This window comes from Cyprinus carpio, chromosome B24, assembly GCF_018340385.1.
Source record: "Cyprinus carpio isolate SPL01 chromosome B24, ASM1834038v1, whole genome shotgun sequence".
Taxonomy (NCBI): Eukaryota; Metazoa; Chordata; class Actinopteri; order Cypriniformes; family Cyprinidae; genus Cyprinus; species Cyprinus carpio.
Window position 1 is genome coordinate 17,313,747 of NC_056620.1, and position 130,316 is coordinate 17,444,062.

General features: G+C 36.7%; 6 protein-coding genes and 1 long non-coding RNA gene across 13 annotated transcripts; 2 read left to right on the forward strand and 5 right to left on the reverse strand.

Moving 5' to 3' along the window:
* Positions 1-2,857: 2,857 nt before the first annotated feature.
* On the reverse strand, positions 2,858-5,613 carry LOC109108703 (transforming growth factor beta activator LRRC33-like). Its single transcript, XM_019121807.2, has 2 exons — positions 5,500-5,613; positions 2,858-4,998 (listed from the first exon to the last, which is right to left on the reverse strand). The coding sequence occupies exons 1-2, from the start codon at positions 5,605-5,607 to the stop codon at positions 3,058-3,060; spliced, it is 2,049 nt and encodes a 682-aa protein (XP_018977352.1). The 5' UTR covers positions 5,608-5,613; the 3' UTR covers positions 2,858-3,057.
* A 4,095-nt stretch (positions 5,614-9,708) lies between these two features.
* LOC109108712 (F-box/SPRY domain-containing protein 1-like) lies at positions 9,709-15,280 on the reverse strand. The gene is made up of 3 exons (XM_042752010.1): positions 14,684-15,280; positions 13,341-13,697; positions 9,709-10,592 (listed from the first exon to the last, which is right to left on the reverse strand). The coding sequence occupies exons 1-3, from the start codon at positions 15,014-15,016 to the stop codon at positions 10,407-10,409; spliced, it is 876 nt and encodes a 291-aa protein (XP_042607944.1). The 5' UTR covers positions 15,017-15,280; the 3' UTR covers positions 9,709-10,406.
* A 2,215-nt stretch (positions 15,281-17,495) lies between these two features.
* LOC109050313 (rho GTPase-activating protein 29-like) lies at positions 17,496-56,500 on the forward strand. Of its 3 annotated transcripts, none has more exons than XM_042752248.1 (23): positions 17,496-17,652; positions 19,234-19,606; positions 37,218-37,361; positions 42,375-42,471; positions 43,600-43,672; positions 44,039-44,099; positions 44,735-44,881; positions 45,506-45,570; positions 45,705-45,815; positions 45,925-46,005; positions 46,576-46,746; positions 48,229-48,366; positions 48,684-48,874; positions 49,929-50,101; positions 51,077-51,205; positions 51,693-51,791; positions 51,997-52,160; positions 52,311-52,499; positions 52,600-52,737; positions 53,201-53,433; positions 53,539-53,854; positions 54,267-54,381; positions 54,466-56,500. In XM_042752248.1, exons 2-23 carry the CDS (start codon positions 19,324-19,326, stop codon positions 55,410-55,412), a joined length of 4,065 nt encoding a protein of 1,354 aa, XP_042608182.1. In that variant the 5' UTR covers positions 17,496-17,652; positions 19,234-19,323; the 3' UTR covers positions 55,413-56,500. The 3 variants fall into 3 exon arrangements, with proteins under 3 accessions (XP_042608182.1, XP_042608183.1, XP_042608184.1); XM_042752249.1 differs by having other exon boundaries at positions 54,270-54,381; XM_042752250.1 differs by lacking the exons at positions 17,496-17,652; positions 19,234-19,606; positions 37,218-37,361 and adding an exon at positions 41,254-41,529.
* Positions 56,501-56,627: 127 nt separating this feature from the next.
* On the forward strand, positions 56,628-88,246 carry LOC109050314 (retinal-specific phospholipid-transporting ATPase ABCA4-like). 4 transcript variants are annotated; one of them, XM_042752247.1, is made up of 51 exons: positions 56,628-57,329; positions 57,878-57,990; positions 58,230-58,323; positions 58,889-59,030; positions 59,114-59,253; positions 60,028-60,155; positions 63,254-63,451; positions 65,569-65,658; positions 67,911-68,151; positions 68,244-68,383; positions 69,879-69,995; positions 70,122-70,319; positions 71,157-71,362; positions 71,448-71,624; positions 71,824-72,046; positions 73,159-73,380; positions 73,518-73,722; positions 73,802-73,882; positions 73,954-74,169; positions 75,428-75,605; positions 75,689-75,820; positions 75,925-76,064; positions 76,202-76,339; positions 76,972-77,162; positions 77,236-77,341; positions 77,428-77,633; positions 77,921-77,975; positions 78,098-78,172; positions 78,826-79,001; positions 79,122-79,246; positions 79,331-79,429; positions 79,514-79,703; positions 79,780-79,874; positions 79,963-79,995; positions 80,116-80,221; positions 80,346-80,420; positions 80,513-80,682; positions 80,810-80,987; positions 81,851-81,966; positions 82,512-82,659; positions 82,823-82,946; positions 84,184-84,313; positions 84,395-84,515; positions 84,598-84,660; positions 84,736-84,842; positions 85,265-85,382; positions 85,463-85,621; positions 85,700-85,803; positions 86,791-86,883; positions 87,015-87,264; positions 87,562-88,246. In XM_042752247.1, the coding sequence occupies exons 2-51, from the start codon at positions 57,925-57,927 to the stop codon at positions 87,676-87,678; spliced, it is 7,002 nt and encodes a 2,333-aa protein (XP_042608181.1). In that variant the 5' UTR covers positions 56,628-57,329; positions 57,878-57,924; the 3' UTR covers positions 87,679-88,246. The 4 variants fall into 4 exon arrangements, with proteins under 4 accessions (XP_042608181.1, XP_042608177.1, XP_042608178.1 ...); XM_042752243.1 differs by lacking the exons at positions 85,700-85,803; positions 86,791-86,883; positions 87,015-87,264; positions 87,562-88,246 and having other exon boundaries at positions 73,500-73,722; positions 85,265-85,398; positions 85,487-85,621; XM_042752244.1 differs by lacking the exons at positions 85,700-85,803; positions 86,791-86,883; positions 87,015-87,264; positions 87,562-88,246 and having other exon boundaries at positions 85,265-85,398; positions 85,487-85,621.
* LOC122134347 lies at positions 87,875-89,265 on the reverse strand. The gene is made up of 2 exons (XR_006158491.1): positions 89,193-89,265; positions 87,875-88,866 (listed from the first exon to the last, which is right to left on the reverse strand). It is a non-coding gene; the product is annotated as an uncharacterized LOC122134347 (long non-coding RNA).
* LOC109050315 (very-long-chain enoyl-CoA reductase-like) lies at positions 89,264-94,843 on the reverse strand. 2 transcript variants are annotated; one of them, XM_042752252.1, is made up of 6 exons: positions 94,755-94,843; positions 90,499-91,186; positions 90,320-90,426; positions 89,833-89,905; positions 89,713-89,756; positions 89,264-89,418 (listed from the first exon to the last, which is right to left on the reverse strand). In XM_042752252.1, the coding sequence occupies exons 2-6, from the start codon at positions 90,506-90,508 to the stop codon at positions 89,323-89,325; spliced, it is 330 nt and encodes a 109-aa protein (XP_042608186.1). In that variant the 5' UTR covers positions 90,509-91,186; positions 94,755-94,843; the 3' UTR covers positions 89,264-89,322. The 2 variants fall into 2 exon arrangements, with proteins under 2 accessions (XP_042608186.1, XP_042608185.1); XM_042752251.1 differs by lacking the exon at positions 94,755-94,843 and having other exon boundaries at positions 90,499-91,402.
* Positions 94,844-110,393: 15,550 nt separating this feature from the next.
* LOC109069498 (noelin-3) lies at positions 110,394-123,035 on the reverse strand. Its single transcript, XM_042752163.1, has 6 exons — positions 122,593-123,035; positions 116,314-116,457; positions 113,588-113,743; positions 113,156-113,375; positions 111,820-111,926; positions 110,394-111,645 (listed from the first exon to the last, which is right to left on the reverse strand). The coding sequence occupies exons 1-6, from the start codon at positions 122,659-122,661 to the stop codon at positions 110,968-110,970; spliced, it is 1,374 nt and encodes a 457-aa protein (XP_042608097.1). The 5' UTR covers positions 122,662-123,035; the 3' UTR covers positions 110,394-110,967.
* Between the last annotated feature and the right edge of the window lie 7,281 nt (positions 123,036-130,316).

Below are 130,316 nucleotides of genomic sequence, written 5' to 3' on the forward strand. Positions count from 1 at the left end.
CTGGTTACACTCTGGTTTAACATGCACACATGGCTCTCAGTGTAAACAACTAACTAATACACACCGACACACACTGCCAGGTTCCCATGCTCACTCACTGCCTCACAGACATTCAGCTTTTTCTTTTGTCTTCTTGCCACACACTTTGTGCCACAAACTCATGAGAAATTCCACGTAGGCTGAGGTGCTAGTCAGCGTGGTTTAGGTTTAGTGGTCTAACCCTGATGATCCCTACAGCATGAAGTCTGACAATGAATCCTTGCATTGGTCACTGTGGATGCTCACTGTGCCCACATCATTACCTTTTCTTTGTACTTTAGAATCACAGTTATGCAGGTAACATTGTATATTGTGCATTTGGAAGGATACTATTCATTATTCAATATTAATATTAAATACAATAATAAATTAATAGAGATTTATTATACCACATTTATATATATATATATATATACACACACACATAGATTTAGACTTTCATTGGAATAACCTTATTGCATAAATGACTGAACTCCTCAAGCATATTTCAGATGAAAGATAAAGATGATAGCAATCCTTCACGTCCTGCCGCAACTGCCTCTGAGAACTCGGCATGGAGCAAAACCACACCACCTCCACCCCCCTCTATGATACCGAGAGCTGGGCAGTTGCTACAGGTCTTAGCAAAACAGGAAATTTCATGTTTCCTTTGCTACTTTTAGTGACTGGTTTTAACGCACAACTTCTGTGAACCTACGTACAAGCAATCACGCAAATAAACGACTGACTGGGACTGACATACAATACAATATATGAAGATAATAAAAAACACTTGTAGTACTGTAGTAGTAGGTGACCCCAAATCATATCCAAGTCAATCAATATGACAATGTTAAATTCTTATCAGTAGTTGAGTATGGCCATTTTAGAAGCATTTTTGTGAAAGGTTTATGTATCTTGGATGTAAAAAAAAAAATATTCAGGGTAACCAAATTTAAACGTTTGATGATCTGACAGTGAAAAACCAATGTTGATTAGCCACCAACAATGTCTTTGGTGGTTACAGCTGGTTACTGATTTGAATTTTAACCTCATCTCACACATTAATATTTGAGGGTAGCTTGTTTTATCAATGAAATAATATATATATATTTGATATAAAGAGCTCTGGAACAAGCCATCAAATATTATAAAGAACAAGCTCATGAGTTTGATTGCCAAGTAACACATATATGACCCTGGAGCACAAAACCAGTCATAAGTAGCATGGGTATATTTGTAGCAATAGCCAAAAATACATTGGTATGGGTCAAAATTATAATTTTTTCTTTTATGCCAAAATTCATTAGGATATAAAGATCATGTTCCATGAAGATGTTTTGTAAATTTCCTACCGTAAATATATCTATATACTTAATTTTTGATTAGTAATATGCATTGCTAAGAACTTCATTTGGACAACTTTAAAGGTGATTTTCTCAATATTTAGATTGTTTTGCACCCTCAGATTCGTTATATCTCAGGCCAAATATTGCTCTTAATCATAACAAACCATACATCAATGGAAAGCTTATTTATTCAGCTTTCAGATGATGCATAAATCTCAATTTCAAAAAATTGACCCTTATGACCCAGCTAAAATTGAATATTCTCACAAATTTCATTTTAAAGGGTTAGTTCACCCAAAAATAAAAACTCTGTCATTAATTACTCACCCTCATGTCGTTCCAAACCCATAATTCGGAACACAAATTACGATATTTCTGATAAAATCCAACAGCTCTAAGACCCTACATAGACAGCAAGGGAACTACCCACTCAAGGTCCAGAAACGTAGCAAGTACATCGTTAAAATAGTCCATATAACATCAGTGGTTCAACTGTAATTTTACGAAACTACGATAATACTTTGTGCACGAAGAAAACAAAAATAACAAATTTATTAAACAATTCTTCTCCTCCTCATCCTGCCTGCAGCGGTGCGCCACCATTGTAGATAGAGTATCATGATGCATGCACTCACTTCCGGTTCATGTAAACAATGCATGTAAGCAGCAGCGCCATGTGCATATGTTGTTTACATTAAGCGGAAATAAGTGCATGCATCATGATATTCTCCGCCATGGCGTAAATTTACGGTTGAACCCCTGATGTCACATGGACTATTTTAACAATGTCCTTCCTAATTTTCTGGACCTTAATCGTGATAGTAACCTTGAGGTCTATGGGAGGGCCAGAGAGCACTCGGAGTTTATAAAAAATATCTTAATTTGTGTTTCGAAGATGAACGAAGGTCTTACAGATTTGGAACGACACGAGGGTGAGTAATAAATAACAGAATTTTAATTTTTGGGTGAACTATCCTTTTAATGCAAGGACTAAACGTTCTTATAATAATGTTTATGGAACATTCTGATAACTTTATTAATATTATACATTCTTATAAAGTTGAGAAAACATGCTCAAAATGTTCTTATGATGTTATTTCTACTTGTAAGTTCTAAGAAACATTTTTGTAACCTTTAAATAACATTCTAATCACAAGAAAACTGGACATTTTAACGTCCCAAGAATATTGAAAATAATCATTCAAATAACATTATATTTTGGGTCAAAATAGTAGGATTAAAGTAACCTTTAAATAACGTTATAATCACAACAAGAAAACTGGACATTTCAGCGTTTTAGAAAAAACAATGTTCCCTCAACATTTTTATAACCTTACTTAATTAGGTTAACTTTTAATTACCTATGATATTGAAATTGCTTTTCATCAAGATTTTGCCAAATGAATAAATGCATGACTGAAATTATAATTGCAACTTTTGTTCAAATAGGGAACATATCTTTCACATTTACAAATCATCCAGCAGCCAAACACTTTTCATGCATTTTAATGACGATAAAATGAAATACATTCACATTTACAGACCAATGTGGCCTAAATCTTTCACATTAATATCATATTTCTCTTCCGTTACGTCCAGTTGTCTAAATGTAGCAACCTTTAAGAGCATATATACCATGTTAGCCCCTTATATTACAGAGACATTCATTAGTTTTACAATAGCATGCTTCTCAATAAGGAGCCGGTCTCCAACATCTCTTTTTAATAGCGCGAGGCAACATTCTTGGCTTAAAGGTGAGCATGTAAATGATGGATATACCCATAATGGAAACACTGACTGTTACAAAGAGAAGAATGTACCAAACAACAGACTCCTCATTGCTGGAACCACCACAGTGGATGGCGTCAAAAAGCATGACCTTGTGACGCCTGTGGTTTAAGTCCAAACATGTAATTTCTGAGAGATCTACAATACTGATTCCTTTGGTCTCCATGAAGGTCTTGTACCAGTCTAAATGGCAACAGTTGAAGGCATTTCCATTCATATAAACAGTCTGCAGTCTTTGAGCTAACATGCCAGCATGTTGCGACGGGATGGTTGTCAACATGTTATCCCTCAAGTCCAGCAGCTTTAGGTTTAATGCCATTACAGATTCGGGAAGTTCTGGTAGTGAGTTTCTACAGATGTTTAAAGATGTCAAATGGCTATACGGAGAGAAGTCAAAAGCTTGAAGACCAGTATTACCAAGTCCCAAATACTGCAAAGTGTTTGCGAGACCTTCCAGAGATTCCTGTTTGAGGTTTAGGTCTGGATTGTTTGAAAGTTCGAGATGGGTTAGTGGCGTGCCCTTGAACGCTGAAGACGGGATGTTCTGAATGCTACAGCTGGCAAGATAGAGTTGTTTTAGGGAAACAATGTTGGACCACACAACACATCCTGACGATCTTGGCAAGTAACACACATTCACAGTGTTGTGACTGAGATCTAGTGTGCGAAGTTTCGGTAGACTAGCAAAAATCCTAGCTGGAAGGTTCTGAAGGTCATTTGTACTGAGATTGAGATGCGTGAGATTGTTCAGCTCGCTAATGGAGCGTTGGCTTGCTTTCAGCTCGGTTATCCTGTTTCGACTAACGTCCAGTTCATAAAGGGTGACTGGTAGATCTTCAGGCATCAAACTGAAGGACTGTAAACAGTTACTTCTCAGCCTCAGCCAGTAAAGAGACGGCATCTGTTGAATGAATCCCGGAGGGAAGTAATTCACCTTGTTTTCACTCAGGTCCAGGAGCTCTACTGAGGAAAGATCACCGTGAAGGTTCTCATTCCAGAGTTCTACTGTGATGCTGCTTACATTTTGCCCCAAGTTGTAGTACTCAACATTAGTGGTCCAGTTTGAAGATGTGTAATTTGATAAGTGTTGATAAAAACCGACTCGATTACTGGACAACAGCAAAGTTCGTATTCGGTTATTTGTTGGAAGGAATGGAAAGAAGAGCAAATGGTTGTCAGACAGATCCAGCGTCTCCAGCTGAAAGGTCTCAGTCAAATTTTGATTGGTTATGAACCATTCAATGGAATTGTGGCTGGCGTTTAGGACCAGCAGTTGGGTCATTTCAAAGTTGACCAAACATGGTAAGCAGTTGAAGGCCAGGTTCAACCTCTGGAGTTTTTTCATATGATCAAACGCTCCATCGATCTCAAACAACAAGTTTCTCTCGACATTCAGCTCCCTAAGCTGATGAAGGTTTCTGAATGTTGACTCATCCAGCCTTAGCATGGCATTCTGGGACAAGTATAGAGACTCAAGCGAGGACAGATTCTGTACCAGCAGAGACACCATGTCCTCCGAGAGGCCATTACCTGAAAGATCAAGGGTCTTTAGTTGGGACAGAGAGCTTAAGGACTGGGCCACCTGCTTGTGTCCATAGTAAAGCTCATTGTTGGCTAAATTGAGGTTTTCTAAACGAGGCGATTCAGAGAACACACTCTCTTCCACCATCATTAGCCGATTGTTTGCACAGCTGAACGTCCGTAGAAGAGGATACCTGGAGAGACAACCATCTTGAAGATTTAACAGACGGTTCTTGTCTAAGAAGATCTCCTCAATTTGTTGTGGTAAAAGATCTGGTACGGCAGAGAGCTGACAGCTGTTGCACAGAGCCGTGCTTTGGATCGAGATGTGGAGAGAGACAAAAAAAGAGAAGGAAAGACCGATTTAGATTATTCTTACGCACAATGGAATTTTTTTTTTTTTTTTTTAAATAGTATCATAATGTGATTAATAATTTCCACTAAAGGCCATTTCACTTGCTAAGCCCACGGAGAACAACAAAAATAGACAAACAAGCAAATTTAGCCCATGCGGTTTGCTGATTAAACTTCATTATAGTCTATACTTGGTAAAAATGTTTAGTCAAGTAACTTAAAAATGTCCTTCATGTGGTGACATCTAAATGAAATGGTTTTATTCTATTTAAAATAACTTAATCCATCTGAATACATCAGGTTACAATACAAGTAATAGCTTGTTAAGGTAACAACTGTCACATCATACTTTATGATTAAGTATAATGTAATATGCTTAAGCAATATTCTTATTTCCCTTTCAGAGAATTATCATGCGGATCAGTGTTCATCTAGATGTATTTGTACAGTCTTCCCTTTTCTCACATACCAGCCTGCAGGGGAAGATCTGCGGATGTCCCGAGACTGAAAGCAGGACCACCAGTAGCGGCACCACTGCGTGACAGAGCACGATGGACAGGCGATCGAACACCAGCATCTTAACATGATCACTGTGATGAAGTAATAAAACAATTGTACATTAATATTTAGATGAAAGAAATTACTTTTTTTTTTATTTATGTATACTTTTCTGGTAAATGCACTGTTACAAGAACACTTTACAGTGTCCATGTAAAGGTGTATGCATTTACATAATTATTTTTAAGTTATTAAAACATTATTTTGTGGATTTGCTTGAAATTATACATTGCTTTTGCAGTTTATTTAATTTGTGTAACATGTGAGTACACAGAAACTGTAATATAAAGCTAATCTCAAATCTTTTAGACACTGAAATTGTTCCTTAAGGCACTTCTTTTCTATTTATATTTCATAACAGAAATTACTTTGACACCTAGCGGTCTACATGTGGCAGGGACAGCGGAAATTTGGCTACAGCTAACATGAGCCAACTGTGATACAGGTTATAAATCAGATCGGTTAGGCACACGTCCTGTCACAGTCATTGATCGATATACACTGGCCCTAAAAACATTTGGACACTTACGTCAAACTTAAAAATTTTATTAATTGTCACTGCATTGCCATAATACCAAACCAAATGGCATTTATTAAAAATAAAGATTCCCTTTGAACTTAAATAAAAAAAATTGAACTTTAAATAAAAAAAAAATAATAATAAAATAATAGTAGAAAATACTTTTTTAAATATTTTTTTTCAAAGATAAGTTTTAAATAATATAAAACAGTATATACTGTATATACAGCACAGAACTTAAGTCTAAAAGGTCACAATTTGAGAGATCTTAAAAGATCTTGTAGATGCCAGTTGGTTTGATATTTAATTTTTTTTTTTTTTTTTTTTTTTTTTTTTTTTTTACTTTTAAAGTGTGACCTACACGTCCAAATACTTTTGGGTCCACTGTGTAGTCAAATGCATCAAAATCCTGCAAGAACTTAAAAAATCGATCAGCACAAAAATGGATAATATTGCGCCGTTGAGTACGATAGGACAGGTGACTATCCTTGTTATGAGTGTACTTAAAGTCATATTGAATGGAAGATAAACGACAAAAGGCCAGCTGCTATTAAACATTCACCCTGTCTGTTTAATATTTACACAGAATCTCACGTGGGTATAACGTGTGCACACTTACCCCAGTGACCAGGATCGCGCCCTCCGCTCCTCTGTGTAGTTCACAGAAGACCATTACATCGGTTTGCGGGGAGGTTCTGCTGGCTTGGTCTCTCCGGAGATGCAAAGTGTTTGACATCTGCATCTCTGCAATGTCTTTAGTAATTGCGGAAGCAAGCAAGCAACGGAAACGCAGTCACATGAAGGCAGCCAAGGTCATAAATTTTCACACGCACGCTGCAGGGTCAGAAATATGCACGTTAAATATGTACAAATCGACCACATCCCACAACAGCAAAAGTATTTCGGTTTCAGTACACTAACAGAGCAGGAGAATGCATATAAAGCACATTTAATGGTTCTTACATAAAAAAAAAAAACATGAGGAAAAATAGTGATAACCATCGCGCCTGAGGTGCATGTAAATGTATATGTAGCACAAACATTTGCACCTTATTTCTGTCTTGTTCAGTATACCACAAACCTACCAAGTGAACACACCCAAAGCACCCACTACTGGTTTCACTCATCAGATACTACTCAAGAGGAAACCACCAAGAGCTCACACCCTTCCTGCTAGGAAGATGCAGGCCCATCACTTCTGCTCGTTGAAACTGTTGCATTCTTCTCTGTGAAAACGTGTGAAAATGTTCACGCGTGCCACATTGCTGCATTTACAAGCAGGTCTGCTGATAGTCAACAACATGAAAGTGATCCAGTTTGTGCACGAACACAAATATTTTCATGACAGTAATGTATCTCCGCACAGCTTATTTTAATTCCCCTGAAGTAGCCTACATTGCATTGCAAAAATAAAGACATACAGATTATATGACTGCATATTAAGTGAATAATCAGGCTTCTAAGTGCAGTTATTGAAAAATACTATGTGAAAGTCGGTTAAGCGTGACCTGTTTACAAATGTAAACAAGTGTGGTATAAAGTGCTGCATGCACTAAAACCTTATAGGTTCACATAAAAAAAAGTGCTGAACATTTGTGCTTGCTCGTGCAAAACTCGATGCTAGCGTGCTGTATGTGGTTCCCAGGTGGTTTTTAGTGCGTTTCTATGTGGTTGCTAAGGTGTTGAGCCTTTCTTAGTGCAGTTGTGTTTTTAGTGTGTTGCTAAGGTGATCCTGGTCATTTTTAGTGTGCTTCTAGGGTGACATCTTTTTTGGGTGGTGATTTGTTTTTAGTGCAGTAGTGTTTTTAGTGTGTTACTACGGGGATCCTAGTTTGTAGGGCACTTCTATGTGGTTGTTATGGTGTCAAGTCATTTTTAGTGCAGTAGTGCTGTGTTGCTGTGCCAATTTGTCAAGTCATTTTAGTGTGTTGCTATGCAGTTGCTAAGGTGTTTTAAGTTTCATTATGTGTGTCTTTGCAGTTACTAGGGTGTTTCTAAGTCAGGAGTGTCTAAACTTGGTCATAGAGGGCCAGTGTCCTGCAGAGTTTAGCTCCAGTTGCTTCAACAAACCTTCCTGGAAGTTTCTGTTATTTCTCTTGTAGCCAGACCTTCAGACTGACGGCAGAAGGTTTGGGTGCATTGGTTTTTTTGAATGGCCGGGGATTCTGTTATCAAGAGGCCATATTGGTTGATTTTAATGGTGGGAATCATGTTTCATTTTGTGCCGCTTCATGTTTAGGGGCATGGAAATGTTGCCACGATTAACAGACCGGTGTGTAAAACTCTTGGACATATTTTAAAGAGTCTATGCCGCAAACTTTACATATTTCATATACTTTTGAAAATCCAGCTTTTAGTTGATCCTGATAAGTGCTCATTGTCACAGTTGTAAACACGACGGATTGCTTCTTCCATGAAGGGGTTTGGCGGACGTCAGGCATCTGTTTCCAGCTGGAATGTTAAAGAATGCAACACCCACATCTCCCAGAAATCCTGTATACTTCAAGCAATCCGATGACGACTTTGAATCTCCTGAAGTGTTTCCAGTATTGAGTACTGCCATATGCATCAGATGTTCAGCCAACGGTCAGTGGACGTGATGTCTGAGGCTGAGACTTAGGGTGTATTCACACCTGTCTTGTTTGGTTTCACACCTGCCCAGAAGATCCGCAACAAAGGGGGAAAAAAACTTGACAGGTGTGAAACCAAACAAGACAGGTGTGAATACACCCTAAGTCTCAGCAATCAGCAATGAATACAGCAAACGCACTCTGGTGCGGACCAAACAACCGTAACCAGACCCAGCTGAAGAGGTGGTCTCGGTCTGCTTCCAAATAAACTCTGGTACGGCTGAATGGATGAACCAATGAATGGATGACCTTAAGCACACGTGTGGTTTTGTTTACAGTTTCTGGATCACTTGCAAAAAGGGCAGTGTGAAAGCGAACCGCGCCAAACAAACAAAAAAAAAAATCAACATAGTATTAGGTCCAGACCAAAGCAAGCGATCTAGCAGACTTTGTTGGTGTGAATACACCCTAAGTAAAACCTTGACTAGCTGGTACAGGTGTGTTTAATAGGGGTTGGAGCAAAACTCTGCAGGACAGTGGCCCTCCAGGAGCAGGATTGGACACCATGGATTTGGATTTGACTCCATGGCCACCGCATTGTCCACAATAATATTCAAAGGCCCAATGATGTGTCCAGTTGTTCATGATTTACTGGAGAAGGATTAAGGATAAGAATTTTTACAAATATTTTTAACCCACAATTTCCACCTGATGAAATGTTTTCCAACTTAACATGAAAAATTGTATTCATAAAATGCGTAAAAAAATCGGAATTTTTAATTGTTTTTGCTTATTTTAAATTAATTTAAGTCATCTAAATAAAGGATTTGCAGTGCACAGAATGAACAGGCGTGACGTCAACCATTGTTTTGCCTTGTGGAGGAACTTATGATGATGGATGCCACCTTGTGGTGAAATAAGAACAACTATGGGCTTTTCATGAATTGCTAGATACCAATATGATAGATTATTAAACCACCAGATTAAATTAATCCACATTAAATTCAACAACAGAACAGGCTGAGATACGTTCACAGTCTGGCACAATTTAGAGTTTATTTGGAGTCTCCATATCCTCAGGTATAGCAAAGATAGACCTCAATAAATAAATACTATACACTTCTACATCACAGTTAAGATGTACAGTAACAAACGGAATAACGACATACTACCTTTGCCTGTCCTGAAAAATAATAATAAAAACAGAGGAAGAGACTGGTATACTGCATGCAGATAACTGCTCTGGAAAAAACAACGGTAAGATATCAGTACATCATTTTGGCATGTTTACTTCATGTCATTTACCTACACGTACATTTGTTTGTGTGTGTGAGAGCTTGAGCCGTCCTCGTACTCATACATTAGCTTCTCATTCCATGCATTGTGTTATAAAATGTTGGTAATGAATTAGAAAACTTTGCCACTCGTCTCTTCTAGTTTGGCTTCATGTTTTAGCATTTCATAAAATAGAACAGCTGCTCCCTGTGTGATTTCATAAATTAGATTAAAACCAGATTAAAAAAATGTCCCAGGTCTTCAAAAAGGATTAAAAGCAAACAGATGTTCAACTGAAATCCGCAGATGTGTGTTGGACATCCATCATAAAGCCCGCCACCAACCACCAATTTCCCCATATTTTAGTCCAGATGTGAAAAGCCAAGTCTTATCTATGTCAAGCAGCAGGTACCATGATGCTCTCTGGTTCTAATAGTGGCACCGAGATCCTACTTATCCATCCAGGGGTCTTCCCAGATACACCATAGTCACTTCAGTGTTCCCATAGACGGCTGACACAGCTGGAAACAGGCATGCTTTGGGCAGCCCTCGGAACGCCACTCCAAGGAACTCAAAACCTCGCTCAAAGGCTAGTGTCTTATCATCCATGTCCAGGATTACACGTATTCTCTCCCCGATCTGGAAAACAAATACAAGCATATTACAGCTACATCTTTTTTTAAGGAAAACGTCATCATTTACTCTTCCTCCTGTTGTTCCAAACTTACATGCTAGTATTTTTCCATCAGAAGGAAGGAGAAAAGCAGACACAAAAGGAATTATTTTGAAGACCCTTCACACTGTTTTTCCCCAAACACGATTTTAAACCACACACACACACAAATGGAATTTCAAACATGATTAATTATTTTATAAAGTCATTAAAAAAAATTGTGTGAGATTTAGAAAAGGAAAACTTGAACCATATACATATATATATAACCATATATAGAGTTGGGAAGTGATGCCTAGTGTCTTCTGCAGCAATACAATACCTTTGTACAAAGAACAATTTGACATTTTAGATTAGAGCCTTGGTAGAGATTCTCAGCAAATAATGAATATTTCGGCCAGTTCCTGAAATAAAGTTAAAGAACATAATTGAAAGACTTGGAATATAGTGCATTAGTCATATTACAACTGCTTTTATGGTGGGGTTTTTTTTTTCCCATTTTTGGAGCTTGAAAACTGTGGTCACTATAAATATTGTTGTATGGAATGCACATGGAGCTGCCCCAAAATTTCTCCTTTAAAGGGGTCATATGATGCGATTTCAAGTTTTCCTTTCTCTTTGGAGTGTTACAAACTGATTCTGCATAGATAAGATCCCTGAAGTTGCAAAGACTAAAGTTTCAGTACCAAACAGATGTAGCCAACAAGGAAGTGACTAAAACTGCAATTCATCGACTGGCCGCTAGAGGCTGGCTCCAAAAGGGAGTCAATCCCATAGACTCCCCATGTTAAAATGCCCAATTTCACAGCAGAAAAAAACATGCTTACAGCCTGGTACAAAAAATTATTTTGGTCTGTATAGCTAATTATGCTCTTCTTGACAACTGTGAGGGGGGTGATTTTTTTTTATAACTCATCCGTTTAAATTATATTAAGCCTTAAAGTTCTGCATAATCAAGGGTATGGACACTTGAGTGACAGGTGGATTGCTGCTGACACTGCTTTCAAGCAAGGTGGGCATGGCTTCAGCAACCAACTCCCGCCATTTTTTCCCATTTTCGTTGATCCGGGAGTGATGTGCTGCCAAGATGGGTATGGCCTGCTCCGTCCACTTTAAGCTTCAAAACCGCTCTTCAGAAAACTAAGGATGACGTCACGGACACTACGTCCATGTTTTTACACAGTCTATGGTCACATCACAGAGTCAGCTGTCTTAACCGTCCGTGGCTTGTGTACCGCAAACACATAAGAGCTTCATCACTGTGTCTGTCCCGCAACTCTGTTCCCTTTTTGGGCTTGAACTGATGGTAAAACTAAGGACATTATTAACTGTCTTTACATTTATTTTGAAAGATGAAGCTCGCGATTATGGAAACTGCTTGCAGTGTTCGGCCAATCACAATGCACTGGGTCAGTTGGCCAATCAGAGCAGACTGCGATTGTCGGAAGGAGGGTCTTTGTCGAAAACTACGCGTTTGAGAGAGGCGGTGCATAGAGGACCAACAAAAATGTACAGTATTTGAAAAATAATGTATTTTTTGAACATTAAAGAATGTCAGTCTGACATCAAGTTACTTAGCTTCATGTCATTGCACTTTCTTCTTTGAAACGCAAGAATGTTTGAATGTTTCAGCTGTTTTCGATCTACTTGGGACAAAAATAATCCAAAATGAATATAAAGGTAGCGTGAAACTAATTCATAAGACTTGGCTGGTATATTTTAAGTTACTTTGTATGATAAACAGAATTGTAAGCCATTTCTCTATTTCAAGTAAAATCGAAACATTGATCAATGCACACACACAGAAGCTGTGACACTATAGACAATGTGTTTTCTACTATAGTATATGGATTTTGAAAGAACATTTTGTTTAATCGAGCATCAGAGTCTGATATTATAAGGTTTGAAACTTTGACAGGTGACTGTCCAACATTTCACACTTAGGCCCCGTTTACACTAGTGCGTTTTCGTTTTAAAACACTTAACTTTTGCTTTTGCTTATCGTTTACACTACTGCAGCGTTTTCGACCCTCAAAAACAGAGACTTTTGAAAACGCTGCAGACCCCGTTTTAGTTTGAAAACTCTGGGGTTGCGTTTCAGTGTAAACAGACCAAAATGAAGACTTTTGACTTTTTATCCTTGACGACCGTGTAAACAATAACATCATGCGCATTGTTGTACTCATAGATGTATACGTAGATTCCCCATTCGATCACTCCAAGCATGTAGATGCATCCGCGATCTAAATAATAGGGCATCCACCTATTCATATCTATGGCTGTACCTGCATGAATGGTCACATGACATGCGTTTTAGGTTGTGTAGTGTAAACGGAGATCGTTTCTGAAACGCAGAGGAAACGCCAGTGTAAACGAGGATCGTTTTCATTCTAAAACACCATTTTAAAACAAAAACGCTCTAGTGTAAACGGGGCCTTTCAGTTATTTAAATGCGTGTTTTCTTTTTAGAATTTTCAATAAGAACAATTACACCATTAGAATAGTGCATAAATATGCAAATTGGGATGCACCTAAAGGCTATATGAAAAAGGTAATAAGCCTAAAACATTTTCTTTTGTGTCTTACAGAAGGAAGTCAGTCATACAGGTTAGGAATGGCATGAAGGTGAGTAAATGATGACATATCATGTATCCCTCTTAGTAAGTTTGGAATGGCAGGATTTTTACATATAGTACAATCTCAAGCTCCACTACCTGGTATTTTGGAGCGTTGTTGCACTGGGGGAAGTTGCCATTGACCTCTCCGTTGTGAAGCAGGTTATTGTCTACTAGATTCCATCCCCAGCTCTGGTCATCGCTGCCTAGAAGCCCCACATACCCCTGGCACTGCATGGGAGCCCTCTTGGTCGCGATGCCGATCACCGCCACCGTGCCGAGAGGACCTTCCCACCAGATCTCCCAGGAATGCCGGCCCTCAGAGAAGCCGATTTTCCCACGGGCACCATCAGTGCTTTGGGCGATGGGGTTGCGGTGCAGAGTGAACCCGTTTTTCTTGATATATACATTCCTGGAGCAGTCATGGGAGCTCAGAGCATGCTGGAAAGACTTCAGCTGAGGACAGAAGAAAATGAAAGTTACCCCAAACTTACGTCTAATAACATTTTATCTAGAATGAGATGATAATATTATGATTTCACACTCTTTCAATATACATATATATTGGGGTTCAACAATACACTCATGGTTGAATATGACACACAATAATGGGTTTAAGATGATAGTATCACAATGTTTTAATGAACATTCAAAATGTAAACTTAAATTCAAATAACAGATTTTTTTCCAATACGTTAACAATTTTCGATAACTTTCTTTGATGTACATACAAAACACACATATATGTGACCCTGGATTAGTAATATGCATTGCTAAGGATTCATTTGGACAACTTTAAAGCCAAATTTCTCAGTATTTTGATTTTTTTGCACAACAACAAAAGCATAATGACATATTTATTTGGTTGTTTTATATTGGTATCTATTCTGGTGTCACAAACAGGGTAAAACAACTTAAACATAGGTAAATTAATATTAAACATATTTAGCCGTACCATGATGCATGTTCAAAACACCATGGTGATGCCATGGTAAATGTCCAAGAAAACACTGTAGTACCATGATACTTTTTGTAAGTGTGATGATAAATCTTTAATTTTGATACGACCAGTCAATACAGGACTTTAATAATCCAGTCATTTGTATGGAAATGACCAATTTTCTGTAGCTTTGTGTCCAGAAATCTAAGTCAAGCAGTATTTGGATCCAATATTTACAAATGACGTCATAGATTGGAGCCCATTAGCACTGTTCTGACGGTCACCTACAAAAATAACTGTATTCAAAAATACAATTAAAAAAATTAAATGTGTTGTTTATTACTCGAAACATAAAAGCAAATAATAGTTCAAAATCTAATCTATTTAATTAAAAAAATATCATTTTAAAATTACACGATACATGATTGTAAGTACTGCTTTGTCGATTATATTAGTTAAATGAATAACATATTAACATTAACTATTTTTTTAATAATCTTACTTTTCCTTTATATGAAGACAGGTTGCAGAGGATATCAGAGCGCAGCGTTTCTTCACTGAGCAGGCGGGCGCACAGACTCCGCCACACCTCGCTGTTTTCATCCGCCAGACAGTTGTACCAGTGCCAGCAAACGTGCGAGCAGTTCATGAGATCCGCCAGCTCCAGATAAGAGAATATATGCTCGAGAACTCGGCTGGGTAACCGGCCCGCGATGCCCGACCCCCCGCCTAATAATGCGGCAGAAGCGGCGCCCGACGAGGAGGAGCAGCAGCCCGCGGCGGCAGCGCCCAGCCCCGCAGACTGCGCCCCTCCACCGGCCCCTGCGCCAGACATGTCAAACTCCTCCGCTGAACGCAACCGTTTTTACCACCGCACAGCCGGATCGCACAGCGGGTCAGAACCCCACCGCGGCCCCGTGAAGCGCGTTCGTCTGACACATCTTCCCGGTGTTATTGCCGTTGCGGCCAAATGGATCAAAATCTAAGCTCTGTGACTATTGTAAAGGTCCTGGACGGCGTGTGGCTGACAAATCCGAGCTCAGTAATCACAGAATGGATTGTATGAAAGTATATAATTCAATTAAGTCGCTTTATAAATTAATTATAATTATCCACATATCATATATAACACGTTGTAAAGCAGCAAACGGGCTATTCTTTCTGTTTCTGTTTCACATTAATGATGGTTCGTGAATGAATCGTTCTTGTGAGTCGGATTGAGCTGGTCCACAAAACCGGTTCATTGGTGCTAGCGCTTCTCGCGTCTCAACTGACTCGTTTAATTGACTCTTTTGAACATGTTCGACTCGTAGCGTTCCAGGTTAACGTGGAGTGAACCATGTGGAGTGAACCGAGGATTTGACCAATGGATCAAAGGGTAAGTTAGCTAAAAAAAAAAAAAAAAAAAAAGGTTAGCAGAAATGTTTCATATGAAATGTTATGTAAAAAAATGTTGTATGACTATAACGTTATGTTTAAATTATACTTAAGTTTTAAATTATTTGTACTAACAGTTGCATTTTTAAATGTTCGTTGAAACGAGTTGTTTAAAAAAAAAAAATCGTGGAAATTAATCTACCATTACTATTTTGTATTCTACACTTCTTTAAGGACCTCGCAGTTACGCATGCAAGGGAGGGGGAATACGACGTTACAGGAAAGACCACTAGAGTGCGCCGTTTAATCTATAATAGCCTAATAGCCTAAGTATATAAAATAAACAATTATACAATTTTAAAAATAATTATAATGTAAATTAAATTTTTTGACACGTAATATACATCAAAATCATTATTAAATAGCCTATTAAAATGTGCATTATTTTTTATACTAAAGAATAGCTTTTGCTGAACATTTGATATTTAAAATGAATAAAAGAGAGTTTAACTCACATAAACATAATAAGGCTTAGTTTATTATAAAAAAGAAAATAAAAAAATCACACTCATGGTTTATGTAATACATGCCTTCAGTCTGTTTCTCAGAAAAACAGCAGCTGGAATTTGTAATTATTTTACTTCCCAAATACCCCATTATTAATTATTAACTATTATTAAACCATCAGGGTTATTTAGTGGATGAAATGGCGAGGTCTAATGATGTAATTTATTCTTAACACTTAAAAAAAAAAAGATAAGATTTCCTGAAATTCTCTGATGTTGTATAAAATATGTGTTTATATATATATATATATATCTTGGTTATGCATCTGTCAGTCTGTTTTCTGCATGATTCACTGCTGCTGCTTGAATGCTGTCAGGCCTGATGGATCATTAGCTCTAACAGGGGAAGGTAGTGAATGCATATATTTTCCCAGAGGAAGAAGATTATATCAGGCAGTATGGCTCAGTATTGCTGTGCCACATCCTCTGAATTAGCCAACATCTAGTACAATGGGTTTATTTATGCATAAAAGTTTATATACTGTGAACTTGTAAATTCCATGTTTTCATGTTCTGTGAAACTGGCTGTCGGGCCGGATTGACAGGTTGACTGGATATGATGTATGCTGCTTTATGTAAACCACCACCACTAATGCTTGGGGGAATGACAGCATTAGTGTATCTGTATTGACTATAAATAAGGGAGTAAATATGATTATACTTCTGAGTTGTGTGCAGGAAAAACCATTTAAACTTTTCTGTCTCCTGCATTGCTTCAGTTTTTCTTTCTTTCTTTTTTTTCTGGTATTTTGGTGTGGTTAATTATGCAAAATGAACCAATACTTATAATTTATTTGCTACTGTTAACTAAAACTAAAACCATAAAAAAAAATCTTCATTACTTGATATAATATAAGCATTAACTGAAATAAAATAAAATATAAAAATTAAAACTTTAGTTTGTTTACTAAAATAACTAAAAATAAAGAAACTAAAACTGAATAGACATTAAAAATAATAAATATGACAAAAACACAAAAAATATTAAAACTTAAACTATTATATATATATATGTATATATATATATATATATATATATATATATATATATATATATATATATATATATATATATATATATATAATAAATATGACAAAAACACAAAAAATATTAAAACTTAAACTACTTTCCAAATCAGATTTTAAGTTCCCTAGTGAATCGTGATGGCATGAAATGACCTGAATATGACCAGCAAATTCAGGAAAATTCATCTTAGGGCATTTTTTAATATATTCTAAAAGAACAGAAGCCGTGTATATCCATATATCGCCCATAGTGCATGTACACCTGTGGTTAGTGGGTGGAAACGGAGGCCCCGCCTCTCTTCCCACCGGGGCCAATCGGAAGTTAGATAGCCGCTAGAGGGCGGGGCGAAGCCAAGCGGAACGTGAAGCTCACATAGACGGCATTATCTCGGTTTACGGGACAGAAATGGTAGAACGGACCCGGGATTTAACGGTATTTCGGATATATTGTGGTTTCCAGTGTACATGCATCTCTGTGCATTGAGCGAGATATGCTCCTCAAGTGAGTATGCATGTTTTAATTTCATATTTGATGTATGACTGAATTGCTTAACTGGTGAGTAAATCTACGTTTGTTTGAAGTTCAAGCCTAACGTTACTTCTGGAGGTGAACTGCTTCACGGCGTATTTTAAACAGAAAATGAGGTGCACAATGTCGCATTAAAGCAACACTGAAAAAGTTCCACAAACGTACAAATTTTGAGTTAGTTTGTGGTTAGTTTTATAAATGTTTCCACCCAACATTTATTACAGATCTATTTAAGAAATGTTGTGTTGTTTGGGAATTAGCTTAACATGATCCATTCGACACTGGGTTCAGTCTGTGTTAGAATTAACACTCGTTTTTACGCTTTCATCATTATTTCACTTAGTAAATTTTTTTTTTTGTTTGGTGTTAATTGTGGGTTTGTTTGGTAATTGTTGTGGTGATGTGGATTTGTCATTCTGTGTGTTTGATCTTTTGGAAAAGTTTCTTCGGACTTGTTAAAAGCAAGTTATCTACCAGCCAATTCCTGTTTCTCTAAATTTATTGTTTCTAAATTCAAATTCTCAAATTGCATTTTTTGGCAGTGACATGAATCAGCTTAATATTAATTATTTTCTGATCTTTAAACTGTCATTCTGCTCCTCTTTTACTTCTCATTTCCGTCACGAACAAACAGAAAACTTTTTTTAGGAGAAATTCAGTTGTTCTCTAAAACAACTCGTGTGAGGTAATGACAGCAGGATTAAACTGTTCAACACCAGTTATGCAAAATTGCAAGGCAGAATTTCCATGTTTTTAAATAATTTTTCATTGGTCTGGCTAAATGCCACAGTTACTATGTTTCTGTGAAGTTCTAACTTTTTTTTTTATATATGTAATGTTATTGATATTGGACTTTCTTAATGTAGAATGACTTGTTATTGCTCGGCTGATCTTGTGGTTTGCTGGAAAAATAGATGTTTGGAATTCTAACTTGTTCTACAAACCTCGTTTTATCTCTCTTTTCTTATGAATAACAACAAGCCACAGCTTTATTTTCAATCCACAGTGTGAGTTCTTTCAAAAATGACAGAAATCCTAAATACAGTTAAGACTGGCTTTCCTAAAAAAACAAAAACAAAAAAAAAACATTTTATCTTGAGCAAAGTTAAGACACTGGGATTGTGTTTACCTGCATTTTTAAGTTATAAAATGAGCACTTGATATGAAGAACACAAATCTTACATGTGAAATAATACAGTCTGAGGAAGACATGATAGAGGTTTAAAGTGAAATGAAGACTTTTCCCAAGCTTTTTCTAAGCCTCAGGTCACAGTCAAATTATGGCTTTGAATTCCTGGTTTGCTTGTAACTAATATCCCCATCTCAAAGTATATCCATATCCCTTTAAGTCTGTTTCAAGGTTTCTTTATTTGAGATGCAAATCACTGTTGAGGCTCAGTGAAGGCTAAAGCAATTTGGCGTGTAAGACATCCCTATTAGAGTATAGCTCATATTCCCCCCTGTGTGCAGGTGCGATAAAGTCCAACAAATAGAAGTGTTCTTGTCTTTAAACATTAGAGGTTTAACCATACGTTGATTGCATTGTGAACACAGGGCCAACTGTCAGTGGTGAGGAAACTCTTGGAATCTGAGAGTGTCCAGGGAACGTTGCGCTGGGATCCATTCAAACTGGCTGCAGCTGGGATGTTTGCTGCTGGGATGCTGCAGCAGAGCAGCGGAGGACTGAACAAGCGATCGCTGGGAATGGCACGGCTTCCCAACTCCCACTTTTTCCCCCTCTCTTCGGGCTCAGGGCCGTGGGGTTTGGGCCGATCGGCGAAGAGCGGCTCTCTGAGCTCCGTCAGCTCGGGGTCGGACAGCATGGACATGGCAGGCGCCGATCCCGACTACATCATGCAGCTGGTCAACGATGTGCGGAGGTTTGCGGACGTGCTGCTCCACCTCAAGGAAGCTTTTAACGCCAAAGGTAAGAGTGAGACCGCACAGGATTGGTGAAAAGAGCTTGTTGTTGCTGTCAGGAGTTTCAGCCTGTTGTGGGTCAACGTTAGCCTTGGTCTCACGGTCACTAACCTCTTGTTATCTTTTTTGGATAATGGCAAGGGAAAGCTTATTTGCCATCGACACTGTGAATTCATTCAACAATGCCAGCAAGCTTAAACAAAGATAAAGCCACAGTCGGAAATGACTTTCTCTTTATTTAGAAAGGTTAATCATTTATGATTTGCAGTTTTTTTGGAACAAAGGATTCATTTTTAATTAAGTTGTGTTATAAAATTCGAATATATATATATATATATATAAATAGGCTTATTTTATATATTTATATATGTGTGTGTGTGTGTGTGTGTGTATGTATATGTATACATGTATATATATTAAGTATGTTTATGTATATGTACATTTAAAATATGTTTATATAACTTTGTTTAACTTTTGTGTACTTATATCATATATATATATATATATAAATAAATATATAAATAAACACAAGGTAATAAATTAAAAATGACTAGCTTCTTTTCGAAATAAAATAAAGACTTCTGTTTAAGATATATAGTGTATACAGACAAACAGAAAAATATATATTTTATTTCCATTTCCAATATAGATATATATATTCCATGGTCTGTCTGAATACTGGATTCTGATTGGCTGGCAGGTATGCAGTAAAACCGTTTAATGCACAGGTAGTTTAATCACCGTTCTGTATTAATGCGCTGCTCTAATTGATGCACACAAACCAACACACATCACTCACACATACATACGGAAAGAGACACACACACTCTCTCTTGATCGATAATTAATTGAAATACATGCTATAATTCATTCAAATAAATGTGATCTTACAAACTATTTCATCTCTGTGTATGATTTGAAGCGCGCAGAATGCTAGAGCTAACATACTGTAACTGATGAAAATAACTGGGTCATTTTTACCCATTCGGTCAGATATTGCACTGTAAAGAGCAATATTAGTATTAACTTGTCTATAATTTGGCAAATGACCATGGAATAAGTGGGATAATTAACGGCTAGCTGTGCATTAAAGGATTTTAAATGCACTTCGTGGAGGCACTTCTTTAAATTCCTTATATATATATATATATTTTTTTTTTTTTTTTTTTTTTTTTTTTTTTTTTTTTTTGTGTGTGTCTGTATTTAATGGTGTCCCCAAATGGAATTATTAAAAAATGAGTGCCTGTAGACAAACAGATAAGCCCCACCCCCAAACTCATGCCATTAGTTCAGCCAGTGTGTTATGACCACAAAAATAAAATTTCATTTAAAAATATTTATAATATATACTGTAAACGTTGTGGGGGAACCTATAATGGCTTATTAAAGTATTAAAATGGCTACTTGCCAGTTCAATAAATTTGAAAATCATAACATCCTTGATTGTGGGAGTATTTGATCAAATAATACTCTAGTTCATTATTAATTGGCTTTTCCTATGTACTCTGTAATCTTAAGTGAAGTGTTTTAAAACAGCAAGAAATGTTTTTATAATAGAGGAATGAATGAAGATTAACGGGATGATTGCTCTTGCATGTGTGCTTACTGCATTCCCAAGGCAGTGCCGTTCGGTTCCGTTTGGATCGGATCCAGTGCGCTAATCCTTGCCTTTGCTTGAGAGTTCCTTAATAAGGAGGGGATGGAGGGGTGGCTTGTGTGTATGTGGTGGGGGGTGTTTCCAGCCTCCCATTGTGTCTGTGCCATGTTGTCCAGGGTCTGTAGGAATCTCTGCTTTTGTTCGGCGGGGTGATGGAGGGTCCTTGACCCCAGCTGGGTAGGAGAGTTACTCTGAGAGCTGCCAGTGTGTGACCGGTGCTTTTGGCCTCCAGGTCTCTCCTTCCCGCAGCTTTGGACCTTGAACAGTAGGAACATCAGATCTGAGCGGGGGTGTTACTCTCCCAGTCACTGAAGACTTACAAACTATGTGTCAGTCTTACATTGTTGTCATAGCTCTGAAAGTGTGGCGCTTTGCAAATCCGTCTCGGGCGTGGAATCTTTCCGTAGAGTGACCTTATTAAAGATCAGAAAAAGACTACTGCCAAAACAGTTGCACTTTTAGAGAGGAAAGGTTAACGGTTAAACATGTGTGTAACATTTCTGAAAAGATCCCTTTGTGTGTCCACCTTGGTGGTACATATCGGTAGGAATTATGCAAATAAGCTTAGAAACACACTAACATATGAGTCATGGCGCAGCGCTTTTGCAGTAATCGGCTGACATTCAGCTAAATGCAGGAAAGGAGACTAATTGGACAGGAAGCTGAATTTGAGAAAGTGCTGAGAACTCAAGAGCCTCCTTTTTTCTCCTTTATTCCTATAATATAATATAATATAATATAATATAATATAATATAATATAATATAATATAATATAAGTTTTCAGCCTTTTGATAAATAAATGATATATATATATATATATATATATATATATATATATATATATATATATATATATATATATATATATATATATACTGTATATATTTCTTAGTTTATTTATTAATGATATTAATATTCAAATGTGCATATTTATTGAATATATATATAATTATGAATACTATATATCATATTTATATCATATTTAAAGCAATAATAAATATAAATATAATATGACGCTAAAAAGCCTTTAAATCATTATTTTGAAAATAATAATTGAATCAAATTGTTCAATAAGAAGTGATCGGACGTCAAAAAAGTTGGCCAAATTATTAAAATGATTAATTATTAAATTATTAATGCATTAAAATCACTGAGAAATGCACACTGCTGGTTCATTTTATGTCACCAACAAAATAATTTTGAATATAATGTAAATAATCTACTTTACATCACCCAGCTTTACTTTAATGTATAAAAGCAGCACATGTCTTCACAATTCAGCATATTTCTTCCATAGCCACTGATTTATCCCAAATCGCACTTCATATGTCCATTTAAATGAAGAAAAACCCCAAGTTTCCATTCACAAGTGGCTCTGGAGCCTTGTTTACACTGGTGTGTGTAGGAAATGAATATTATGTGGCTGGTATCTGGGTGATTAGTATTTTGCATCAGCGCACATCTTCAAAGTGGTAATTGTTGCTAGTGAACTGGGTGGGGCTGACGCAGAGCATAAAAGAGCTTGTCGGGAATCAGTTGCTGTGGTGTGATTGAAAGTGATTTAGATCCTTTCAGTTTATGGCTGTATTGTCTCTGCAGTGCGTGGCTGCAGAAAGACACCCCTCGTTTCTCAAAGCCTTCAGGAAGAGAAACCATGGAGCCAATATTTCGGCCCATTACAAAACATCTGCTTTATTCACATGCGCTGATGTGAGGGCAAATTCCTTTGTCTCTCGTCCTTAGATGTGTTCTTCGAGCAAACTGGCAGCTTCTGGCAATGAGTCGACTTTCCCATGCAAGAATAGCAAGAACCTTGAGATCCCTCCTTAGGGAGTAGTGGTCTGCTATAGAATTCATTTTTTTTTTTCTATCTGAAATCAAGCATGTCACCTTAAATGGCAATTATTGAGCAGCAGCTCTCATAGACAGCGCAGTTACTCAACTGAGGCTTGCCACTATATTTTATGATCAGCTTTTAATCAAGGAAAAACATCTTGATGGCTTGTTTTCACAGCGTTCCGAGTTATGAGGTCTAGACAGCTTCCGTAAAAATGTCTTTACAATGAGAAGGATTTTTGAATATCTTGAAAAGGTCGTGACCTTGCCCGGGAGCCACACATGATGGACATGTTGGTAATTGGATTGGATTATTTTGGGGTCTGCGCTGGCCTGGGACATAACTGGCAGTTTGGGCTCTGATCTCAGAGGTCAGTATTGAAGTATGTAGTTTAATGTGGGGGATGGAGAGTTTTTTTTCTTTTCTTTTTTTTTTTTTTTTTTTTACACCTATTTTAATGATAAAGAAACTAGATGACTTGATGTGTTGATATATGTGGTGTGTTTTTTTTTGTAACAGTAATCAAGGATGCACATGCTTGCTGTCAAGTAATGCTCTCTTAAAGTTAATCATTAAAAACATTAATACTTTAATAACACTGTTAAATGTGGTAAATATCAAGATAAATATACATTTTTCATATTTTACATTATTATAATGCCTGTAATGCTTTGTTGTCAGTATGGGTTTCTTAAGTTTTTGACAAATAAATATATATATATAAATATATATATATATATTTGTTGTGTTTTTGGGTTATAAATATATATATATAATATATATATATATAATAATAGAATATACATTATAATATTTTATTGCATATTTCAGCATTTAGATTTTTTTATGAATTAATATTATTATTTATTAATTATTATTATTAAGTTATTACACAAATTCTATACGTACAATATTTAAATGTAAATTTAAAAATATAGAAAATATTAAAACATTTGATGTATTTTTAAAAATTCTTATTTATTTAAAACAAAATATTTTATTTATCCATTTATCAGCCATAAAAATAAAATAATTAGTGGTTTATCGTTATTGGACAGATTGTTTATTTTACATGATTTGTGAAATAAACCATACATAACTCTTTAAATATGACATACTTCTCTGTTCGACTACCATCAAAAAACTGTCAAACATCATATACTATAACTATAAAAGCATGGCAGGTGGCATTTACAGAGCATTCATTGTTGCATTGACCTCTTGTCTTACATTTTGAGACCGGTGTCTTTGATTTGCTGAGCTGATCAGGTGTTGCGTTTGTCCCACGGGCGACTCATTCAAGCAGCAGGATGGTTGGCATGTGTCAGCTATTTGGGAGATGAAAAACAAGATGGCCTGTAATGAATACTGGCCCTATTCACTGAGGGAAATAAAGTGTGTAAGGTTCACTGCTCTCTTTATGATGTTTTAGAGACCCTCCATTCACACTTGCTCATTTCTGACGGGAACCACAGCGAGCTTTTTACCTTTTGGATAATCACTTGGAAAGCGCTGAGTGAATACACAATTTCAAGTTTCATTTCTCTGAGACACTTGTTTAGAAGGCGTCGCTTATATTGCAATTATACACAACTGTCTGGTGTGCTGGGAAATTGCCACAACCACCCTCACACATACCAGAATCCGCTGCTATTGGCCGACGGGTGAAACCGGTTATTCCGAAGCGCAAAATAGAGTATATGTTTATCAATCCACAAACTGCTTTAGTTGCCCTAAAGTCTATGTGAACTCAAGGCTCCTCAGAGCGGAGATTTGTTTATTAGCAGCTCCCAAAGGACAGTAAATTGTTTCTGTTGTCTCCAAGTGCAGGATGGGTAAACAATCAAATGGTCATTTATATAATTTCCCTCATATTTCAAATGCTTTGGGTTGCTTTATAGCTCACAGATGTTTCTTAGTCTTAAAACTGTTCCGGTTTTCCCCAAACATAAACAGTTATCTCAACTTTAGGACAGTGTTGTGTGGTTCCTGTTTGACTGTGCCGGTGTAACCTTGAGAGGACCAGCCTGGTGTATTTTTAACTGTTAAATCAATATTGACCCTCTCCAGCTCGGCCATTACCGCAGTCTGGGCTCATCATTTTGATAGGGGTGGGAAACGCAGTCCTCTCCTCTCCCATCCCCCCCACATACTCTGCATTCCTCCAGAACAAACGCTCACTTGTTGCTTTAGTGCCTTAGATCAACAGTTGCTGAAGTCGGACACTTTGGACAAAAAGAACCGGCATGAAACATTGACAGTGCTACTGTCCTGTCCTATACAGTGACTTTACAGTCCATTATAATGATTAGAAATGTTTGAAGTCAAAGGAAAAAAATCTATCTGTCTATCTGTCTGTCTGTATAATAAGGTCAGTAGAATTTTTATCACACCATTGATGTAAGATCAAAGTCCCCTAATTTTTTATTGTAATGGACAAAGGGAAGCCACTTAATTTCCAGTACTTGGCAAATTTGTTAAAAATGGCTTGGAAAGCTCTCAAATTGTGGCTGTGGAGTTTGTGGAGGGTCCAAGCTGCCCTCGCAGTGGGGTGCGGGCCGAGTCTATGAGTGGGATTAGACCCCTCTTCATCCCCAGTGGCACCACATTGTGCTCCATCCTGCTGTGCATGGGGGGCTTCCTCTGTTCAGCTAAAACTGATTTTCTGGCCCCCGTTGTGAGGTGATTTGTGGGCTGGTGACCCACACCGTTTGCCCTGTGAACGTCGACCTTCAAGCACATGTGTATGGTCCACATGCACCATACACATCTGCTGCTTTGATCCAGTAGAAATTTCAGATTTTTATAGATATTTAGAGTAGTTCTAGGAAACATAGCTCAACCCTTCATTCATTCAGAGTAAATGATGATTATTTGCAGCACAGCTGTTTTTATGTCGTGAGTCATGAGAGTGAGTGCTTTACATTTAAAGTGAGTCATATCTGCATTTTAAGTGTTTGGCTGCATAAATCTTTCAGTATTCTCAATGTGTCATTGGTATCGGATGACTTTATAGCTTGACTGAACGGTGAAAGGTGAGCAAAATGGTAATTTTCACAGTATTCCTGTGCTGTGTTTGGTAATGTGTAACTTGTTGGGTGCTGAGAGCTTCTCACCAGGTGTTTCACAGCACCATCATTTGTCAGACGTCACTGTGAGTAATTCCTGGTATCGAGCCATGGATGTTTTTAGGATTACGGTTTCTTTCTTTCCCATGTGATACTCTCTAACTTTCACACTTATGTTGCATCCATTTTATCCATGTTATATAAAACAATAAGAAATACAACTTCTCTTTGTCCCGCTGTGAAGTTTTATGGGAAAATGGCCATGCAACAGGGCCTCTGAGAAAACCAATATGCTGTTTCAGAGATCATCCTTTGTGAAATTCCAGCCTAAATTTAGCCGCCCAGTCTCATTTCAGTGGCTTGTTCTGGCATTTTAATACAGCTGTGATCCAGCTGTACTCTTGGTAAATGGCCGATCTCCTCTAATATGGTGTAGCCACCAGTCAGTTCTCTAATAAAGAGTTCGCTTTGAAGATATTCTTGTTCAAAGGCACTCGTAAATTAGTCCAGATCATCTTTGAAGATCACATTACACTTTCTTGTTTCATTAAAAGTAGAGTTAGGGCTAAGAATCTTGTTTAGAAGATGTTCCATTCTGTATACATACACATACAACAGTTTAAAACATTAATCCAACTCTTTTGTTCAATTTCAAGACTTCAGTGCTTATCTATAGTGGAGCTCGTTCAGAATGTGGGCATGGAGTAGAGATTACAGCCTGTGAGGAGAGTTGAATGTAGGGCAAGGTGACATATTCATTCCTACCCTGAGCAAAACACAGAGAATAATAGATAAGACACAAGTGTGCGTTTTCAGGGCTGGCTGTACCAGTGTACATGTGTGGGCTGCGGATAGCTGTTTATTGCCTATTCTGTGCTGATTTGTGGAGTTTTAACAGTTAGCCACCCTGAAACCAGATTTGTAGGCTGATTTATTTTTTATTTTTTTTCTTTCTTTCATGTTCTGGTCCTGAATTGAGTTTTGTTGCCCACTCGTTACGCTCTTTATTTTTCAAGTTTCAGATTTACAGTGAATTATTTTTTTCTTATTGTGGATAGGACAGGATTCCTGATGAAATTGTTAAACTAATTGGCCCTTATGATATAACAGGCATTAATTTATACCATCTTAGTAGAATTATTTTATTTTATAACTTTTATTTTATTTAGATCACAGCAAAGATTTTGCTATTTAAGAGCATAATTTTTGACCCATTTTTTCCGTATCTCATTCCACCTAAATTTAATACTTGATGGCCCTCATGATGTATCAGGCATTCATTTGTATCATCTTCATAACTGTATCTGTAAAATTATGGAATGATATCTGCTCCTGCCTGAGCTTGTTTATTTTATTTTATTTTAGGCATTGCATTCAAATACAGCAATTATTTAGCCATTTTAAGAGCACGATTTTTGACCCATTTTTCCGCCTCCATTGACTTCCTCATCTTAACTATGTAAATTTCTCTTCAACTATTCATCTCAAAATTAATAATTCCTTATTCAAAAAGTCTACACAATTTAAGGAATGAAAAACACACTGAAAACTAAAACCAGTAGTCTCCAGGCTAAATGCATTTTTGTAGTTTATGGGTTTATGCATTTGTATTTCTTAAAACAGAAGCTCCAGAGAGAAGTAACCGCTGATCCTGTGAGGTGTTCAAATTAATCCTTAAACATAAGGAGCTCTGGAATGAGGAAAGTTTACAACAGGAAGTCAAGTTTGGCGAGAACTGTAACCTAGTCAAACATAGGGCACAAAAGAATGTTAAACAATTGTTGAGAATCTGAAATGATAATGTTGGTCAGTGGTAACAAGACACCACACCTGAGGGTCCCAGTAGCTTTGTCTTTTATCTCCAAACCAACCTAGCAAATATGGTCTACAGATTAACTTTAATACTATGCAACCCCCAATCAAGCCCTCCGCTCTGGATTAGCAGCTTCAATCCAAGATGGCAAATTTATCCTGTAGATTAGATTAAAGTGGCCCTGGATTAAAATAGTCTGGAAAGCGGTAGATTTAATGTGCCCCTCAACTCCTTACCCTCAATAACGTCAGGATTGGATTATTCTCCTCCGCTCTCCTAAACAAGCGCACACACATAGTGAGGGGTTCTAGCGTAGCTTTGCAAGACCATATAGGCCAGTCCACTTGATCTGACTCAAATCCTGTTTTCGAGCAATGGGTTCCTGGTACAAGATGAGTGGCTGAAGATAAATTGGCCCCTCTTTTGCATCTGAGGCCTGAGCCCTGGAAAGCCCATCAAAGAGACACAGCTTCATGTTGAGAGGGGAAACCCTGTCCAAGGCTTATCCTTGGCCGAGCAATGGTTGTCTGGTTTTTCTCACAAACTTTATGGCTAATTGCACCATTGGTGTTGAGACAGAATGAAATATGTGTTTCTCAGAAGAAGAAAATGCATACAAGTTTGGAACGTCATAAGGGGAGTAAATGATGTCAGAAATTTCATTTTTGGGTGAACTATCACTTTAAATGCATTGATGTTCGCACACAAATATAGTGCACATTTAGGTAATAGACACATAACAGAAATGACATTTAATATCCTTGTCCAGCTTTCTAGCCAAATCTGGTACAGTGCATAAAAAAGCTGGATGAATACAGCAAGATGCAAATAAAATTTCAAAAATGTGCATATGGAACATGTTAAAAACACATTTACTCAGTTAAATTAAGAAATATGAATTCGAATTTGTAAGATGATCTATTATTATGACCTTCCAGAACTGTCGTTCCAGATATAAATCGCCAATTGATAGCAAACACAAGGTTCATATACACTGTAAACATTTTTTCTGTACAGTCTAAACCTCAAGCAATTTTACTTAAAATAATTCTTGCATTTTAAAATCATTAAATTTAAAAATGACAAAAATAAGAAAAAATCCACAGTGGTTACCTTAATTCTAAAATTAAATCACTTTCATTTCTATTTGGTGTACATTTCTCAGATTTTTGAATTGCGTTTTGCATAATTCAGCATATATCTGCAATTTAACTCAATACATAGTTATTGACATTAAGCTTGACTTTTTAACAGTATGTTATAATATATAATGTACATTATGTGCCATTTTTAGAGGATGAAACAAGTAATTTGTTTGGTATCTTATTTGGAATATGATTTTCTGCAGATTACGAAAATTAGGACCTCTGTGAAGCTTTTTTTTGTATTTTAGTTATTGACTTCAAACTTGACTTTACAACCATATATACATTATGCCATTTTTCAAGGATGAAGCATGCAAACTGTTTAGTATCTTGTTGAATAGGATTTTTTTTTTTTTTGGCAGATTTCTATAGATTATGGTAATTAGGACTTCTGTGATACTTTTTTTTACTCTGCTTGACTTTTGATAAACCCCAGCCTCCTTCCTTTTTTCTGTTCTCTACCTTCGGGATGTCAGGTTTGGCCGGCCTGAGATGAGCTGGTCGTGGGAATCCACGTGGAGAGCTCTGGACTCTCTGTGTTCTGGTCATCGTTGCTCTGTGGGAGATTTGCAGTCATGTTGAATGCAGCATAGCTGGAATGCTGGGGTTCAGTTCTCCTCATAAACGTGGGGAACAGGAGGGAGTGGTGGCTGTCTTTTTTTCCCGCTCTCTGAGTGATCGACAGCTGTGTGGACGAATGAAAGAAACAAGCACATTCCTGTCTCCACCGAAGCTCCTGATTTATATGCAGCAGGAATCTTTGGAGGATAAATACTTGGAATATTTAATAGGAGTGAAGAAATTATGGTTTGCCAAAATGAATGGATTTAGCAAATAACGTTTTCCTGTTTCACAATCGGCTATCCTTCAGTCCCTCGATAAGTGATTCAAAATCTCAAAGTGGAGTTTGTAAGGCTCCTCAGCAATCAAGACATATCTGTGCCCTGATTACTAATGACCCTTGATGAATAATGTGACCGTACCATGACATTGATGCAAGACAATGTTAATTTTCACACAGCTTTTTGTTTTAGGCATAGTTTTTGGGTTTTGACAAAAACATCCTTTAAATTTAGTACATATGATAATCATGTCTTATGCATTTATTTTAGTCAGTTTTATTGTACTTTTAGTCAATAAAAATAACTTTTTAACATGTAAGAGTGCAAAATTAGAACAAATATTTAAACATTTATGTGTGTGTATATATTTTTTTTATATATTATTATGTATTTTATAAATAACCTGACTAGCATGTTCAAGTGCTGGTGTATTTGCATAATTTTGTGATGATGTACTAGCATGTACGTTTTGTAAGTACATTTATGTTTGTGTATATATCTGATTAATCTCTTATATGATCAATTTGGGTTAATTAACCTGCTAGTAAAGCACTTCAGTTTACCGGTTATTATTGACTGTTTATCTTTAGCTCATGCAGCTCAAGTAGGTCAGTTCTTGACATTATTTTTTCTTTATATTTTTGTCAAAAGAATCATATATATTTGATCATGATGCACATTTTTCGACTTGTCTTCATTATCCTTAACAGAATCATCAGTAATTTTCTTGACGAGATTAAGGGTGATTTATTTGCCAATTAATTTCCGAGATATTTCATTTACAATGGCGAATGGTCTACCTGCAGAGCATTCTTAAAGTCCTGTTTGACCTCCGAGGCATGTCTATGCGAGTATGTGTGTGTGCATACAAGGGGCTCCTTTAAACGTTGGCCCTTTGTGTGCAGTCATGGGAAAGAGTGGATGAAAGGTGGATCAGCAGGGTACTTTGAGGCAGGGGGAGATGCTAAATGCAAAAGGCCCCTTTACCGTGGAGCATGTAATATCCTGATCCCCGGAGCTTCGCTGTCACAGGGGAGGACCTGGCCCACCTACTTCAACAGAAAGTGCCCCGGGGTGGGCCATAAGCGCTGAGGAACGCATTCGACCATCCACCCTGGCAGCTCTGGTCAAAAGGGCATGTTAAAGGCTAAGAAGTCAGATTTTTACCAAGTCTTTTGGCTTTAAGACATAAAGGAGGCACGCAACCAAAGATGTTGATCACAAATTACTGACTCCTACACTCTGGTTTAAATGCTGTTGACCCCTGATCAGATGATGCAGGCTATTACCATAATGAGTCTTCTTGCTAGTCTTTTCTCAATGCTATAATAGCGTATCTTAAAATCTTTTGTGAAGTGGGTTTCACTTTAAAGACTATAAGCTCTTTATCATTTGATTGGGCCTCAGCAGGCTCACTTGTGACAGTTTAAGTGATTTTACACTGGACCTGGACTAGAAAGCCCTGCCAGCCATCTCTCATATTCTGAAACTTTATTATTACATTGTTCTCACAATGATTGAGCAGGGTTATGGTCACAAGAATGTTTCAAATTCATATTCTCTTTGTCTATTTTTTTTTAGTTCATTTCAGCAGAAACCACTCATTCTTGAGAAGTTGATTAAAATTGCAATGCACATTTTTTACAATTATTGTTATTATCATTAGATTATCAGTATTGGTTAATACATTATTATTATTTTTAATATGGATTTTTAACATTTTAAAATTTGCATGCACATTTAGATTATTGATTATTGTTTGATTATTTTCAAATTATATTATATTAATTATATTATATTATATTATATTATATTATATTATATTATATTATATTATATTATATTATATTATATTACATTATATTATATTATATTATATTATTATACTTTAATTGTAAAAATAATTGTTAAAAATGCATTTAAACATTTGGATTTCATTTGACGTAATTTAATAATCAGTTTTTATTACAAAAGAAAAAAGAAAAAGTGTTACATTTAATTTTTAGCAAACCTCAAAATAATAGTATTTGCTTCTTTATACTGTATATTATAATGTTGTAATGTCTAAATGCAATTGTAGATTTTTAAAACAATCAATTTCAGTTTTTAATGATTTTTTTTTCATTTAGGCAATTTTTGTAAAAAAAAAACAACAACAATTTTAACAGTAAAAGAAGGTAAAAATGCTACAGTAAAAACCTGTTAACTGGATAACAGTATGCAAAATATAACTTATTGCATTTACAGTAAAATACTGTTAAAATTTTGAAGGTTTTATGGAAGTGCAAAAGGAAAAGTTGTTGTTTGGTTTACAGTGTGTAAATATAAGGTGAAATTAACAGTGTTAAATTGATTTTTTTTAAAGTTTACATTTGATGTTTATTCATTGACATAACTATGTATAGCTAAAGTTCTGGCAACCACAGCTGCCAATAAATGTCAGATTTTTTATTTATTTTTATTTTTAATTTTAATATCAACCATTCATCGGTTATTGGCCATAAAATTAAAATAATTATCAGTAACAGCCAGAATTTTTATTTTTAATTTTCAGCACATGCCTAATTATAAAATGTCCATGCTATTCATTATTTACTTCTTATTAGGCTTCCTAGTAGGTTTTAAAGAACATCGTCTTCTCAGGAAGTATTCTTGGCTGCTGTACTTATTTGGTAGTTGTTATGTGTGTTCATTTGTTTACATGTGTGGCCCCTCTTTTCCCACTCCTACACTTGACTAGGCCTCGCCATCCTGGAATGCTGGGTTTCCATGACGCAAACCAATGTGTCCAGCGTGGGTTTGCAGGGCAGTTTTATTCTGGGAAACAAACGTTGCACAGGTCTTAACCAAGGTGTTTAGATCCAGAAAAACATTCCTAACTTCCCCCTTCCTTCGCTCGTCTGTGCCCTGTAGGGTCCACAATCCCATCTTTCGCTTCTGAAAGCCTTCCAGATTTATTGTTCCATAAATGCCTCATGCCACAGGCCCCAAAGAAGACAGCCCTACTGTTTGCAAATGGCCTCCGGAGACAAAAGAAAGGTTCCCCTAATCAGAAGGGCTTTTCTTGTCCCGCTGAAAGCTCGCTCTTGGTTAAACAAGATTTCTCGTCATCATCGGTGAGGGGTCTTTTCCCTGCAATATCATTCTGTTGGTGAGTGATCGTGTTTGGCCCCGGTGAGAACAAACTCAGTGCTATTGTAACCATCCCCAAACAGGGAGGCACAGGGTTAAAATCATCAACTTCCCATCCTTCCCACTGTTCCAGCGCTCAGTTGTGCTAATTGGTTGTTTTTTAGGACCGGCCCAAACGAGCAGGGAGCCATTTAAAGTGTTTGATGGCCCTGGTTCTTGATGGCCTCTATTCTCTCTGTTCAGCCACACCGAGCAGAACTGAACCCCCCGTCCTTTCGGGATGCGTGACCGTGTGTGCATGTGAATGGGAGCGCTGTGTGGGGATGGGGCCGTGCTTTGTGTTTGTGTTATTGTCATTCAAAATGAAATGTCTTTAAAAGAGGGTTTTTAATTTGACCCCCACCAATTAAGAGATTTAGGCTTGGGCTGGCTGGCGGTCACCTTTGACCCACCTGCATATTATACTCTGCGTCTTCACATCATGGTGTGAAATCCTCTTGTGCTCCTTCTGTTTCTCCGTATATATCTCCCTGTCCGCTCTCATTCTCTCTTCACAAGATTGTTTCTCTTGATAGTTCAATAAAAAAGCTCGTTGACAAACCGATGGTGGATTTCTTTTGGTAAATGTCCTTAGTCTGACACACAAGCCTAACATAGCAAGGAACCTTCTGGGTCACACATTTTGCAGACTAGTAGAGCTGTTACAGCATTGTGGTGATTATGATTAAGATTATACTTAGTATACTTATGTGCACCAGGGTGGAAGCACACTTCATTTTCCAGAATTCAATGCTTGTGTTAAATTTCTCTGAATCTCTGACTTGAAATGAGGTAAATTCAGCTTTCTGTCATTTTAATTCAATTTCCTGAGGTCAAAATAATCGAAACTTATTAAATTCCAAAAATGTCTTCAGACATTTTCAGTATAAATATTATTGTTCCTCAGATACACACATAAAACAGTCTCTATAGAGACCTCATTGACTCATTGAACTGTAGATGATTTAACTAGGAAAGCATGGTGACTTCAGCATCACCAGAATAACCGCTCTCCTACAGCTCGGAGTAAGACATATAGCAGAACACATCATGCACACCCCCACATGCAATAACCTCATCAGATGTGTAATAGCACTCACGGCGAGGGGTCTTTGGGTCAGAAGCGCAGTGTTGGCCTCTCTCAAACAGGAGGGGAGCCAGTGAAGATTGGCTGCAGAAGATTGAAACAAAAGCTTAGTTCAGTTCTCATAAGAGAGCACCAGGTTATCTCATCAGGAAGTGGTTATGCATGACACATGATGAAGATGAATGAGTGGTAAAGCTACAGGACAGTGGCAGACCTGCTGTTCATGCTGGTAAGAGCAGCAGGGGTGAATGTCAGTGCTATGTAGATATGTCACTTTATGAGCTTGGCATATTGACTCATGCAGTGGGTAGTTATTTAGCATAGTGGTTTTCAAACGCTTTGATGCCAAAGACAGCCCAAAATTAAATATATTGATAGCTAAACTTTATTTAATTTAATTTATTTATTTATTTATTTATTTAATTTTGTTTTTTTTTTTTTTTTTTTTTTTTTTTTTTTTTTTTTTTTTTTTTTTTTAGATTTTGAGCAGTTTATAAAACCCCGGATTCAGCTTTTTTTTTTAACACTTCTTAGTGTGTCACTTTCATGGTTCACATTTACAGTATGAGGATTGAGGAAGAAAAAAAATTATAACTATCCTAATAACTAATGTTAGGAAATTAACTATTTCAGGTTTTTTTTTTGTATTCTCTTTTCTGTAGCAGATTTAGATTTTTTACGTTTATTCTTCAGTCTTTCACAATGTATATTATCATGTTGTGATGCCTAACCTGACTTTTTTTAGTTTATTTATTTTAGTTGTTTTTTTTTATGATGTTGTAGAAATAGCAGATATTACTGACCATGTAATGGTTATTGGCTGTAACAGGAAAATTATCATCCCTTATTTAAATAGCAGTGCATCACTAATGTATGATGATAAAATTGTTTTCCTGTGACTCCCCTTGCATAACTATAATGTGGTCAGACAGTGTTGGCCCTCTGAGGCCAGAAAGCAGCTGTCATTTCCATGGTAGTCACCATCCACAGCAGCATTAGTTCCACCACGGGCTCTTTTTGTTGCTTTACGGAAAAGAGATGGAGCGAAAAAAGAGGGTAGAGGGGGTAAAGTCTCCCTGATCCCCTTTTCCATGTGCCGGGTAATCCAGAGGCCACCGTCAGCACAAATGTGGCTTTGATAGCCGGGAGAGGGTGCGACTGAACACGGTGCCCCTGAATGTGTTTATGGGTAAGCGAGTGTGTGGGTTTGTGTTTGTGTGTTGTTGCAAATCTAGGGGGAAACGGGTCAAAAGAAGCTGTATGGAAAGAAGGCCCCATGTGGGAAGTTCAGTTTGAATGTGTCTGGAAAGTAGACAGTTTGGTTGTCCTGTGAGTGCTTGGTCTGACCAGACAGCAGGCCAAAATTACATAATAAAAGCAGATGAATCAGAAATGGTTATATTTCAAGCCCTGACTCAGTCTGAGGAAATTAAATTTGGTGACACTGATGTAGTGATCAGACAGGTTCATGCTATTGTGTTGATGCAGACCGCAGGTTCCTAATCTAAACAAAAGATTCATTCAGAATGAGTTTAAGCTCTTCCTCCGTCAGGTCATGTTAAGTGTTTGATGACGTGTTTTTTGGCATCAGGTGTGAAAATGGCACATGATAATGATTCTTATGTTACTTAAGCTGAACTTAGATGTCTGGTATTTGCACTTGTATTTGTTTGTCTAGTGTGTCCTTTCAGAACATTTCATTTGCTAAAAATTATTATCGCTCATATTTAAAAGTTATGAATTTGAACAAATAGTAACACTTTAGGAAACACATTCACTATTAACTAAGAGTTTCCCTCAATTTAGCTAAAATATTGTTCGTAAGTAGGGGGTTAAAGAGATAGCTCACCAAAAAAATAAATTTCTGTCATCATTTACTCTCATGTCATGCCAAACCTGTATGAATTTCTTTCTTCTGTTGAGCACAAAAGAATATATTTTGAAGAATGTTGGCAATCAAACAGTTGCTGATAGCCATTGACTTACATAATATTTGTTTTTCACTACTATGTAAGTCAGTAGCTACTAGCAACTGTTTAGTTGCCAACATTTTTCAAAATATCTTCTTTTGTGTTCAACAGAAGAAAGAAACTCATACAGGTTTGGCATGACATGAGAGTAAATGATGACAGAAATTTTATTTTTTGGTGAGCTATCCCTTTGATGACAGAAATCACATTTGATGGATTTAAAATATGGTCCCTTTGATGGATTTAAAATATGGTCATGAAGAATAAGGCATTAATATGTGTTTTTATAAGTACTGATAAACAGCCAATATGCTTGTAATATGCATGCTTATAAACAACTAGTTGATAGTGAATAGTGTTCCCTAATCTAAAGTAGCACCGAGCAAACTTTAAAGGTGTAGTTCACCCAAAAATGAAAATCCTGTCGTTAATTACTCACCCTTGTTTCGTTCCAAACCCGTAAGACCTTCTTTCATCTTCGGAACACAAATTAAGATATTTTTGATGAATTCCGAGAGCTCTCTGACCCTGCTATAGACAGCAAGGATACTACAATAGTCAAGGTCCAGAAACCTAGCAAGGACATCATTAAAATAATCCATGAGACAACCGTATTTTTACAAAGATACTTTTTGTGTGCAAAGAAAATAAAAATAACGACTTTATTCAGCAATTCGTCTCCTCCGCGTCACCCTGGCGGATTTTGGAGAGCATCCACTGAACCTAAACAACGTATGCTGTTGTGTGTCAGCTGCGCCACGCAGATACATTGTTTTCATTCAGATCAAAACGTAAACCACGTATCCATGTGATGCTGCTGACACAAAACAGCATACGTTGTTTACATTCAGTGGATACTCTCCAAAATTCCTCTCCAATATTAAACTATAGTTTGTAATTGTTCTACACCATTTATGCTTGCAGACATGACCAATGCCACAAATTGTGTGAATAAAAAAAAGTAAAAGTTTAATGTGATTTTTGTTTTGTTTTTCCTGACTCTAGCGCTTCCCTCTGTGTGTTTCAGATCACCAGGACTGTCTGCACAAAGTGGTTCATGAGCGTCTAGGAGAGCTGTTGCGTGTATTAAAAGCTGTGATTTCCAAACATCACTCCCTGAATTCAGTGGAGATCCTCAGTGCGGCCGGGACCCTCATCGCAAAGGTCAAAGGTAAAGCATTGTCTCACTCTCTGGCTTTGACTTTAATATGACACAGTTTAGAAGAATGAGGGAAAGACACTTATTTACTTGAAATCTTGTTCCTCAAACTCCCTCTCACAAGCCTCCCACCCTCGATTTGCATTCCAGATTAAATCAAAATTGTTATTCGTAATGATAAACCCAAAATTATAAGCGATAATTTTCAAGCAATGTGCACAAAGCTCTCTGAGATGCATGCAAAAATCAGATCTTTCAAAAAAGAGACATTGTTTCTCAAGCTTCCCACAGGGCTGACATTGGAAATGCAGAACAATGCATGTCTGCAAGTGTGTTTGTGTGTGTGTGTGTGTGTGGGGGGGGCAAACACTTGCATGGAGTACAATGTCTTTGTCAGAGTAGAGGAATCCCATTTCACTTGGTTTGACGGTGAGAGATTAGCATCTCCATGCATGGCGATGCTTCACTTGGCTTGTGGACAAGAATCTCAGAAGTATCTGCATAGCATCTAAGTCTTAGAAGCTACTTAGTTGGATATTTTATTATCTAAATCAAAGACACTTTAAGTGTTGCTAAAGTGTGCAAGTACTTTTTGGGCGTATGCATATGTGTCAGTTTTAATTTCATAGACAAATATTCATTTAACCACATTTTGTGGTATGTGTAGCGTCAGAGATGTCAATATTTTCAGTGTTGAATTGGCTGCAGGTTCTCACTTGTTAACACAAACAGAAGCAGGACTTGGTAAATGACGGGTCTGGGTTTATTATGTGGTCACTTTACTTGCGCTCTGCAATGTTATTGGGAACTGAAGCTAAATGCCTAGCTTTGTTTTGACAGTTGGGCTCATAGCGGGTCATGTGATGTTTCTGTATAAACATCTCCAAACCTTTTGGTTTCCTCTTTCTAAATAGTTATGTTGCTAAGCGTACCTTTTGGTTTCCTCTTTCTGTGCAGCTAGAGAGTTTTCTCTGTGTAATTGAATTCATTTCACTTACATTTTGTTGGTTCTAGCATAAGCAAATTTTTGTATGTGTGTCATAGTGTGTAAAATTTGCAATATCATTATATTGGCAGCATCTTAAACTTTAGATATTTATGAATGTATAGGAATAAAATATCATTATCAGAATATTAAATTAATAGACTTACATAGATTTTACTGATGAAATTTCAGTTTATTGTAAGTATAATAAATTATAAGAATTAAAACATGTATTATATTATATTGTATTATATTATATTATATTATATTATATTATATTATATTATATTATATTATATTATATTTATATTTATTTTTTTTTTATTTATATATATTTTGTGTTTTTTAAGTGCCATTTTGTGTCTGTGTTTTTCTGTTATAGGTTTTCTAAAATTTTTTGTGAAATGAAAATGTTGTGGAAGTTTGTTTTTGAAAATCCTGTCAATTATGTTATGTTATATGTTATATGTTATATGTTATGTTATGTTATGTTATGTTATGTTATGTTATGTTATGTTATGTTATGTTATGTTATGTTATGTTATGTTATGTTATGTTATGTTATGTTATGTTATGTTATGTTATGTTAATGTTATTTTTTATGTTATTTTTTTTTTTTTTTTTTTTATTTTTTTTTTTGTTGTATTGTACCGATCGTTCGGCCAGAGATCGGAATCGGACGATTTTCCTCATGATTGGCACGGATCAGTGACCAGCCGATCACTCTCACTTCTTTCCGATTTCGAGCCGATCCGTTTTGTATACTGTATGTTACCAGTGGCACAGGCAATAACATCACATACTCTCAACAACTCTCACACACACATCTCATTCGCTCCGGTTAAATGGTGCTTGTATTGCGCATTATATTAGTCATTCCCGCTCGCTCACCACCACTGATCTATATTAGTGGAGCGCACAAGTCTCAAACAGCTTGTGAGCCAGCCCACAAATACCAAAATGAGTGGCTAACTGCGTTAAAACGTTCAAATACATACAAAATTGTGTCAAAATGCCCGTCTTGGCAAGTATGCAGTTAAACACAGTCAGTTTTGGAACGTTAAATAGTTGAGAAAGAGAATGCATGTTGTGTAACAGTATATTGGGTGCGTGGATAGACTCTTAAAGGGACCGCAGTCCAATATTCCTGCTGCTGTCTGTCATGCTAATCAAAGAACAAAAGACAAAGAAAATCACTTTCTGCTCTTGAATACATTTTATAACTTTAATGGTAAGCATTAATTTGTATTTAATTTTTACAATGAAGACTACAGAAGTTGCCTTTGATAAAAATTTACATTTGATCACTTTAATTTCTGTATTATTTCTTACCTGAATAAAAACTTACTTAACCTGAAAAACTTTGTTTCATAGCTCTCTTTATTCTATTGCATTTATTTGTGCTTTTGTTTGCATTTTTTTTTATTTGTTATTATTTTATTACTTCCTTTTTACTTGTGTTTTTTTATGAAACTTTGCGTTGAAGAAAAGTAGATTTTTGTTTGTATATGCTGTCAATTATATCTCTTAGGAAGAAAAATCGGTATCGGCAGATCACACTAACAAAAAATCGGAAATCGGAATTGGCCAAGAAAATTGCAATCGGTGCATCTCTAATTAAATTGTACTTTTGTACACATTGACATTGTATGTTTCTGTTTATTCATATGTACAAAAAAAAAAAAATTCTAAATCAGTGCACAAATCCAGCTTCTACCACTAGAGGGGCAAAATGCTTATAATATTGCCTTCTCTTTCCAATCTCTCTCACTCAGACACACACACACTGAAACCTTTGTAATGTGATGCTTGAATAATCAGTGTTCTAGCTCTGTGGCTCGGAGATCAGAATAATAAAAAGTTGAATATCCGGATCGGGGAGCTCCAAGCATGATAAGAACTTCACTGTGGAGTTTGTACAGGCCTGAGTCTCTCATGTTCAGCACAGCACATGCGTCCGCTGCAGAAATGTGACACTGACCCTCCTGGCTGGGCCTCGGGATGAGATAGAGACCAGCAGGAGTTTAGGCAAACCTTCACCGAGACTCTAGGGAGGACTGCGGTCCAGAATGTTATGTGAACATCGCAATACAAACTCCCCAAAAGCCAAATATCCTGATGCGAAGATATGTGCTGATGTTGACAAACCTTGTGCGTCGTGTCCTTGATGATTTTAGCGCTCAGCGTACCGTACTGTTCTGAGGAAATAAAAATAAAGCTTGTTTTCTTGAACAACAGCCACGGGGAGGTTTTTCACCTTCCTCTTTTCGTCCCGCATCGCTGTTAACTTTCAGGCTTTTTCATGCATGTATTGGATTTCAAAAGTAATTGAAGTTTCTCTGTGGTACGGCGTCTCTCATGGGCTGCCAACAGAAAGGGGGTGTGTTTCTTCCCATCAGCCCTGTGCTTCTTTACCTTTCATCACCTACATCCCTCAGGGAAGCTTTAAACCCCTTTCATTGGAACCTTTTGACTAAGTGCTGCTCTCCTACTTCCCGGAGCCTACAGAGACGAATCCATCGAATTCTTCTTCACACCCAGTTAGATGTATTTTAACCACCTCTAATGTGAGGACGTGTCAGTGTCATCCTTATCTGAACAGATAGGTCTGGTATCTTCTGTGGGAAACATCCAAACTGGGTCTCCAGGGGCTCAATGTTTGCTCTCATCCATGTTTTATCAGTTCCTCCCTCTAGATTTAGAGGCAAAATTGATTAGCAAGCCTCACTGGTGCCTGATTTCCCAGAGAGAAGGGGGAAAAACGCAAAAAAAACAATGCCATTTTTGCTTGATGATGTAACTTCCACGTTTGGATTGTGTGTGGACGGTGAGGGCTGCCATTGTGTTCTTGCGAGCTTCAGGATGTCCTGTTGGGGAGGGGTATGTGGAGGGACAAGGGGATGTGAGGACCAGACAGAACTTCGTTAACGGTGCTAGAAGGAGCTTCTGATTCGCATCACGACACATACGCTTGGGAAACTAACAACGTTTTTGAAAGATCTCAGACAGTCAAGAAGGTCAACCTGACTACCTCGGTTTTTCCATTTAATCCAGGATTGTCTTCAAGCAAAGTTTGTTGGGGAATTTTGAGGAAAGACCCTAAAAAGTTTCCTGGAAACTATTAGATCTTGACTTTTCATTGGTCTTTTCCTGGCTGTTTGGTGTGTGCTAACTGGATGGGAAGTGTGGTGGTCGGTAAGTGTTCACTTCAAGTAGCTGTGTCGTAGCTGTGTCTTTAAAGGGAAGTTATTCATTTGCTTTTTAGCCACGCTATGATTTTATTAAGGGTTTTCGAAAGTTCCTGAAGCTTTTCAGTTGAATGGGATCAGAACGCCAAACTGAGACTGTAATGATGCAGTGGTTAGTTAGTGGAGTTTAAACCAGTGGTGACCAGATAGAAAGGAAAACTAGGTAAATAACCGGTTGAAATCTGCTGGAATAAGGTACCTGGATATCTACTGGCCTTCTTTCTCTTCATAAATCTTTGTTCTCCTACTTTTGGAGGGTGTGTTGGGGTGGATTTGGAGTCGAGGGGGCAGGGTGTTGAAATAGGAATGGCGTCAGTGGTTTTGGTGAGGTCTTCTACTTGTTTATTTTCACAATGTTTATTATTGGAGCTGATTATAGCTTATTTACACTGCTGTTTAGTTCCTCCCCATCTTTACCAGTCCAGTGTTTAGACTCAGGAAGCCAAGTTTTCTTTAGATTGCAGACTGAGCTGTACTCTTACTACCAGTCTTTGAGTAGAATTTGATTGATATATTTTTATGTAGAAAGTGTCTGGAAAAGTTGATGGAAACTGAGTATAATTTAGCTAGTAATTTTTTAATGTTTAAGGGTTTATTAATGAATATGATTAATTTTGTTTATATTATTATAATTACAGCATCTGTAATAAATAGTAACTACATGCATAGAGAGATTTTACATGATACAATCAATACGTTATATAATCAATGTGTATGTATTTGTTGTAGTAATCATGTATTTTAATATTTTCATATCAAACATTTTTTCCTTATCTTGTCTCATCTTTACAGGTGTGAACTTCAAGGAAGTGAATGAAGACAATAAGCAGACACTATTCTCCGAGATCTACACTTCCATAGATACATTGGCCTTCACATTTGGCAATGTGTAAGTGTGGCACGGTTGTTTCATTATGTTACTGTAAATTAATTGCTTTGTCATGAAACATAATTGGATTAGTCATTAAAAAAAAAATAATAATCTGAAACATCTGCACACAGGATGGTGACCTCCCTGAGTCAGCAAGCTGAATGTGTGTTCAGCTCATGTCTGTTTTATAAGATAACACAGACTCAATGCGGTTTAGGTGTTGCTTGTTGTTTTTAACGTCAGGAGTGTGCATGATGGTGTGTGTGAGTCATTAGCTTTGTTCCAAATCCTGGTGAACTTCAGCATTTTATGCATCATAGACAAAAGCTGTTTCAAATGGAAACTTAATGACACTACCTCCAAGATAACTTGTTTTTAAAAAAAAATCCAAGAGAGCATTGCATTGTTTGCAAACTGATTATTAATGCTACTTATTATTTCATTCAGCACTGAAAAGATTCCTACAAATAATTCAGGGTCAAATGAAATGGATTATTGTGCAGAATATTTGTGTTTACTATGTATTTTTATGCTAATAGAAGCACTGCACTGTTAGCTTAGCAACATGCTAACAGCAAACCGCGTTAGAATTAAGTTCTGTGCTAATTGTATCGCTATTTCTTTGAGTCGCTGTGTATGTAAAGTTTTCCAAAACATTTGTGAGGTTTAATGATGGTTAGTTCTGTTCACAGTACGTTTTTGCATTTCACTGCACTGTTTTCCATTGTTTTTCTGCACTGGACAGGTAGGTTTAACTGTTGTGCTTGTGCATAACAAAGAATTCTAAAACACGGCACTCAAGTTAAAAGTATTTTGACTATTATAAAATGCATCTCTGCTGTTTTTTTTTTTTGTTTTTTTTTAGATTATTTTTAGTAGGTCTGTATTGAAGAGTAAGAATATTGCAGTGTTAGCTTAGCTACATGTTAATGTCAAAACTAATGCTAATTGTATTAAGCTGCTGCTTATGAAGAATGTTACAAATCACTCACTTACAAGGTTCCATGACTGTTAGGATGCTTCATTAGAAGGCAGCTACCTATGTGAGCCGAAGCTAGCAGAGTATCGCAGTAGATTTTGGATCAGAGCTGTTTTGCTGTGTGTGTTGTTTTAATGCTGAGTAAGTTTTTGTCTTGTCTTCCTCAGAGTGTCTGACTTCCTTATGGGAGATGTAGAGAACGGCTCAGCCTCGGGGCTTCCTCAGGCCTGCAGGAGCAGGGTGAGATTTCCCGCTATTTCCTCCTAATCATACACTTTAAAGCAGTTCGATAAAAAGGTGGTTGAAATCTACGTCAGAATCTGAAAGCTGTGGCCTCTTTCTGCACTGTAGAAATGGGGGTCAAAGAGAGCAAAGCTCAGTAAAGAAAAATAGAAACAAGGTCTGTTTTGGAGAAGAGCGCTCTTCCTGTTTGGACCACCCCTGTGATCTATCTCATGGAAAAAGCCCGTGACATTTTGGCATTGTGATTTGACTGAGTGCTCTCAGATAAAGCAGATATGGAAGATAAAACGTGTTTCCTTTTCTGTCTTGGACTGTTTGTTCGTTCGGCAGTCTTTTTATTGTCTCCTGTGTCTTTTATTTTAGTCTTTTGAAAATCTTACAGTGGAGTCCAGCGGATGTGGACCGGAAAAAGATGACCCTCCAGGTGAGAGTCAATCTGTTTTACTTTATTAAGTATTTATACACAAGTTTCTGTCTGTCTGTCTGCCTTCGAAAATATTTAATTTAATTTAATTAAAATAAAATAAATCAAAGTTCTTATTAATCTGACGTTACCAAGCTTTCTTGAACTCCTCCTGTCCAGCCTACTTTTCATGATCCAATTGATTTCTGATGCAAAAAATTACGTACGTAAAACCCTCGTTCAATATCCTGTTTCAGTTGGGAAAATGTCACATTACGGGAAAAAAAAACAATGGCAAAGGTTAGAATTTAGCAGCAATTTTTATACAGATCACACCCACGTAGATACACATATCAAATAGCTGTTCTCGGATTTCATTGATCGTTCTCAGCATGTGTGAATAAGCTCTCGGCTCACACATTCACTGTCACTTTAAAATCCTGGCAGGGCTGCTTAATGCCAATCCACTCTAATACAGCCCCAAGGTCAGTAAACACTTTCCTTCTGTCACTCATACACACACTCACACATACGCAAGCACCCTGCCCTTGGTGTGAAAACACTCATGTCTGGGGCGGGCTTGTTGGGATCCATTCACCAGCCCCTTCCGCTCACCCTTACTGATGTGTTTGGCTGTGTGTCTGTCATCTTTGCAGGTCCCTCTCCGCCCGCCCGGGTGGAGGAGATGGACGGAGCTTTGCTCCGCAGTGATAGCGGGGTGGAGTCGGCACTGCTCTATGCCAAAGCCTGGTCAAAATACACCAAGGAACTCCTGGCTTGGGTGGACAAACGACTTAATATGGGTGAGTAGAGCTTGTTTGAGGGAGTTGCATTTAGTTGTCCTTCAAATTACAGTCATGTTTTTTTTTTTTTTTTTTTTTTTTTTTCGTTTTAGTGGTCAAGTTGTGTGGTATAAAAATGTATAATTGAATATTTAAGTTGGGTATAAGCACTGGAGTCAGGCTAATCAGCAAGCAATGTGCCTTAGTTAATATTGTGGATAAAACCTAATATAATTCAAACAAACGTGTACAAGAAATTCTCAGTTTCACAATCTGTAGGTTTGATTATATATTATTATATGTAACATATGCATTGGTTATGATAATATAATTCAGATGAAATATACTACATTTAAAGTTCTTTCAGCCAATGAAAAGTAACCACTGTATAAGTAACACAATAAATGCTTAAGATTAGAATCAAAACATGGAATAGTGGTCGTACCTGCATGAATTTGTTGGCCTGTAGAGCAGCTGTGGTTTGCATACATTTTGTATACATTTCTGAGATTTATTTTACATAAAAAGTTATATTCAACTTGTAAAAACTTAAAATATGAAATACTTTTGTCGGTTGGATGATTGTATAATTGCCCTGACAATCCACAACTCCATCTTAATGGTATCCTTCGCTTTTATTCCAAGACATTGAGTGTGCAAAGAGCTACGCCAAGATGGCTGAATCTGCAAAGGTGCTGGCGTCTCAACAGGTCGATATTTCTGCTATGACATGCACTTCATAAAAGTACAATGCAACCTACACATTTCCATTCTCAGGCTATAAAATTTGTTGTGCTATCAAAGCTTTTTATCTGTTTATTCAATGCCATGTGGTTTATTTCAGGAGCACATGCCATTCCGGGATATTTACATTTCTGCCTTCAAGAACGATATCGAATACAGCCAGTTGATCATGCAAACCACAGCTGCTCTACAGGCCAACAAATTCATGCAGGTACGACCACTATTCCATGTTTTGATTCTAATCTTAAGCATTTATTGTGTTACTGATTAATAGGAAATGTAGTACTTCTGTGTATCTGCTTTCCGTGTTTGCTTTCTAGCCTCTGCAAGCTCGGAAGAATGAGCTGGATAAGTTGAGGAAGGAGGTGAAGGAACAATGGCAGAGAGAGCAGAAGAAAATGGTGGGTAGTTCTGAATGCAGACTGTCAAAAGCAGTATTTGCAAAATATGTCATTCAGCAAAAGGTCTCTTCTGAAAACCGAGCTGGCTGAGCTGTCCGGCTGTTTGTTGTTCACATTCCCCTGCTGATCTAATAGGGACTCATTCTGTTGGTTTACAGACGTGTCTTTGTGTGAGGTATTTATAAGCAGCTGTTTAGCACCAAAGCATGACTTATTATTGCTGAGAAGAGAACAAACAAAGTTTAAGGTTGTGTGATTGTTTGTGTTCTAGTGCCTCTGAATGGGCATTGAGTATGTACTTTCTCTGGTGTGTATTTGTATGATTTGATGATATAAATGTGTTGTGTTATGGATTTGCAGATTTTTATGTGTGACGCGAACTATCTGGAATAAAATAAGTTACATTTTTTTCATATTTTGTTATAATTCAGGTAACAAATATTTCATTTTATGGTTTTAGCTTAAGGTTTTTCTTACATTAAACAGAATGTTTTTGTTATTGTTTCTTTTAAGATTTCCCTGTTAATGATTGGCTAATAATGTGGATGTATTTATTTTGGGCATTTCCAGCATGAAGCAGACAGTGCGCTGAAGAAGGCCCGGCTTCTGCAGGCACAGAGACAGGAAGAGTACGAGAAAGCCCGCTGCTCCACCAGTCGAGTGGAGGAGGAACAGATCGGAACGGCGGGAGGAAAACTGCTGGAGAAGAGACGCAAACTGGAGGAGGAGGCTCTGCAGAAGGTCAGACACAGATGCAACACACACCACATTCCTTAACACAACCGTTGCTTTATTCAAGACTTGATGATTGCAAAATGGATGGATACTGTATTGCACACTTTACTGTCATGCATATCTAAATCTGTTTTAGGGAGTAACTTGATAAAAGTATGATGCAAGTGTAAAAGTGTCTTGGCTTTTCTGAAAATAGCTTAACTCTTCCACTTACAAGCCATTTTTTCATCAAATAGTGGTGTAGTGTGCCACGTTGTATCATTGGGATGTCCAGTTTATTTTAGTGCGTGAATCATTTAACTGAAATAAACCATTTTTAGAGTTGTTTCCAAATTATTTACTGATTGCTTTAAAGGGATACTCCACCCCAAAATGAAAATTTTGTCATTAATCACTTACCCCCATGTCGTTCCAAACCTGTAAAAGCTTCGTTCGTCTTCGGAACACAATTTAAGATATTTTGGATGAAAACCGGTGGGCCTGTGACTGTCTCATAGACTGCAAAGTAAATAACAGTGTCAAGGTCCATAAAAGGTATGAAAGTCGTCATCAGAATACTCCATCTGCCATTAGACGTGCAATCTGTGTTATATGAAGCAACGGGAACACTTTTTGTAAAAAAAAGAAAACAAATATAACTACTTTTTTTTCTTCGCTTACAAAAAGTGTTCCCGCCTCCCGGTTTTTGTCCAAAATATCTTAAATTGTGTTCCGAAGATGAACGGCGCTTTTACGGGTTTGGAACGACATGGGGGTAAGTGATTAATGACAAATTTTTCAATTTGGGGTGAAGTATCCCTTTAAATTTGAACGTCTTTTTTTGTAGCTCTGCTTTACATATAAGTTTGTTTCATTTATGTGAATTAGGGTGTTTTTTATAAGTTGTACATTTAATGTATTTTAATTATAGTAATTTTGTTATGCTTTTTTCATTTTTATTAGTTTATTTCTATGTAACTTTAGTGTTTATTTCAGTTTTAGTAATTTAGTACTGGAATTTAAATGTTTTAATTAAATGAAATAAACTGCAAATATAAATATATTTTATTATTATTTTTTATTTTTTTTCAGCTTTTTAATTTAACAGTTTACAAATGTTTTAGTTAATAATAACAGTGCTGAATCTCATTTATTTTTTCACCTTATGTTAACATTAAGATCCGTTTTCTTGTTAACGTATTCTAAAAAATTTTGGTCATATAATTTACATATAATATTAAGTACTGCCATTTTTTTTTTTTTTTTTTTTTTTAATTTGTATTTAGTATAGCTGATACTTTTCCTAAACTATGCTATTTTAGTCACAACTATAATTTAACCAAAAATTAAATTATATTTGGCTAAACAAACTAGTTTCAAATACACTTTCCCCAAATCTGCTGTAATTATTATGTTGTTTTATGACGAAAAAAGAAAAGATCCAGAAATGAGAGGAACTGGAAGTATCCTGGTCTAAATATAAATGTGTTTGTATTCGTCTGTTTCTAGGCAGAGGAAGCCCAAGAACATTATAAGCACTGCATCACAGATGTCGGGGTCAAGAGAGTGGACTTGGCCAACACCAAGAGTGAGATTCTTACTCAGATACGAGAGCTTGTGTTTCAGTGCGACCTGACCCTGAAAGCAGTGAGTAATAATGTACACTCACACACAGTTAGATAAAATCTAACTTATTACTGGTCATTCAGAGAAAACAGGCACACCTGAACTCCTTAGGGTGGAGTGTAATTGGTTGACCTCACTTTAACAAAGTGACCTCAGGCTACAGATTATATTTCACAATGTATGAACCCGGAATGACACAATGGTCAAGCAATAAATCAAATATCTTTTAAACTGGTCATTTGAAAACAGAATTCTGTAAAACAGCTAATATTTTGTGCAGTTAGGATGAAGTGTCAGAGGTCTGATTTGATAAGGATAGTTTATTTTCTTGTTCGCAGGTGACAGTGAACTGGTTTCAGATGCAGCAGGCGCAGGTGGTTTCCCTGCCTGTGAATTTCCAGTCGCTATGCGAGAATGCTAAACTGTACGAACCAGGTCTCTGTTACACTGAATTTGTGAAGAGTCTTCCCTCTGACAGTACCAGGGTGGAATCGTTCTCCTTTGACATCTCTGGGACACAGAACACTGGGTAGGTTTATATCCCTATCTGTAACTTTTTCCTAGCTCGGGACATTCCCACCAAGATGAGTATCCAGGAAAATCTATGTTTTGGAATCACTACGCCAAGTTCTACTTCTCAAAACTGGCAACAGCCTGCATGTTTTTTTTTTCTTTTAAGTCACTGAATGATGGAGAAAGAGAGAGAGAAAATTAATTGTGTTGGTGAGAATGTCACACAATTGTATGGTCGCCCTCAGGTCTTCCTGAGGAAATGGCTGTGGTCAGGGCAGAGAGGGATACAGGGAATGGGACAGGAGTGAAGGGAGGAATGTTTCTAGTTGTTTCTATTCATCAGATCTCATGTCCACACACACTCATTCTGGCACACGAATACGAGTTGTAGATATCCTGTGTTGTGTTGGGGGCCATATTTCAGAACAACCTCTTTAAAAACACACCTCTTACTCCAGAAACGAAACTCAAAAGCAGTCCAGTCGAAATACCCACAAGGTTCTTTTTTTAATTTGTGGTTTGGTGAGTGTATTAGTTGATGGCCTTTTGTTTCAAACTGTTAAGACGTTTTGCTGAAAATGCCTGGAAGGTGGTGAAAACTGAATTTCATCAGTCATACTTCAAAAGAAAATGTATATCTTATATATACATATATATAACATATATACATTATGATAAGTGATATCATTTTATCAAGTAGTATAAAGTATTTAACATATTAATATTAATATTGTCGAGAATTTTTATTTCAAATAAAGCTGAAATTAAATAATAATATAAATATTAGATGAAAATGCTGAACCTAAAGAATAATAAAAGAAATATAAAAATTTGTAGTTAAATAAAAAAAAAAAAGAATGTTAAAAAATGACTAAAACCTAGACTAAAATTAAAATGAAAACTGAAAAATATTTTTTATATTTTTTAAGCATTCCATCATTGATGAAGCATTTTAAAGGCCACAGTCAATATAGCGATGTTCTTTCTCATATCAGGTTTGGGGTAAATAAGATGTCAAAATTAGTCGTAACTGGTTCTAACTGGTTTTCTGAAATACTTTGTTCATGCAGGTTGCCGCTCTCAAAGCGAGTGATGAATAGCGGTCACTCAACCCAAGTTCACTTGTCCCAGGTGTCCCTCACACCTGGAGACTTCCTGAGCGCTGACGAGGTGGAGAGTCACGTCCAAGCACGCACCGGAAAGATGACAGACGGACGCTCGAACAGCAGTACAGATATTCAAGGTAGCACATCAAACAAGCTCTTTACTAGTGAACAAATGTTCCTTAAAAGTGCAGTGAGATCCAGTGAGGCTGCATCACTGCGGGGTTTGGCTGACTTCCCCGGAATGCTAAAAGTGAATCGGTCTCTCAGGATGCGCCCTCGTTTATCTCTTTCTTGAAAAAGTTAGTTCTTTTCACTGATGACTGATCAAACCTCCGCTCTGGGACACGCCTGTCAGACCTGCTTTTAGCAAAGATCAATTGGACACATTAGTGTTTTAAGACTTCTCATTAAGGTTTACGAGAATGTGGAAGAAGAAAGGGCAGAGGAAGTGGGCGGCATATACACATGCAGCACTCAACTGATCATCTGTGAAGATGTTCTTGACTCATTTCCTATATCCTGAATCAGCTTATAATCCTATTTATTGTTAGGGCTGGTTATCAATACTGATTCAATAATGATCCAATTTAAATTTGATTTTATTCAATTCTTTTGGGTTTATTTCAGTTATAATGTCCATTTTGCATATAGTAAACATGAAGGAAATTCTAAAACATCTGCTAATACTGTAACTTTTACAGTGCACTCTTTCATTCTAAATCAAACATAGTAACTGTAACTAATCTTTTTAATTAAAAGATCCAGTTCCTAAGAGTCATTTGTTTCAGAAATTGGGCTAAACTGGTACATTATATGGTTATTATTTACTAAAAGGAACTGGTTCAGAAGAGTATTTTGTTTTGGGTATCTACCTATTACTGTAAAGCTGCTTTAAGGTCTTCTGTAAAAAGAACTTGTTCATAAGAGTCATTTGTTTCAGGCATCACTGTAAACTGGTACACTATATGGTTATGATTCACTAGAAATTGACTGCGTCATTAGAGTCATTTGTTCATGAATCAGTCATGACACAATGATGGATAAACATACAGTATATATTCAAGCAGAACTTTTGTATTCAGATAAAAGTTTCTGAATGTTGTGTTCAATAGCTCTGAGGATCCATGGTCCATTCCGGGTCTGGAGGTCCAGCAGTCAGGGTGGAGGCATGTGCAGTGACTCTGAGAGCGCTGGAGGAAGCAGTGAATCTCGCTCTATGGACTCCCCTACAGCAAGCCCAGGTACAGCAACACTCACTCTTACTCTTATCAATCTCTTTTTGCTTGAGGCAGAAAACACACATGATCGACAGTTCTTGTGTCATAAGTGTGCGTAACATAGTTATGGTAAACCAACCAGTCACGCTTTCTGCTGCATAATTACCCAGAAAGTCATCGAGTGCATACAGTAACATTCTATTCATGTTTACTCTCAAATGCATTACCAAGTCAATAAGACTTTTTCAAAGAAATTAATACATTTATACAGCAATGAAGCATTAAATTGTTTACAAGTGACAGTAAAGACATTTATAATGTTATTTCTTTGTTATGAACAATTTTGAGCTTTTTATTAAACAAGAATCCTGCATCATGGGTTCCACAAATATATATATTGTAATAATATTTTTGTAATAATACAGTTTTGTAAAAGAATGCTTTTTACAATAATCCATTTGTAATAATTGTAAAAATAAAGTATTGAAACAAAAAATCTGCCATTTTCCAGGTGATTTTAAGAGAAGGCTTCCCAGAACCCCATCCACAGGCACCATGTCTTCAGCAGATGATCTGGATGAGAGAGAACCACCATCTCCTTCAGATAATGGTGAAGTTTTGTACATTGAATAACACTTCCAAACATGCTCTCTTGCTGTTTGACATTGCATACATATTGTACAGAATGCACAGAATGTTGTCCAAGCATGCTGACAGTCCGCTAGAAAAGTTGCTGGAAGGAAAGATTTTTCAAAGTCCTTTTGAAATATCCTAATGAACAGAGCAAAAATAAAACTCTAAACTCTGTTTTTCAGGTCTAAGTGAAATGATAACTGAGGCAGCCAGCTCTCCTGGACCCTTCCGCAACACGCAGATGTCTAAAGCGGCACAGACACACAAGCTGAGGAAGCTCCGTGCTCCATCGAAGTGCAGGGAGTGTGAAAGTCTTGTGGTATTTCACGGTGCTGAATGCGAGGAAGTGAGTCCTTACACACAATTACATTATTATTTGTAAGATAATGCTTTTTCATGTTTTTGCTGCAAATGCCTTTTCATGCGTTAAAGGTGAAATATCATTCACAGGGATTTACTTATGTAATCTAATCTTCATCGATCATGTTGTTTTCAGTGTTCTCTTGCCTGTCATAAGAAGTGTTTGGAGACTCTTGCCATCCAGTGTGGGCATAAAAAGCTACAGGGAAAACTGCACCTATTTGCTATCGACTTTGCTCAGGCAGCCAAGAACAGCCCTGATGGAATCCCCTTCATCATCAAAAAATGCACCTCGGAGATCGAAAACAGGGCGCTGAACATCAAGGTGTGTACTTCCTCTTTATGTCTTATGTGTTTCCTGGAGGATATGAATTGTAAATGTTGAGCAAGACTGAAAGGAGATGTTTTGTTGTTTTTTTAAAAAGGGAATTTACCGTGTTAACGGTGCCAAATCACGGGTGGAGAAGCTTTGTCAAGCCTTTGAGAACGGCAAAGACCTGGTTGAGCTTTCGGATCTCTACCCTCACGATATCAGCAACGTCCTCAAACTCTACCTACGACAGGTGTCTGTCAAACTTATCTTTACAAATATTTTTTTAATGCTTATAATTATTGCAATTTAATTATTTAAGAAACTTGATTATTAGCCCTTTTATTTGATTTATTTATTGATTTTAGGGCTGTCAAACCGATTAATCATGATTAATCGCGATTAATCGCATCCAACATAAAAGTTTGTGTTTACATTATATATATATGTGTGTACTGTATATATTTATATGTATATATAAATACACACACATACAGGTTATATTTCTTAAATTTAATATGTACTTATACACAAATATTAAACTCAATCTTTTATTTACTTTTATCTTAGATTAATTGCGATTAATTGATTTTACAGCCCTAATTTATTTTTGATTAGTAGCTCTGCTATTTTAATAAAAAATATTTATTTATAAAATAAAGTAAAAATGATTGCATGTTTTTTAATAATAAAAAGGATAATTTTATACCCCTCAGCTCCCAGAGCCCCTGATTCTTTTCCGATACTATAATGACTTCATCGGATTGGCTAAAGAGAGTCAGAGTATCATTGTTGATGAGGTAGAGGCATCAAGAGGAAGACCCACCGCCGACAGCCCGCAGATCAGCGTAGAGCTCAACCGGGTCCTCTTCAAGATTAAAGATCTGCTGCGTCAGCTTCCTTCAGCCCACTACAAAACCCTGCAGTTCCTTATTCAGCACTTGCACAGGTGTTTGACTCCCACACAGACACAAACAAACACAAATATGGAAATCTGTCATGTTATTTGTGCATTTATTCTAACCAAACACTGTTAACTGTTGTTTATTTATAGGGTAACAGAAAGGGCAGATGAGAACAAGATGACTGCCAGTAATCTAGGCATCATCTTTGGTCCCACACTGATCAAGCCCCGACAGGCAGATGCAGAGGTCTCCCTGTCCTCTCTGGTGGACTACCCCTACCAGGCCCTGATCGTGGAGCTTTTGATCCGCCATTATGAGATGATCTTCGACACTCCTCTGAGTCCTCTTCCACCTTCCTCACCTGTAGCAGAGAGCTCTCCACTCCCCATCAAATCACGCTTCACCCCAGAGGAGAAGGAACAGCAGCTCAGCCGACATTCAAAGTCCCTGGTGGACATTAAAGAGGTGAGACTGTTTGTTGATGTTAATGTTGATAATAGGTGAAAATATTGTTTTTGGAATATAAATAATTAATAAATATACTTTATAACTTGCTCTCCTACTGGAAAGTCCTTAAAACCAGCTTTGATAGGTTTCAAACTGGTCCACAACCTTGTTATTACCTGGTCAAGATGTTGGTTTGTTTCCTGGTTGGACCATCTTGATCAAGCTAGTTAGGACTGGTTAGGACCTCCTTTGACCAGTAACAGTTGGGTTCTTTGTGGTCCAGTCTTATCCACCATGCTTAATGAAAACTAAGTCCACCAACTGTTTTTTCCAGCAGAAAAAATCTAATGAAATCTTGGAAGTCTACCAAATGAAAACTCCTTGAATCAAATAAAAACTTAATTTTTGCCTTTGTTTCATTGTCTCAAAGCAGCAACAGCCAAAAGCTAAGATGTATAAAAGACACTCCTCCGTAATACCTTCTACACACCTGATGGATGAGGTGAAAGATGGGAAGATAAATACTGACAAAGACTTCGCTGCAGGTCAGAGTTGTTTTTCTTGGCTAAAAAACCCATACAGTGATTATCAAACAACCAAACTTCAACTTTTCTCTTCTTTACATGCAGTTAGTGATAGAGTGGACATCAACAAGCTCCTATCGTCAAGCGTTCCTGAAATGCGAAACTCGCCCGGTCTCAGCCGGCGTAACCACGTCACCAGAGTTCAACTACGGCCTCCGAGACCCAAGCTGACCTCTCGACCAATCAGCATGCCAGCCGAGCGGCTCCTCAACCTCACCAAGGTGGACGAATGTAACGTGAAGAACGCCGTAGAGCAGGATGACAACCACAGTCGAGATCCCATCATCGAGGAGGTGTCCGAAGAGGAGAAGCCCAAGTCCAGAGCGGGAAACCATTACAGGAAATCATACATCGATACGCAGATGCTACGGCGGACATGGGACAAGCAATATAAGCATCATGACATCAATCCGAAGACGGTTGTGACCGTTGCTGATTCCGGGACCAACGACGCCAGCATTCATACTACACCTCTCACATCTTCGTCTTTCTCAGTACACACCAAAACCCCCAACACTGTTCTTTCTAACAGACCTTACACCATTGCTGTGAGGCCTGGGCGGACTTTGCGTAGGGAAGGAAACGTTAGCGAATACTGCCCTGTTCCCACAGTCTTCAGGCCTCCCAGAACTCTGCAGCCTCCTCCTGGAACATTCTACAAACCTCCAGGTAGCCGATCCAAATCTTTAACAGAGGTTGAGTTTAAGACTATTAGAGCAACCGCAAACAGCACTGAGGAAGAAGAGGAGGAGGAGGACGACGATGAGGAGGAAGGGTTTGGGGTGGAAGTCTCGGTTGATGAGCCTGAGCCAGATTTGGATCCAGAACCATCGCCGGAGCCAGATGCCCACAATACAGACCCGCATCCGCTCCCCCAGTCTCCCAGCTCCAGTCCAGAGGAGCTCGGACAAAACGAGACCAAACCTGTATACCAGAGACTCAGATCGCGCCGTATGCAGGATCTCGAACACAGGGAGGCTCATTTTGTTTGAGTACGATTCGGTGAATGGGGAACAACTGCGAACTTCATCCCAGGACGAGGGGATGTGTATTGGGTCCAGGGAGCTTGTGTCTCTGATCCATGAATTTTAGAGACGACCCTGTTTTGTGTATGTGGACATATGTTTCCATAACTGTGAAGAGATCCAAGGACGTGGTATATATATCTATATGTATCTATATATTAATATATTCCGCATCTGCTGTTTGTAATAATCAAACAAACCACTTGGACAAGAATTTACATAGTATGCACTTAATGTTTTTTACTTTATCACATTACTTGTGCACCAATGCAAGGTCAAAACAACCCGTTTTTGCATTATAACTCCAGAACGTCACTGTCACTGTGCAATTTCATTTACACTGTATATGGATTATTTTTTGTTTAAAAAAAAATATATAAATATATATTCTGTGTATTTTTGTATTTTTATGTTTTACTCCAAAACCAAATTGACCAAGCTGTTACAGTTGAGTTTCGTCACTTTATAATAATCATAAAATGCACTTAATAGCCTTTGGAACAACATTTTTTTTTTTTTTTCTCGCTACTCAATGGTTGAACTACATGCAGTGTTAATTTTGTTATTCAAGAACAACAAACAGGTATTTTTTTATTTTTGTTTTGTTTCTTTCTTTTTTTATACAGAAATGTTTATATTATTGCTTTTAGTCTGTTAATAGAGAGAAATGCATTTTGGCCCACATAGCCTACTGCATTTAGTGTTCATATAATATTGTAACAGTTTGCCCAAAGTTTTTTTTTTTTTTTTAATTCATATTTTTAATGGTTCATATCAACAACAACTGAAATGTCAATATGATTAAAACAAGCAAGTCAAGCCAAAGCAAGTGCCTTCATTTATGAGAGTCCACTAACTGGTTGTACAACACAAATTAGCTGGTCTAAACCACATTTTAGTCCGGTTTAAGACTCAATCTGTGTCTTTTGTAAATGGCACCCATGTATCTGATGTGATGATAAAACATGATAATGTGTCTTACCTTCCTTCAAGTGTAAAAACAGGTACATGTGAGAATACACACTTGTAACTTATTAAAACCACAGCTGATGTCATATTTGATTTCACGTTTTTACTTGAAACTGTCCTGATCTGCTTCTCTGATTGTGCTACTCTCATTATGTGCAAAAAAAGGCATTTTTGAAGCCCTATTCCAAAATTCGAGCTATATTCCTTACTACATCTCACATTAAAAAATTTGTGAATGCACATAAAGAATTGTTTAAATATGATTAGCATCACTTATTATTGGTTGTTTATGCCTCATTTATTATCCTAGTGCATCCTGATATAACGCATCTTGAGATAAATACCATTTTATACATTATTTATAGTTGTATATAAAATTTTATGCAAATGTGTTTTAATATTAAAGGTACCTAATTCTGAGAAAATATATGTAAATTTAAAAAAAAATGCTAGTACTAAACTATGACCAGATATGCATTTTAATGTTTTGAGAGTTTTTGCATAAATGAATCCTAATATTGTTATGTGTGGCGGCCATTGGGGCATGTTGTCATAAAAGAAAATGTATTTTCTGTAAAAATAGCTCTTTCTTTTTCTTTCTTTCTTTCTGGTAGCCTTTCATACTTCAACTTAACTTGTGACAACTTGCCCCGGTCTATATATAGTATATTCACCACTAATAAATGAGTTTGAATTTATAAGACTTCATATTCGCCTCCAATTGGCTGTTAGTTATGTCACAGGTCCGATGAAGCATAGACTGGGTTCAGAGCACTGGCTCTTTCACTGGTGAAAGGAGCTTAAATCAATCAGATTAGAAACCTGCTTTGTGTCTGTAACACATCTACAGTCGGTTGAGTAAGACGGCCATGAGCTTCAGTAGATGTAAGCGTAAAAGACCGTTCTTCTCCTGAGGTGAGTTCTTCCTGTTTAATTATGTTTAACATTTGTCTTTTAGCCCTTTCCGAATGAATGGTGATTGGGTGTTACATAAAGGAGCATTCAGGCCTGTTACGTAAGAGAACTGTGTTTGTCTCTGATACGGTGAACCGTATTGACAGCCCACACAATTCATTACTCGTCTCATTATGTCTCATGATTGGTCTTACTGTATGATCTGTCCAGATACACTTTTAACTATTTCTTAGTCTGTGTGTTTATTTTGCACCTTTCTGAGGGATAGAAATAAGAAACTGATTTGGTTGCTACCTCATCCTACAGTACATGGCTATAGGTTTTGCTCTATTGCCGTTGGGTTGCTCACTGGGGTTTGTGAGACACTATTTCTGTAAAACTGATTTGGGACAGTATGTATGAGGTCTTCTGTGTATTATTCATATGTTGGGATTAGACCACTGGTGCATTTTACTCAAACATATCTTAAAACGATCAGATATACAACCGTGCTGGAATGTTTGAGATGAACTGTGCGTGAGGGTTTGGTCTGTGGTTGTTTTGTCCAGGTAGGGCACCTGTATGTGACCCCCTGTGGGGGTAAAGAGCAGCGGTCATGGGAACCAACAGCCAGGTGCGGCTGCTCCTCTGGAAAAACTGGACTGTCCGCAAGAGGCAGAAGGTGAAATGTTCAGCTTATTTCCTCATGATATGCATAGGAAATCTAGAAAATTACATTGAGTAAAAGTCAATTCTCGTCATGCAATGAATATAGGATTAAGATTTTGTTCTAGGACTCAAACAGCCTCATGTGAGTAGCTGGGTACAAATCAAGGGGTTTACAGTATAACTATTAACAAACAGGATCCGTTTACTGCAATCTTGAGCATTTCTAATATATTTCCTGCATTTTCACCCCAGACACGGCTCTTTATGGAGATTATGTGGCCTGTGGTGCTATTTATTGGACTGGTTTGGCTGAGAAGAGCGAACCCACTTTACCGCCAACATGAATGTATGGATGCTTGAAAATTATTTTAATAGTTATAATTAAATACATTTTTAATAATTTTATTTTCTTAAAAAAAGAAACAAAGATATATTACAAGACAGATGTTAGTATAATTAGTTTATATTTTTGTGATTTTTTATTAAGAAAAAGGTGTATAAATATATGAATAAATTTTATTTTATATTATTATTACTATTATTACTTTATATTTATTTATTTATTATTTATAATATTATTACTATGAATAATATATATATATATATATATATATATATATATATATATACATATATATATATATATATATATATATATATATATATATATATAATTTAATATTGTTATAATATATTTGTAATAATTGTATTTTTTAAATTAGTATATATATGCTAAAAATAATATATTTATATAGTTTTTATTTTTATATATAATATCTTTAAAGTCATTACTTATACACAACATTTCTAGTGTCATATTCAAAGAGCAGCAAGTTCCCACTGAAGTTGGCTGATGTTTGTGATGCATATGCTCCTTTGTTGGCAATAATAACCAGTTTTCTCCACCTCAGGTCACTTCCCAAACAAAGCCATGCCCTCCACTGGCATCCTTCCATGGATCCAAGGCATCTTCTGCAATGCCAACAATCCCTGTTTCCAGCACCCAACCCGTGGAGAGTCTCCAGGCCTGGTGTCCAACTACAACAACTCAATGTGAGTTGATTTGCATGTACAAACAGTGAATATGAACTAGTCCTCCATCGCTCTGATACATGCACTCACCCCTCTCTGTTCAGACTGGCTCGGTTTTGGGTGGACGCACAGGAGCTCCTGTTCGAAGATACAGAGTTTCTGCAGTTGGGACGATTATGGCGGGAACTCGTGACCATGAGCAACTTCATGGACACCCTACGGACCAATCCCGATCTGATCGCGGGTCAGCAAACCTCAGTTTCCCAGCCGTTCCTTCACTGTTTACACCACGCTCTCAGATTACATCACATGTTCAATCTGCCTTGAAGAGGTCCTTTCATGGGAAATGCTAAGAAGCTTATGTTCCTTCCATGCTATTATTTTTAGAGAAAGCACTTCCATTTGTTTACCTCTTGATAGGACACACAAATAGACGTTATCTGGGTTTGAATCAGACATTCCTATGCAGACAGCCCTAATGGGCCTGTTCTTGCTAAAAAACAAACAAACGCGTGTGGCCATCAGCAGAATGTGATTGATTGTCCTCTGGTGATTGACTGCATTGTAGGATTGTCCAGAGCATTATGGTGAAAACCTTTGGTTCCTGGCAGAAGAAACTGTCTTAAACTCAGTCCTACGTGCAGCAGATTGCGTTCAAAGTGCTAATAGCTCCATGACCCTTGAGAAAAAATACCCATGACTTTGTTTTTGTGTCGTGTGAAAGAGTCTCTGGCTCCTCTAGGTTCCTGGCACTGATTCACACCAGAATCTCTCTCCTCTTTCACCCCCTCTTCTCAGTTTCTTTTAAAAATAAGCACAGAAAGAGGGATATTTTGGCCAAATTTCAGCAGGCCGTGGATGCCTGGAATACCAGAGCTGTTGTCTATCTGTTCGTCTCATCTGAATGATTGTCATGCTGCTGAAATCCTTCCAGCTGAGCATCTCTTAAGTGTTGAAGTGTAGCATTCTTTCATCTTATTGAAATCCTGTTCACACATTTTGTTCATTTCATCTGCAGGTCGAGGTGTGAAAGTGGAGGATATTTTGAAGGACGATGAAACTCTCACTTCATACCTGCTCAGAGATGTTCCTCTCTCAGACTCTGTGGTAGATCAGCTGGTCCGTTCACAGATCCGCCCTGAACAGGTGACCTTGTTTATAATTATTGGAACCAAAAAATTGACATTAATAATATATTAAATAATTTATTTTGTGGTTAAATATTCTAATTCTGTATGTTTTCCAATAAAAATAACAGTTTTTGAGGGGGAAAAAAAAGAAATTTGATTCAAATTCATTTTATTTAATTTTTTCTTATTTTTTCTTTTTTGTGTGATTGGTTTAAATTAAATATAAAATAATTTTAAAACTAATAATTTATTAACACTGTTAAATGATCTTTAGCAAAACAAATATTTATTGATTTTAGTTTTTAGTGTATTTTCTTTCATTTTTTTCATGTTTTAATATAATTCAATAAGATTAATTTTTAATTAAATTTAATTTGAATTTATTTATACAAAATAGTAGTCATTTATTAAGACAAAAACAAATACAATTTTATTATATATTTTATGAAAATAATAATCGTCTCTTATTATCTGTATTTCCCCAAATTTTTATATCGCTGCATCTTTAATTAGCACTATTTACAGTAAGCCTCTGAGATCTCAGAGAGGTCGCTGACCTGAAGCAGCCTTTTTTGTGATTGTCTAATTAAGTCGTGAATGATAAGCAGATTGACTTGGTCGCCGAGACAAAAAAAATCATCTGCTTTCTATGCATGTAAATAGACTTTGTTGGTGGACTTGAATGTCTCTGTTTGAGACTGCGAGAGAATCTTGGCTGGTTCTCAAGTGCCCGTTTGTTCAGCATCAGACTGCATGTTTGGCTTTCTCAGCTCTTTGTGATGTATATATTTGTCATCCCAGGCCACTGCGACTAATCAGACCCCCAGCGACTCTGGTCAAACCTGGTCCCCATGTTACCCAGCCCGAGATTCTTGGTGGCTTTATTTTTCAGTGTGAACAATGCATGGATGGTGGTTTGCACAAGACTACATCTCCTTTGATCTCCAGGGCAGCGTTGAGGAGGTGGTCCAGAGGAAGTGATAGTATGAACACAAGAACATCAGAGTCCGAGTCACTTTCATATGGAAATGTAACGGAGAGGAATGCAAGGCATTTTGAAGGCTTTCTCAGAGGTGCTGCCAGTCAGCCAGCAGGGGCGTACAGAGCAAGATGGAATGTTCTGGTTGGATAAGTCCTTAGCTACTAATGAAAGCAAGCAAGAGCGAGGAACACAGGGAGAAAGAAAGCTGGATGCATGAAGCTGGAGGTTTTCCAGTTGGGTTTTTGCACACTGATTTAGATCCATGTTTCATCCAAGTGCACATCTCATTGCTGAGGCAAAGAGACACTTTGAGCTTTGAAACATCATTTCTCAGTAAGGGAAACAAGTGTGAAGGAGAAATATATAAATATGAAATATAAACTGCATATGCACTACCATTCAGTGTTTGGAATCTAAAGGCTTTATGTTTGGAAAGAGGGCTTACCAAGGCTGCATTCATTTAATCAAAAATACAGTAAAAAGAGTCATATTGTGAAATATCATTACAATTTAAAACAGCTGTTTACTATTTTAATACATTTATAAATGTAATTTATTCCTGTGATATAAAGCTTTCAGCATCATTACTCCAGCCTTCATGTCACATGAGCTTTAAGAAATCATTCAAATATGATTTAGCGCTCAATGAACATTTCTTCTTATTTTCAACGTTGAAACAGTTGTTATGCTTAATTTTTTAATGGAACCCATGATATTTTCAGGATTCTTTGATAAATAGAAAGTGAATAGAAGATATTTATTTGAAATAGAAATATTTTGTAATATTAGAATCATTACTGATATTAGAGATATTATTGTCACTTTTGATCAATTCAATGTATCCTTGCTGAATAAAATGATGCCACATTTTTGAACATTATAATTTTGCTCTAATTCAAATTATGCATTACATACATATATTTAATATTATATGTGATCTCTCCTGTATACTGTATATTACACACACACACAGATGGCGGATAATTTAAAAGCATATGGATTATGTAAATATGTATATCATACTGTATATGTAGCAGATATTATATTGTCTTATGGTAGCAGGCAGGAACACCTCAGAAGTGTTTTTTTGTTTTTGTTTTTTTTGTGATTTACACCGATGGCTAAAAGTGCTTCAGGATGTCTTGGGATGTTAATAATTTCCTCCGATTTTGTTGCCGTCCTCTTAAATTCTGCCCCTTCCTTGAGTTGAAATGCTATTCTACAGGGAACTTGATGGTATTCTTTTAAAGATGTTTGATTGAAGATTGAGCACAGGTTTGCTAATTGCTAATGCTAATATTTCTTTCTATGGCCACCATAAAATTAGCCTTGATGCTAATCGCATTGGTGTCTCTTTTTCAGCATTTTGGGTGCTAGTATCTTCAGTCTTATGATTAAAGGGATACTCCACCCCAAAATTAAAATTTTGTCATTAATCACTTACCCCCATGTCGTTCCAAACCCGTAAAAGCTCTGTTCGTCTTCGGAACACAATTTAAGATATTTTGGATGAAAACCGGGAGGCCTGTGACTGTCCCATAGACTGCCAAGTAAATAACAGTGTCAAGGTCCATGAAAGGTATGGAAGTCGTCATCAGAATACTCCATCTGCCATCAGATGTGCAATCTGGGTTATATGAAGCGACAGGAACACTTTTTGTAAGCAAAGAAAACAAAAATAACGACTTTATTCAACAATTCCTTTGTCACAGTCTCCTCTGTGTCTCTCCATATTACCGTATGCTGCGTATGCTCTTCTGTATCATCCGTGCCACAAGGGATACGTTGTTTTCTTTCAAATCAAAGCTAAATACACGTAGAAGCAGCGCATCCTTGTGGCACAAAAAATATATAACAACATGGGGGAAAGTGATTAATGATAAGAAAGTGTTGGTGTTGATTGATTAATGACTAATTTAGTATGATACCAACTTATTTATTTTATATTAATTCTAGACTGATGTTCATGTTTTACAAATCACTCTTTACTGTGTATTATTTGTATTCCAGAAACATTTTACTACTGCTGAGTGTTTAAGTCCGGCTCAGACTAGCACAGCAGCATTAACTCCCCTCACCTCTTAATCTGTTCATTCTGTTTTTCACTGTCTGTCACTCTCTTTCTCTCTCAGTTTGCATATGGAGTTCCTGATCTCCATCTGAAGGACATCGCCTGCAGTCGGACTCTTCTTGAGCGTTTCCTTATTTTCCCGAGCCGTTGGGGCCTGTATGCCGTGCGCAATGCCATGTGTGTTCTCACCCCGCAGCGTCTTCAGATCATTGAGGACAAATTCTACGCCAGTCTTGACTTCTTCAAACTTTTCCGCTTGGTTAGTCCACACTCAATAAAACCACTAACAATATCTGTAAATGCTGGAAATGGGTTTGGGTGTAGAGGAAGTGCTGACACAGATAGCTATGTCAACTATGAGGGAAGTCAGAAGAGCTGTTGTTTTGGGTGGAGGCAACAAAGAATTATGGGTCAGAATTTAGTACACACTTAAAAGACCAGTTTAAAATGACTATTGACTGACTCATGTCGTTTTAAACCTGTATGGCTTTCTTTCTTCTGTGGAACATACAGTATTTTGAAGAATATTATGGAAATTTGGGTTCCCTTTGACTTCTATTGAATGGACAAAAAATACAATGTGAGCCAGAGCTGTTTGGTAATCAACATTCTTTAAAATGTCTTATTGTGTGTTCAACAGAAGAAAGAAAGTCATACAGGTTTGGAGCTATGGCAGAATTAAAATTTTTTGGCCAGCCGGGCTGCAGACAGAATGCGTTTTTTGCATAAAAAAAAAAAAAAAACATGCTAAGTATGTCAGCTGACTTTGCAAAACGCAAGGTCTAGAGACGCATTTTTTAAAGATGAACTTTAATTCATCAGTAGCATGATTTAAGAACAGGTTTTTTGCAACATGTGCAAGATTTTGCAAAAGACACGAGATGCAAATATGTTCGTCTAGTGCATGTTTACAAAGAAAGACTGTGGAAAAGCAGTACAGTGCAATGCAAAAACAGGTTCCCTAAGCCTGCATTAATTTCCATGCAGGTCTTGTCTGGTTTATGATGGTCTAGCATGTTGATCACCAGCAAAACAATGCTGGTCAAGCTTGTACTTTATAATAAAAATAATGTTTTACTTAAGAAATCTTATATGTGGGCTTATAAATGTTATAGAAAAGGATCCCATATTCAAAAACATTAAAAAACATCAAAAATTTACATTTGATTTTAAAAATTCTTTCCACTCTTTTTTTTCATTTTATTATCATTGAAACTGAAAAAAAAAAAAATTAAAAAATAATTGATTATGGCATTTTGTTAACATTTTATTATTCAAAATTCTGTATTTGTAAGTGAAACTGAAAACAGGAAGACTGACGATTAATTAGAGCATTTTATTATCATTTTATTATTCTAAATTAAGTAATTTGTAAATGAAACTGCAAACAGGAAGACTGATGATAGCAAAAGTAAGTGCTCATTTTTGTGCTTCCTGTTTGATGAAAGCTCCTGAATTTTTGTAGAGTTAGTAACAAAATCCCACACACCCTTCCTGGTTGTTCTTGGTAGTTAATGGTCTCAGGATGAGTGCGGGGAGAGGACAGAGGGGCGTTAGCATGAGTCACCCGATCAGTGTTAGTGGAGCGAACTGACATGGCCTATTTCAGTAATGAGATTACAATCAACACACTTCTGCTGGACTAAAGCCTGTGAGAGCTTGAAAGAATAATACAGAGTCTGTACCCTTGGTCACCATGTTTTTGCCAAATAAGACATGTTCCTGGATCAACCCTTCCTCTTCAGAGCAGATATTTACATGAACACATTAATGTGAATTCATTTGGTTTACTCTTTTATCCAAAGCCACTGTGTTGCTATCAGCACAATGACTCTGTTTTTTGTTGAAATGCTAGTCATATGCAAACACTGGTGGCTGGAACAATATAAAACATGTTAGAGGTCACTCCTTTAGTATTATAGAAAAAAAAAGTCTGATAGGAAGGATGTCTCATATTTGGGTTGCTTCTGTGACACCCACACACCATTTCCTGAACCTGGTCCATCCTGATCCATTGTAAAGTAGCTGGGCAGCCCCTGGAAGAAATATTATTTCTGGAAATGTTACATCTCAGAAGACAGGGTGTGAGCAACATGCTAGGGCTGTCGCGGTGAAGGAATTTCCCTTGCTGTAATTTTGAGTGGCCCAAAAAAAAGATACTAAAAGGCCTTTAATTTGCTAAATAAAATGAACTTGTCATTGACTGACAAAACATTGGAAACAATGATAATTTGTCTTTCCAAAAAAATCCTAAACACTTGCTGGCAATGTCATTAGGACAGTTAATGTGTTGAATGTACTGTACGTCTATCTGTCTAAGCCATCGACCTTGTCTAATATAGATGGTTGCATTTCCATCTCTCCTCTCATTCCCAGCTTCCTCTGGTTCTTGATAACTACTCCAATGGACTCGACCTGCACTTCTGGGCCCGACTTCTGCCTGACGTGTCTGAAAAGCTGAAAGCGGTACGTATGAGGCCCTCTAAAAATGTAGCTGTATTTTTAGCGATCAGGAAATCACGGTTTCCTCCGCCTGGCTTTTTACGCAAACATACGGATATGGAGATATCATTCCTGTGTCTGCGGAAACCTAATTCCGGCTGTTTCTCAGTCAGATTGTCACTGTAAATAAACCTGAGGTTCATATGTGGTTAGTTCACTGGTGAGGGCATTTTGGACCCTGCTGAAACATGAGGATATGCCTCACAGACAGTACGGTAGACGTCGATGTGTGATGGTTAAATGGTGTCAGTGTGCTTGCAGCTCTACAGTGAGGGACTTCCTGTCGGTGTGGCTGGTCTTTTGTCTGTCGCCAGGTTGAGAGGGACCTCGACGCCAGTTACTCATTTTCCGAATTCCTTTTCAGTCAAGTTCTCCGTGCCATGGGCCAGACGTGTTGAGACCAACGTGATGAATAAACTTAAGGAACTTACAGTCTCCTGTTGCCGAAATTATTCCTTGTGTGGAAACAAATATGCATTCTGCAGAACTTGCTGGCTTTTGTTTGAAGGAGTTTGTATGAATCAATTGATCTGACGATCTCTAGACACTGTTTTCTCTCTCTCTAAACCTGCTGTTGTATCATAGATCCCAGAGGCTCAGATTATCTGTCCTGTATCTGTAGGCTTTGATGTGTTTTAGTTATAAAATAATGGACTTTCCCACCCAGAGGGATTTTAGGTTGATGCCAAAAGGTTTGGTTTGCTTTTTGACTCCATGACAGATTTGAAATTCATATTTCTTACCAGGGGCATTTCTAGCCTTTCATCAGTATTGGAGCAATAAAGCGTGCCCAAATTTTGATACTCTTTTTTTAAAAAATATTGTTTTGGATATAAATGGATATAAATCATCTTTACCTGCAATGCAGAGACATTCACATGCTGACTGTGCAAAAAAAGAGCTGTTTTGTCACTGACAAATAACAGAAGATATTTGTAAGTTTTGTTTTCTGGATTGTATATCTAAATATCCACCTCACCCTGCGCTCTTTTTGTTTTGTGCCTTATCGATTATAAAATATCCTGTTATCATTTCAGTGAGCTGTTGCAAATGATTCATTGCGTTAGTGAACTGTCCTAATGAATCAAACGGAATTTCCTGTTTATCCAATTAGATCAAAAGAGTGAGTCATTCGTGAATCTGGACGAAACAACTAAACAGCTGATAGAAATGATTTGATTGCTGGAATATGAGCAGAAATGTTGTCAGAAGAAAAAAAAAGATTATCTGTTTATTATACAAGAATTTTCTTGATGGCTTTGTTGTAAACTGTACAGATTGCTGCAATTTTGGTAACAACTGCTTTATAAATGTTTTAGCACAACAGCTACAGAGTTATTTGTTATTGTTCTATAAGTTGGAAGTAATTGTATCTACAGGGGCCTTGAAATGTTTTTAAGTTAAACATAAAGAATATTCATGTCATTGTATTGGATATAATATATCCAAATCAGTGTCTGCAACTTTATATATCAGAACAGGTTTTTTTTTTTTTTTTTTTTTTTAATGACTTGTAACTGGTCCTGTATGGACCATCAAGTGCAACCTCGCTCATTTTGTGGACTGAAGGAATTAACAAAGTACAAAATGCAGAATTTCATGAAAAAAATGCAGTTATTTTTTCTTTATTTCATACAGAAAGACAGTGACATTTGCGTTTCAATTTTTGCACAAAATTCTGAATCAAAAATGATTTTGTGCACAAAATCCTTTTGCGTACACAAAGGTGATTGTACATTCAATTTCATGAATGAAAAGTATCCATTTAAAAAATAGGAACCCTTTTGAAGATGTGCACTATGTACAATATGCATGTCACATTATGTAGAAGACATGCATATTTAATTGTCAGAATGTTCATTTTAACATTTTAAGGACAAAATTGCAATTTGGGGGCCACAAAATGCCTTTCAAAAATGAATTTTTAGTGAATGTGTTAACTATGGACATGTTCTCCATGTTTCAAGTTTGACAACCATTAAATTATCATAATTTTAAATAATTTTGTGCCAAGCATTTTTGTGAAATTCGACCTTGTGCTTCAAAACAGAAATAAAACATTGTTAAGTAGTGCAATGACTTCCATGCATTAAATGTGCCTAAAACATCTGAATAATTTTTGGTGCCACAATATTCTAAAAAATTAATGTTGAAATCATGTTTTTAGAAAATTAAAGACATTTATTCAATTAAAAACTTTTTTTTTTTCTTAACAGCTGTTTGAAAGACCTAGCTCTCAAGACCTGTTGGAAGTGGTTTCTCCACTGCTTCAGTCCCATGATTCCCCATCTTTCAGCCAACTCATGGCCGCCACCTCCAGTTTATTTTGTGGCTACACAGAAGGGGCCTTTTCCAGGGTCACCTCCTTCAACTGGTACGAGGATAACAACTACAAAGCCTTTTTGGGCATCAACAGCACACGGGGAGAGGGGAAGTACAACTATGACCACACGGCCAGTGAGTACCGTACTGTACACTTCAGACTGATGAAGAGGAAAAGCGGAGAAGAGAATGTTCTCGTGTTTCTCATAACTCCGTATCTCTTTCAGCTCCATTCTGTAATGACCTCATGAAGGATTTGGAGTCCAATCCAGTCACAAGGATTGTGTGGAGTTCAGTCAAGCCTTTCTTGATGGGCAAAATCCTGTACGCTCCCGATTCCCCTGCTGTCAGACAGCTCATTAAAAACGTAAGAGAAAAAGCTCTTCTTTGACTACACGCACTACTGAAACAACAGCAGATGAGTGCATTAATACAACGGCTAATCTCGCTCCGGGCCTGTCAGATAAATCAGCACATTGCTGCAGACATGTCAGCGGGTTAGCCAGAGGAGAAATGACGCAGGTCTAACGGGTTCCCATAGAGGCTACGTGTGTTTTAGGAACGCTTCAGAACATACGACCCAGCTGACTGGCTTTTGCTCCCTTAAATTCTTATGTAAGCAGGACTGCAGTTTTTTCGGCTGGGTGCTCTGTAAATAAGTTTCATCTCTTAACACTAATAGTGAACCCTTAGCATTTCTGTGGCTCAAAAATTAGAGGATAGTTTTAGCAACACCAAGGTGCTAGCAACTATACCTTTAATGTCATGTAAATCGCTTTGGATAATATTCGCTTTTATGTATTTGGCATCTGAAAGTCTAATGGGCATACATTAACGGCCCGTTTTTTTCTGATTTTGAAATTTTCATATGCTCATCGAGGCTGCATTTATTTGATCAAAAATACAGAAAATATTGTTATTTTGAGAGATCTTGTTACAATTTAAAAGAGCTGTTTTCTTATTCCTGAACTTATTCCTGTGATGTCGAAGATGAATTTTCAGTCTTCAATGTCACATGATCTTCCAGAAATCATTATATTATTGTGATTTGGCACTCAGTTATCATCAATAATTACCAGTGTTCAATTATAATAATGCATTTTATTATTATGTTGTTGTAAATGGTTTTTGCTGCTTAATATTTTTTATATATAATTTATATATATATATATATATATATATATATATATTTTTTTTTTTTTTTCTTTTTCCAGATACTTTTTTTAATGTTCTTATCCATGGCAACTTACAGTGCTGTAATTTTACTTACAGGGTTAGTCAGACTTGAGCAATTCTAGAAGCATTTTGATCACGGCCACAATGGTGTTATGAATCAAATGTAAATGGGTTTGAACTCAGATATTTTAACCACTAAGCCATGCTGTTGTCTCTCGCATGTGATCTGCAGCTCTGTGTGAATCTTTCCCTTGTGCATCATACAGTTAGAAAAGTGGAAGCAAAAAAAAATAATAAAAAAAAAACAGAGAATGAAAGAGCGATGGAGAATGAAATGGAGAGTAAGGAGGGAGGTAAGGCCTTTGCCCCTGGGAGGGAGCTCCGGTGTGGACATGCTTGCCCTGGGCAATGGGCCATGGCTGTGGTCCCATCAGATCAGCTTTAGAAGGCTTCAGTTTCTCTGTTTATGCAGAAGGGCTTTCAGTGGGACTGTGTAAACTGCTCCTGGTGGGAATTCAGTCATTCTGTGGTCAAACTCAGAGCAGTTGCCACCTGAGTATTGTTCTGTCTTTATTGTTACTGTGCCATTGAATGCTTAACAAACAGATTATTTCATTTGTTCTTGCCTACTTTTTTTGAATGCATCTGAACTTTGTAAGTTTGTGTGTTTGTGTGTGTTTATCCAGGCAAACGCCACCTTTGAAGAGTTAGAAAGACTTAGGAACATGGGTCGGGCCTGGGAGGAGGTGGGCCCACAGGTGTGGAGCTTCTTTCAGGATGGTGTACAGATGAACATGCTTCGGGTAAAAACACTGTCTCTTAAATTTTCTTTGAAAAGACGGCACCAATACATGAGATTTTTTCATTTTTAGCGCAATATTCCATGCAAAGTTTCATTCAGTTCCATAATATTGTGCTTTATATTTCAGGACTCCATCAGAAATCCCACAGTGATGGATTACATCAACAAAGGCCTCAAAGACACTCCATTCACTGGCCAACACATCCTCAACTTCCTGTACAATGGCCCTGAGGAGGGTCGAGACCAGAACATGCCTAACTTTGACTGGCGGAACATCTTTAACCTGACTGACCAAGTTATTCGCCTTATAAACCGATATGGAGAGGTATCACTCATGCATAAAAAAAGCATACATCTGCTATATACAGTACATATCTGCAGTCAGCAGTATGCTTGCATTTTTTAGAACAATCATCAAGTCAGACTTTCCAACTTGTCATTTAGTCCTTCAAAAGAGACGGATCTGCTCAGAAGCTGTAGGTTGAAAAGCAAGCGGGCACTCTCAGCCAGCTATGCCTCTCTGATGTCAAGTAGAACAAAGAAAAGCGTTTGATTTATCACTGAGAGTTTGCCAGTGTGGGAGAGCTCTTTAATGGTAGAGTTCAATGCTGAATGCCTTCAATACAAATCAGGGTGAGCTTAAGGCAGCCTGTGCCAGCGAGAGCAGGACCTCTGCTATCTAAACTGTGTGTCTTTAGTCTTTGTCTCTGTCTCAGCTAGCAGCTCTTGAGGAGTGACAGACAAACCCAACGAATGAGTCCAATTCGATACAGCTGTCAGTCTACTCGGCCTACACAAAGAAAAAGCACAGGCTGGTTTATGGCAGTGCATACTAGCCACATGGAGAACAATGTCTCCAAGATCTCAAATAGACTCCTACCATCTTATGCCAAGCTCAAAACAAATTAACACCAAACAATTCAATTAAGTCTTTTTGGATAGTGTTATTGTGCTGAATTCTGATGCAGATCTAAAACAGTGGAACGGCTTGATCTGATTCAGTTTGACGGTCCAGCACTGAACTCTCAAGTAAACGTGATCTTATGAGTAATTTTCCATTAGGTCATCCAGGAATATTGAATTCATGGAGTTAATAGGTTGATTTTGTTTGTAATCAGTTACGGTTACAATACAATCACTTATATGTCCCCTGTATTTACAGTGTCTTGTCCTGGACAAGTTCTCCGCAATTTCTGATGAGGACCAGTTGACCCATCGAGCGCAGGACCTTCTTGGAGAGAGCAAGTTTTGGGCAGGGCTGGTATTTGTTGACATGTACTCCTGGACCACCAAGGTGCCCCCTCATGTTAAATTCAAGATCCGCATGGACATTGATGTCGTGGAGCGAACTAACAAGATCAAAGACAGGTCTGTCTGTAACCAGTGCTGAGCCATTCCTCAGATTTTGAATGTCCTTGCATTTATTTCACTGCATGTCCTCTCCTATGATCAGATACTGGGATCCAGGGCCTAGGGCTGATCCCATGGATGATCTGCGGTATATATGGGGAGGATTTGCCTACCTGCAGGACATGATAGAACATGGGATTATAAAGACCCATACAGGGAAGGAATGGCCTTTAGGAGTCTACCTACAGCAGATGCCCTATCCCTGCTATGTGGATGATCTGTGAGTACCACACTGAGTATTTTTAACATTTATAGATACAGATGCATAATATACCTGGACCATATTGGTATCTGACAGAATTTGAATACTGTTGCATCCATGTTTTATGCACATAAATTAGTTTTTTTTAATGTTCAATCATCAATCTTCTTTAATCAATGATCTGTCTTCTTCTCCTTGTTGACGACCCATGCTATAGCTTCATGCTCACTCTGAACCGCTGCTTTCCGATCTTCATGGTGTTGGCCTGGGTCTATTCTGTCTCTATGACGGTGAAGAGCATTGTGCTGGAGAAGGAGATGAGGTTGAAAGAGACTCTGAAGGCCATGGGTGTCACTAACCGTGTGCTCTGGTGCACATGGTTCATCGACACCTTCTTCATGATGGCCTCCAGCACAGCCCTGCTTACTCTTATTATCATGGTAAGAGATGGTGTCCAAAACCCCCTAAGACCACCTAAGACCAGTAAAACAGTGTTTTTGTTTTTTCATTTTTTCATTAGAATAGTGGTTAAATAACAAAAGGTTGTTGGTTCCAGTTATGAAAGGTGATCCATGAACTTTCAACGCTATGTCTTTTAGGAAAATCCCTGTAAAATGCTATTTTAAGTTGCTTTCAACTACAGTGTGAGCTAAACTGACAAGTTACAAGATTTTCGGATTACTATACTGACCTCTTGTGGGACAATCATAAATGATATGTGCAATGTACTAGAAGACATTTCTATTTCAAGTCAATTCTGTTCAACCCAGCTGTTTTCAACATTGATAATAACAAGAAATGTGTCTTGAGCAACAAATCAGCATATTAAAATGACATATGAAGGCTGACACTTAAGACTGATTTGCCATGCAAGAAAAAACTAGAGAATTTCATCTGGACAACCTCTGAAGTTGGCTTGACAAAGCTATGAAAATTAACCATGGTTTTATAGTAGTAAAAGTGTAGTAACCATGTTTTTTGGGGGTTTTGGCTACCATTTGTATAACCACAATTTTACTACTACCATGGTTAAACTATGGTTAGTGTCACAAAACCATGGTTGTGGTTACCATGGTTTTACTATAGTAACCATTTTTTTAATTTTATTTTTGTGGTAAAAGCACGTTAAAGTTTAATGAAAGTTTGATAGCTGGAGTAAGAAAAAACAGCCAGCGATATGTTTCTAGTATTGTTTTTATATGTGGCTAACATGCTTTAGCATGTTGCTAACATGTTTTAAACATGTCTTGAAATAATGTTAGCATACTTTCGCATGTTTCAGCTCATTGATAACTTTTAGCACATTGCTAACTTGTTTTAACACAATGCTACATGTTTTTATTACAATGCTAGTATGTTTTTAGCATGTTTTATTATGTTTCTTGAAAGCTTAAGCTTAACAGGACAAGTTAATGTTTGAAATGTGGTTTTAAAACCAGTATAAGAGTAATCTCAAACAGTAGATCGCTATGCGGCTTTGTCAATAAGCCAACATAGTTAGATTTTAAAATACTTGTAAAGAATATAAAAGAACATCTTTGTTTTCTCACAGGGAGGAAAAGTGCTGAACTACAGCAATCCCATCATCCTCTTCCTATTCCTGCTCACTTTCACCACAGCCACCATCATGCAGTGCTTCCTCATGAGTGTGTTTTTCAACAAGGCTAACCTGGCAGCAGCCTGTAGTGGAATCATTTACTTTACCCTGTACCTGCCGCACATTGTCTGCTTTGCCTGGCAAGACCGCATCACCAAGGATATGAAAATCATGGCGGTAGGTCACGTGATAACACAAATGCTATACAAAACTTCTTATAAATGTTATAAATTTGATAATGCAATACACTTTCATTAAGAAAACTCCAACTTATATGTGATTTTCTGCACCTAAAGTTGTTTATTGTGCATCAGAGTTTGATGTCCCAGGTGGCTTTCGGCTTTGGGACGGAGTACCTGTCCCGTTACGAGGAGCAAGGTCTCGGTCTGCAGTGGGATAACATCCAAACCAGCCTTTTGGAGGGCGATGAGTTTTCCTTTCTTATCTCAATAATTATGATGGTATTGGATACGGTTCTTTATGGCATTCTCGCATGGTACCTCGATAATGTTTTCCCAGGTAAACTCCTGTATATTCAAGTTTATTTGATAATAAAAATACAGCGGATCGTAATGACATAACTTGTGTTTATGAACAGGCCAGTATGGTATTGGTCGGCCTTTTTACTTTCCAATCCAGCCTTCTTATTGGTTAAACCGACCTGAGCCTCTAAAACAAGGTGAGTGACTTTTTGGCTTATTATAAGTGATGGCATCAACTTTTTTTATTGGCTAATCTTTCTTTACACAGTTCCTGGAAAGCCAGCAGTGGAGAAACCTGCTTTTGATAATCTGGTGAACCACACAGATGAGAAGGCCAAGAACCACACAGCACCCGAAAAACCTCCGGAGCCGCCAGGGTCCTGCAAACATAAAGACATACGGGAGAAACTAGAGAAAGAGAAAGAACTAAAGAGGGTTGATGAAGAGGAGACAACAAACAAGAGCATGAGCACAGACTCATCAGGTGTGTTGTAAATTCTACTGAGAAAACCAGCCTAAGGTGGTTTGCTGGTCTTATCTTGTTCCTCAGGCATTGTCTGCCTGGTTTGGTGAAGTCAAGGTCAGCTATTCCATAAAAACTGACCAGCTGAACACCAGCTGGTTCTGCTGGTTATTGCTGTTTTTGTTGATTATTGCTGCTGTTGCAAAGCAAGTTCAGGAACTGGCTACTGCCAAAACATATGATGATACGGTGTTGTGAATATTTGAGACATACTGCTGCTGCACAAATAGCACATATATACCCGTAGCAGATCTATACAGGTGGAGCTGGGGAAGGTGGGGGCTTTCAGAGGAACTCTGAAAGTGTGCTGCGAACTGCTCTAGTGAATGCTAACCAGCCATTTAAATGTAAAGCAGTGAGTTCATTGGCTGCGTATGCAACTTGAACCAATCAGCTTGTTGGGTTGTGGGTGAAGTAGGTGAATATTTATTTTAAAATGGCAGTGATCCACTGGGTTTTATTATCTATCAGGGGAAACCTTTCATTCTACAGCATTTTGTAAAGTAACCTATTACAACAAACATGAAGGTGATGCTTCTCTTCTTACTCTTGGAAAAGATCCCATCAGATGTATTCAAAGAGCTAACCAGGCTTATCTGCTTGACTAGAGCGCAGGCATCCAGCAGGTTTCTTGGCTTTGAACTGATGGAGCCCCATGGGAGTAATTACTGCAGTCTTAGTTTCGCTGGTGTTTTCCATCAGCACTTGCCAGCGCTCTGTTTTAAGTTCAAGCGCACTGTATAAGGTGGTGCCAGGCATGTGTGCTCAAGCACACATCTACACTAGTATAATCACACATGATGCAAAAACACAACTCTGTCTATGCACTTTGTGGGAAGCTGGTGGCCTTGTGTCTGTTTGCATGGCTGGCAGGTTGGAATGCTGGTTTCTGTTTGTCTTATTGCAGGTTAATAGATATCAAAGATGTTAGAGATGTTTATTCCATCACTGTGACAATGACATTCCTTTCAATTTACCATGGTAGCCATGGTTTTAAACCAAATAATCATTACTTCATGTTTTTTTTATAGTATATTTGATATATTTAATATATGTTTATTTATTTATTTTTTATTTTTTTAAGGAATATTTGTAATATCTACACAGTTACTGTTTACTGTATCAGTAAACCACCTGACATTGTTTGATTTCATAGGGATGTCAGATATTTCTCAACATTTTGTATCATAACTTTCCTATTTCTGTTTCTTGCCTCCAGGGAGCCTCTTTTTCGAGCCTGAACCATCAGGTTTGGTGGCTGGAGTTTGTGTGGAGAACCTGTATAAGATGTTCAGCGGCAGCTCTAGACCTGCTGTGGATGGTCTGAGTATCACCTTCTACGAGGGTCAGATCACTGCTTTCCTTGGTCACAACGGTGCAGGAAAAACCACTACCATGTATGTATCCAAAACCCAGTGAAATGAATCTTTGTTTGTCTATGGGAATGTTATACATAGAAGTTTTCTCCTCTTTCCCACAGGTCTATTCTCACTGGCATGTTCCCTCCCTCCTCTGGCACAGCGTATATTTATGGGAAAGACATCCGAACTGATATGGATGCCATTCGTAAATCTCTGGGAATGTGCCCCCAACATAACATCATCTTTCATCAGTTCGTAAACCCCTCATGTTTTTCACTTTGAAGGATGTTGATTCACCTGCTAAAATAATATCTGTCAAAATGCTGATTTGTTTTGATCTCCCTTTCTTCTGCAGTATGACGGTAGCAGAGCACATCTTGTTTTACTCTCTGCTGAAGGGTCGGCCATTACCTGAGGCCCAGCTAGAGGTGGAAAATATGCTGGAAGATCTTGGTCTCCCTCACAAGAGGAACGAGGAGGCACAAAACCTGTCAGGTTAGATCATCAATACCTATTTAACAATCCTTGCAGGCCGAACTCAAATCTGTTTATTCTGCCAAACTTTTCAGTAAAAAGACTTAATTGACAGAGATTTGAGAGAAATGACCAGTGGATATTGTCTTCCTGTGTAGGTGGTATGCAGAGGAAGCTTTCCGTTGCCATGGCTTTTGTTGGTGGTGCTAAAGTGGTGTTTCTGGATGAACCCACATCAGGAGTGGATCCGTATTCCAGACGCTCCATCTGGGACCTTCTGCTGAAATACCGTGCTGGTACACACATCACAAAAAATGTCTATCAAAGAGGATAATTAATATTCCTACACTACTTGTTTTTTATTTTTAGTACTTTTCATATATCTAATTTGTGTATGTTAATATACATCCATATATCTGTCTAAAAAGTTTCATTTTATTATTTTATGTAATATTTTATTTCTTTTTAAATATATATTTTATACAATAAATTGTATTTATTATATATATTTAGATATTTGTTTATTTTATAGATTTTATATACATCCATATATCTGTCTAATACACTTATTTTATTTATTTATTTCATAATTTTGTTTTTAGATATTTTATATCTGGCTATCCATCCATATGCAATATCTGTTTATTAAACTGACTTTTTTTTTACATTTTATATATTTAATCAATTTTATTTATTTTTAAATATATTTTATATAAATATATTAGACATTAGTTATTAAAAAATATATATTTTCGATAATCCATTTATATAATAAATGTTATTTTATTATTTTTTATTTAGTATTTTCTGGTGATTTTTTTATTTTTATTTTTATACATTTAATTATTTTAGTTTTTTTTTCATTCATTCATCCACTTCTACTCTAAGTAGAGTTGTAAAAGTGTGTATTTCTGTGTGTGTTATTCAGGTCGTACTGTAATCTTGTCCACACATCACATGGATGAAGCTGACCTGCTGAGTGACCGTGTGGCCATCATCTCTCAAGGTCGTCTGTACTGCTGCGGCTCTCCTCTCTTCCTGAAAAACTGCCTGGGCGCTGGTTTCTACCTCACTCTGGTGCAGCGCATTAAAGAACAGCCGTCCCATGTCAGAAAGGAGGTGAGACTTTTACCATCTCTTACAAAGAGTATATAAAGTAGCTAGACTCACAAGGTTGTTCTGCTTCTTACAGGGTCAGTGTGACTGTACTGAAGACTGCTCTTGTAAATGCTCACTCTGTACCAAATTTAAAGAGAGTTCCGTAGAGCAGCCCAGAATTACAGAAAGACAGATGGAAGGTAAATAGTTAATATAGTATAGTTATATTAGATCAGTGTAACCAAACTGCAAACATCATAATTTAGGTTCTTTCCCACTCTTTTAGGGGACATTGAGAGAATCACGGCCCTTGTTCACCATCATGTCCCGGAGGCCAGGCTTATAGAGGTCATAGGGCAGGAGCTGACCTTTCTACTGCCCAGCCGGGGCTTTAAGCATCGTTCTTACGCCAGCCTGTTCAGAGAGCTGGAAGAGACGCTGGCAGACATGGGGCTGAGCAGTTTTGGAGTGTCAGACACTTCACTGGAGGAGGTCACTATTTTATTTTATTTTATTTTTTTTTATTTTATTTTATTATTTTATTTTATTTTATTTTATTTTATTTTATTTTATTTTATTTTTTATTTTTATTTTTTATTTTATTTTATTTTATTTTATTTTTTGTTTATTTTTTTTATTTTATTTTTTATTTTTTATTTATTTTTTATTTATTTTTTATTTTTTTATTTTATTTTATTTTATTTTATTTTATTTTAGCACCATCATCTTACATTGTACAACTTGTAAAAATTAAGTTTTATCTCTTTTGTGTCCTGTAGATATTTCTGAAAGTCACAGCTGATGGAGAGGCTGCTCACATCAACCCTACGTCTGGTAAGATTTTCAGTCTACTATTTGTCATTCCATCCCATATTGTGTATATGTGTCAGTTTATGGTGCTTGTGAGTGTTTTATGTTGTGATTGTGATGTCTGTTTTTGTGGTTGAACCCCTTAGACATCAGAGTTCTGCAACAGAAATCTCTTGCAAGTCTCTATAGAGAGAACACAGTCAAAGTGAATATAGAAGAAGGTGATGACCAACTTAGTCTGTCAGGCTTATAATGCTTCATCCCAGCTAAAGCTGCCTGCTAAAACACAACACACAGAGTTAAAGGACACAACAAAGAGATATTGTCGAAACATACCACTAGATAATAAATAGTGTGAAATGCTAAATGGTGCCGGTTAACCCTTTGATGCATAAAGTAATATATAAGTTGGACAGATGTGTAACTCCAGTGACATCGTTTAAGAATAAATGACTGGGAAATATTATAGTTATTTAAAAATCATTTGTGATTATGAGAATTAATGCATCAGAAGGTTAAGCTTGCTTTTTTATAGCTATAGCTTTAGTTATTTTTTCCACAGATAAAAATAGTACCTGAAAAAAATGAGGGCTATTATGGTAAATGTTCAAACAATTCTTGGACTTTTTGAGATTCTGTATAAGCCAATAACAGTGACTGCTTGCCTGAATAATTGTAGTAAGCACCCCTGGTTTTTTTTTTTTTTTTTCAATTATTTATTGTCTATATGCTACCATTAATTTTTACAAGCATTATACTGTAAAAGCCTTACTGTTCACATTGGAAAACCCATATTAGTTGACTAGGCCATTCTAAAAATAATAATGAAAATGACTGGGTTCTACATTTTGACTGCTTTTGATCTTTTGTTTAGATACAGACAGGTTGGTGTATGCTAACGGCCAAACAAACTCTGCAAGTTCAACCAGCAAAGATGGCAGAGGATCTCATCAGGTGAAGGGAATCTTTCTGGTCTTGAAACAGTTTTTTGCTCTTGTCATAAAGAGGTTTCATCACACCACACGTTCCGGCAAAGACTTCCTCGCCCAGGTCAGAAAACCAACATTGCTTTGGAAACTCGACGCTTTGTAATGTCAGTAATGAAGTGCATAGCATTCGGTTAGAAAATTACAGTTTTTATGATGCCCACTGGCATCTTCTCTTCCTCAGATTGTGTTGCCTGCTAGTTTTGTCCTTGTTTCTCTGATGTTCACGCTGATTGTTCCTCCATTCGGCGAATACCCCAGTCTTACTCTAAGCCCATGGATATACGGCCGACAGTTCACCTTCTTCAGGTACAGTACATTTACGCTGGAACATTATTGGTTTATTTATTCACTGTATAGTTCACTAAGCAAACTTTTAAATGTCCTTTTCAGTAATGAACAGATGCAAAGCTCAGATATGAGGTATTTTGGTGAGGTTCTCCTAAACAGACCTGGATTTGGGACTCGCTGTATGGTGGATGAACCTCTAGAGTATGTGTACATGCATTCTAATGATATTAAAGAATATCTAAAGATGTTTGTCCTGCTTACCATGTCCGTTTTTGTTTCCCACAGAGACTATCCATGTAATAACATAACCACAGAGTGGGAGATGCCCCTGGTGAATCCAGCACTCATTGAGATGCTGGGTAACCCAGAATGGACAGACATCAGTCCGTCTCCCAGCTGCCAGTGCAGCACACCCAACAAACTCACCATGTTACCTGTGTGTCCAGAAGGTGCTGGAGGTCTTCCTCCACCCCAGGTTTGTCTCGCAGCTATAGATACGACACGATAAAGTCTTTAAAATTATGTATAGTGATGTGTTTCCTGCGTTTCAGAGGATTCAGTCTACTGGTGATGTGTTGATGGATTTAACCGGCAGGAACATCTCTGATTATTTGGTGAAGACCTACCCAAACTTAATACGGACAAGGTATTATGGCCCATTTGTGAGTAAAATCATTCATTAACTCGCTCTTATGCTTCCAGGAACTCATCTTATTTGTGTTTTTGTTGTACAGCTTGAAGAGCAAGTACTGGGTGAATGAACAGAGGTACGGGTCTCTTAAACAGAAGTAGAAAACACAACGACTCCATCTTGTGGTCACTTAGAGAACACATACATGCATTCTGTGATCTAAATATGTGGAAGAATGACGGTCTCTTTTCTTCAGGTATGGTGGCATTTCTGTCGGAGGACTACTTCCTGTTCTTGATGTGGATCCTAAAGCCATCCAGAATGCAGCTGCTCAGTTAGGACATCTGCTTAACGTCACAGGGGTAACTGTTCTGGTTGTTTTCACTGGGAATTGATGCAATCAAAGCGAAGTAATTAATAAAAATTACTTTTAGTTGTTCTAATATAATTGAAAAAAAAAAAAAACACTGTTGTGATCATTTGCAGGGCAGATACTCAAAGGTTACTCTGCAGGAGTTTGGGACTTTCTTGAGATATATGGAAACTGAAAACAATGTCAAGGTGAGATTTCTTTCAGCTTCACTTCCTGTCACAGTTTGCTGAGCTTGGCTCATCCCATTCAAGATAAATAACCCATTTGTTATCTCCTCTAGGTGTGGTTCAATAACAAAGGCTGGCATGCTATGGTGGCCTTCATGAATGTGGCGAATAACGCCATCCTTCGAGCAAACCTGCCTCCTGGAGCCGATTTAAATGAGTATGGCATCACAGCCATCAATCATCCACTAAACCTGACTAAGGAACAGCTGTCGGAGGTCACAGTGTGAGTGTAATGCTGACAGTACTTCACGCAGTTGTTTTACTTGTAAATCTCAGTAGAGCAAGTAAAAAGTTTTTATGTAAGTGTTCTTTTCTTTGTGTAAGTGTTGTTTACTTGTACATTCTTTCAGACTGACCACCTCAGTGGATGCAGTGGTCGCTATCTGTGTGATTTTCGCCATGTCCTTCGTACCGGCCAGTTTTGTGCTTTATCTGATCCAGGAGAGAGTGACGCAGGCCAAACACCTGCAGTTTGTGAGTGGGGTCAGTCCTCTGGTGTACTGGATTGCTAACTTCTTCTGGGACATGGTTAGTATAAACACTCTACAACCAGCCATAACATTGTCACTGGTTTTACAAAAAAAAAAAAAAAATGGATTATTAATAATTAATTTAAATTTATATGAGATTTATTTTTGGTTTTTTTTTTGTAAATTTGCTAGAAATAATTAATTTTTTTCTTAAATGTTATGTTCTGTACCATTTCATTTGTTAATTGAATTACGTTATTAATGTAAATATATATATATATATATATATATATATATATATATATATATATAAATAAATAATTACTGGGCCCCTTTGCCATGTTTGCCAATATATATATATATATATATATATATATATATATATATATATATACATTCCTGATTACACATTATATTCTTTACCATTTTACCATTTAAAACTTTTGTTCATTAAATTAAATTATTTCATTATTTTTTTCTTAGCAAAAATAAAACATGCAACTAGCTGAAAATTATATCACTATAACACACTTTACCACTAAAATACTATGCAAAACTTTATTGATTGGTTTATAGTTTTCTTGCTTATGCTTTCAGACTATCACAAATTATTTTAGCAATTAAAAAAAAAAAAAACCTCTAGAAAACATTTTATTGGTGATAAATCGGGACAATTTGCAACTACATCCTTATTGTTGAGCCCTGCTCTGGATAAATATTATTAATCATAAATTAAATAACGTATTTTTATAAATAACATAATTACTAATAAAGCAGAAGCATGTTGTTTTGACCAGTAAGTGCATTTATAGTGCCTAATAAATATAGAATAAATGTATAAGTGTATTTATTCCAAAGCATTGTCTTATGTTCCTTGAAATGGTCTTATAATTCAGTTTTGCTGTTGTCCTGTCTTTTCAGATAAACTACGCTGTCAGCGCAGCAATGGTTGTTGGGATTTTTATTGCATTTGACAAAAAATGCTACACTTCGCCTGGCAACTTGCAAGCCCTGATAGCTCTGCTGATGCTTTATGGGTAATGGAAAAATATATGTCGTCTTTCATTGATCCTTTTACATTTCTTTTAGCAGAACAGCACTTCTAGTTCTGTCTTATTAGATATGTGGGTCACGATCCAAAAGTACTCTATGTGAAAAGGTCACCCTCAGTAGCTTTAACAGTACATACTGTCCTGAGAGATGAAGGGTCGTAAGTAGACCCCACTGAATGGTTTGAAGGGGATTTGTCAGTGTCTTATTCACACTGTCATTTGTCAGAGTAGATACTTGGCCCTTGATCACATCTGCAGTGCAATCGAGATCCAAATGTCTCTCAGACTCTCCTCAGCTCAGTGAGTCTTCAAGTGTGAATCCAAACCAGACACTCCAGCACAAACCCCTTATTCTGAAGATAAAAGTCTTTTTTTTCTGATAAGAAAGCATATCTTGACAGAATCAGAATTATTCATGCATTCATAGAACGAAGTGGGAAATGTATCTGAAGATAAAAATGTAGTCTCTATAAATCTGACCTGTATGAATATTTTAAAATATCCTAATCTGCCTTTTTCCTATGTAATAGTTGGTCGGTGACTCCCATGATGTATCCGATGTCTTATGTATTTAACGTGCCCAGCACAGCATACGTCTCTCTGTCCTGCATCAACCTCTTCATTGGCATCAACAGCAGTGCCATCACATTTATATTAGACCTGTTTGACAGTACAGAGGTAAAGCATCCCAGCCTTGACTTTATTGTAGTGTAAATTTTCCCCAGTTTCCACTAAAATCATCATTAGAATTTCAATCATGTTCTAAATGCATTAGTCTTTCATGCCAAAAGTTAAAGTGTAAAGCTGACATTTCATCCTCCATCTGTCTCTACTTTTGCAGGCTCTGTATAAGTGTAACCAGGTGCTGAAGAAAGCTCTCCTTGTCTTTCCTCACTTCTGTTTGGGCCGCGGGCTCATTGACATGGCGATGAACCGGGCAGTGATGGACGTGTATGCACGCTTTGGTAAAGCCTGCTCCTGTCCCCACCTCACATTTCAATTGGTCGTATTGAGGCTGCCACAAGCAACCCTAGCCTGGCCCCTGGCAAGGTCTGGACCCAGTGATCTGACCTCCATAAAAGTCACTGAGCTTTAATCTTTATGTCAACATGATGGAAATATAACACCTTAGATTTATCAACCATGTCTTCATAGGAGATACACATTGCATCTGGTGGTAATTTAAAGCAGCAATTTGATAACCAAATGGATCAGACTCAGGCTCAAACTGATCTTCAAAACTGCTTGATGTCTACTTGTATGTTTGGCAGCATACAAGCAACCACCCAGAATATCAACGAAACTTCCATTAGACATTTGTGCACATGCACACTCTTCAAACACGGTGCTTATTGAGGATGCACTAAAATGCAATGATTAAAATGCATTTATATTTAGATACAATGGAATATATAGATTGTACTGCATGTTAGCTTGCTTATTGTGAGCATAATTTATTTAAGCCCATATGTCTTACTAAGAAGAAACTATGCTCTAACCACAGGTTGAGAGCTGTAGTTCCAACCACGTAAATTTGCGACGCTGTTTGCGAATGTTTGTTTGAACTGTGGTTTCGGGAAAATCTGAATCGTTGAACTAGGTAAAGACGGAACTTGCGACCATAGTTGGGAAATGCACCCCAGAAAAGCAACTGCATAGCGATGCCCTAGCAACCACTCAAAGTACAATAGAAACTGCTTGGCAACACCCTAATAACCACCCAGAATACCCTAGCAACACCCTGGCAACCACTCAGAATAATCTAGCTTTGAAAAGCAACACAATAGTAACTATCCAGAACAGCAGCTGCATAGCAGTGCCACTTGATGCACAACAGAAACTGCTTTGCAACACACTAAAAACTACCCAGAATACCCTAGCAACAACCTGGCAACCACCTAGAACACTAGCTTTGAAAAGCAACATACTAGCGACTATCCAGAACAGAAACTGCATAGCAACGCCCTAGCAACCACTCGAAGCACAATAGAAACTGCTTGGCAACACACTAACAACCACCCAAAATACCTTAGCAACACCCTAGCAACCACCCAGAACACCCTAATAACCGCATAAGAACACAACTGCACATAACTGAAAAGCCACATAATGAAATAATTTACATAATTTATAGCTGATTCTAAAGATGTAAATGTTGGTGAACGTTTTGCGAGTTTCATGCACATCTAATGTGTGTCTCAGGTGAGGACTTCAGTTTGGATCCCTTCAGCTGGGACTTTGTGGGAAAGAATGTGATGTTCATGGTGATAGAGGGGTTTGTCTATTTCATCCTGAACGTTCTGATACAGTACCGATTCTTCCTGGATCACTGGTGAGAAGAAATACATTCAAACGAGTTACTCCAGTAGTAATATTGCATCTCCATACACACATATGCTGACTCTTTCTACAGGATGTCAGATTTTAAGAAGCCGCCAATAACTGATGAAGATGTGGATGTGGCCAAAGAGAGAGAGAAGGTTTACAAAGGAGGAAGCTCTAGTGACATCCTCCAGATAAAAGACCTATCAAAGGCAAGTCTGTCCACTTTATAATGGTGCATGATGGGTAATGTTTCACACAATAGAGATCATGAATGTGTTTTTATGTCTATAGACGTATACTGGAACGATTAGGCCAGCGGTGGACAGGATATGTGTTGGAGTGTCACCAGGAGAGGTAATCAATAGAGACGTTTGGTTGTGTTATAAGATCACCATGAGTTTTGCATAAACTTCAGTTTTTCCCCCACAGTGCTTTGGACTTCTGGGTGTGAATGGTGCTGGGAAAACTACCACATTCAAAATGCTGACAGGAGACATAGATGTCACTTCAGGAGAAGCGGTTGTGACTGGTTACAGGTTTGTAACACAACACTGTTATGGTTATGATAGATCTTTAATGAAGATTCTCTTCTCAACGGGTGTTTGCTATCTTGGTAGTTTGCACAGAATGGAAATGATTAAAAGTGGATGGGGTTTAAGGGGCAGTAAAACTGTTTAGCAAACTGTTTGAAATAATTGTAATTTTTACCCAGGCAGCCACCTAGAAGACCCTAGCAACTGCATAGCAATACCCTAACAACCCATACCTCCCTGGTAACTACATAGTAACACCCGAGCAACACCAATTTTTATGAAAACTGTTAGGAAACCATTGTTATTTTTACTCTTTTGTTTGGTGCCTCTAGTGATGTGGCAAATTACACACTTTACACACTAATTTTAACTTCAACTCATTTTGATTTTGTCATTAACTTGGTTGATTTCTTGTGATGCTCCAGCATTCTTACCAACATTCTGGATGTGCACCAGAACATGGGCTACTGCCCTCAGTTTGATGCCATAGATGATCTTCTAACAGGAAGAGAACATCTGCACTTATACGCTCGGCTCAGAGGAGTCTGAGATCAGCAGAGTGAGACCATATTCCACTTTCTTATCTCTTCTTATTTCTTTCTCTCTGAGGATTTCTGACAGAGACCTCTTATCTCTCGTTGATGCAGGTGGCTGAATGGGGAATTCAGAAACTGGGTTTATTTGAGTATGCAGGCTGCACTGCTGGCACATACAGTGGTGGAAACAAGCGTAAACTATCAACAGCTATTGCAATGATTGGCTGTCCAGCACTTCTGCTCCTGGTGAGAGCTTTTCTGTGTGATTTATTTCAGAATAAGATAAGGATTGTTACAAGTATGTTTTTTTTTGTCCTGTGCCAGGATGAGCCAACCACAGGAATGGATCCTCACTCTCGGAGGTTCCTGTGGAACTCCATCATGAGTGTGATTCAGGGTGGCAGGGCAGTGGTCCTTACATCACACAGGCAAGAACTTGTCAACACACATGCATTTATATATACTGCTTAATTATAAATACTACATAATAACCTATTAAAGCCATGGAATAAACACTTCTGTGAGATATAAAGGTGTAAACTCAGAATTATAGATTTCTTGCAGTTCCTAGTATACATCGTGCAGTTGTGGTGGCTCTATTTCCACCACAAAATAAAAAGGTAATCATAATTCTGACTTTGTTCTTGCATTTGCAGTAAAAAGGCAGAATTATTTACATTTACATTTAGTCATTTAGCAGACACTTTTATCTAAAGTGACTTGCAAATAAGGACAATAGAAGCAATCAAAACCAACAAAAGAGCAATAAAATGCAAGTGCTATGTCTCAGTTTGCCCAACGCAGCACACGTGGCAAGGCTATTTTTTTTATATACAAAATATATGTGTGTGATGCAAAAGCCGTTTTAAATTTTCTTCTAAAATGAGCATTTTCATCAGGCTCCTATGTGTAGGTTCATTAATTTCACTTTAATGATGATTAGGTTCTTTTCATTACCATTAAAGTGAAATAACTTAATATAAACATAGGAGCCTGATAAAAATGCTAATTTTAGAAGAAAATTTCAAACGGCACTTAGGCACTTTTGCATTTGAACTATTAATAAATAGTGTTTATTCTTTATAACAGTTTTCTGTGGGGAGAAAGAGGGTTCACTTATTAACCTACAATTTAAACTTAGGTGATTTTTGGCTATGGGAAAATATGAGCCAATGATATCATAACCTAACATAATTTCAAGTTCAGTATTATGTATATTTGAAAATATATCACAAAACTTAATTTATTATTTGTGAGAATTGCTATTTCATGCTGTCTTATGTATTAATATATATATTAATATATATATATATATATATATATATATATATAGATATATATATATAGATAGATAGATAGATAGATAGATAGATATTTAAGAGAGTATAATAAATAGTCTTGTTTTAAATCCATAGCATGGAGGAATGTGAAGCTCTCTGCACACGACTGGCCATCATGGTGAACGGAACATTTAAGTGTCTTGGCACAATCCAGCACCTCAAATACAAGTAAAATCACAAATTTTCACTTACAGTATGTTCACATAAAATTTTGGAGTGGCATATATTTTCCACAGTCCAAAATCTTTTGTATTTGCATATCTATTCTCTGAACATCACTTATAATGTTTTCCCTGCAGATTTGGTGATGGATATGTTGTCACCATGAAAATCAGAGCAGCCAAAGAGGGCACAGTACCAGATCTGAACCCGGCCGAAGCATTTATGGAGAGCACATTTCCAGGCTGCATTCAGAGAGAGAAACACTATAATACTCTACAGTATGAGATCGCTTCTTCCTCCCTGGCCAAAATCTTCCAGCTAGTCTTGGCCAACAAGGAAATGCTGAATATCGAAGATTACTCGGTGTCCCAGACAACTCTGGACCAGGTATTTCATGTGACCCTTTTGGCCTAGATAAACCTGTACCACTATCTCCTTATGCGTTTAAAATGTATGACTCCCTTTATGTAGTCCAAAACAGCGCTCTCCTCTTTCTGAGACAGGATATCCCAAGCTAGAGAAGCACAGAATAGAGAAGTCCAGTTCAGGATCAGAATGCCACAAGCATCCATCTGTCTTGTGACCACTACCATTTGTTTACAAGCCTGCATGTGACAAATGCACTGGAACGAGGGCATTTTGGCTCTTTATGTAGTCCTGCTCTCTTTGTTTCACTCCCTGTAGGTGTTTGTGAATTTCGCAAAACAGCAATCCGGAGAAGATGATGCCATTGTGCTGCACCCGAGGGCAGCCGGTGCCCGGCGGGACATGAGAGTCTTTCCTGTGAAAACGAAAGCTTGAAATCTTTACTGAAGAGGGTCATTTGAGCAGGTCAATTGGAGTCATCTGGCAGGGTGCTCAAAAGAGTCATAAAAGAAAAGGAGATGATTTTTTTTCTCCTTTACAAAGCAGTCAGTTTGAGACTTCTGAGCATTCACGCAGTAATGGCTTTGCACACCTCCCTTGCTTGGCCTTTTTTTATGCAACCAGTGCAACCAGAAATGCAACCAAACCACAACAAAATACAGACAGAACTGGACTAAGTTAGTCTTATGAATACTGTAGCACTTTATTATGTCAATGTCACTTTTCATTTTTTTTTTTTTTTTACAAATAATTTTTTTAAAAAACAAATCAGATGATGCAATAGATTTTATTGCAAAGGCTATTCCTATTGAAATGCATATTGCATTGTGATGCATTGCAAGTCACAGCTTTAATAATTCTTGCCAAGTTAGAAAAGTGTAGCAAACAAATGTTGTAATTAAACAAATGTTAATTGTTAATGGCTTGTAGAAAGGAATTGTACAAAGCTGATTTTTTCTTTCTTGTAATAATAATACTATTAAAAATGTTATTGCTCACTGTCCACCTTGTCAAGAATGAATACTACAGTATTACCATCATCAATACAGTCTAAAAAATATAAATGGTATCACTCAAGATTATTTTATAACCATTTGTACCAGTTATTTAGATTTCAAGTAAAACAAATTATTTTTATTTGACCCTAAAAGTTCAATGTAACCCAGTGTCTTCCTCTGTTTAAGAAAAATTATTTTCTTTCATGCTGAAGTAGTTGTATTACAGAGGTAGAGTAGTGTATTTTGCACATGGATAGTTGTGGAAATGATTTAACCAACAGAAATATGTTGTGTCAACACAAATTCCTACAAATCTGCTTATTTAAATTCCCAAGTGGCATACCATTGTAAATACAACAATGTTAGACATCATCTTGCATGATAACCGTCAGATATTGTTGAAAAGCGGATTTAACTTCATAATCCTTCCCAGAGGGTGTCATAAATCAGCCTCATTTACATGCAGCTGTTCAGATGTGTCCTAGTTCTCTCAGCTGAAATCATAATATCTCTAGAGTTTGACCTGAAATTAGTTTATATGAATGTCGGAGGATGCCGAGGTTTGGGTAGTCCTTAAACCAAGTTTTGTGTTTTCCTTTGGCCCAGATGGTCATTTGAACGAACCCTACAAATGTGAAAAATAAAAAATAAAAAAATAAATAAATACAAATAAGATCAAATATTGTACATTTTCATTTTTCTATATTAATAAATTATTTATTTATTAATATTTTTATTTTTAACAAAATACCAATAGCAAAAAAGTCAGTAAAAATGTAAATGAACAACTTAATATATATAAATAAAATATATATATATATAAATAAAATGTATATATATTTATACTATTTAATATTTAACATACTAATATATTTTAAATAATATATACTTTTTGTAGCTCAGTATATATATCCAATATCAAAATCACAAAGTTTGATGGCAGTTGTTCACCTGGCACACACTGGGTCATGATAGACAGTCCCACCCAAGCACCCACCTGATGAAAATTTTAAGCAAAGAGCAGATGAATCAGTCAGAGGTAGTAGAAAGTGTTATATATTTGATGATGACAATGGTGCTGTTACCTCATATGTGTAGTTGGGACATGATACAAAGTAAAAGAGCCACGTAAAAGGGTTTTTAGGGTTTGGATGTGGGAATCTCCGACATTTTGCACCTTTAAACAACAACAAGAAATTGGGTCATACACAAATATCTTGATCTGTTATGCCATAGAAATTTGACATAATACATCCACCTTCACATTTTAAACTGTTCAGTGACCAGTGTATGGAAAAATTTCCTCCCTCACATAACTGGAATACAAACAATATACATCATGTTTCTTAATTTATCTTTAATACAGAATGTAGTCCATTCATAATAGGCTATATTAGATTTTTATAGTGGTACCAGAGGTTTGGACACCTACTGTATGTGGTATGTTTATTAAACCAGAAACATTACATACCACAAAGATAATTAGTGCATAGCTGACCTGTGTCTCTCCATATGCTGTAAAACATAAAAACAAGTTTAATGTATTAAATCATCATGATTATTAAATAGGTTTGTCTCTGCTAGTACTCACATGGTGGTGTGTAGAGAGGATGATTAATGTAGTATGCTAGCCAAGCTTCAAAACCCCAGTAATAAGCACAATTCTGTGAATTCAGAGAATTAGCTTCAGCTTTGAGGATACACTTGTAGTTTTCCTAATCATAATAGTATTGTTAAGTTTGTTAGATTGCTCAGAAAATAACTGAACTGTATTAAATAACTGTTTTAATATCTTTCTGAAGTAGACAAATTACTTCTCAGACTAATTTTCATTTGACACGGCAGCAAACCAGACCAATGTGTCCAAACACTCACACTTATAATGGCTCTGAGAGGCATGGTGCTATTAGAAAATCGATGCACAAAGATTGTTTTAAATAGTCTCTTGATATAGTGGAAAGAGTGACAACACAAGCCAAACTGAAGAGAAAATAAAAACGTAATAAAAATTCGAAATCCATATGACTTTATTTCTTCCGTGGAGCACAAAAGGTTTTTTTTAAAAGAAGGTACTTGACCACATGATGAGAGCTGGAGATGAAGGTGTATTTGTGGTTATAGCTGTACGGGACCCCAACAAGAGGAGACATATCAGAAGGGGACCCATGTACTCCGTCAGAAAAACCTGCAGAGTAGTGATGTTTTAAAGATTGTGTGTTTGATACTCTCAGAGTGACATTTTGCAAATAACTCTTACCATCGTCCATCCCAGTTGTGGGCCAAGGTCTCTGAAATACAAGGTCGCTGAGGTCCCGACAGCCAGATTCTGTAGCACGTCATCATCTCTCAGTGCTTTTCCTTCTAAAAACCGAAAACTCAAAACTAGATTTGTTACAGCTAATGTTAAAGTTTTTGGTAAGTGTAGGTTTTGGTCCTGCTGCATCAAAGCAGCTTTTGGCAGATAGCACTTATCTTGCTTTCTGAAACCTGAAAAATGCTGCCTTCAAAAGCACTAGAGGTGGCAAGACATCAAGGAGGCACATCTGAGAACATCCACGATGTTTGTGTAACATCCTGTCTACCAAGTCTTCATCTGGTTAGTTTTTAAAAGCAGCAGAGATGAATAATATCCCTCAATTCAGTGTGTGGGTTTAGCAATTGGTGGAAATGGAGCAGATTAAAGTTTTTTTTATGATTCCATTTCTACCCAAGGAATAAACAAGTCCTTAAATATTTTCTTGGTTATCTCTAAAGCAACAGACCTGAGAAAAGCAACAGGACTGATATTTTAGCTGTAACACTGAAACTGTCATGATGCAATGGAAGTAATGACACCTTTTTTCTACATCCGAGTGTAACGAGTTACAAAAAAGAAAAAAAGTTGTGTTCCTCATACTCACTGGGGTCCAGACTCATGGCTTGTCTAGCTGGATACCATTTGGGATCTTACAGTGAGAAAGGAAAAACATACAAATATTATGCAAATTATGTATCCCATACCAAGTTCTACCACCCACTGTCATAAAAACAGGATAAATTAAACACTTAATTCAATAATAATATAGACACAAACAAAATGCTAAAAAGTAATATTCATATATGTAACCCTGGACCACAAAACCAGTCAAAAGTAGCACAGGTATATTTGTAGCAATAGCCAAAAATACATTTTATGTGTCAAAATTATCGTTTTTTCCTTTATGCAAAAAAAAAAAAAAAAAAAAACAATCATTAGGATATTAAGTAAAGATCATGTTCCATGAAGATATTTTGTAAATTTCTTACCTTAAATATATCAACACTTATTTTTGGGTTAGTAATATGCATTGCTAAGAACTTTATTTGGACAACTTTAAAGGTGATTTTCTCAATATTTTATGCACCCTTAAATTCCAGATTTTCAAATAATTGTATCTCGCCAAATATTGTCCTATCCTAACAAACCATACATCAATTGAAAGCTTATTTATTCAGCTTTCAGATGATGTATAAATCTTAATTTCACAAAATTGATCACTATGACTGGTTTTGTGGTCCAGGGTCACATATGTTAAACATTAGCCTACATTTATAAATACCTGTTCTACGATATTATTTAAAACCAAATACATATGGTTAATTATTGCACACGCTCTATAATACTTGATTGTGATTGGTCAGTCGTGGGATTTAGTAGTCAGTCACCACATAGCAACGCAGTTTATTAGTCAGCTCGTCCAGGTAAAAGCAACCAATCAGGTACCCGTTAACAGTCCTTTCAGCCAATAGATATGCTAAGGCCGATTCAGGTTTCTCGTCTCACACCACGAAAAGGCAACTGGCGCCATCATGTCTCAGGTATCGATTTTACTGAAAATAACATAAGCATTTTATTACTATTGTATTGTTACAGTGTTCATATTGATGCTAGGCCGATTGTTTTGTACATTTTAAATGGACTATTTTAGTGAAAGTAGGCTTACTTAATGTCCACGCAGTACTCCAAAAATAAATCCTTATAAATGCATACATACATACATACATAAAAACTGGACAGGCTGACCAGGACCCTTACGCACAGCTGAGGAAATTTTTTTATCAAGATTTCATATTTGACTAGGTTAAATTACAATATCACAAAACCACTGTGGGGTAAAACTACATGACTTATGAAACAAACGGTTAATGTCACCGACGCTTGAATGGGGTTCAACCTGCATTAAAAACAAAATAAAACAATATACCATTAAGTTTTGGCTGAGTGCAGCAGACACTGTCATTGATTGTTAAGAGGCAAAATCTGCTTGCCTTGTCAAGAAAACAGAGTTGTTCTTTGGTTTTTGAGTCCAGAATTTCGACCTGGAAGATTAGAGACATAAATTCAGCTGGTTCAATAGCTGCACAGACACTACGAAGTCAACATAAATCAAGTTAATTTAGTGAAGGCCTGGCCTCAGGATGAAGCTGCCCATCACGTCTCCCAGAATTTTCTGCTTCAGAGATGCATCACAAAACTGACAACTGAGGAATAAAATCTTTAGCAGTTACATAGTTTCATATTAATAGGAAATAAGGAGAGTTTAGGAATAATTTGCAACATGTTTCCCCTCGAGTGATCATAAAAAAATGTGCTGTGAAGTGAAAATCCAAAAACCTCATTCTGACAGTTTTCCAAGTGTATCCGAGAAGCCCATGAGCACCCAATGAGGGCGGTTATATCGATCATAGCTTCTGTTTTGACAGCTCTGTCCCTGTTTAGCTCATTGTAGTCACTTCATCAATCATCCCCCAAGCAACCACAGAATCTCTGCTATTGTCTGTTTCTGACCAGTCTGAGCTCTGAATTACAAGGATACATCTGTCTGCAGTACAGGGATATTTTTAATCTTAATTAAAAGGCATCAGCGTTGATCTACAGAGTACGCACTGAGTTGACTCTGCTGCAATTTGCCTTGAAAGCACTACATACTGTAGAGCTCAGCAGAGCTGTCAACCTGAAACTGCTCTTATACTGGCTAGTGTAATGATCGTCTAATGGACATGCAGGATTAGCCTAATGCTTAATTTAAAGAAAGAATCCCAGTGGTTTGGTGGTTGAGGTTATTCTGCAGATGGAGATCATTACTTGCGCATGTTGCACCTTAATGCTGATCCACTTGTCTAAATTCAACAGGGCGTTTTCTAAACTCTCACACTTTTATGTTAGATGTTTGTTGAAAAGGTATCTATGTACTGCATAAATTATATAAATAATTTCGTTTTTTTATTTTTGTGTGTGTATGTAATAAGCAATAATATTCTCTATAATATTAATAATAAAAATATAATCTATAAATAATATACAGATATAAATGCACAAAAATGACCCAAAAACACATTTTTGGTTTGCTTTTCTTGTAAAATGATACATGTGACTCATTCATTGTCATACTTATAGATAAAGAAAGCCATGCAGTAAACTTATCCTGTTTTCAATCAGGCAGAGTAATCAATAAAAGCACTCTCTGAATTTCTGATTGCTGATGACAGGACGTCCTGCCTCTGTTATACCCATCCCCCAGTATTGTAAATGCAGCAGTAATGATGAGGACTGTATCAGGCTCAAAACATAACATATTTCTGTATCTGCACTGAATGATTGGTTTTGTTCGAGGCTTTTAAGTTCTTGCTTTCTTTGTTTACTTCTTGATAAAAGAAAACAGTTTGGGACATTAGATTTATATGTTTGATTTCTATAAATTTAATTTTGAAGTTGTTTAATGTGTGTTAATCAATAGCACAGTCTCTGGTGCTGTTACAGTAGGCAGTGGAAATACCTGAGAGAGTTCATTAATCCTCCACAGATGACAGGCCTGTCAGTTATGGGCTGAATTATATTTACTTGTTTATGTTCAGCAAGCGTAAAATTAAAACAAACCGGCGTACGCCAAATTTGCTCTTACGGTATGACACCCAACTGGAGGAATTTTAATTACACTAACATATAGTAACATCGTTAATTACTTTTTCTGTAACTTATCTTTATGATTAGACCATGGATATGTGGAAATTCAAATCTGGAATACACAAATATATATGTAGACACAACTTTGTGGTTTAACATTGACATTTTTAAAAATGATACTGTACATGTGTGTATAAATAAATAAAATTACACACACACACACACACACACACACACACACACACACACACACACACACACACACACACACACACACACACACACACACACACACACACACACACATATTTTACAATGTGTATGTATATATATTATTTCTAGCACTTAATAAAAGAAAATTGACAGATTAAAGCACAAGGTTTTTTTCAAATTTAGCTATGTTCTTGTCTCTAAAGTATAGCTCAGTAAACCCACACACAATGAAGGATCTCCTCTTCTTTGCCTTTTCGCTGTGAGAATGTTGCTTTTTAGTCTTTTGAAACAAAATTCATTGCCCTCGACACCCACTGTTCAAAATTGTGCAAAAGCATTTAATCTTGTAAAGATTAACTTGTAACTTGATGCCTTACCTCAAAAAATATTGTTCTGCTCATTCCGGGGCTCTCGTCTGACGTAATGTAAGGTCCCCCAGAGTTGGACAGGCTGCTCCGTCCTTTCCTGTGGTAATGCCAGTGTTAATACTCCATTCTAACCCTCCTCCGTCACTCTCCATCTCCCCTCCCTCACTCACCCCCTCCTACTGCCTCTATTCTTCCCCTCTTTAATCTCTTGTCCTTTCTATCTGAAAAGTTCACGTACGTTCCACAAACCTGTCTTAGTTTACTTAGTCTACAATCTTGTCCTGTATGTGTCTAAAGGCCCTCAAATTGTGAATGAACTGTGTTTTAGATAAACACTTAAATAAAAATGAAAGGAGATTTGAAAGGAGATCAATGCTTTTATACCTAAGAAAGCCCTCCACTGTGCAAAATATAGAAAACACCCTCAGGAATGTGTTGTGATGTACTGTCATCTTGAAAAAATTAAGAATGAAATGTAAAGGAGGGCAGTGTTTTGATCCCCTGTGTCATCTAAAGGGCTGTTCCAGTGAATGATTCCTTTCCTTAACTTAAGTCTAGTCTGAGATTAAGGAGCCATACTGGCAAGATGGTTTACACTAAATGCTGCAGCATTTTGTGTCAGACATAGCAAGAAATATGACTTTATGATGAATTTATTTGTGTGAAAATGCATGCTTTTTTTTTTATAATAAAGGACCTCAAGGCATTAATATGATGGAGATGTACATAATCATTACAAGGCTTAAACAATAAATAGAACAACAACAACAAAACATGATTTTTGTTTAACCTTAAAAGTGCATATAAGCAGCCAAAAAAAAAGAAAAAAAAAAGAAAGAAAGAGATGACAGAAACTTTGCTGCATTTATTCCCAATTATTTCCACTTTCATCATGTGATACATTCCAGGTTTTACCAGTGTTTCACAGTTACAGCCTTTTCAGTCTTCGTTGTCAAGTGAGTCTAGTCATGTCAAGTGGCTTAGACATGGCGACTGAAGCTTGACTCTTTCTTGAATTGTAGTGCAGAGGCAGAGGGCCCTTGGTCTCTGCCCAGCAAACTCTTGAGTGCAAAGCATGTATTCAGAAAGCTTCCGGCACTTCAGAGAGCTCACATATCTGCTGTGCTGGCCACGTTCAGTGTCCATGACAGCATCTGCTGCCATTCTGAAGAAACCCCAACCTCTGCTGGTGAGAATAACCACAGACAGCCAGAAAGACAGATCATTTTTATTCTTCAGGAGTCATGGTGACGCCTCTAAGATTGTCCTCAAGGTCAGATTAGCTCTCCTATCATGATTAGGATTGTCATCTACGTCTGATTAGTTTTATTGTTATGATGGGGATCTTTTTTTTGATGTATGTGGTTGTTAAGCTTCAGGGAAGTCGTCTTCCTCTTCAGCGTTCAAGGGCAAAATGAGCAAACAAGTACAGCCCAGAGAGTGTTTATTTGATAAAGGGCTGTGGAACAACTGTATGAGTGTCTCACTGACAAATTGTGTGAAATATGAAGGTATTAGTGGATATACTAGAAACAAGGGAGATGAGCAAGGAAATATCTTTTATCACACACTCTGTTTGAGATGAATAAGTGTGTATTAATTTTGCCACTAGAGGGTACTGTAATCTTAGCATCAGTGATTGTTGACACCCTTCACCCATGGAGGAACTTAGAAAGTGGCCTTCTGAAGATATGCTGACCTAAGACATCTCTGTATTACGCACAGATATCATTTAAAATTTCTGTTGATTTCAGTGTCAGGTTTATGCCGATGCATGACTAGTTTGTTTAATTTTGAATGTGCACTAGATGCTCTAATTATCTACCAAACATCGAACCCTTGGGTCCTTGACCTGTGGAGGAAGTCTTCTTGATGTTATGCAACTTAAAATGAACATTTAGGGCTTTAGTTGAAGGTTTAATTAATTGATTTTAGAGCTAATTGTTTTTATTATTATTTCAGTCAACGAATTTGGCCTTGAACCTGCAAGCCTACTTGGTTTGCATCTTAAATTGTTTTTTAATTCATTTTTGCTGCTTGTTATCTGCTTAGCATCTCAAAAAAGCATCTCAAGGCATTGCCCAGGTATCAATTTTGATTTTAAATCTGTCCTGATTATCTTAAATAATAGAAAACTCAATACTGCAAAGCCTGTAATAATGGCACTTTTATGAAGCTGACATTTTAATTTGAGCATTTTCAATAATTAATTTTGTCTTTTTGAATAATGGCTATATTTGACATATGGAAAGACCATTTTCTCTGAGAGTTCAAGAAAAAAATTCAAATGTGCCATCTGTTACATACTTTTTCAGCACTTGCTATCTGTTTTGAGCATGTATTATGCTGGTGTTGCCTTGAGGTAATTTATGATATTTATGATGTATGATGGTGTTTGTTGTACCCCATGGCTTTGTTGCATATCCATAAGCCTTCATGTTCTTTGTTATTCCCTTTGATTATGGTGAGATGTCTGCCATCTCTTGCTCTGTTTTGATATCTGATAGGATTTCAATCTCGAGGCTTGTGAAGTGTCAGAGTTTTGTTTCACATCTCTCTAGTTATTTTGCCTGAACTCATACAGGCTTCATCCGAACTCACCAACACCTGTTCATTTGCTTCCCTCACCATCTGTCTGCTTTCCATTGTGCCGTTTAAGATGGCTCGTTAGAGAAAATCCATATAGATCTGAGGTGCTGAGTGTTTCCTGGTAGGTGCGTTTTGGCTGCAGTGGATGGAGCGCTAAATTAAATTTTCATGGAGAGCCTCAGGAAGGCTAAATGCCGCCTCATCTTAATGTCACCGAGACCGACGTGAAGAAAAAGAGCTGATTTGGCATTAAAAGCAACCATTGTGCTTTACGCCAGCTTCCCTTTGTCAGTACAAGGGACTTAACTTAATTTGTAAATTAATGTTATTGAACTGGCACAGCAGGGAAATCCCTCTAGTGTGCTCATTTTAGGGCGCTTTTTATTGGACTCATTTTATGTTTTCAATTTTTAAAATTTTTTTTTGGGGTGTCCAAATTATTTGTTTTCTTCTTCTGTGCCTATGTTTGGCTGAAAAAGACTACTGTTGTTAAAGGATTGAATTAATTTTTTTTTAGAGAGGAAGTATACTTATTCAATATCCTCTCATTCCACAAAGTCATGTTAACGTTTCCATCTGTGAGAGGCTGCAGGCTCTAAACCATCTAACAATGTCACATCTGTGTTTTCTAATACATAAGGACATGCCTCATAGACCGACCTCCTTTCTTTTATTTGGTTTTGTCTGACAGAACCCCCAAATTCTGGGGTCTTTGTTTTTTGATAGATAAGGACATGCCTCATAGACCGACCTCCTTTCTAATTTTTCCTCCTTTCTTTTATTTGGTTTTGTCTGACAGAACCCCCAAATTCTGGCAAGTTAAAAAGCAGCCAGACTTCTGGTGATTTATTACCCAATTACTCGGCCTACACACCTTGTGTTTAAACTCCTGAAACTTTACCAATCATTTTTGCGACTTTTTTTTAGACTTCTGGTGATTTATTACCCAATTACTCGGCCTACACACCTTGTGTTTAAATTCACATATGAGTGCTCACAGACATTTCTGTTTACCCACTACGAAACATTTGGTCCTTTTGTGAGCATGCTGAGCAATGAAGAAACCTGTGGTCTTCTGCTGATGCCCCACCTTCTTCTGTGCACCTGCATTTGCATGCAAAGCGAGCAGTCGTGTGCTGCACTGAGGCATCCAGCTCTGTGAAATGTGTAGAGCGCTGTTGGTGTTTTGGTGGTGATCAGATTTATTGCCAGAGGTGCCTGAGTCGATAAAACAGGGGTGGGTGACAGGTCATTAGCGTTTACGTGCAGGCATAGACCCCACACGATGAAGATGAAAAAATGGTGAGTCTAGTCAGCTGTACTTCTGTGTTGTAGCAAAAGCAAAGCCAGAAGGGCTCTATAAGAGCAAGAGCTGCTGTTATGTGCCTCTGCAGTTAAGAGAGCCATCATATCTCTTTGGGTCCGATTATCAAACTACGCTCTTTTAGTGAGCCCTCAAGCAATTTAGAATTAAAAGCAAAACATTTAGAGTTAAAAGCAAACTTTAGATTCCATACCATCAGAAATGATCCAGACAGAGAACATGTTCAGTTGAATACTATATAAAATGCATGCAAAAAAGTTTTTTTTTTTTTTTTTTTTTTTTTTTGGATAATGGGCAGTTATGTCCGATGAAGACATCACTAACTATACTCATTCTATTTAAGTATGCAGTGTATTTTTAAATACACAAATATCACATGATGTAATTTCTTAATACAATGAGCGCAGTATTCACTGGGCATATTTTATAAAATGTTTTTCACTAAATTCAACAAATAAAGCTGCAAAAGATACTAGAGTATATTCAAAACAGTGATTTAAAAGCAGTTTAATTGCTTTTAATATTTCACTACAAAATAATATAGACCAAAATTCTGCTGGATCCGTTCATTTTTATATTTGTGACTTTAAACTTTTAAAGGAATAGTTCACTCAAAAATAAAAATGTGATGGAAATGTACTCACCCTCAGGCAACCCATATGTAGATGAGTTTGTTTCTCAATTAGAACAAATTCGGTGAAATTATGCTATCTGCTATTTTGGTCAGAAGTGACGGTTTAACGTTAAAACACCTTAATATGTTTCTTACAAACTTGCAGCTTTTAATTGAGATTAATTGATGAAATGGAGTCATGTGGATTATTGTCATGTTTTTATCAGCTCTTTAGACTCTCATTCTGACGGCACCCATTCACTGCAGGGGATCCACTGGTGAGCAAGATGTAATGCTACATTTCTCTAAATCTTTTCAAGTGAAGAGTCAAACTCATCTACATCTTGGATGACCTGAGGGTGAGTAAATTTTCAGGAAATTTTTTAATTTTGGCTGAACTAATCCTTAAGCAAATAAAATCTAAAAATATGCTACTATTTAATCATCTTTTTTTTTTTTGATTTAAATATTTTGCTACAAAATAAAAGGCCTAAATGCAGACTCAAATAAATCGCTAATGAGATTTTATATATATTAATTACACTCAATAATGTGCAAAACCAAGTTATGCTACTCAAAGCTAGAGAAGCCAGTGATCTGAGCACTCAAATGTGTGCATGCTTGATATTCTGTCTGATGTTTACAAGCCTAGTTTCATTCATTCAAATTTTTGAATAGCGAAGGCTAAATGCATCATGTTCTATTTCTCTCCGTGGCCCATTTTCTGAGGCTCGGTCGGTCCCCACTCACTGTTTTATGATGAAGTCATTGCTTGTTCCAGCCTGGTCAACCATGACAGTCGAGCTCTTATTAGCAGCATGGCAGGATCCCTCAGTCAAAGCAAGAGAGACCTAGAGCTCTTCCACACCTGCTATGTCGGAGTACATCATTGCTCCTGGCATATTGAATGTGTGGATGGGCTCCAGACTCTCTCAGCTCAGTGGAGGTGGGAAACAGCCAGAGCTGTGTGCTGAATGAGAGAGATATAAGCAAATAACCTCAGATGAACTTAGCTTTGCTAATCGTTGGCAAAAGTATCGCCAAGGCTGGAAAAACAATAGAATACCAGTCTGCTTACTGGGTGATTGTTTAGTCGCCCAAGTCACAGATAAAACACCCTTTAGATACCTCTGTGTTCATGGCCAGGTGTGCAGGAGTCATTCAGTGAAGTGAAGAAAAAAATATAAACCACTGCATGGTCAAAGCTTGCAGTCTTTATTAAATAACACAATATATCAGTCAAAAACGTCTCAGATTAAGCAGCATATTTAAACTATAAACTAACCAAGCAAATTTTGTTTAAGATGTATTATCCAGACAGTTATGTAGGTGACCAACAGGTAGCCTTACAATGAGATCTTAATGTCACAATGTAAGTAAATACTGAGAGATATTTTCTTCCACATTGTGAAGTATATCTGGGTGAAACGGATTATAAAAAAAAAAAAAAGAGAAAAAAAAAACATGCATAGATGAATCAATTTACAACATAAGATTAATTTTCATTTCATGCTGAAAGTGTACCTTGTGAACTACAAAAAAAAAAAATAATAATAATAATAAAATAAATAAATAAACAAAAAATGTAATAAAATATAAATAAGAAGAAACCAGAGGTGACAACAGGAGGAGAATAAATTGCAAATTTTAATTTTTTTGTTAAATTCGATTGATTTTTAATTAAAATTAGTGTAATTTCCTTTTTATCCAAATTTGTCCAAAGTTATTTATTTATTTATTTAATATTTATAATTTTTTAAACTTTGTTCAAAAAGTATAGGTGATAATAATAGCAAGGACCACAAATAAAGTCAAATTAAACAAAAAGAAACAAGCATGAATGAATCAGTCACAATAAGATCAATAAGATGGATTTAGAACATATGAATTTCCATTTCATGACTAAAGTGTGCCTTGTGAACTTCAAAAATCTAATAAATAAATAAAAAAAAATAAAAAAATAAGAAGAAGAAGTCAGAGGCGAAGACAGGGAGAGAATAAAGTGCATTTTAAATAATCATTTAATCATTTGTTTTATTTGGTCCAAATATGTTACATTTTTTTGTTTGTTAAATTCTATTGATTTATACTTCAAATGTGTGTATTTTACTTTTTATCCAAATTAGTTTTAAACTGTATTTTTCATTTATTCATTTAATATTTATTCTATTTGAAATTTTGTTCAAAAGGTATAGGCAATATTAATAGCAAGCATCACAAATAAAGTCAAATGCAGAAAAAAAGTGATATTCCAAAACATAGTATGGCCTTAATCCACTCACAGACACTTTGAGGCAAACATGGACAAAGCAGTGCGCTACATGAGAGTGATGGAGGAGAGCCTGACAGCCTGAGTTGTACTGGCGTGTTTTTATGTTTGTGTTTCAAGAAAGACTTGCCTGTAGCTTTCGGTAAGCCTTCATCACCCTCTCGCTGGCGGTTACCATGGCACTCGAGCGTTAGGTCAGGCTGGACCCACAGACCTTTCCTCTGAACACAGCAATCCCAGAGGACCGTCTGATGAGAACTAAAATGACGAAAACAATGCAGATGAACAGCTGGCAGCTACCACTGCATTCCTTTTCATTTACTGCTTCTGTTTTACTTCAGAAAAATAGACTTCAGATTAGGTTTATGTATCATAGCAGAGAATGAACATCTAGTCCTTGAAATGCACCAGACTTTAAAAACATCTTACGTGATTAAGCATCTTTCATCTCTGCGGGCCATCTATCATGTCACAGGCTGTTTCTCTCAGTCGAGAAGCAAGATTACATGATGTTATTTACAAAGAAAGGCGTGCGCTGAACCATGCGCTCGGTGACACATTCGCATGTTCTTTTTCATTGTGGAACATAAAGTTAATTCGTTTAAAGTCTGTGCATAGAGGGGAAAGTAATTACAGAGCCGAGGAACATTTTCCATGCCATACAGAGTGTTCACTAATGAAAAAACAGGTGAGTGACTCCGGTAATTAATTTCCAAGGAGACTGAATCAACATGTTGAAATTATTGATGTTTATTTGAAATCCTCTCTTCTGCAGCTCACTTATGATGATGCTTTTTGGAGTTGGATGGGCTTTTTTATTTAACTTTTAAAATTTGCGTTTGTGTAATCCAATTAATCAGATTCCAAAAATTATGTACTTGTAATTAGATTATATTACATTTCAAAATGCTTATAATCAGATTACAGTTACTTTTTTATAGATTTCATACATATTATTCACACAATGGCAGTGTAATTCACCCTAATTCTCCTTTTTTTTTCTATATTAAATCTTCCTTTCTAAAATTCCAACACTTCTGTACTTTTGGAAAGTCTACCAGCTGTTCGTCAACTCCCTGTAGTTTACTCATGATTTCATGATGTTGATATATATATATATATATATATGAATGTAATTACAAAAACATTTAACATATTTGAATTAAATAAAATCCTATAACAAAAATCTAATTTAAATTATATACAGTGGCTGTAAGCTCCATGAATAAATACAGAGACTATGATCAGGCATGATACAGGACAAACTTGCATTAGCACTGATGTGTCTAGAGCATGTGCAAGTGACATGATCTTTTTCAAAAGTTGCCAACCCATGCACTAGACCATGACGTCTGACTGTTTGGCTCTTTTTGAGATGGGAACTGACCAACATTTTGCATGCAAACGTGACCTTGGACACCACATATACGTTAACACAATGCAATGCAAACATAGTCAATCAACAAATAACACAGTCCTTGCACAAACATGCATGTTCATCCCCATCTGTTGGAACAAGATAAGAGGTCAGGGCAAACAGCGATGGTCTTTTTGGAGCAGAGATTTTTTGGTTCGTTTGACCGCAGATACCAAGCAAATAATCCCTTCAATTTTCTTTTGGCTTTGGTCTTGCCTGCATCTATTTGGAATCAACCAGTTCCAATGTGGTGACACATTTGCTCGCTACTGAGAGTAATTATAGAGGCAGAAGAACCACTGTATTGCAGATAAACCATGTGTGATAATAAATATCTTCAAGGAAAATGCATCTTTAGATTTAGTGGCTTTATTGCAGCTGCAACAATTATTCCCTGTTACTTGCAAAATTTCCTTTGGCTTCTCTTAGCAATCTACTTTTTCGCCCCCTCCCTTGGGACCTTGTTGTGGTCTCAGCTTCAAGCTGAGTGAACCTCTTATTTGACTCATCCAGGAGAGTGATCAACAGGGGAGTGATGGGTTTGGAGTGAGACAGTTGCTGGCAGTACACCTGGATGGAAGAGACGGTTGCTGGACTCATTATTCTCAATGACATTTTAAGCATCCCTTTATACCAAACTGCCATTGTAAGTCAATGCCAAAGAGATGATATGGGAATTGTGTGCAGTACAACTGCGTTTTTTTTTTTTTGGTAGTCCCAGTACTGCAAGCTGCACTATCCAGCATGAGTCTGTGGGCCAGATTTACCAACAACTTGTGCCAGTGCAAACCCTCTTTTGGCGTAAAAAAACCTACTGGCAGTATTTACTAAAGGCACAAAGTGAAAAATTAGCTCTGAAAAGGTGTGGACGGGCCTTATTGCATATGCATTTAGGAGTTTCTATGGTGGCCCAGTAGTGTGCAACACAACGAAATCACAACACAACGAAAGTAGCACAAGACAACGGAAACAATCCGCAACATAACAAAATTAGCACAACACAATGGAATCAAGCCACAACACAACAAAATTAGTCCTATGTGTTGTGTTGTGGAAATTTCATTGTGCTGTGCAGTACTGGGTCACTGTAAGTTTCCCTTTCAGATGCAAAATTTATTGAAAGGAGAGTATTTAAAAGAATCTCGCAACATAATTTACGAAGGTTTGCGTTAGTAAATTTACTGGTATTTGTGCCATAATTTAATGCCCTCCTGAAAACATGTCATAAACCAGACTCTAATTTGCACTGTTCTTGGTAGATTTTGTTGGTAATGATCTGGCTGCGTCCGTGTTCTTTAATGTGCACATTGTTTGCACATTTAATCCCGTAACTTCCATTGGCTCTTTCCTTGGATTGTGCTCTGATGCTAATTTAACCAGTTTAGTAAACATCAGACCAACATCTCCATTCACCTGTTAGATTAAGCAATATAGTGATCAGACATGCAATTGCACAATAGTAACCACCTAATAACAAACTAAATAAATACTGGACATACATAAAACATTCAGAACATTTTTTAAAAAATTGTTTATATTTTCTTCAACTCATTTTCTGTATAAAAATACAACACTTGATCAAACGGTGTCTCTTTGATTGGAACTGATCATGTGGAATCTATTAATTTTCCAATTAAGTGCCACGCTCAGTCTGCCTTTTGATGCAAATGTGATGGTATTTACATGGTTCCCTCAATTTGCATTTATAGTGCTTCTCAGCCTGGATATACAAACATGTTTAGCACTTAGTTTTACTATTAGTTGACCAGCCATTCAAGCATGTATATATATATATATATTCAGAAACACTTACCAACAGCCCTCAGAAGAGAAATCCATACAAACAAAGCCTAACAACTTTTTGAATCTTCAAAAGGGAAGGACACATTCACTCGAAAAAGAAGGAAATAAAGTGGTGGAACTGAGATTTATGAGCACAATTTAATTTAAACTAGAATGTAAATAACAAACAGAATGATTCATTCTTTCTGAAAAGTGACAAATCAAGTTTGTGTTGCTTTCATTAGGAAGGCTGGGAATAAAATGTAATCAGTTTTCACTAAAACTGACACAACTTTCCTCCTTTATCCTGGAGGAGTCCAACAATGCCAAACCATGTCATGTCATGTCATTCATGTCACTATGGGATTTTAATAGGACCTACATATGAAACTGTTAAATTGAACTAAATGAAATACAGTTTAAATGTATAAAATTAAGTTAAAAGACATGAATTAAAATTTGGAGGCATAATATAACTAAATATACTGTAATATGACATTAAGAACCCATTGCCTGATTCTTCAATGACTGAGCATAGAGATGCCAGATTATGCACCCTGTGATTCAATATAGATTTTTAACTCTCTCAAATATGATTTTCTCACTTCCAAAGTCTACACCCCAAATAATGGAGCTACTTAAACATAGCCATCATTTCCTAGGACTACTGTATATGAATCAAAAATAACCAAGAATAACATTTTGAACAATTCAGAATAGTAAAAAAGACCCTTTCAATTTAACTTTTCAAACATAATATACCAGAGAAATGCTAAACAATGAAGGCCAACCTTTTGATTTCCATATTTTGCCACCCTCAGAAACAGGTTCATTGAGTTTGAATAACTTTCAGTCGAGAGATTGATTTGCCCATGCCTTTGTATCATTTCAGTTATGAAACGACCTTTGTATGTGCACAGCACACTTAAGGTGGGCACATTGATTTCAATATGCTCACATTTTCACCAACAGATGACCACAAATTATCTGAGTGTCACCAGCCAACTTGATTTATGTCCATCTTGTGGCTCTTCATGATGTTTCACCTGTGAGTCTGTGTGGGATTTTCACGACAGTAATCTCACATTCTAATCAGTGGCGGAAACCTCAAAGGTGAGGAATGTGGCCTGTTGGCACGTAAAGACAGATAAGAAACCACAATGATAAGGATAATAATTGGATTTTTTTATGGAATATATAGTAATTGGACATTGAGGGAGAGAATATTAATCTGACACTGTTATTTTCAATGTGACCTGATTAGGCAGAAATGGACTGTGGAGTAGTGCTGATTCTACCGTGTCTTTCCCTTGCGTCTTTATTGAAATTCATGGCAGTGGAAAACCTTTCCCTCAGGCGCTTACCTCTCTCCATTTCAAAGATCCTTCACAAAGATTTGATGTGTCTTTGTTGGGGGTGGGGGAGGTTGGGTGTGGGGAGGTGAAACCATAATACTTTAAAGTTCCTAACATAACACTGGGTGACACCAGGAATCATAAAGAGTACCAATAATACAACGCTGGGGAGCTGTGCGAAACGAATCACACGTACACGCACACACAAGTACATAGAGAAATAACAGGTTACCGTGATTGATATGGAAATCAGTGGTGTGTTTTTTTTTAAACTCTTTTCAATGTAAAATGAAATGCAGGCCGCTGTTGATCTGCTGGTGAATTACTCTCAGCTTTAGTTTGAGCCAGTGACAGGATGGCAAAAGGCAATGTTGGAATGCTAGGCTTGTGTGGGGAAATAATCAAAGGTTGTTCAGTAAATACCACTCTACATTCATAATGTAGTGAGATATTGAGTTTGAACGTATAACAAAGCTTGGCTTTCATTTTTTTTTTTTTTTTTTGAATTCTCTCTAGAGCTGTTGGGATTTTGGGATAAAAGCAAATTATCAGTGTCATGAATATACATTCTAGGGCTGTGAATTTAACATGTTAATTTAGTGCAGTTGATTATACAAACAATGAAGAAAGAAAATAAAGGAACCTATACAAAACTCATCTTACAGAAACAAACTGAAAATATTGTGAGTTTATGTTCAGTCATAATAATGTGATGTTTTTTTTCTTAATATGAGTGGTTTCTTTTTTCAACCCAATATTGCAAAAAAAAAAGATAATACAGTAAATAGATAAATAAATAAATGTTTGAAATGTTTCAACAGATTTTTCATAACATGTAAAAATGATTTTTTTTTTTTTGCAGTTGTAAATAAAAGATTATTGGAGTACTGTATGTTTTACAAGAAAATACTATTTCAGTCTTTCATAGATTTCACGTCTAATTCAGAGATGAAAAGACTTTAAATTTATTTGTAATTAATTGTGAAATTTGTTTCTACAGCAATTTCTTTTTCGTATTTTTAATTTTTTTAGTTCAGGCTACAAATTTGTTTTAGTATTCATGTTTAGCATTCATTGTTAGTGAATGAGACCCACTGATTTGTGTTGTTGTTTTAAGTATTCAGTCTATCTGCATATAATTTAACTAAAATAGATTGTAATTAATTGACAGCCTTAAAGGGGTCAAGTGATGTTGCTAAAAAGAACGTTATTTTGTGTATTTGGTGTAATGAAATGTGTTTATGCAGTTAAAGTTTCAAAAAACACATTATTTTCTACATACTGTACATTATTGTTTCTCCTCTATGCCCCTCCTTTCTGAAATGAGTGATTTTTACAAAGCTCATCGTTCTGAAAAGCGAGGTGTGCTCTGATTGGCCAGCTATCCAGTGCTTTGTGATTGGATGAATGCCTCAAGTGTGTGATGGAAATGTAACACCCCTTGCCATATTGTGGTGCGTGGCCCGGTCAGAACACCGGTGCAACAAGACAAAAACAATAAAACCCATTACAAATGAGCCATTTGTTGCATCCAGTGGGGACATAATTACGGATTATAATTACTTATACTGTCTTTTTACACATTGCGTTGCATCAAGCCGTGTAATCATGAAACCATGTCTGTATTTGTGATTGGAGAAACGACAAACAACAAGCGCTACTGTACACTGCTCAAAACTCATGTTTGAATCATCAGTGGCAAATCCTTTACATACGTAAACTTACTTACAGACTGTGAGTCAGAACAGCCGGCACTGTAGTCTTCTCTCCCAGGATCAGGAAACAGTCCTCCATTAAATGCGCTGCACACATCTGAATATTTGGGTTGAATTGTTCTGGAACAGTGTTGTAAATACAACTTAACCACTGATTTCTAGTTGTGTCCTCTTTTGGAAGGCCAAACAAAGTATTTTTGCTTTCACAACAAAACAGCATCTCCACAACATGGCGCTGGCAGCAACAGTGAGAATCAAAGTTACTTCTTCTTTCTTTGCGTGAACATTTGGGCGTGTTATGCAAATCTTCCTACATCGTGACGTAGACATGGGGGCGTGTTTAAATGAGATATTTTAGGAGGGCGTGGATGAGTCTTAACTTTTATAAAGAATATCTCTTTGGGTTTGAGACTTTCGTTTTTGCAACTTTAGGGATCTTATCTATTCACAAACAGCTTGTAACACTTCAAAGAGAAAGGAAAACTTGAAATTGCATCATATGACCCCTTTATCATACAATCATTTATTAACCTGCAATGTCTGGTGAAGCTGCATATATATGCCATTTGGCAATGATGTTTAGAACTTTAAAACCAGTGTGATTAAACTCGTAATTGCCCAATTTTACAAGAAGAGCTAATTCCTTTAATCAAGAATTAAGTCGACCATCAGATGTATCGTGTGATCTGAACTTCCTGCTGGGATATAAGCCTGCTGTTAAAGAAAAACATTTGAGACATAAAACGTCTAGCTGAACATTATCTGCCTTTTGATTGGTGGTTCAGAGAGCCAAAAAAGAAACTCCCTTGAGAAACAGCAACACTTCAAGAAGTTTATGTCTTTCTAGTGAAGATGTGACACTCAAGACTCACACTGCAGCAGCCGTACCATATTCAAATTCATTTGCATAATCACATAAGTAATGATCTTTCTGAATAAGAAGAAAGCCAGTTCAGCATTAAGGACAGATGCTATCATCTCAAGCTACAGACAGATGTCTTAGATCAGTGTCGCAAGACAGATGTCTTCCAAGAATAGAGCGAAAGCCAGATTGGTGTTAGTTTTTTTTCTTCTCATTATATAATTGACCAAGTGTACCTAATCTGTGCGAGAAAACTCACTAAAATAAGAACGCTTTCTAAAAGTCACTTAAAGGTCAGAATTTTGTTCCTTTTATCATGCAGTCTCCCTTGCGGCATTATTTTTCTTTTTAAACTTAGCCTTCATTTCTCGAATAGTTAGTGGAGAGAAAATTTGAACAAATTACTTGGATGGAGAATAGTGTGATTGCATTTCATCAAAAGATTGTGGGAATTCTGTTCTATTGATTTTTATTCAAACCCAGAGTTTATTTTTTGTGGCTTTGGAGAGATCAGTATAATTTTCATGTGACTACAATTTTCTACAGATTTGTTGTCTGAAAAAGCTCGCAAAAATGAAGTCCCAAGTAAGGCTATAACTAAATGCTAACTAATATTGCTTAATAATACTATAAAATAGTAAAGTGGACATTTCTGTTAATTTAACATCTCTTTTTGAATATAATCTCTTGGGATTCATATTCATGATTCTTCCAGTCAATTTTTTTTTTCAGTAGGTTACAGAAAAAGGGGCAAAATGGGTTTAAATATATCTGTGAAAGGATGGAGAATAGAAATAGTATGGCATCACACAGAGTTTCAAATTTTTTTTGCACATTCTCTGGAATTTTAAATGAGCAATGTGGAGCAAAATACATGTTGCCTTAACGGAAACTGTCAGGTGACTGCTGAAGAGATAATGTGAATATCAGTCTTGTATTACATTTATCATCTGATAAAACAATATTATGAAAAAACTATATTTATATACTGTAGATATTGCTCCTCTGCTGAGCTATTAGTTTTATGCATTTGTAAAATAGGCCTCATTATAATGTGGTCCAAAAAATACCAAGCTATAATGAACAATTTACAGACCCAAAGGAAATTGTGGCTTCCTATTGCAGGAGTAAAAACATAGGAAAATATTACATTTTTGGCTTTAAATAAATAGAAAAAAAGTTTAATTTAAATGACTTAAAATTAAGCTTGAAATGGGGGAGGGGGTGAGGGGACTGCACAAACTAAAAAGCTATTTAAACTTTCTGCTAGCAGATATGTTGCAAGACTATGTTGCAAGACATATTCATAAGAGATGCACTGGGTGTGATGAGAGGAAACAGCAGTAGTAAATCCATGTGGGTGATCTATTCCCAGAGCTGAATTGATGGTGGTAAAAGTGCATTTAAATTCCCAGTGCCCTAGCAGACAGGGAGGCTTGACACAGACACGAAGGGAGAGGAAATTGCCGAGAGGAGTTGGAATCATCCCCTCCCAGCTTCTGTGTCCTTGATCTTGATTGAAAATGCCAAAGGACAGCATTCAAAGTCATCAAGTAAGAACGGCTGCCCATAAATGAATGTGAATGCAACCGCAGTCTGGCTTGTCACAATCATCAGCAAATGACCTCATTATAACCCAGACCGAATCCTGACGAAATTGCTCTGTGTCACACACAGCCCTTTTCTGTTCTGTTGTTTACATTTATGGATGTAGATTTGTGGCTTTTTCTGAGTTGATTTATTGTTTTGTTCTAGATTTAATATAAAATATTTCCTCTCACAGTGACAATGAATGTTACAATCGTTTACATACAGTAGGTTCATATTCAGGGCTCTACAGTTTGTACAACTAAACTTGACACAACATTAGATTACCAGGAAGGTCTGGAGAAATCAAAGTCGCCAAAAACACGCCACTATATAAGAAAATGGAATTTCTGATATATAGAAAGACCACGGGACGGATAACAAATGGCGAAAGAATCAGACATTCATGCAGTAGAGCAATCCGTCTGCGGCTCACATTGTGAAATGTTGCAAGTAAGGCCTAATTTTCAGAGCAGCTATGAGCAAATGAATAAAAGAATTTCAAATCGTTCTGTTTGTAATGGCATTGCATCATCAAGTCTTCATGTGTCATCAATCACGACGAGATGATGCTTGACATAAACTGCAGTCTATGGTGAAGTAAAGGCAATATATCTCATTAATTTTGGGAAAAGAATCATAAACGAGTAGAAAATAACAGCAGAAATTCAAACTGAATTGTCCTACTTTCTTTTATCCTTTAAGTCCATTAGGAGTCGTCTTCGGTTTTGATGACATGAAAAAGCGTGACATTGAAAATGACCTGATGTCCATTGTTCCAGGCGTAAAGCGCCCGTTCTCGAGCGTTGTAGTCAAGCATGGAGATGTGAAAGTACTGGTTGTGAAACGGGATGTCCATGTACTCATACGTCGAGGTCTTTGTGTTGTAGGAATAATACACCTTGGCTCCGGTCAGGTGGGAATTGGTGATGTAGAGCGTGCCGCAGATCATGAAGGACTCGCCTGCGTTCCTCTTGGAGTATTCCGTGTTCCACGTCTGGAGAACTTCTATCGTCTGCGGTTCTAACTGAGAAATCACAATGTTTCCTGCATTCTGGTTGGTGGCGTATACAGCCCACAGACCCAGCTCGTCCGCCATCAGGTCGATGTCAGAGAAGCCTCCCCAGGTGTAAGGGTAGACGTTGTGGAAGCCGGCGTACTCCAAAGCACGTTGGGCAAGAACCCGTCCGGTCTCGAAGCTGTATTTGACAATGATGTTGCTCTGCTCCTTGTTGTAGTATAGAGAGCCATTGTAGACAACATGGTTGGTTCCAGCCCATTTAAAGGGAAGGTAATAGGTTCTTGATTCCAAGCCGGAGATGAAGTCTGCGATGCTTTTGTACTCTCGAACCACCTTGCTGTTGGTGTAAGTGTCCATATACCAAACCTGTGGGAATATGACAGAGTGAGATTAAAGTATGTAGATGAGCGGCACACTAAATTATTTTACTCCTGGTGGAAAGCGGGTGTAAGTAATCCTGGGGAGGAAAAAGATTAATCAGGTATATGGCAGAACATTCATCAAACTGAAGAACGTAGTGCCGCCCACTTCAGAACTCACCCGGTTATTTCTTGGAGATGCAAGAGGGTCGGTCATCCATGCGCCAAACCGCGTTCCAGATGTCTTTATAGTCACAGGGCCAGAGATTTTCATTAATTTCCCACATGCTGAAAAAAAAAGAATATTCTTTATTTAAATTTAATCATCTTCTATTTTTCAAACGGCTGTTTTCGTAGAAGCAATTTCATGCATTCTAAAGCTTGTTGCTTTCGGTGCATGTGAAAAACAACAGCAACTCTTAATGATGTACTACTGTAGCTTAGTGCATCCAACCCCCAGCGCTAGGATGTAATCATCAAAAATATTAATTACATATTGGAACTTTTGTTGAATTTGCCTACTAGCCAACTTATTAATACTGCAAGGCTTTTTAGCTCTTCATATTCAGAATCACAGGTGTTATTTATGGACTGTTGAAAACACGTTATTTAATTTCAAAGAAATAATTAAACCTCCAATACAGAAAAACAAAGGTTGGAGGTAAATCAATGATTTTTGTATTTTGCTTTGAGCAGGATATTTTATTTTTTAACTGAGACATCACTTTGTGTCTTTATTTTGCAGGCTGTACTTTAATGTACTTTTTTGCTTATCAATGTACATTGCGCTATAAATCAAGGGGAAAAGAAAAACAGGATGTTGGAAAAACAACCCTAAAAATATTAAGCAGCACAACTGTTTTAAACTTTTATAACAATAGGAAATGTTTCTTAAGCAGCAAATCAGCATATTAGAATGATTTCTAAAGGATCATGTGACACTAAAGACTGCAGTAATGGTTGTTAATAATTCAGTTTTGCCAGCACAGGAATAAATGACATTTTAAAATAAATTAAAACAGAAAACAGTTACAGTTTAAATTATAATAATATTTCACAACATTACTGCTTTTACAGTACTTTTGGTCAGCTAAATGTGAAATAAATAATAGTTTGGAAGCACTGTTACTACAGCCATAAAAATACAGACAGATGCCTTTGGCTGTTTTGACCCATCTCATCTTTTTTTGAGCATCCTGCCTGCCATGAATGTAGCATTTTAAAGATAGCCTGTCATGTTAAAAACAGTCCAACTACAGTTCAAACCCTGCATTTTATTTCCATTGCTTTACCTCCACCTTCATCTAGCTGCTTGAGCTAGATGTAAATACCCCTTAAGAAACTCACTTGAGCAGGTTAGCCTGAATCCAATTAATGTCGGTCATTAATTGGTATATTATGATATACCACTGTGTCTTTAAATGTTCTTTCAAAATGAAATAAAACTAGTATAATAGGGTCCCATTAAAATTTCACAAAAAATGCTTTAACTCTGCATAGCTGTGGATTATACTTACTGAGTTTGCTCATGCAGTTTCGTAGGCGACTGTCCAGGCTGAGCACTCTCTGATAGAGCTGCTCGTAGTCATAAGCTCCCAGCTCCTCCTGGATGCCCGTCAGCACGGCAGACAGATTCCTGATTTCCTCTTTGAACTGAGAGATCAGCTTAGCATCTGTTTTGTACTGCTCTAGTACAGGAATCAATGGCTGGAGTTCATCCATGCGATCTTTCAGCTCCTGTAGACACACACCCACACAGATGTTGTTACGCTTCACACATTGCTCACAATAAACAACGTTTAGCCATAAAACGCATTCCATTATGTAGTTATAGTAAAATTCTATTATACATATATTTCACCATTTGACATAACACATGCAATATTCATGGCTAATGCTGATGTTTGCATTTCCAGCAGCAGGTCTTTTGTAACCTAATAAAAGCATACCTTAAAGTTTCTAGCCATTATAGTTTTCCTGTCCTCTTCAATTTGCCGGAATTTGGTCCGTAACCCTTTCATTTGATTTTCCATTTTCATGACATACTGGAAATCGCGCTGCGTGCGCAGATTCAGGACTTCAATTGATTGAGACATATTCTGCACCTGTGTCACAAAACCACAAGTCAGGAAGTTAGACAAAACTAGAAATAAACAGCATAACCGATTTCAACATTGCTAATAATAAACATAGCAATGTTTATTGAGCAGCAAATCAATATTAAAATGATTTCTGAAGGATCATGTGACACTAAAGACTGGAGTAATGATGCTGAAAATCCAGCTTTGCCATCACAGGAATAAATAACATTTTGAAAATTATTAAAATAAAAAGCAGGCATTTTAAATTGTAATAATATTCCACAATTTTAATGTTTTTATTGTATTTTTGATTAAATAAATGCAGCCTTGGTGAACATAACCTCTTTTGTACTGTCCCCAAACATTTGAACTGAATTGTAGATGTAAATTAATCCATGATATTTGCACTTTTGTACCAGTGAACAATTATCCATAGACATTTTTGATTAATGGTACTTTTTTGTTTGTTTTGATCCTTGACAACAACTGGTCACCATTTTTATGAAAAACAATACGTTATTTGGGCGTCATGAGGATGAGTCGATGAATTTATTATTTTGTGATCTATCCATTCCACCTCAGCAGGTCTGTGTAAGACGTAATGGGAAGCATTTTCCAATGACACATTTCTTTGCATAAGTTATGGATAAACTGTCTATAATTAATGAATCTTTAAAAAGGGGTTGATAAAATAAACCCTAAACAGTCGCTCCAATCTCACTGTGTTTGTCTCCGTCAAACGGTCTGATTAGCTACCTTGACTGTGGCACAAGAAAAGCGGAAATCCATGAATCATGAATGAGATGCGTCCTCTGTGGGCCCCGACTTTCTTTTCAGGCTATAGAGAAAATGGAGGCGTTAATAAATGTACATATCAATATTAACGGCAGTCAGGCTCCCACTGGATTGCGGCATGTATCATTTATCATAAAATCAGTTATTAATGATCTGCATAAAATCAGCCTCTTGTTCAACACAGTTGAAGTAACTATCAGCGCTTTTTTTTTTTTTTTTACTTGTGTGCATGTGTGTTTAAAGGTCCTAACTGGGAATGAGACTGATAAAAGAGGATAAAAACTGATGGGGGAGTGGAATATGTTATGTGTGACTGAAAGACTGAGAGAAAGGACAAGTGTGTGTGTGTATGTGTGTGTGTGTTTATGTCAGTATTAGTTGCAGGCTACAGTAGCTCCTGAAATGTGTGAGTCCCTGAGGCAAAACAGTACATTAGTTGTCCACACAATATATACTAGCCAAATGATGCCTGTGTGTGTTGAAAGAAAGAACAGAAAGCATGAAGAAATGCTTCATGAGAAAAAATCCTGTGCTATTACTAGGCTTTGCGATATTTTGAATATTCAAATTATTTTCGCAATGCATCTGCTAGCTATATAAAACTAAGAAACAATGTGAATATCATGATTTTAATGTGTTGTTTTTTTTAGGCCATTAAGGGCCAAATTTACCAAACGGGGCAAATTAGCATTAGAGCGCAATTCCATCAAAGTGCCATCAGGAGGGGAAAATTCTTTGGGTGATTTACTAATGTCCGCTATAAAGAACACAGATGCAGCCAGATCATTTCCATAATGACCAGGGCAATCTACCAGGAGCAGCTCAAATTACTGCCTGCTTTTTTTGGGCGTTAAATAATGGCGCAAAATACCAGTTATTTGACCAGCACAAACATTAGTAAATGACGTTGTGTGATTCATTTTAATACTCTCCTCCCATAAATGATGCGTCTGAAAGGGAAACTCCTCCAAATGCATACTCAATTATGTCAGGCTGTGTCCATGCCTTTTCAGCACTAGTTCTTCATTGTGCGTCTCCTGACAGTAATATTTTAATGCCAAAAGATGGATTGCGTTGGAGCAAGCTGTTACTAAATCTGACTGTAAGTTTCCAAAAGACCGTCCCAGTAGGCTAGTTCTTTTCACCCTTTCATGAGTATGAGAAGATTAAGACAAATATTCTAATAGCATTAAATATCTTACAGTAAGTATTCAGTTGCAAATAATGCATTAGAGTTGTAAGTTTGATTCATTGTGTCTATATATGCACTATACCATTCAAAAGTTCTACCATCAGTAAGAAGCACCTTTTGCTCAACAAGGCTGCATTTATTTGATCAAAAATACAGTAAAACAGTAATAATTTAAAATATAAAAATTGTAAAGAACTTTCTTTTATAATAAGTTATATAATGTAATTTGTAATAATAATGTAATAATACATTAGTAAAGTGTTGACTGCTCAAGAAACATTTATTATTATCAATGTTGGAAAAAGCTGTGCTGCTTAGTAGTTTTGTGGAAACCATGATACAGGATTCTTTAATAAATAGGAAGTTCAAAAGAACAGAAATATCCTAAAAAAAAAAAAAATTGTATCAATGTAAAAGTATTTACTCTCACTTGATAAATTTAATTTTTTTGCTATTTCTTTAAAAAAATAAGCTTTTGAATGGTAACATACTGTATGTATATACTACAAATATTTTTCTCTAGTATACAGTGTGATTAAGATATATATGATATATACATCAGAAAAATAAAGAAGCGCAGTAAAATGTGTGTGTTTATGCATGAGACCTTCTCCAGCAGCTGTCGGAGCTGTCTGCTCTTGGCATCCCTGGAGCAGAGGTTTTGTTCCGGTGCGACCACAGTGCAGATACAGCGTCCGTCAGCATCCTGTGCTGAACTATACACCTGCCATCCTTCCTTGGGACCAATCGTCTGCAGAGACACACACACACATACACTTTAAAAGACTAGTTCACCCCAAAAAAATGACAGTTCTGTCATCATTCACTCATCCTGATGTCTTTCCAAAACAATATGATATGACTTTGACATTATGACACTCTTCTGCTTGAAAGAGAAGACTGTTTTTCATAGTCTTTTTCATGCAGTTACAAAGAACAGGGACATTAATGCCTCAAAAAGCACAGAAAAAGCAAATGAAAAGTACTTTGAAGAGGTCCATGTGCCTTATTCACCTTATTCCAAAGTCTTCTTAAGTTGTAAAGTAGCTCTGGGCAAAATACAGACAGGAATTTACATGTATTATTTACTGAATAAATAATGAATGAATAAATTATTATTGCTACTACTACTAATAAAAGTGATAATTATTTTTAGCATTATTAATATTACCACCAATAATAATCATTTGGCATTATTATTTACTTATAATCTTCACCAACAATTAATGTTATGACCATATCTGTTAACATGTTGGTTTGATTCCTAATTAAACTGGATCAGGTGTTTCATCGAAAAAGATCCAAATGAAAAAAAAAATTGTTTATGGATTGGACATTGCTACTTGTCATGAAAATACCAAGGAAAACTAGGGCAGATGTCAAGATTTTCAGTGAATTTCCTTCTATTTGTTGCACAAAGCAATCATACAGTATGACTTCAAAAGACTAAATATTTCACACAATGAAATATGGTGCTGTTGCATGCTTTTTAAAGCTTGAAAGCTTTTAAGCTATGGCAGAAAAAGTAATACCGGTTTGGACTGACATGAGGGCAAAAAAGTGACTGATTTTTTTGTTGTGAACTATCCCTTTTACTTATCATTGAACTCATTTATTTTATTGTGCAGAAGGCAGGAAAATATGACAGATTTTATCCACTGAGTGAATTCAGAGGAATGTCATTTAAAAAAAAATTATTGTGCAGCCTTAAGATCACCTTTAACAACAAGGCTACGGCGCGAATGCTAAAACCCATGGTTGTCTTTTATATGAAGCACGCGAAGGCCTTGCTAACTGATAAAGGCTTGTTTTTGTGAACTATAACAGTCAATCAGGCATGCCATTACCCCAGACGGCAGTTTCTCAGGAGATGAATAAAATAAATTGCTTAGGTGGACTGAAAAGCCAAGGAGGCCACATCATAAACCTGCTTTTATCTATTGGAAATACTGGACCCGAGTGCATGTGACATCATAAAGTGGGCGTGTCCCTGTCAGTCACAATAATGCCACTGTTCTCTCGCTCTAATAATCTTGTTGTGTTGTTGATGATGTTGTTCAGCTTTTTTGTTTTATTTGTTTGTTCGGTTGTGAGAGTTGATGTGCGAGACGTGTAACTGTGCACTCAACGAATCCACAAATACAAGCAGGGCTTAAAAAATAAACAAAAACAATACAGGAAGAAAGAATTGGGATAGTGAAAAGACAGGATGGAAAACTATGGGGAGGTTTTGAGGATTCACTTGAGAGGACAAAAAGATAAGCTGAGGACAGAGGCATCCCATGCCATCCTTGACTGCCTCCGCTTCTTCTTCTTTTTTTTCTACCATTGGTACATATTTTCAGTTTCTTAAAAAACATTCTCTTCTCCATTTATGATTTTTTTTTACAAGTTTGTCATTGCTGTTATACAACAGTTCAATTAACAAGACATCAATACTGAGTAACTTACATTTTAGACACAAAATTGCCAGCTACTTGTAGATTTTTGCTCAGCCAACAAAATAGTACAAATGAAGCCTAAGCAACACACAGGAGCATTAATTAAATCATTGTTGAATGAATCAAATTAATTAACTGAATGACTGATTATTTTTTTTTTTTTAGTTTCTGAATGAAAGTGTTTTTTAAGAATCAGGTGATTGAATAATAACTCACTCATAAAGAAGGCAACTAGTTAATTTCCTAAATTAATTTGTTTTTAAACAAATCTGTACATTATTGATTCAATGACTTATAAAGATGGTCATTGTTTTGATCCTGAATTAATCAGTTTTGAATAAATCAGTTGAGTAAATTCATTACAAAGACAGCTGCTTGTTTCATTCAAACATGAGTGTTTTTTTGAATGAATTGGTTAAGTGTATAATTCAAAGACTCACAAATAAAAGCAGTCTTATTTCATTCCTGAATAATTTGAAGTTTTGAATGAATCGGTTAAGTAAATGGTGACTTGTTCATAAAGGCCGCCACTAGTTTGGTTTCTGAATGGTGTTTTTTGGAATGAATCGGTTGAGAGAATGGTGACTCCTTCATAAAGACTGTCACATCTCTCAGTCCTGAATGAACTGGTATTTTGAACAAAGCAGTTGAGTAAATAGATTGACTCGCTTATAAAGATGGCCACTACTCCTGTTCCTAAATGAATTGGCGTTTTTTGAATTAATTGGTTAAGGGTATCATACAGTGACTCATAAAGGCAATCTTGCTTCATTCCTGAATGAATTGGTTTCGGTAAATGGTGACTTGCTCATAAGGCAAGTCTTTATTTTCGTTCCTGAATTAACCATTGTTTTGCACAAATTGGTTAAAGGCACAAAGGCGAACACATGTCACCACCTACTGGCAAAATTATATAACTTGCATACGGAGCAACTGAAAAATCCCCACCACTGATGCACAGACTGACAGCCTGTCTAAAACAGTAGTGAAATTGGTTCTATTTTGCATTGCAGTATTTTCTGAAATAGAGTAATTTATGATAAATGCAGCGTACGGCAGTTATACGTGTACCTTACATTACAACATCAGCAGTATCTCAACAAAGAACTTCAGTTATAAAATGATGGATTCTTTTACAGTCACACAGAGTACGACATTCACGTCCACTTCCATTTAAGTTGATGAAAACAAATTGCACATGCAATAGAGACAGAGAGAGAGGTTTGAAAAGCCGAATATATCACTACAGAGCATGGAGGAATATACAATGAATGACCATCCAGGTACTGATGATCATGTCTTTTAAATGGACTCCCATTTCTGTCCTGATAGTGGAAATCATGATTTTAAAAGCAACTGTTATGACTAAATTCAAACAGTTCATTTGAAAAAGTTTGGCGGGGAAAAAATGTGTAAAGTTGAACATTTGTGTGTGTGCTGCTCACACACTAGTAAATGCAGGGGTTCATGTCTGATATTTGTACTGTGATAATTAAATACAAAGCAGACAAAACAGTCCTCTATTATTTTGTTCTCACTAGTATTTGGCTCTGCCATGCTTTTCATCAAGTGCTGGTATCAACAACACCTGTTTGAAAATTAAAATGCTTAGCCTGCTGCTTATAGAAATTGCAATTATTTTTTTTCTTTCTCCCTTTCTGTGGCTAGCTTAATCTTGCTTTCTTGTGCTCTGACCTCTAGACTATATCTCCATATCTGAGTACACTTCTGAAAGCTAGCGAGGCATAGAAAGATAAAAAAAGGCTTTCATTCATTATCAGCCATCTTTATAAAGTCTCAGCCATAAATCTAGTGAGGGTGTGGCAGTGTTCGTGCATAGCAGATTTGTTATTTATTGTATGGGTATGATGGTTTATTTCATTCATCATACGTGTGTACTACGGTTATCGGTTCTGCTAAGGTAAATGAAAATACACGTGTAAGCGGTGACTTTCATTCATTCATTGTTGTTCGTAATGTTCGGATTAGAGAAGTAGACAGGCAGCAAACATATTTCTTGTGATTTCATAAAGTCATTTATGAATGTCAAATAGGCTACATCAATATTTGGAGTGTATTCTGGGTCAGATAGCAAAAGATATTCACAATACAGTATAGTTTTATTTATCATTTTAATTAGTTTTTATTGTTGTATTTTGTTTTTATTTTATTTTAAAGTTTGTCCTTTTATTGTGTTTTTATCATTTTTATTAATATTATTATTTTATGTCATGTCAATATAGTTTTAATTAATTACTATTTCTTTTTTAGTTGTTTCAATTCATCAAGTTAAACTAAATGAAAATGGCCAAAATTTTCCTCAAAAACTGGCTGAAATAATAATAAAAAAGTTCTTATTTATTTATTTTTTTCAAGTAATGCAAATGCTTGTGATTTTAGGTGTTTTTGTTTTGTTTTGTTTTGTTTTTTTTGTGAACTGTAATAACCCTGATTCACAGCACCACATTAAGAAACATAATGACATCGGATCAATACATGACTGAATTGACTTTTCCATTCAAACTCATACAAAAACTGTCCTGCTATAAAACTAAACTCTGGATGCTAAATGAGGTGAAGGTTTGTATTATTATGGATCCCTTCACCAACATTAGAAAGCTGTATCCCGTAGGTGTGTAATGCAATTTGTCACCATAAAAAGCACATTTCAGCACATCAAATTAATCATCATGAATCACTCATCCCACAAGCAACAACAATGTAATTAGAAGCCCATTACGCTAACGTCCATTCAGTTTCATAGTCAAACAGCTCAAACACCCTCTTGCTGGGGTCTATGGGGGATTTGCAATTCTCTTTTGTGTGAGTGTTTATTTATGGACCTTTTGACATTCTGAAGAATTTCTATGGGGAGGTCAAAAAGCCAGCAGAGAACTAGCAAAGTTGTTCACTGGTTAAACAAATGGTTCCAACTAAAAGCAATTCACTGTCTAGTCCATGAAGGCATATGTCTGTATGTGATTAGTTCACTTCAGCACCACGGCAGTGTGGACAACTCCTGTCCACCTATGACTAAACAGCTGAAGCACATCACCACACTCATTTTAGCACTTGTTACACCTTGTAATGGGGATTTTATTTATTTTTTATTTTTTTAATGGGGATTCTGTTTTATTTGAAAACGCTGAGTATATTATTTAATAGGTTTTCATTTTTATTTTATTAGGATGATATATATTTTATAATAAATTGTATTTAAATTGTATAAGTTATTATAATATTATATTTGTTTTTGTTTTATTGATAATTTATTAACAAAATTTACCATTTTTTGTTGTTAAGGCTATAATCAACTGAATATGAATATGTCTGTGTAAATCCAACATAATGCAAATACATAGTTTTAAATTTACATGCATTTCCTTTCAGTCCCATTCGTCCCCTTCCCAGGGTGCACTGGGACGTGAATAATTATGGTTGCATTTTCTAACCGTTTGCCAGTTTTATTTATGTTGTTGTTGATTTTGTTGTCACTTGTTGGTTTGTGCATCTGTTTGCATTGTAAATGATCAGATTGTTGTTACCTTGTTTTGTTTCATCTGTGCATTACATTTTAGGTGCTCAATGCATATTTTTTTGTCATGTTATGTGATGAGTATTCATGTGATGTCATTAGACAAGCACTGGGCTTTTCGACAAAGGAAATAGTTTGCTTATCATCTAATGCAGGATTTTCAAAACTATTCTTAGTTAATCAATCTAATTTATTTTTTAAATACTGTTCATTAAAGTGGAAGTTGTTTTGCAACAACAGATTTTTTTTCTTTTTTTCTGTTCTATGCAGTTGCTCCTTTTAATTATTCACTTTTGTGGAGCCCATTTGATTAATACTTTTAAACATTTTATTTAATTAATAATATTGCTTTATATTGCTTCCTCTATCATTTTTACAGTGACAGGTTATTTTGCTTATTTACTGTGCTGGGCAGTGGACCAGAATTTAGCATTACACCATTATATTCACTGGCTGGTGAAATCATAAGTATGCATCTTATGAATCCACACTGGCGACAATGTAAAAAAAAAAAAATCTACAAAATTCACATTTCCAGTGCTTATAAATATCTGCTGCATGTCACGCATCCCTAGAAAAACTGTAAAACATCTGGGAAGGTTTGAATAAACCAAAGTTTATTATCTGTGGAATAGATTTATTTTCCTACAACGCATACATATCATGTATTAAATGATGCATAATACTGAGGACTCCAATGAGGACCCTATGAAATTATGTTAAACAATTCTATACCAAATTACACATTTGAAGCGGCAGAAGCCAACTTGCTATAATTTAAAATAATAACTAATTTATTTCCCACTAAAGCAAATGTAGTCAGTTTCAGATATACTCACACAAAAATACAAAAATCAAGAAATGCATTATCCTGAAATATTTTAGCTTGCAACTCATCACATCAACTTACCATGGATGGATACAGTCCGAAGACAATGAGGAAAAGCAGGGGATTTAATGCACCGAAAAGAAGGATCATGCTGTCACTGCTCTATCGCACTTTTCTGGCGTTAATATCGCGTCCTCGGCGTGGCAGATGATGCCCGAACAGAACAGGGCGGATAGATCCACATTCATTACCGTGCTGCTTCGCCGCGCGAGCTCCCGCGTGCAGCCAATACTGAGCGCGCGCTGTCCAAAGTTACGACCGCACGCGCATGAGGATTCAGCAGACAGCGCGCGAGAGCATCCAACACTACCAAGGAGACCTTCACAGCGGATGTGACATCATTTCATTATTCAAACGTTAACTAGTTGAGCAAAGTTGGCGAGTGCATACGGTCACTGCAGCGTCAATACACCATATAATTCCAAATGCACGCAACACTTAGCTTTGTGAGAAATGGTCATGTTGTCACAGTCGCCTGTGGTTCTTAGGACAACCGTGCACGGATAAAGTGCAAATGCATTTAGGCTCCAATGGGCTCCAAATGTCTGTGATCACATTCAAAAAATGGAAGTCTGTTTTGTTTAAACTTATTAAAATGAAGTTGCATTTATTTATATATAAATGTATGAACTCATTAAATTTTCAAGAAAATTTTAACGGGTTATTCTCTGGGTTAAGAACGCAGTGTCTCCAGACGCGTTTTTTTTTTTCTTTCCTTCAGGTTTATCTTACGTCGCGTTTTTGGAACGCCGTGTCTCGCGCGAGATGCTGCAAAAGACGCGAGACTCGAGCGAAGCTGTCAAACACGTCCGTTTAGCGCAAATTCCATAGGAAAAACAATAGAAATATAGCGCAATGGGATGGAATAACGCTTTCTGTGTGAAGTGCCCCTAAATACACTATTTTTACACTAATAATTTACACGCAAATCAATTTAATAGGACACCACATGCAATTTTACTGTAACCAAACAGTTTCTGTAAAGTAAAAAAACAAACAAAAAAACCTATTAATAAATCATAATTAAGAGTAAAAACAAACAAACAAACAAACAAACAAACAAACAAACAAACATTTTAATAAATAATTGTTGTTTTAGTTTTATAGTATGATGCTGATGTAGGTTTTTTTAAGAAGTGGTGGGGTGGTGGTAAGTAGTAGTATGTTGTTAAATGTTGTTATTTTTTACATTGAATTTGATTATTTTGTTTATTCTTTTTTCCCCAGTACTTTAAAGCAACTGTATGCAGTTTTGTGTATTTTTGCGACTTATACATATATGTGCGTGTACATACATACAGTTGCAATACATATAATCAACTTCAGTGTAGTTTTGGCTTGTACAGCTGTACAGGAGATCTGATTATAGCATAATTAAATTTTTTTTTTTTACAGTGTTGTTTACTCTATTATTTCAGTTACGTCACCTTGGTGCTTTGTTTCTGTACCAATGAATAGTGTCTACATATGTTTATTAGTCATGGCTCATGGAAAGGTTAATTTTGAGGAACTTTTAATTCATCATGTGGCCTTCTATTTTACCACCTTCATTATTATAGTGAATGTATATTTTAAAGGGCAAAGCAGGTTTTATTAATTGAAGTAAGTTGTTTTACAACAATGATAATAAAATTAATGCATAAAAAGGTACAGATGCACAGTTAATTCTTCAATTCAACTTTACACTCAAATGTTTATGCTGGTAATACAGTGCAGTTCTGATAGAGACAGAATGTACTGACATACAGCACCCTAAAGTGTTAATGATTTATGCAAAATGGATGCCGAACATCTTTCAAAACCACCCACATCTGTTGAACTGATGTCCATGAGGGATGTCTAAATGAGATTCATTCAGGCAAAGGTGGTTACTCAACACACCTGCTGCCAAGATAATATTTCAATATGGCAAAGTGGGTATTCTTTAAAGACCTGGTCATACATTGTTATAGATAACTACTTCTTTCTTTCTTTTTTAGATGAATGTAGTTTTTAACCACCTGCATTTTACTCACTTTTTGCAAATGTTAGTCACATCAGTTAATTATACAGCCAACAGCATAATTAGACACTACTCCTGTCTCATGTAGAGCAAGTAAAAGCTTTCCATGAGAGTTTGCAGCATGGGTTAAGACAGCAGCCTCCAATTCAATCTAATACTAATAAATACTAAAGCAGTTAAGAAATGAGAGTTTCTAGATGAAGAATGTTGATTCGCTTTCAGGCTCATATCCTGAGCTGCTTTCTCTTATGAAAAGTTATTGTTACTCTAGTTAACGAAATAATACAAATCAAAGTTATGAAAGTTCTCCGCCGTACATGGTATAATGGCTGTCGGATGATTTTGTTCACACACAGCAAATCCTCATCGCGGGCAAATTATGCTCGGCAAACAATTTGAGTTCATCTCTGGCGGAGCGTCTTGTTTGAGGGTGGTAAATTGGAGAAATTCTCATCTCGTGTTTATTTGCACATACAGCCTTCTGTGAGAAAACAAAGTCAAGTGTTTGAAAATGAGCTTTTGTTGAATCTTTCTCCGCATGTTTATGTAAAACTTATTGTAATTCGCCCTTTCATATTTCACTTGCATTATTCATGAGTCTATCAGAAGACTCTATAAAACTGTTTACTTTCGCTAATGATCAGGAGACGGTGTTGTTCCTTACAAATTCTCCTCCTGCTTGTCTTCCTATCTGTTCAGTTCACTCTTGTACACTTACATACTAATAAGGCAAAGTTTGAGTGCTCCTGGTCTGTATTTCGCTTGTGAATACATGCTTGTGGTGTTTTTTGAGAGTAGGTGTGCATGTTGCGGTCTAGTGTTAATGAGCCACCGAGCACCTGAGCTTCCCACACCACCTCACGATCACATTAATCTCACTTGCCCTCTTTGATCTTTGATCTTGAACCCATTCTCCTTTCCATGTGACTTGGCATGGTGTCTTCTCTCTCTCTCTTATTCATTATTGCTTTACTCAGTTCAGTTGCTCAGCAACACCTGCCGATGGGTTTAAAATTAGTATGTTTCTGAGTAATTTTGTTTTACTAAAAAGCAAAAAGGCACAGTTTCGTTCGATGGGTCATCTTGATTATCTATACTGTTTCCCAGTCCAGAGTCAGAATTCATTCTGTGTGTCATTCTTTTAAAGAGTAGTTCACCCCAAAATGGAAATGAACTGAAAATCAGGCTGCCCAAGATGTAGATGAGTATGTTTCTTCATCAGAACAGGTATGGAGAAATGTAACATTACATCATTCTCTCACCAATGGGTCCTCTGCAGTGAATGGGTGCCGTCAGAGTGAGAGTCCAAACAGCTGATGAAAATATCACAATAATTCACAAGTAATCCAGTCCATCAATTAACATCTTGTGAATTGAAAAAAAAGAAGGGAAAAAAAAAATGTGTTTAGAGCTATTTTGGACAGTTTTCACTTCTAAACAGTGCTTCGTAAATCTGTGCATATTTCTCTCCTGATTCAGACGAGACAACTTTTTCAATGGAAAAAACAATATTATGGATAAAGGACTCATATTTTAGCTGGAAGCAATGGGTTAAAGTTAAGAACATTTTAATGAAGGATTTGCTTACAAACACGCAGCTTTTCATTTCACAAGACGTTAATTGATGGATTGCTTGTGGATTATTGTGATGTTTTTATCAGCTATTTGGACCCTCATTCTGACGGCACCCATTCACTGCAGAGGATCCATTGGTGAGCAAGTGATTTAATGCTAAATTTCTCCGAATCTGATGAAGAAACAAACTCATCTACAACTTGGATGTCCTGAGGATGAGTAAATTTTCATTCTTTCATTCTTGGGTGAACTGTTCCTTTAATGTGTAGACGGACTTTACTGAATGTAAAGGACTTTGATGTCTAATTACCACAGGTTTCTGCAAGAGGAATCTAATGTGGAACAAACAAGGAACATTGCTTTTCCCTGGCTGAGTCATTCTCCAGTAACAGGCCACAATTTAGCAGTACACTGACTGCTGGAAAAATAACAATTACTGCATCACATGTATGCACAAAATACTCATGAGATTCATATTTCCATTGCGTATGATTAATAATGACATGTTATAAATTAATCAGTAGTCTAAATTGTCTGGAAACAAATGTTATATGCTGCACTAGTGAAAAATGTATAAAATTAATTAATACAAAATTAATCAACTAAACTTTATTGAACCACAGAACCTCAAGTGTACTGCACTAATTACCGCAGCGAGTCGCAGGAGGAACCCAGTGCAGCAAAAAATATTTTTTTCCTGCCTAAGCTGCTCTCCAGTGACAGAGCACAGGGAAGCAGTTTCTCCAGACAGAAATGATTACCTGAAATGGTAATTTTGCACCAGCACTCCTAAAATTATTATGGATTTTAAATGCAAGTTTGTTAGTAGTTGATTTTGGTATTGATTTTTTTTTTCCAGTCATGCAGGTTTAATTTAGGTTTATCACTGTTTAATATCTTGAAAAATATGCCTGGAAGAGAGAGAAATGACACTGGAGAAATAGGATGGGTGGTTTCAGTATTTGAGATATTAATAGAGTGCAGTATTTGAAAACGTGTGTATTTATTAATGGCATTGCATTGTGATATAATCCTGTGCGGTCGCAGCTATCTGCAGTAGCACATACTGATTCAAAACGATGATACAAACTCCAAGAAATGCAGAAAACAAAAGCAGCTACTTTCCCTCTCATAAATCACTGAAAACCTCTTTTCCATTACAGCTGAACAAATAACATCTCCGTATTACAAAACACCTGAAGCGCCGGGAGGCTTCTGCAACAGTCGATGTTCTATAATAATCAAATTTTAGCTTTATCACAACACTCAGCTTTGTTGAGAGGAAGAGTGACAGTAAAAGCGAGAGACAAAGAGAAAATGCGGATAGAATGGAGAGAAGGGAGTTCAGGGTGAGGTGTGTAATTTTCGCTTCATTAATACTGTATATTCAGTATGTGAGATTTGGAATAGTGAATCCCAAATCATAATATTTTGAAAGCAGTATGCCTAAAATTTCAGGTGGATTCTCTAAGTATGTAAAAAATCTTTTTATTATTATTTTTTTTAAGTATGTTCACTGAGAGCAATAGTAGCCTACTTAAATAATTGATTTATTCATTTGGACATAAAATATTTTACATTTTACAGAGGTTAACAGGCAAAATGCTTGTCATTTGACACTTGAACCTGAAACTATAATATTGTTTAACTCCTATACAGTATAAAGCATATGTGGTATCAAGATTGTAATTTTATTATGTGGTAGTTTGTTCCATTACTACCATAATACATGCTCCAGCCTGCATACTTTCCATTCACCAGCGAAGTACATAATTGTAGTGCATAGTAGCAGTGAGCGAATTATGATGCAGCCAGTGAGCTGTTAAACTGATTTCCACTCTGTCTCCTTTTCTCTTTCTCTCTCTTTCTCTCTCTCTCAACTCTGCAGAAAATGAATAACGACAGTTTATTCCAACACAGAGTTTGGTCAGCCCGTCCCATGATGCACATCTCAATCATCCCCGTCATTATCCTGTGCTGATTAGTTTAAACAAAGTGTCGACGGAGCGCATCAGGGAGAAACGGCTCTCAGGGGTACTTTTCGTTTAAACCCCCAGCATGGTGCAATGCATCCAAATGCCTCCTTACATCACTGTCTGCCTGCAGGGATGAGGAAGACATGGTTGATCTTCCTCACACCCTGTGTTGAATTCTACAGGCTCTCCTGTGCGCCTGCTTCACAGATCTCTGCTCAAACAAAAATGGCTGAAGGAGTGATCTGTCTCATGGCCCATCAGACCGAGGCATCCTGTTCTGTTGTTGAGGTGCTGCTTCATGCTTGCACAGGGGATTCGGTGAATCCCTTTGTTCCCAATTTCCTGCCCCCCCCCCCCCCCCCCCCCCCACATCTACTCTCGCCCCCAGTGGAATCAGAGTTCTTCTCACACAATCACTGATTTTCAGAAAGGCTTATTTTAAAAAGTTGTTCTTTCATTTGCCCTCCCTCTGGGCACAGAGTCTGACTTTCTGTAACTGATCCAGAGAGGTCACGTTTGATCTTACATAAAGACAGATAGAGCTATGTTTTAAGGAAGTTTTTCTAGAGTTCAGAACTTACTGAGTCATACTGTAAATGTCCCTCGTTGCACAAAACCCACCTGACTCCTTGTTTTAGTGCAGGATTGGCATCTAATCGTATACTGGAGTCAGTCTGTCTATAAGGACTCAGTTTGAACAAATGGATTCTGACCATAGAACTGGACACAGCCGGACTCTGAAGAACATACGTTTTTTTTGACTAGAATTGATTGCAATTTAAGTTAATCTACTGCCGGAGTGTACTGTAGGTTTCCAGACTGCTGCACAGGCCATCCAATATAGAGAGAAATATACTCTGGAAAACACAATAAGATACATTTAAGGAGAATCAGTTACTTATTTCATTTGAGTCTATTAAATAAAAAATATTTCCTAGTATTAATTTTATTTTTTATCTCAAAACTATTGATGAGCGGTTTTGAAATACTGCTTTGTAAAGCTCTGCAACCTTCTTTGGTTCAAACTAATGGTCATGATTTCAGTAAACAAGAATTCATTTTGTCATAACGGTTATGGTTATGACCAGCAAGGGCCACTTGAAAATCGTTTTGTGAAGAAATAGGTTCAAGCAATTGATTCAGAGTTTTAAAAAACTAGATTTCTCCCATCACTACTCTACAGTAAAGGTTCTTTATTGGCATTGATGGTTCCATGAAGCACATTAAAAAATCCATGAAACATTTCCATTGGACAAAAGGTTCTTTATACGTTCTTTAGATTATTCAAATGTTATACACACTAAGAAAAAAGTCATTTTAATATCTGTTTATTTAAAGGTTTTTTTTGGGGAGCAAAATGTTTTTTTTTTATAGAAACTGTGTGCTGTTATTTTAACTTTTTTTTGAAATTTTTTTTTTAGAGTGTGTATATTTTGGTGTTAACTACTATATAGCATTAGCACGCATGTGCTAACATAACTTTCCTTTACTTAAATATAATATGTACTCTAGAAGAGCAACAATACTTCAATTGCATTTTCAAACAGAGCAACATAGTGTGCATTTAGGGTTTTAATATTAAAAACAGAACATTAAAAACTCCCCATATATATCTTGTGCAAAAACAACATCAAACACACACATTAAAACAACACTTAATTGTTCTCTTTTTAGCTCTCCTTGTACAGTCCAAATTAAAATATGTGCAAGAAATATGCGGCATTAGCACTTTTTACTTTTTTTTTGTTGTTGTTGTTTATTGGCATTTTCGATTGTCTTCTGCAACTAGGACTTAACAAGCAACCGTGAGTGCCTGGTGGACACACCAATTAGTGCAGTTAATTCCAGACACGTGCAGATGATACACATGTGCACAAGGTTGGAAAAGTTAGACTGTACGTGCAAGTCCAGCAAGCACTGCTAATAATGAAATTTACATAATTTACATTGTTTTGTGTTTTTGAGCAAGATGACTGATTGTGAAATTTACATTATTTATGTAATTTTGTGTGTTTTTGAGAAAGATGCCTGATGATGAAATTTAACTGATGTGTTTTTGAGCAAGATGAAAATAGGGGGTATTTGTTAATTTTTAATATTCTGTTTTTTGCTGAAGAGCTGTGCTTAGGATGAGGATAATTTTCAAACCGATGGGACCAGATTGTTTATAACCTGGTGCTGAATAGGCCATT

What these genes read in the sequence shown, in the direction of transcription:
- LOC109050313 (XM_042752248.1), top strand. Translation starts at nt 19,324, where the DNA reads ATGTTTGCTGCTGGGATGCTGCAGCAGAGCAGCGGAGGACTGAACAAG. An exon ending in GGACAAACGACTTAATATGG is followed by an intron (nt 44,882 to 45,505) that starts GTGAGTAGAGCT and finishes TTTTATTCCAAG; the next exon opens with ACATTGAGTGTGCAAAGAGC. An exon ending in TCTGGGACACAGAACACTGG is followed by an intron (nt 48,875 to 49,928) that starts GTAGGTTTATAT and finishes TTGTTCATGCAG; the next exon opens with GTTGCCGCTCTCAAAGCGAG.
- LOC109069498 (XM_042752163.1), bottom strand. Translation starts at nt 122,661, where the DNA reads ATGATCCTTCTTTTCGGTGCATTAAATCCCCTGCTTTTCCTCATTGTC. An exon ending in TCCGACAGCTGCTGGAGAAG is followed by an intron (nt 113,744 to 116,313) that starts GTCTCATGCATA and finishes TTTGTGACACAG; the next exon opens with GTGCAGAATATGTCTCAATC. An exon ending in CATCTCCAAGAAATAACCGG is followed by an intron (nt 111,646 to 111,819) that starts GTGAGTTCTGAA and finishes ATATTCCCACAG; the next exon opens with GTTTGGTATATGGACACTTA.
- LOC109050315 (XM_042752252.1), bottom strand. An exon ending in TCCTCTCTACACACCACCAT is followed by an intron (nt 89,757 to 89,832) that starts GTGAGTACTAGC and finishes TATGTTTTACAG; the next exon opens with CATATGGAGAGACACAGGTC. An exon ending in ATGCACTAATTATCTTTGTG is followed by an intron (nt 89,419 to 89,712) that starts GTATGTAATGTT and finishes TGTTGTTTAAAG; the next exon opens with GTGCAAAATGTCGGAGATTC.
- LOC109050314 (XM_042752247.1), top strand. Translation starts at nt 57,925, where the DNA reads ATGGGAACCAACAGCCAGGTGCGGCTGCTCCTCTGGAAAAACTGGACT. An exon ending in TTATAAACCGATATGGAGAG is followed by an intron (nt 70,320 to 71,156) that starts GTATCACTCATG and finishes CTGTATTTACAG; the next exon opens with TGTCTTGTCCTGGACAAGTT. An exon ending in TACTGGGTGAATGAACAGAG is followed by an intron (nt 79,996 to 80,115) that starts GTACGGGTCTCT and finishes TCTTTTCTTCAG; the next exon opens with GTATGGTGGCATTTCTGTCG.
- LOC109108703 (XM_019121807.2), bottom strand. Translation starts at nt 5,607, where the DNA reads ATGCTGGTGTTCGATCGCCTGTCCATCGTGCTCTGTCACGCAGTGGTG. An exon ending in AGATCTTCCCCTGCAGGCTG is followed by an intron (nt 4,999 to 5,499) that starts GTATGTGAGAAA and finishes CTCCACATCTCG; the next exon opens with ATCCAAAGCACGGCTCTGTG.
- LOC109108712 (XM_042752010.1), bottom strand. Translation starts at nt 15,016, where the DNA reads ATGTCTGGCGCAGGGGCCGGTGGAGGGGCGCAGTCTGCGGGGCTGGGC. An exon ending in TGTCTTCATATAAAGGAAAA is followed by an intron (nt 13,698 to 14,683) that starts GTAAGATTATTA and finishes TTCTGTCCTCAG; the next exon opens with CTGAAGTCTTTCCAGCATGC. An exon ending in ACAACGCTCCAAAATACCAG is followed by an intron (nt 10,593 to 13,340) that starts GTAGTGGAGCTT and finishes TTTGTTTTCCAG; the next exon opens with ATCGGGGAGAGAATACGTGT.